Raw genomic sequence first — 144,179 nt, 5'->3', positions numbered from 1 at the left:
CTTGTGTGAACAGTAGAGTATTTTATACTATATGTCGTGTGTTAGGCTGCAGTACCGAGTTCGGATTAGTAGGCCTGAATAGACAGTACCCAGAGCATCGTAAAGTAGTTGTTGCGATATACTCACGACCCATTAGAAAGACTGTTAATGAAAAGAAAATATTTTTACTGATTCACAAAAAGAATAATAATTATGATTTTGGTAGCTCAGATTTTTTTGTCGCTATGCTAGTGGCTTTTTCACTACAAATCTTTTTTCACAATACATTCGAGTCGTCAAGACCTAACGCTCGATTTATTCTGTACGTGCTTGAAAAGGACGGTACGTATGTGTAGTTCGTGTCGTTTCACGCAGTCAATAGTTTAAGTATCCTGTAAGAAATTTTTGTGGCGAGAGAGAGATAGAGATTGAAACGAAAAGGGAAAGCTAGGGAGGTTAGCCAAGGGCGTGCCCGGTTGGCGACCCTACATTTGAGGAGGGAGACAGGGCAACGATAGATAAGGCGAGAAAAGAAAAATAATAGTTAGTAATTCACAGTCAGTCGCACAGGAATCTCAACCGCCACAAGCGTTCATACAATCCAGTATCTTTCGCGAAGGGTAGAAGGGCTTTTGTGGCCTTTTGCATGCAAGAATGCATCCGCCACGGTCGAAGGATCTTTTTTTCCGAGAGCGCTCTATTATCTGCGAGGAAGAGTACGTCGTTGAGTGTTAAAGGGTGGGCAGTGACACAGAAAGTGCTCCAGAGTCTCATCGCATCCGCACAAGTTGCGCGCCGCACGGTTGGCCATCCCTATTAGGAATGAATAGCCATTGGTAAACGCACCACCCAACCCCATGCGGTACAGGGAAATTGCTTTGAGACGAGAGAGTCCAGGTGGTAGGCGAAGTCGCATGTAAGGGCCGAGAAAGCACAAGCGCGAGTTGGTGAAATCTGGTGAATTCCATCGTAGAAGTGTGGCAAAATTTGTGAAAAAGCAATCTTCTGGACCTTACCACCATCGTCACCTAGTGGACATCATCGCGTTCCCTCTTTGCATCTCCACAGGTGGAAAAAGACCGTAATCATCACATTACCATTCTCAAAAGTGAGCCAATATTAATGTATGCCTACGCACTTCCTAAACCTCAGCACTAGACGCAGTCCTCTACAGTCCTCAGCTCAGTGTCCCTTCCCGTGCCCAGCCTGTCTCGCGTGACTTTCGACATCTTCGGGACACACAAAGCGATTTCGTATTACAAAGCACGGCGTCTAATGCGCCCGAAATTTCCCCATCGACCGCTGAAGGAGGATGCATTCGAGCTTCGCGGACGGCGCATCCTGAATGGTATCGCTTCAACGAATATATACAGGCATTTGATTTTTTTTAATGCTCTCGCGATAATCTACTTTCTCTCTGTGACTAAATTTCGCGATCGTCCTTGAAGCGAGTCCACGCAAAAGGGGCCGTGCGTTTCCCGCGAACAATGCTTGATGTTCCATTTATAGCAGACGTCACACGACGGGCGTGGAAACTAAATACACATCTTCCTGGTGGCGTCAGGCTCGCAGCTTCGAATGGCATTGATTGATATCGACTACTCGCGCCCACTGCGCCTCTTCCCGTCGATGCGAATAATTACCCGTCGTTCTCGAGCGAAAGCCCCAATGCGCCTTTAGCTACTCAGGGAGCGATAAGGCGCGAATAATCAATGAACACATGCATGGTGATGCGCCGGATATCACGCCTTAAGGCACACGCCGGTCTGGGTTGGAGAACAATCCTTAACGGTTGCGCGTCTTTCTCTATGCCAAGCTTTAGAAGCCGCCTTCTGGGGAAATTGGTTAACCTGTCGAGTTGTTAGAAGTGCCCAAATCAGGAACGTAATGAATACACGCTCTTCAGAAAGCCCCGATATTCAACGGAAACGATGTGGCCTTACGCGACTCCAATGACGAAGCGTGATGTGGTGTCAGGTGGTGCAAGCTGATGAGCAATCTGCCTCCGTTGACTTCAAGCTAGTGCAAGTGATAACGGGTTGCGAGTAGTGATGGCTTATTCTTGGGCATCACCAAGCAGTGGATAACTCGGTGATTTTTTTTTCCGACACGGCTAACGAGCGAACAAAATTTCCGGCACCCCTGAAATTAGCCACACAGAAAAAGACACTCTGACAAGAGTTGTTTATGAGCTGCAATGATATTAACGCATATTGCTCAAAGAACAATAACGCCTTAAATAGCTCAGGTAGACATCCGAACAGCGGCCACTTACAGGGAGCAACTTGCCACTGGGAAAACAACACAGTAAATAATGACAGAGATTACTGAAACAAAATGAAATATGCAAATTAGTAAATCATTTATATTTTCATCGTTGTTGTTACTTCAGTATTGCGTTTTCAACTTCTCAATTCTGGGCTGCATAAAAGGAAACGATACATTTATCAACGACACTTTCCTCCATGCGCAACAGCACCCTTCTTGGTTGTCTACATTTCTATTCTTATTGTGCCCAAGATTAAGAAGGACAAAATGACCGCAAATCTTGCCAGCAAACACTTGTTATGCCACGCTATAGTTGCAGTACGAAGCAATGTATGGCCACAAGTAGAGCCTAATTCGTATGTCTCCCAGACAATGTATACCTCAAATTTTGAGTGGCGCATTTTTGCGAATTCCCAAAAAAAAAACTACCGCTTGTTCGTCGGTGAGCATTTTCTGAAACCGTCTGAACAAACAGATGCAATTATCAGGTTTTAATGCAGAACGATGCTTATAGATTCTGCAGAAGCGGTGGCGATCCAAATATTTCTGTCCCGTTCGATCAACAGTCCTTGAGGAAATTTTCCACAGGCAAAAAAATAAAGCTAAGGAGCCTTTCCGAGGTATCATTATACCAACTCGAAAATAACTTTCGGCATGCTTTAAGCTGTCGCGCGAAAGAACTAATATTTTGCAGGTCTCTTTAGTCTGTACAATATCTGTCTCAAATGGTGAATAATTTCAGAAAGTTTCGTGTGATTCAATTGGACAAGCAAGCCGGAAGTAGCTCTTGTTGGATACAGAACATTGGTATTTATCTTCGAGTAAATGATTCCACGTAGAGACACTGCTAGCTCTCGTTTAAAACAGACAGCTCTATACAGCTTCCTTTACCATCTACAAGAACGTCAGGTACAACTGAAGCTGACTTCATATTGCAATATTCCTCCTGTTTGTGCTCTTTGTTTCAACTATTACTACTTCTCTGCTGCTACAGCCATATGGCGGCAGTGACCTATTTAGCAGGTTTAGTGCTGAATTTCCCTCGTAACCATGACACTGATGTTCTATCGAAATAAAGAAACAATCCATCGACTTCACCCAGGAGAGCAGAAGCTAGTTATTTTTTCTGGTCGATTTTGGCAACGAGTTTGATGGTATAACTGCCAAAGGTTGATAAAAAAAACAGAAGTTTATGAAGAAACAAGCATAGTTGAAATACTGCGCTTTGCAACTCCACTGAGAAGCATGGCAGTTAGCATACCGTTTGCAATGAAGGAGGCGACTGCGTCGCAAATATCCGTACGTAGCCCCTTAAAATTGTAGCAACGTTCATGACGCTGCAGATAGGTGACGCTAATATCTCATTCCCCCGAATACCGAGTGTAGATGCAGGGATGATTTTGTATGCCACCAGCTCGTCCTGATTAAAAAAAAAAAAACAAATTATTCGAGACCGACAAACTAAATGAGACACGTAGTCCAAATTGATCCCTCTCAGAGCCAGAGACTGACGTCGCGACTTTGCCGCGCATAACGTATTGGCACTTCCCGTTCCAATTCATCTGCACCAGTTTCGGGTCCCGCTCCCCTACTTTCTGTCCCTCCCAAGACGGCGCAAACTTGTGGTGGCTGCCTCCCTGCATAATTTTATACGCGAAAACCCACTTCGGCCCTGCCGGCGTTGGTGCGTGGAACGCAATTGCCAAGCACACCGAGCCGTCAGAGGAAGTGACGTGCTGGCACGAATTAAGCCGTCCCTGCTGTCAAGGAACGGCCCTACTGGGAAAACAGGCGCGAAATAAATGAGCACTAGCCACTGCCGCAGGTTATTCTTTCCCTTAAAAGAACTGCATTCGTTCGCAGCGCATACTCGTCTTGACGAGGTATCTTTTTCTCGTTACCTTTGTATTGGTATATAAGGGTATGTGGGAGGGGGGGGGGGAGAGAGGGAGGGTTGTTTTTCTGAACAAGAGTTTATCGTAATAAAGACACTGCGGCGAACATCTCAATTCAACTACATGCGCAAAAACTCAGGGTCCCTTTAGAAGAACTATCGGAACAGTGTAATAGTCGGCCATCGTTTTAGAAAGTACAGAAATCACCCATAAACGCCGTAACCATCAACGACAGCCAGAACTACTCTCGTTACCTACATTAATTTTTGAAAGCTTACAAGGTAATTGAAGGCTGTTATGCTGTAAAGCGCTATCTTTAATTCAGCATGATAACTATGGCAGGAGAGCTGCTTTTGAAAAAAAACGTACAGTGTTCTAGCGAACCTACTCGCCTAACTACGACAGGAGATTCCCGGAGCACAGCTACTGATGACAGCATATAGAAGCCTAAAACTTAAGCTCGACTGGGCAAATTGACGAGGTGCACGATGGATTGAGCAAGTGTCAACTTTTGCTTCATCGCACAATTGTGTCGAGGTAGCTGCAGCAGCCTCCGTTCCCGCATCCACGTTCGGCGTCTGCACCTGTCAAATTACTTCAAAGCCTCACCGCTGTTATCAGTTAAAGAAATATGCGACTTCAACTTCACTGACTATGCGCACAGTACGCGATAGTCGTCATTGGGTACTGAAGTAGTCGGCACTTCTCACAACTCTGTTGTTTATTCTTGCTTTATTTTTCTCTGCAGGTGTACCCTATTATTCTGCGCCCAATGTTTATGCATCTCATTCACTTTTCGTACTCAAGTGTTTTTATTGGCAGCTCATGGGTAACTGAGTTGCACTACGCGTTTGCAATATGCTTGGGCTTTGTAACTTAATCTAGTCTTTGCCCACCTATCATGTAAGATCCACATATGGAGCATTTGACGTACTGTGAATAAACAAAATGTCTACTGGCAGATGATCTACATTTTGTTCTGGAGAGAAAAAATGGACTAACAGAAAAATCTCTGCATATAACGATATTTAAGACGGACCACTTATTACAACTGTGAGACTGGAATGTTTTTTTTTTCTTCTTTTTTTTTTCGGGTAGAGTTCCGCTGCTTGTCCACACGAGACACCCATACATTGATGCTTGTTGTGTAACGCCCGAAGAAAGGATCGGACACCTTCCGCCTCTTGGGAAAGTGCACAGCACTGACACCTCAAAAAATTAACATTGGAAACAGTCGTCCTGAAGGCCAAGGCCCCATGAAATTCCCGCAATAAACGAGACCAAGTGGAGTGCTCAAGTACACAAAGAAAATCCAGCACGACGGCTGCACCTTGGAGGACTTTCAAAAGTTGACTGCCTCTTTCTTGTCAAATTGCAGGTCACGAAATATATCCGCCCCTCTTTTTCCTTTTCCAGACGTCGACCACAAGTAAGCGTACCCACACAGAGTTTCTCGCGATTGCCCGAGGGAGTAGCATTGTGCTTATCGACAAGGTCCCGGTGGTGAAGATCAGAGGTTCTGGACAAGCGATAGAGCTGACCTCGGTTTGATTCACCATAGCGAGCCCGTCTTCAGAATTACTTTATTTTGTCGCAGTTGTGAAAAATTAAGGTGATATGCGATAATAAAGGTGAGTGGTGTTCGCTATTAAACGCCCCTGCTTAAGCAATAGGAACCGCAGGCCAAATTTCCAGTGTAGTTAATTTCCTACATCTGGTTTCTTTCTTTCTTTTTCTTTGTCTGGTCCGGAGACATTTCGCACTGCACGGAATACAACGCTGCAGAATAGATGCCGCGCCTCATCGTGGGTCTTGAAGAGCGCAATGCCAATGCAGGTTGCATCAGCGAGCACCCAACACCAAATTTTAGCTTATGATGAGCAAGCCGATGTCGTAGTCACTCCAAGTACGCGCTGACTTCTGTTTCTTTAAGAAGAGCCGAGCATCTAGTGTTGAAGCACAAGATTTTAAGGATTTGGATGAAGTTTCTCTGCGTAAGTTTTAACTGAGCGCATAATGGAATGTACAGTATATCAGTACATGTGGTGTCCTAGGCAATAAATTGTCCACAAGCATTAAGCTGCAGTATTTCGTATACCTCTCTTAATCCCTATTCATCAACTCTGATTTTGGCCATCGCTCCTGCTTTTTTGAGCTCCCTAGTACATTTATCCTGACTTTATATTTCGGCAACATACTTGTGTATTCTCCATAAAGTCAGTGAAAGAGTACACGTGAACTCCTGCAACTTGGGATGAGGATAGCTATAATAGCTTGTTGGTGCGGCATATCTTATTTTGTTGTAGCGCAAGCTGAACGACAAGGACAACAGAAAAGTCCATGTTTGCCGAGCTTTTACGCGTGGCGTTTGACGTTTGGAGCGTATCTACAGCGACGAGAACTGAACATTTTTTTTCGCTGGGTTTTAGAAACAACTTATGTCGTAATATTTTTGGAGATTTAAAGTAATTTACCCGTGGGCCGTAGCGAGGTGCTTACATAAGTAAAGATCACCCAGGACAGGCTGTCATCACTGTTTGCGACACCCGGAATATACCCTAGACAACGTCATAAAATGTGTTCTCCGTATACCTTGCGCAAGCCCAGGGACCTCCCCCCGCGAGAATAGTTGACTGTATGCCCGAGTGATTCGTAGAATTCGGTGTGGTTTCCCTTGCAATATCCGCAGCGCATACACACAAAGAACACTCGCTTTTTCCTTCTTACGCTAATATGTTATTTTGCCTGAAATCAGGAAAGCTTTAATTGGATGACGTGCGGTTGCACGTGTCTGCCTACACGTCTGTGTAGCAAAATGAACTAGATAAAATCGCTGCTCTTCGAATTTGACTCAGTGTTAAGACGTAAGTCCCACGCCTGTAAGGTCGTATCTAAGTTTTGGGTATGCAGTGTAGATAGCGTATACCGGGTGATCATTTTCAAGCTTTATAGATTAAAAAAAATCACCTGTGCCAGATAATGTAAATCTAGTCCTTGAGCTGGAACGTTCAAAGATACGGACGTTAAATCCACATGAAATTGAAATCCCTATTCAACTAATCAACAAAAATTCAATCATTCCCTTTTTAAAGCTTACTTTACGGCATATATCAACGTTTACAAATTATAGCCAAGGAGTTTGCAAGGCGTATTCATTTGAAATTAAGCTTTCGGGTGGCACAAGTTTGGATATATTTTTTTTGCGAGAGAAAGAGAGAGAAAGGCAAAGGAAAGACAGGGAGGTTAACCAGAGATTATCTCCGATTGGCTACTCTGTACTGGGGGAGGGGCAAGGGGATGCGATAGGCGAGAGAGAGAAAGATTAAAAGAAAAGAAAAAAAAACTACACACACACACACACACACGTACACACAAACTCTTTCTGTGGGCACTGTCACCGAGCTCGCAAAGGCGTTCCTAGTGTTATGCAGTGTCACCGTACAATCCTGCGTCACACAGTGAAGTCACAATCTGTCAGAAAGTGTGCGATCAATATATGGGCGTTCCAGTTACTTTTGTGCTTCAATGTGTAAAACAGAGATTGGCACAAAAATTCGCGCAACAAAATGTATCTTTACCGGTAGTGGGATGGAGCGCATTGATATAAGTGAATATGCCTTTGGAAACTCACCGGCTGCTGCTTGCAAATTTCAGTATGTGCCATAAGATATTACATTAGGAATGTACTTAGTGACCTTGTTTCAGGTGCTTCATTATGTGGTTTGATTTCTGGTGCAAGTAATGTCCGCCTCCACGAGTAATACAGCTCAAGAACTATACAAGTAAGATATGGACAATTTTTAGTTTCAGTAAAACTTAAGTATAGTGACTGCGTATATTTGACACAGTATGCGTGCCACAGTATATGTCCCACAGAGCATTCTTCGAACTAAGCCAACGCCATTTTGTCTTTTCGAACCGCACAGGTGCTGTGGCCTGGAAAAATTGGCTGTGGGTATATTTACCAGGTAGATAAACCAAACTCAATTAAATCGTCGCACTGCTCATATTCCCAATGGCAATGTGCGTCGGTCTATTCTGACATGGTTTTAATTCTCCGTATACTTTTTATGCGCGAAATTTTTTCGTTAGAAACTTTTCTGAGATAACCATTAATTTTGCAAACGGAACGGTCGGTGAGAACCTAAGAAAGGAGCTGCACCTACAAAAACGTGGTGAACCGGCGCTTCACCTCTGAAATTAAGCTAAACCCGCTGGAATTTGGTCTCGTGTTAATGGCCGGTTAAAGTCAATGCTAGACTAACTAGAAAAAAAAGCTTGTGGTTTCAAGCTAAAATATTACCTCTGACTGAACCATAAGGGTAGGGTGCCCAATAGAATGGGTCTAGACGTTCTGGTTTCGCACTGTAACCAGTAACACAAATACTGATGTGTACAGAGCAACGAGTTGTTTCAAACTCACAAAATCGCTTGAGGTCAGGTAACTAAACGAATCTAATTGGCTGGCATAAAAACATTACGAGGAGGCGTTGAACAGATCAAACATATGCAAATACTAGGCATCAAATTGTGTACAAGTGGTGCTTTACCTCACACGCGGGAGACGTTGTTAGCTCCATTAGAGAACAGTCGGGAGCACTGACCGTGTCCCCACTACCGCTAGCAGAAAGGGCTTTTTTCATTCAGAATGTATTGTGCAGCAAACTGTGGTTTGCTGCAAGGGTGGCTCTCCCGCCATTACTATCAGTAGGCATAGTAAACGCACTTATCCTCTCATGGTTCTTGCTAAACAAGTCGCAGTGCGTATCTTAGCAAATTTTGCGTCTGCGGAAAGGTAGCGGAGGATGTAGCTTGCCGTGCGTATTCGCCTTTCCTAGGACCTCTGTGCACCACGAGTACGCGTGACCTACATGATGATGGTGAGTACCAAGGTAGGCCACAGCTGCTTTATTGGCTATGCCATTATCTGGCTGAGCCCAAGCAAGCTGCCAGGGCGTGAAGCCGAGGTAACTTGTTTCCTACAGCGGTAACGCCAGCACCGCAGTATAGGGCAGCAGCACGCTCACAAAGCCAGCTTGAAGAACTAACAAATACGTAGCGAAGTGCCACACCAGTTTCAAGACTTTGTGAAACGTTGCGTAAGACAGCTATGCCTACAGGCACAGCTACTACGCAAACATGGACATACGCGCTTTTCGCCTGATTTGCCCTCTCAAGTGAAGGATTTTCATTGGAAATATCAGTGGGGCATTTTACCTACAAGAGACAGGCTTGAGGGCTGGGTTACGGTACCTAAGGACAAATGCATATATCGCGCACAAACAGAGGCAAACACGCACGTAGTAAGGGAGGGCGTTGTAGCACGAACCTTCTGGAAGCTGCCTGCAAGAACGTTTGGAACATCCATTTTGCGGTCACCATGGTGGCAAAATCGGTTTCCAAGTCTCGTCTACGAGCAAAGTACCCCAGGGTGCATGAACTACGGGTAGTAGCACGGGAACATCTAGAACACCTGTTCCGACGCGGTAAAGCCGACTTTTTTCGCCGCTGGTCTACGTGGTACCTAACCATATCTCTAAGCATAGTTTTCATACAGCCAAAATGATGTCCAAATTCTGTTTGCCTTAGTATAGACTCTGTACTTGTCTTGTCCCCTCGTAGCCATTCATAAATTTGAGGCCGACAATAATGTGTTTGCGTGTAAAATGTAATAAAGTTTTTAAAGTAGAAGTTGGAAAGCCGTTGTCAAGCAGACACCATTTAATATTTTGTTTGCTCATCTGTATTGCTTATATTAAATGTGATGTACAGCAGGCGCGATACGTTATGTTGTACTTTATGGTTCTACTACAATTGTACGCATGCCTGCGGGTGAATAAATTTTCATGTCATCCATTTGAATTTTGTTTTGTTGGACAGCGTACGTATAGTCTTGTAATCCTTAGGTGGTCACCAACTATATAGTCGGTGACAACCTAAGAATTACAAGGCTATAAATATGTGCGCTGTCCAACTTGAAAACCATTTGCATAGATTCGCCAACCAAAGAGGTTCACTTATTTGCCGGACGTCAATCGTTTTCGCCGGTTTAAAGCAACCGTTCTCTCCGTACGGTCTCAATATCCCTTATTTCAGGATCAAACCTGAACGTCTAGGGCAAACCTTACGGGTGATCTTGACATCACTGCTTAGCCATGGCTAACATTTTCGCTCGAAACAACCAAATTTTATTTTCTGATTACCCTAGCTTTTACATTAGCAGAGAAAAGTCACTAACCTGTGATCGGATTCCAGCAGGTTCGGCTCTCTTTAACAGCTGAAAGGCAGGGGCCGGCTTTTTTGTGGGAGAAGCTTGCTTGTAATTCTCAGGTTGCACACGACTGTTGAGAACAGCCTAATAAAATAGTTTGCGAAACTTCAAAAACCAATTATAGCTTACTATACAAGCACGGCTACAGAATAATGCACACCATCGCAGAGCAAGGAAATGTGTCATGGGGGCGGTGGGAAGAGAGAAACTGCATCGCTTCAGTGAAAAACAGCCCATAACTTTGATGAAATACGTCTCGCAAATACCTCTTACTCAGAGCCGAGAACTGAAATGCTTGTTGCGTTGCAACGCCGCCCAAGGGCCGAAGCAGCTGGCAAACATTATTCTTTGGGCAGCTATTGAAAAAGAGGAGCTGTCATAACGAAGCCTCAACGACAACAGAAAAGTACAGAAGGGAATCGAATTTGGACTTTGAAGTTCCCACATATTAGGAAAGCCGCAACGTGTACCTGCTTTCTGGGTGTACTAGAATGGGCAGCTTGGCGCCGTCACGAGTCCACATAGCCAGTGGTTCTGCACGAAGCTAATGCAGACATATTATGCATGCAGAGGCCGTTTGCAGTCGGGCTTCACCGAGGGTGCGGATCTAAAGCAGGAACGGAGCAATAAAAGACTGTGCTTGCCTGTGCGAACAATTTGTTCAGGAAACTAGCTGAGTTTTGTTAACTTTGCTACATCATTGTAAAACACACCGCATAATCATCATTTATATTGGAGGAAACGGAAATAGGACCCCCTCGGAGTTTCTGCGAGTAGGGTGAATAAAGAAAGAGCAAGTCTCCCAGTCTATGTTTCTCAGCGATGTAACATATATACCAGATATTTTGAGAGTACCTAGAATTCTTTAATATTGCCCAGGACACCTCAATTCTGTTTCGTAAACTGGATTGCGCAAGGAGGCGGTAATTAGTTTCACAAGGAACCAAAATGAACAATATTTTAAGACAATTTTAAATATGGAAATTTCTAGTCAAATACCTTAGAGTGAATGTTGCAATTTGCGCACACTAGCCAGATGAGTTTGCAAGGCATGTCCAGAGATAGGCCCTATCAAACTTCTGGCAATAAAAAAAATGCAGTGCATAGTGTCGTGTACTTTTGTTGCGATAGGAACAATGCCGACCGTCAAGGTACATTTTCGTCTTTGCTGTCACCGCGCTCGTCCCGAATAAAGTTCCAAGTGTCGGCTGTCAGTGCTGAGGCGAGCCGAGGAGTATGTTGGCTCGAGGCGCTCCGTCTTACCGCGCGACCCAACATTGAAGGTCACGTGATCCCGCCAGCGCTGCCCCAATGCAGGGATGCACTCCGTTTCATGCACGGCCGGCAGTGCTGTCAAGGCTAGAAGGATTTTATCGGGCAGCTCGCGTTCGTGACCAAAGGAGTATGCGTCACACATCAACGAAAGATATATGTCGCGTCATGTAATTCCATGTAAAATTAGGTATCCTGCTGTTTTCACCACGAAATATGATGCATGTATTACATGCAGTCGAGGATGTGAAACCATTTACCACGATAACAGGCGGAGTGACACTTACTGGGACCAGTAGCCACAGCGCCGCAAACACCGCCTAGTACGTCGCATACTGGAAGCACGAAAATGCACATTTATATTATTATTTGGCGCAGGCTTGCGTCCTCAAGTAAAGGTTACAATATATAAAGCGGATCTCCCGCTTAAGCACATCGCAAAAAATTGTGGCAGAACTGGCTTCACGATCCCTGCCGACGGTAATGCGAATAGGAATCGAGCGATCGGGCTACAGACCATATTCCTGAAGTCGCCTTGTGATTTAGCACGCGTGTTTGTAATTGCGGGACTTTCGCTCTGTGTACTATATGCCAAATGCTCCACTATCATGCCACTTTGCTGTGGCACTCGCTTGCCAAGGTCGCCAAGGAGCATCGAAGCATGACGACGAGTGTATGACGCCGACGTAGGGAACATGTTATGACGAGGAAGGAATGATATCGCTCGAATGACAGAGATGCATAACGGTGACGGCGTGACAACAATGAAATGTCGATTCTTAAATTATTGACATGGTATAACGACGGCACTGTGACAAGATGACGACTTTTATATGATGTCGCTGACACGACGACGATGGTCTGACGACAACCGCTGAACAAGCGGTATTGACGACGATGGCAAGGCTAAGACGGCATGGCGATGACGGTATGACAGTGGATGCACAATAGCGTGTGTGGGAGGACGACGCTATGAGGACAGTGGCATCACAACGGTAGCATAATCACGGCTGAATGACGAGAACATGATCACGGTAAAAGACGACCAAGAATTGACGTTGAGGATCGACGAAGTGCTGGGACGACGATGGCATGACATCAACTGGATGACGATACTGAAATGATGACGATGGTCAAACGACAGTGCGACGGCGATGGCATGACGATTATGGTATGATGACGCCGGCGTGATCATCGTTACATATCGAAGTTACAGTGATGACATTCAAATGACCGCGATGGCATCCCGACGATGGTATGACAACGAATGGATGATGACGACCGTATAACGATAATGGCATGAAAAAGGCAAGAGGATAATGAAATGGCTACGAGTGTGCGATTACAATGGCGTGAGCATGACTGTACCACGAGGCCTTTATGACGATAATGGGGTGACGAGGGCGGCATGACGAAACTGGATTGAAGATGATAGAACAACCACGACGTGATTACGGCAATGGTCTGAGAATGAAGGCATAATAGCGACAGCCTGACGTTGACGGCATGAAAAGGTCGCTAGAATCACGATGGAATGACGACGATAGGATTACAATGAAGAAAAGAAGATTGAACTCTGAAGGCGTATCGTCACAATCGGTTTTTTTTTCGGGTATATTTTGCCTTCAAAAAAGAATTACGCTATAAATGTATGGTCATTCGTTCTTGTCTAACGGATTTAAATATGGATTTAAATAAGCGGTCGCTCCCATTTATTGCCGAGGTGTAATTACGAAAATGCTCACGCGCACACCGACATACATACACACACAAACACAAACGCACACACACCTCCACAAATTACGCGTGCACTGATACGTACGCACAAAGACATGTTCATACATGTTCACACGCATGCATGCTCAAACACGAACACACACGTTCGCGCACATACACGTTCACATGCGGCCACACACACAGCTCGCTCACGCAGTAACGCATAGGCTAACACGCACGTACACACGCAGTGGTACGCGCACGTGCAAACACAAGCATGCACACGCAAATGCAAGCACCCGGTTACACGCACACGCACACAAGCACGCCCAAGACACGCACACGCGCAGTCGCTTTTTCTCTCCCTCCCTTTTGCCTTTCTGGAACCTGTGCGTGCAAACAGACTGTGTGACGCTCGCTTTGTCATTACTATTTCTAATGTCTGCTGTAATAAATCGCTTTACGGTTTAACTTTGGCACCTCTTCTTCAAGTTCATATGCCCTGTGCCGGGAGGGTGGAAAACGATTTGCTCTGGTCATTTGACTTCACAGCTCATCCCTGACCACCACGTTGCGTTAACGCCGCACGAATGTTATGGCACTAAGTGCCCTAAGTGTGGTAGAAAGAACCAAACTACTGGGCGCTGTTCGTTTGAACATGCTGAGACGTGTGGAAACTTGTTGAAGCTCCGCCAATAATTTGAAATGCCATTTTCAAATACTGGGCCCATTCAGTTAAGAAGGTGTGTTGCAGTGGAGTTCTACGAAATTCCGAAAGGGGTTATGTCCAAAATTTCTGGACATGGGTATTTTTATAACAGTATATGAACGGAATCATGTGACTGAAGCCTCACATGCCTTTAAAGATCTGTAAAACAAAGCTTGAAAGTCGTCGTAATCATTCATTCATATTTAGCTTTATCTTGAATAAACCCCGAAGTGTGTCCCGTACACTGCGATGAAAAGTGAACGTTCGGCTTCACCTTTGATGGGATCAAGTTGCCTTATCCGATTGGTCCGTAAAAAAGATGCCCCTCATGTATATTTAGCTCTCGGCAGTTGTTACGAAAAGTACCAAAGAAAGAATGTACAATAGTTCAACTCCAGAAAAAGCCAGCGCGATCGGTCACTCCATCAGAAATGCCTGCTAAACCGTTAGAAAGAGCAAGGCACGCCATGGCGCTGATAAATTAGAAAAAAGAATGATACGGTTTACCATGGCCTCTGTAAAAGTGCACGACGCCGATTTCATTTGTCGTGATTATCTTATCACTCATTGCACTTCAGAACAATTGAGGGTAAATCTCAGCAGCTGGGACAGTCTACCCCATTGCTCCGCCAAACAAGGTAATAATGACAGAAAATTGAAGAAAGACACAGTGCGTAAAATAATGCTTTCAATCGTCCGCACCATAATAAACGCCTTTTCACGCACTCTTAATTTACTGACGTTACTACATTCATTTGCACTATTCGATGGCTTTAGGAAGCTTGGAAGGGTGCAATAAATCACTCTCGTGGGTAAATTGTATAAGCGGCAAACTTCACATAAGGAGAACATACGTTCTCGGTGCCTTCATGTGGGCCTTCAAGAGGAAACTCCTGCTTGCGTTATTCAAGAGAACTATTGCCGTGCTACTGCAAGTAATCAGCGCTAAACCTAAAGGAAAAAAAAAGACAAGAACGTTGTAATAAAACCACTACGTACAAGGACACTCACTTATGAAAAACGTAAAATATGATGTATTGCACCTATCCGTAAGAGGTGTTCTACCTTGTTACTTTTACCGCTTCATTCTCAGCTCCCTTGGTGCCTAGGGGGGGGGGGGGCGAAGTATTAACGTTGATAACAATCACGAGGCTTTACGTGTTCCTGATGAAAGATGCGCACAGTAATGTGTGTACGTGTCCAGTTCCCTTCACTAACCAGTTAAAAACAAACAATTTCAGCAGAGTGTATATAAGCACCTTGATGACCAATCACAAGCAACAGATTAGGAGCGTTCAGGATAGAGAAAAATAATTAAACCCTACGAGTGGACCACGTGAATTTTGTGTCCATGCTAGAGCCGCCTTTTTCGCTCGAAACATGGAAGCTTTAACATGGAGCACAAAAAGTCAAATGACACTTCCACTATAGCGATGACAACAACCGCACATTCCTACACGCTCTTTGTTTTCTTTCTAGGGAGCGTCTCAACACAGGAGCCACGTTATTGAAGATTACAGAGGCAATGTATACTTCACTTCAGCTCCAGCGTTAACGGGGAAGGTAAAGTAGCGTAAACTTATCGTGGCAGTTACCTATACTGTTTTAAAGATTGTTTGAACAGGCGTTAGCGTTAGACTCCACAAAAAACAAATTCAAAGCAGTGAATCTGGGGTGCTTCAGATTATTATTTCAGGTAAAGAAAGTGCGTTACGCCTACAATGTGAAAATACGCACCTTTCTCATTCATACGTTGTTTACAGTGCATGTGAGCAAGTCCTGTAGTTAAGATATGGCAAATCAAACCAGGCCGCTTAGGAATATTGTTTCAGGTAAAGAGAACCGGTGACGTTTACCATGTAAGAATATGCGCTCTTGTAGAAGTTTCGGTATTTGCAGTACTTATGCGTGTTTCTTCTAGATGAGGTATATGCGCCAGTGCTGCCTTTAGAAAAACACGGTCGCGAAATGGCAGGAAATAACCTTTCCCGGTGTGTTTGCGAACAGCAATAACGAGGGGCATGTTTACACCGAGTATATTGAAAAGCAAAGCAGAAATGCATAAATCGCGAGAGATACTAAAATGAGAAAAAAAATGATATTGAAAGGGCGTAACAATGAAACAGGCCCCACCATTCACCGCGTGCAACCTGAATCGCTGAAGCTTGGATTTGAGAGAAGCATCCTCAAAGCGGTGTCTCTCCGCTCTTTGTCTGAATATCGCTTGAATTGGTTTGAATACAGAGTAATAAGAGGAGTGTGCTCCCAGATTGTGCGAGCCGAAATTGCAGGCAGTTGCCGTTCCAAAAACAAGCGAGCTTTCCGGGCTCACCGAAATTGCCTCCTTTTGTGTTCCGATAACAATCACCTTGCCAAGTCGGGCTTTACCACGCAGCAACGTGCCCCTTAGGAGCATGCAACAGCGCACGCAGTTTCCTCTTTTATTTTGCATTTTTTTAGAGCGAAGTTTTTGTATAAGACTGCCGGCGCTAGAACCGTTTGTTCTCGTTGCGGAAGGTTGTCGGCGTTACAAACATCGCACGTGGGTTTTGTTTGGCATTTTTATTTAAGCTACGTCGATTTACGTTCTACGTGGCTGCTACCTATTCCCGTGTGCTTATCGTGATTTGCAGCAGAAAGAATGTGCGAGAAAGTTTCACTTCCTTCTGTTGTCAGTCATTACTGCAGATTTTGCTCATTGAAGCGTCGCGACCCTGTAAATGCCGTGGTTCAGGCCAATTTATGTTTCGGAGCGAAAGAAACAAAGCAATTTTTCATAAAACATTATTTATCAGTTTATTTGATCATTTAGTTATATTAATTAATTTATTTATTTGTAGCAATCTTAGGGAAAAATACACTACAGAGTGTAGGAGTATACGTAGCCATACAGAAGAGAAACAGCGCAATGCGGAAATGGCTGCCGATTTAAAGTAAAGCGAACACACAAGGAATAACCATTCATAAGCTTCTTTCCGCACCCGGCTTGACAGAGCATATATAAAAGAGTGTGAATGAGGTATGTCGCAAGTGAATCTGGTCTGTTACGGTTCTGGAAACAGACGATTGTTAGCCAGCAGGGAAGAAGTGAACGAAGCTTTAATTTTGATGTGGAAACGCTGGCAGTTGCCTCAATAAGTTCTAGATTTTGGTAATACGTAACCTACGCCAGGAGCGTAGCGTGTTCATCTCGAAACCAGGAAACTGTCTGTTCGCAATCCAATAACCTGTTTTACGGTAATATTATGATCATTTGTGCAACTGACTGTTCTGAAATTATATAGGACATGCTATCGCGTTTTAGACTTGGAACGTTACATATTTTACGGAGCAGCCGGAACTACCATAATGGAAAGTGTTTATAACTACATGAAACTATTCATGCCACAGTTGCAGGAAGTACTTTTCTGTGGAACTCCTCCGCTGTTGAGTGGACGTCGGTAAGAGCACGTGTGCAGCAAAGAAATAGCAATAACGAATACAAGAGCAATCGCGCTAATGATGATGCGTTAACATTCTGGAATTTATTGCTTAGTCCACAGACGGCTCAATTTCGCCAATCCTCGTCCTTTCGCAAGCACTCGTTTCTTGGGCTTGCGTACCCAGAATAGGCAACATGCCAATGTTTGCTTATTGATTTTCATTTACCGCCAGATCTCGGAGATCCGCATTAACTGTACTCGGAATCTTTTTTTTTCTGTTTCCAAGAATGATAAGAATCCGCGATGCCATCATACCTTGCCCCTGCTGACATTCCACGTATGCCCCCATGGGCAAAGTCGAAAATACGTGTACGTGTGAGTGTTTCCGTAATGTCTAAAAAATCGCGAATACCTTCCATGGGCCTCTGACATCTAACAGTTCAATATATGTCAAAGGAAAGTGGCTCATTGGCGAACGTATATACAGACGGATTTTGTATCGTCGTGTGCGTCGGGTGCGGCTTTTGTCGTCCCTGCGCATCACGTGATTCGACGGTATTGCCTGCGTAATAAAGCAACACCAACGTCCGCGCAACTAGTGCCAATCAGAGAGGCAGTTCATTATATTTCGCGACAGCCTCCTCGAGTGTAGACAGTCTTCAGTAACGCGAAATTGGCCCTGCAGCTACGTGGAGTTGTAATGAAAGAAAGCTCTTTCGGAGTGTTGGCTCTACCGAGCTATACTCCGAACTACCGAGCTATACGCTCTAGCGGAAGAGAACGGCCACCACTTTATATTTAGGTGGATTTTCCGTCATTGTGCTGTACTCGGCAATGAACTGGCCGATGGCAAAGCGAGGAAGGCACTCGAGGAACCAGGGTCACTGCTTGCAATTACTTTTTCCAAAGCGGACACCAACTGCCTTCCTTCAAGTGTCACATTAAAAGCGACACCAAAGCACTGCGACCGTTCAAAGAATCGCCATAGACGACTCTAAAGATTGGATCCTACTCGGACTGTCGAGGCCTTACGGGCCTCGACAGTCCGCCGCTCTCGAAGGACGTTATTCTAGCCCCCTGGTCAAACATTAAATCGAGTTTTAAGGCCATCAAGGCCTTACTTGACTTTTAGAAAAGCACGGGCCTGGGCTTTGATTAGGCCAAACTGCTTGCAATATGTTTTACATCCTCCTTCACTCGTCATTGTCAACCATCATGAGCCAAGTCCTTCCTTATTTTTTTCTTTTTCTCTTTCCTTTCCTCCAGCGCAGAGTAGATGGCTGGAGCAATGTCGACCTCTCTTTGAGGCAGGGCCTTGACGTCCCCCCGTGGGAGACCTGAGCTCGGGTCGCGTTAAAGCTTGCCGGACGTACAAGAAATTTGTATCCATCCATCCATCTGCATTTCGTATTATTAAATTATTCTCTGTGTCTTTTTGCTGTGACTTGCAGCACTTTCATTGCGCAGCATCCTTTGCTCTTTTAACAAAACTAAAAGGCGGAAGGAAGCTTTGTCACAATATTACCGACATCTATTTTGCAGGTATCTACGAGAAAAAAGAAGAATAAATATCACTAGACCAATGCAACACTACAGGTGCTACATGCAAAGTAAATATAGCACTAACGGAGCATTATTTACACTCCTTGCCGCTAATTTCTTGGCTGTCGAAAAGCAAGCACAGCCAACATTTATTGTAATAGCAATTATATCGACACTCCAGGCGCATTTCTGCCGTCATCAGCGTGATGTAACGTATCAAGTGCAAGGGTGGTAAAGCAGTCACAGCATGATGTATGCTGTATGTGAGAGTGAAAGCGTGGGAGGGTGAGCCGACGATCTTACCTCCCGATGCGTGCAAGCAAGGAAAGCAGGGAGAAAGCGCGCCGTCTTTCATCATGCGCAAGGAAAGGGGGGAGGGGAGGTAAGGTAGGGGTGGCGTTGTACTTCCGCCGCAACGGTTGGCCTTCTCATGAAAGCGATCCGCTTTGGGGCCCGAGTCTAGGTGAGCCGACAGCCTGTAGGTTTGCTTGTGCTGTCTTCTCGCCACTCAGTTTGCGTTGGAGGGATAGACAGCGCGAAGCTCACTCCGTTCGCTGCTGCTGCCGCACTTCCTCACTCCAGCGTTTTGATAGCGAGTGACCGCGGTTATCGAGCATGATGTGCGCATGTTCGCCTGTGCAGTGTCAAGCATTGTGTCAGGACACCATGCTTCTTCATTGAGCTAGTAATTTGGTAGTTGAGTTACAAGGTAATGCGGCCAATAAAACTACTATCCTTACTTCGTATGGTTGCCTACTAATTTGCAATCGCAATTGATGATTTGCCTTTTGAGCGAAACTGCGACTGCTTTAAATCATCTTTCCTCCTACCTTCAGCATAATGTCAGAACGAAAGCTGTAATGTTCTTTCCGGACATGAACGGTTGGAGAAGTCATGCCCTCTGACGTTTGAGGCATTCTTCTGTTAACAAACGCGTTTGAGGTTTAATTCCCAATGGCGCAGCTCATAATTCAGGTGCAAATATAATCGATAGTGCATATTCCTCATCAAACCTACTAAGACTGGGAATGTTATCCGGAAGTGCTCCAATAGCGGGACGTCAAATTGTTTACTATTCAGTTGGTCATCTTTTGAAGCAAAGCATCATGGGATGTTTATTTCTAATACATATCCGGTGAACGGAAGGTAAGGAATAATTTGATATACACACCTGCAAAATATTCGCTAGGTAGAAGCTGCAGACACGTCATACTATAGATTCTGCCCCGCCGTCACGAGCTTATTTATGCCTCTCCCGGCGATCTGCGTTTCTCCCTTGTGAAAGCTGCCTCCTGCTCGTGCCTGGAGATTTTTCAATCTCCAACCCTCCACCTCATTCTCTACCGCCATCGAGAGCTGTTCTCCTGCCTCAGCGCTCAGCTTGCTAGTCTGAAAAAAGCAGCTGTTATCTGCTGTACGCGTTGTAGGAGCTGTAAAGCGCAGATCTCCCGCCAGCCTGCGCTTACGATATCAACCTTTAACTCTGCTGCGTGCAACCAGTGCACTCGTTGTGCTGATGCAATATTCAAATTGATCTGGTCGAAAGTTTGCACCCCGAGGCAGAGCGTAGGGAGGCTGCAGCTGTTGCGGTAATGCGAAGCGAAACTTGCAATTGTTTGGTGAAGAATTATTGCTCAAAATGAAATATTATATAAAATCTCTCTCCTTTCTTTTCTTGGCATCCGTAGTACTCTTTCCTCCACACCACCGCCGTATCTACTCGTCCCACTAAAGAAGTTTGCACTGAATCAAAGCAAGCTTGCAGGCAACCGGGGTGCACGTTAGCTTTGATCATGCTGTTTCATGATGTATCGCTGGCGCTAGCTACCAGGTGTTGCAGATGTGAACAACACGAAGCAACGCTGGGCCACTGAAGCACGAAGAAAAAGAAAGCAGTGAACACTCTCTCTCTATTTTTTCGTAATCATCATTGTTCGTTTAACAACACATCGCTTTTTGTTCATCGAAGATTTGGCGGAGTTATCTGAGGACTGATTCCGGAGAAGCGCTACGCTTTCACGCATGCCGCTTCGGGCTAGTGGCGCCACTTTCAATCCTCGTGACTTCGGAGCTCTGTGTGGTAATGCTTCGGCAAGACTAATCAATGAGAACTTGCTCGTCGATATCATCAGTGCCGTTCCTTCTTCCTGTTCAATCGTTAACCTTATTTTCGTTTTAGTTCCCCGCACACTTATGGGCGAGGAACAGCACACAGCAGGGAAGCAATCTGGCATGCAGTCTTTGCTATTCCCGCATTAATAGAAGTCAGGGCACAGCAAATGCCGAGCAAAGAAATAACTTGGGGGAAAAGGAGGCATCGGAAGAACACGACAGAAGGGGCATCGATCGTGTTCTGCAGGGTGCCCTGTGCGAAACCTGTTTCGAGAGGACAAGCACAGCTTTCTCGAAGCATCTTCGGTGTTTCGCTGTGTTTACCTTAGGGACCGGGTTAGCTTACTTGTGATCAGGGTTGTGTTCTGTTTGGTACGCTTTGTCTTGAACACTCAACTTTATGCTTTGCTTGAGCCTATAAATGAAGATATTTCTTCCCTGCAAGCTAATGTATCACCAGAGGCATCATGCTTCGTTGTGCAAAGGGAATTTAAAATTATGCAGTGTAGCGATAGAGGCGATGCACATATACAGGGTGATAATGTTGAAGTTTTACGGAATTTTTATATATAGCCTGTTGCAGATAACGTTATAGTCCAGTCCTTGAGCTGGATTATTCAAAGAGGCGGATGTTACTTCCACGAGAACTCGAAACACCTATTCTACCAATCACCAAAAATAGACTAATTATCAACTGTGTTATATACATTACGGCCCGTCTTGCAATTTATTAATTTTAGCCGGTCAGTTTGCAAAGCGTATCCACTGGGAATGAATGTCCAGAACGATGTCACTCTGGAGATATACGCCCTCAAACTCGCCGCAAGAATGAACTGTTGTTCCACTTACTTTTCAAAGAACGGTCTTTTACGCATTGGAAGCACAAAAATAACTTGAACGCCCATGTATTTCGTCCCACGATTTGGAAAATAATATCTCTAAACTGGTGCCTTCCTGGAAATTCATTTTTTGTGGATACGTCCTGCATGCTCAATTCCTACAATTAGTAAATTGCAATGTGTACCATAAAGTAAATAATCAAGCGAATAATTAGTAAGCTTTTGTTTATTAGTTGAATACGTATAGATTTCTTGCGCTAGCTATCTCTGCCTCTTCCAATATTACACCTCAGGGACAAGTATTGCGCTATCTGCCACGGGCGATCTTTAAAAATTCCATAATGCTTAAAACAAATGATCGCTCCGCATATTATAGCGCACGGCGGCAGAGCAGAGATGCAGAGTGAACCTTTCCTTTAGCTCGTGCAGGTTATCGGCGCACTCGTGCTGATACCAGCAGCACGGAACGGTGTCTCCACATCGAACAACTACATCGCCCATCTGCCCAACTATGCAATCTGCCACCGCCCCCATCTGCGCTGCCGATCTTCGCGGAAGGCGAGTGGCGCCCTCGACTGCGCTGCTTCAAGGGCTCTGAGCACCAACGCCGCGTTTGACGGCACAACGGTGGCGATGCCGGCGCCTTGGAGTGCACTACAATGCTTGGAAACCAGCCTGGGCCCGTCATAGGGAACGGTGGCACGGCAGCACGAGCACAGTAAACCTCTGCTTTACCTCGTGCTGGTGAGCAACCGTTTCGGTAAATGCTCCTGCTCGAACGATCTCTGATCGTGCTGCCGTGACCTAGGCTGCGCAGCCCGGCTCTATGTGACCTGTCACAGCACATAAAGCAAATAGAACTTTTGGCTGGGGATGTCGAGATGAACCCTGGTCCTGTTTCTGCGCAGCTAACTAAGCAATTAGAACAAGTTGCTCAAGACCGAGAAGATTTTTAAAGAAAACCGATGAAATTCTATCGATGACAAACTTGGAAAAAAAACTAACGTCTCTTGAAAGCAACATTTTGTACTACGTCGACCCGGTGGCACACCTAAAGCATGTAGCAGGTTCATTAGAAGTCAAGATAGACGACCTGGAAAACAGAGCAAGACAATCAAACCTAGTTATTTGCGGCGTCTCCGAGGAAGGTAGTGTCAACGAGCCCTCACTTGAAGCAATTATTGGTGACAGAATCGTCGAGAGGACTCTAGAACTTCAGCCAATAACCATAGAGCGAATCTACAGACTTCGAAAGCCAGTAGCTTGGAAAACTAGGCCCATTAGAATGAAATTACGAGACTTCCGTGCTAAAGGAAAGATCTTTAAAAAACCGATATAAACGAAACGGAACGATCTTCTCAATTGGAGGAGATTTTTCAGTCCCTGTGCACGACATCAGAAGAAAAAAAACACTGGCACTTCTCAAAAACAAAGAAAAACTGGGGAGCTAAAGTCTCTCTTGCGTGCGATAAACGTCGCATGAACCTTACTGATGGTACGCTCAAAGAAACAAGGCAATACCCATCTGACGTGGCCAGTTCTAAAAGAAAACGTAGAAATAGACAGAGGTGCATTATGGCCCCACCGCCAACAACGGACCGAGAAATGAGCTTTAATAACTTAAGTGCACGCAGCATACTTCCGAAATTAAGTTCGCTTGAATTACTGCTGCTCAGCGTCGAACCTAACTTCGTAGTAGTCACGGAAACGTGGCTGATAAATGATATTAGATTTTTAGATAACGCCACCAAATTTTGCGATCATAGGTAAAAAAGAATGTCTTGTGGCGGCGGGGTAACGATTCTCATAAACAAGAACATTCCCTTTAATGTTCTGCAGTACATAGAATGCATGGAAGCCGTTTTCTGCAGACTACTTTTCAGCCCTCACCCAATTGTTGTCGGCTGCGTCTATCGAAGCCCTCCTTTCCGAAATGGAGGTCATGCAGTCATTATGTCCATACATGCTCATACACGCTTTTGGAGCAAGGCTAAGCTTAGTTGGCGACTTCAACCTAACCAACATAATCTGGCGTGCTTTGGAAAGCAGAGGCGCATGTTCCGGTATGCTTATACACCTAATACCCGTATTTAACCTGTTTCAAATTGTGAACGAACCTACACGTGTCCAAAGAAGCATTTCTAACATCCTTGAACTGATATTTCTGAGTGACCACTCTTCAGTAGATAAAGCTAAGGTAGCACTAATCGATGGCATGTCTGGCCATAAATTAAGCCTATACTCTCTCCGTATTGAATACACTAATTTACCACAAAAACTAATCACTGCTTTACTAGATTTCAACATAGCTGACGACAACACCATATTAAACTATCGCTTTCATGAACTAAGTGTTTTCGTACAACTAGCCAGCGTTCCCAATAGTAACATACAAATACTGTGGTAAAGGTTTAAATGTATTATCTTCTACTGTATTCACAGGTACGTGGCCACACTAACAAAGAAAAGAAACAAAAGCAATCCTTGGATAACACGTGACGTCTTGAACACGAAACGGGGGGTCAAAAGGCTGACAATCACTTTGAAAAAGAATGCTCAGGCAAACTTTAAACAAAAGCTCATTCTAGTCAAACACTAAAGCTAAAGTAAAATCAGCTGAAGACAATTACTTTCAAAACAATCTCGGTAAATTTTTGAGCTCCTATCCTCATAAATACTGGAACGAGCTTTTGCCAAAATCTAACCCGTGTACAGCGATTACGCGGGAAGAAAATGAAGCCAGAGCTAACAACCCAAATAAATAGTTTCAATCTATTTTTACAGTAGACGATGAAAATGTCGCACACTTAATCTTCCTCTAACATATTTCTGGGACCTTTATACGTAACACGGTCAGGTACGTGCGCTAAACCTATTACTGAATGCAGGTAATAAGAACAGCCCAGCACCCAGACAAAATTCCATATGTTTTGCTTAAAAGGTAGGCTGAGATAATATCTCACTGTCAAACTTTAACTTATGACAAATCCTTATCTACATGTACTTTATCAAACGACTGGAAGACCGTTCAGATTACTCCAGTACACAAGTCCGGAAATAAAAATGAGCCCTCTAATTTTCGACCAATCTCTCACAAGCACCGTCTGTAAACTACTTGAGCAGATCATTCTTAAACACTTAAACACTTACCACGAACAAAACCTCATTTTATCTCCGATTTAACATGGTTTCGTCAAGGTTCATCAAGAGTCACTCAACTACTCGAATTAGTACATGATATCTCCAGTGACATAGAAAGCCAAAACCAAACAGATCGTATGTTTCTCGATTTTTCAAAAGCATTCGTTCGCGTTTCACATTAGAAACTAATGTTAATATTTGAGTACACTATCGGGAAGGGGCCCATTAGCGAATAGCTAAAGGAGCACCTAACTAACTGAACACAGTTTGTGCAGATCAACCATTCGAATTCAAAACTAACTAAGGCTACCTCTGGTGTGCCTCAAGGCAGCGTTCTAGCCCCTGCGCTATGCACTATATTTAGTTTGCATTAGCAACTTTGCCATTGACATTCACGTGAACATAAGACTCTTCGCTGACGATCGCACACTGCATGAAGAAATTACTTCGCCAGAAGACCGGGTGCTTCTAAACAATGCGCTGAAACGAGCATCTGCGTGGCGTACGAAGTGGCAAATGACTCTCAATGTTAAAAAATATGTTCTTTTGAGAATAACAAGCGAACACCATGTACAGGAGTTCCCTTATGCCATAAACGATGACCCCATAAAAGCAATCACAGAACACAAGTATCTCGGTCTAACGCTAACGTCTGACCTTAGATTGGACTCCCATGCTAATCATATTATTTCAACGGCCCTAATTTAACTTTTCTTTCTTAATTGGCGCCTACGCCAAGCATCACGCGAAAAAAAATTACGAGCTTATAACGCACTCTTGAGACCAACTCTAGAATACGCAATCTCAGCATGGTTTCCGCCGACTAACGAATTAACATGCTGGAGGGAGTGCAAAGAAAAGCAATCAGATTCCTCTTCAACAAATATCGACTTACAAATTCTACAATTGTTCAAATAAAAAAATTACCGACGATTACGTTACTTCCTAATGCGAAATTTGAGCGCAGCAAATAAGCTGTTTCACCTTTTCGATAGATTGAGGCAAAGAAATCGAGCAACACATGTATGCGCTATCACAGAATTTTTTTTTATATTTCCCGTACTCCTGGATCATCTCGACGGCGGCGACGGTAAGCTTCTGCTTCGGCGGCACGCACCTCTGGATCCTGACGGCGACGGCGCTGGGCCTCTGCTCTGGCAGCTCGTTTAGCAGCAGCAGCAGCAGCAGCAGACGGAGGACTTCCATCGGTCGTCTCGCTCATGGCTCAGAAAGAACTGGCAGATAATTTCGCAGTGGCGAACGGCAGCGGCAATTTCGGCTCGGGCGGTGCACATATACAGATCCGCCGCCACCGATCTGGCTCTCTGATTGCCACCGCACAGGGCGAACGGCAGCGGCAATTTCGCTCGGGCGGTGCACATATACAGATCCGCCGCCACCGATCTGGCTCTCTGATTGCCACCGCACAGGGGTTGCATTGGAGGAGGAGCGAAGAAAGGAATTAAGTTCGAGCCGGCGCTTTGACAACCGGAGACTCGCAGGAAGAGGGGGGAGGGGGGCGGCGTGTACACCCAGCGGCAAACGATGGGGGCAGAAGCGCGCGCAGCAAGCGGACAACACGATAAAGGGAGGAGGGAAGAGATAGCAGCGACTGACTGATGCCGCTGACGCCGATAGTGAGTCAACCCCAGCTGCGGAGTTGGTTTCAGGGACAACGCCGCCGATGCCGACACAAACAATATGATACCCTCGCTTCCGCAGCGCTAAGAACCAGGTCTGGCCGTGGGAAGGTGGTCACGTATTCGTCGACGTGCCGGGGCCTACGTGAAATAACCGGCGCGTCGGCAACTGAAGAGCACCCTATCCGCCACACAAGAACAGGGGGGGGGGACCCTTTCCTCCTCTTTCTGCATGGCGGCGACGGTGTTCTATTGCAGTCACGTTATCTTGACTCTCTAGCGGCGTCAGCGGCATCCAGCGGTATCAGTCGGTCACTGCTAGCGCTGGGGGGATGAAAGGGGGGCGGAGCTGGTTACGAGGCCGACGACAACGCCGACGACGACGCGAAACCCAGGAACGGACGCCAAAGAGCTGCGCTCTAAAACTGCCGGAATGCTCAAAATCCAAAACCAAGCCATACTCGCACTGTTGAAGTTGCGGCACCAGTCAATTCCTAACAAGTTCAATGTTAATAGTTCCAAGTACATACAATCGCGGACACCAGCATAACACGACTTAAGCATTCGTACAGCCAGCAGGAATTTTGTTTTTCAATGTGGCTGTTTTAAAGGTCCCTCTTTTTTCCGCTAGCCATAAGGTAGTGGATTGGTTCAACTGCCACTATCAGTAATGGAATGGCTTGTAGCTTACAAATAATTTGTCACTTCTTCAAGGCTACTTACTGTCAATAATGAAATTTAGCTGTTAAGCGCATTATTGACTTGATCAATTGCTAACCTTCTTTGCAACGTTTTTGTAAATGCTGCTAGAAGGCAGAGATGTACATGCTTAACCCTTCTTAAGATTTCGCACTTCTTCGATGTTGCTACTTAGTGTGTTTGCTATTCGGATGATGTATTTGCATCTCGATATTTTCACACTTTCACTACGATCTTATCATGTTTATTGGTTTGCCTTGTGCCTTTCCTGCAATAATCCCTTAGGGGATTTTCAGTATGTTCTAAATAAATAAATAAAAATAAACGGCTCGAACACAGTGCTGCCCAACACAAAATAGCTCTTAGAGTTTTTTTTTCTTTTTCAGCTGCTTGGTTTCAATTTAGACACGCATATATGATTGGCAAAATTATATCTTACTCTCAGATTCTAACTACAGTCAAATTGAGTTATTTGTCCCAAGAGTGCTATTACTTAGGCTAATTTATTGTGGTGCTCCAATATAGAGATAGACTAGAAAGGCATTGATATTTGAGGCACACTGCGTTATGGAAATTACCTCGGGAAATGTAAACACTAAATGTAATGCAGCGTATGCTAGCATTAACTGCACTAGATGTAATGCAGCGACAGAGCGACTCGTTGAATTGAGATTGTCCCAATTTAGAACCACCAATTAATGACTGCCGCGACACTGAGCAAGGGGGCCCAACCGCTCTTCTTTTTGTTCCTCTCACTCAGCTCCTCACACTTTGAGACCATATACGCAGATAATATCACCATGTGGGTGTCCAAAGGAACCCCGGGCATGGTGCAGGACATCTTGCAAGAAGCAGTGAACGCCACAGAACAATTTCTAATTCGCACAGGACTCAGATGCTCGCCTTCCAAGTCGGGGCTGCTCGTACACAGACCCACGCAGAAGGACCGCAGGCCATACTCGTCAGACTTCGATTATAATCAGGAAATTACCGTACGAACCACTTCGGGACACCCCATACCGTGCGTCGACAAAATCAGAGTCCTGGGTATGATCGTAGAGACTAAAGACGTCAATGCCTCTACGGTTCAGAAGCTCATCACCAAAACCAACAACGCTATTGGGCTCATCAGAAGAATTGCCAATAGACACAGGGGCCTCAAGGAACATAATCTCATCAAACTCATACACGCGTTCGTCACCTGTCACTTCGCATACCTGGCCGCAGTGCTCAATTGCACACGATCCGAAAGAGACAGACTTAATGCCCAAATCAGAAAGGTCATCAAACAAGCCCTCGACATTCCAACCAACACCAGCAACGAGAAGCTGGGGCACCTGGGCATGCACAACACCCTGGAAGAAATTGCCGAAGTCGAGCAGCGTGCCCAGCTTGCTAGGCTTTCGACGACGCCTCTGGGGCGCACGATCCTAGAGAAGCTAGGCTTTGCTCAAGGAGACATAGAAAAAGACTTTGCGGACCTCCCACGGGATATCCGCGCCAAGATAAAGCTTTCGGAATAAAGCTTTCGGAAAGCTTTATTCGCCAAATAAAGCTTTCGCAGTGGCGGTTGTGGACGACCGCGGATCCACAAGATGTGCAGCCACGGTAATTGCAAGGAAGCCTGAACTGGCCGAACGGGTCGCGATCGCTGTTACGCTCACCGACGACAATCTTTCCCATATCTACAGCGACTCCATAGCCGCTATCAGAGCTTTCCAAAAGGGCATGGTCTGCGCACAGGCTCGCAGAATTGTTTCAAAGAAAGAGATTAAGAACCACGTCATATACTGGTACCCGGCACACTTAGAACCAAAGATCGGCGACGTCCCCAACCTTAACGAGGCGGCACACGAGGCTGCGCGAGCGCTTACACACCGCGCGGCTTAACCCGACCACTCGAAGAATAAGGACGCCCCCACTACATACAATGAAATCACTAAATACTACCTACAACGTAGACAGTATATCACGCCACACCACACACTCACTCGAGCTCAAGCGGTGACACTGCAAACAGACACATACCCCACGCAAAACAGATTACACCATTACATGCGTGAGCTCTACGACAAGTCTTATTGCACCAATTGCAATACATCCCTTAACGTATATCATTTACTCTGGCCGTGCTCTCAAGCTCACATAAACTCCGAACAGGACAAGCGCAAGTTTGAAAAAGCAATCCGGAGCGAAGAACTCGCTCCCCAACTCTGGGCCGTCCAGCAGGACCACGACGCCGCCAGGAAACTCAACCCCCCGGTTCCGTCGTGGGAGACGCCCACTCCATGAGAGCCCAAAGCTCTCGTGGTCTGCAGGACCTGAATAAATTTGATTTCCTTCCTTCCTTCTTATTCCATCTCTACCTGACTCTACCCTTTCACCTCAAGACGACAATGCATGCCGGAGCAGGCCCTTTCCCCAGCACTTGTATCGTTCTCTTCATTCTCTCAAGACGCGCGAATGGCGTAGCCCTTACGTGGCAAGTGCTTCACATAGTCAAGTACAAGTGCACTCGCATCCTTGGGAGGAAATGGTGCTACGTTAAGAGACGAGGGGTGTCAGCAGTGGTGAGTCGAGGGTTGCTAAGATTAGCGGCCTGTTTTCCGAGGAGCACTGCATACTCCTGCGAGCCGTCCCGGCCGACGGTGGCGTCGCATGTGGATGAGAGAAAGGCTAGAGTGGAAGGAACGCGATTATGACGACTTAGGGGAGGGCAACAGGGATCAACCGCAGACCTTCCTCTCTGGAAGTCCGCAAGAGGAAACGCTCTCGTTGCCGGGGGCCCCGCCGCTAATGGCTTCGTAACGACCTAATGACACGCCGGCGCGTTTACGGTCGCCCATTTCGTCGCGCTTCCCATGTTAAGAAGCTCCTCGTATTCTCGTCCGTGGTTCGGGGTGCTCGTAGCCGGAGTAGCTGCGAAGTGCCTCGTTGCGAGAGGCGCCTGCCCGTGCCCCGGCTACCGAACCCTGGAGTACGTGTCGCGCACTGCGAGGAAGATGGCGGCTGCTGTTAATTTTTTGCCGCAGTTCTTGCGCGAATCGCCGGATGCGCAGTTGCAGATTCTGCGCGAAATCTTCACTTGTAAGCGGGAACGCTTAGTTCGTATTCGCCTCACACACTTTCGCTAAGCAAGGCATATAGCCAACAAATACAAAAGAAAGAAAATGAACATTAGGGCACAGTTACAAGAACCGCGTTTGTTCACACAGTCTAAGGCAAATGAAAGGAAAGAGATGTGGCCATTGTCAAAAAAAAGAAAAGAAGGAACAAGCTTCAGAAGGGTGAAATTATTATTTTTAAAGGCACATGAAAAGAATTATGCGGTCTCCACGCACTGTCGTAATCGATGTAAGTGCAACATTCTGTGCTGTTTGCTTTGATTGCGTATAATTAGCGGTGATGTTGGCGGTGAATGTTTAATTTCTTCAAAGTTTAGCTTAGTACGAAAGTGGCGAGTCGTTAAACGTTGCCTTGTGTACACCACTACTGCTTATGTTCGTAGTATACAAAGCATACAGGGAGACGTGTTTGCTTGAGCCGCTGTTGTGCGCCATTCTTCATACCCTCTAAGAGGGTTGAGCATTGTCATCACATTACATATGGCACATCGCATCGTGGTAGAAGCGTTAAATTTATCCTATTATGAGACTTTACGTGCCAAAATCAGAATCAGATGATGCGACACGGCATAGTGAAGGAGGGATCTCCGGATTTTTGCTGCAGCATACACAGGCCTCAACTTGTCGCAAATATTTGCACCGGTAGGTTTTCATCATTAGGTAACTAGCTCAAGCCTAAAATAGCAAAGCATTTCCCTTACTGTTGTACAGATTTTCCCTTCTAATTTCTTTCTTGTAATTCTTGAAAATCTCCTAAGTATTTTTTGTTTCCATGCTTTGCATCCAATTCAGTCTCATTTTCTCTTACTTTCTTTTTGCTACTCCGGGTTACCTATTTGCACTTTCAGTTACCCTGTACTTGGCTGTCAACTTTATTAACCTCTGCCTCAATTCTGTGTCCACGCCTTTCAGTTGCAAAGCCAGAGGGCCTACAGATATTTCGTCCACTTAGATGCCTGACAAGATAACCAATTTTAAGCACACATTGCAATTTGCGAAGGTTCGCGTTAGGACCGTCATTTCATGTTTCATTGTGGTTGCATTCCACTTCCCCTTTATTTTCAGGTTGTCCTAGTGGGTGCTTGTGTAAGTTTTTCCTGCGTTTATGCATGCGTGCAACCACTCAGAATCGTTTCGCTTCCACCGGGGAACGAAGTGGCAGGAAATGGTACCGCGCGCGCTGCGCCGGCTTCGTTTCCGTTCATTTCAGTCTCGGAGAACGAATGGGATGGTCACCCGTTGTGCGTTCCTCTGAGGAACAGGCAGCCTTCGACGAGCCGCGGCGAGAACTCACCCATGAAAGGGCTCGCCCTCGGCGTACCGATCCAGCGGTTAGAACCACCCGAGCACAGGCAATCGAGCAGCAACGAGAACAAGATCCCGAGCTGAAGGAGCGGGAAGCCAACGCAATCCGGCACTGTTATTTGTGGGTAGCTCATCCGTGACGGAGGTCAGGTGCATGCAAGACAAGCTTCGCTTATCTTTATTTTCCGGTAGGCGAAGGGTTGATCCTGTTCACATTGATTGACTGTAGGTGTGACTTGGGGTTGAATTGACACAACGTAATTATTCGTTTGTTTATTAAATATCATAATTCCAAATTTCCTTGTGCTAAACATGTAAGGCGTGGATTTGTCGTTGCGCTACCACACATTCCCAAGCGACTGTAAATATATTGCGTTGTTCGCCTATAATACTATGTCTTCCGCATACATCACTCCGGGGAGCTTCTGTTGCGCCATTTGTCCATTCCACATATATGATAACTCAAACACTAATTAATTGCTTTCCATTGTTCTGTGTTCTTAACATAAAGCGTTAATAACAATGGAGACGGAGGACAGCATTGCTTCATTCCTTGATGAATTTCCACAAATTCATTACATTTATGGCCTTCCCTAACTATTTGTACTCAATTGTATATATATATATATATATATATATATATATATATATATATATATATATATATATATATTATTAGCAGCTCCATGGAATAGTCATATATACTTTCGTGCTTGAGAATATCTCATAGCAATTCCCTGTCTACGATGTCGTACACTCCCTTAATATCTAGGAATGCTAACCATGAAGGTCTATTCTGAGCTACTGAAATCTCTATTCACTCAGTTAGTACAAACATAGTATCCCAGCAATACCTACTCGCTGTGAGCTCATTCTATTGCCCCCCACCCCCCGTGGATCATTTTTCTCCACCCATCTCGACAGTTCTAATTTTACGGCTTGCATTGCCATTCTATATATCACCGACGTTACTACAACTGGCCTGCATGAGCTCGTCCTATGCTAATCACCTTTGACTTTGTAGATGAGGTTCACCTTGGATTCTATCCATCCAACCAGAATTTTGTTCGTTTTAATAACTTGCTCAGCAGCATTAGCCAGAGTGCCTTGCTCTTTAGACCGAGCTTTTCGATTACCTGCATTGGAATTTCATCTGATCCAGTGTCAGTGGTTAGCGATCTTTCTTTCTGCATTTTACAATGATATTTTCCACTCGAAATTTCCACCTGAGGCTTCTTTGGCGTTGCTGGATCCGTTTGTCACTATACGTTCGCTCGCCTCCGCGGATGCGCCCAGGCAAGCGCCATCTAGTGGTGGTGCAAGCAACCGAGCGGCGATGTCGCGCGCGTCCTCCACTGTCATTGGTTGGTCTATTCGGCTAGAGAACAGGCACGCAGCCCCCGCGGTCACGAAAACCCTGCGAAGTTAGCGAAGAATTGCTTCGCCTTGAAATGCCTCTAGATCTAGCGACATATTGCCACAATGGCCACGCTCATTACAGACGGACAAATTGAAAACACAAAACTAATTTTGTGTTTTCAAAGACGGTTAGGTGAGATGGTGTCAAAAAAGATGGGATGATGCAATCGTTCGCAGGCGAAACTTGTGTTTCGACTGCCCGTGGACAGCCTACTCTGCGATGCAGGCCTGCAAAGGGCTTCACGGAGGTGGCTGGCCCCGCGAAGCACTGTACCCAACGCGGCCAGCCGAGCCACGTCTTCTACGGCAAGTTGCGGTGAGGCCAGATCATGCTTATGTGGGCGCTACTCTGTCAGAAAATAACTGAGTACTGGTAAGTGCAATTCCAAGACGCGACAGAAGCACAGGGCAAGCGCTAACTCGCAACGAAATTTTATTCTGAAGACTTTGCTTACTTAAGCACACAGCGGACCAGGATCGCGCAAGCGCACTGCCTATCAAGCCAACCATTGAATCATATCAAAAAGCGTATAAAAGCAGCATCATTTCTAAAAACTGTTTTTCTTTGCTAAGCAATACAACCGATGTATCGCTAATACAGGCACTTCTTTTCTTCCTGATACGATATGCCTTCGTGATTTCTCTTCCCAAGGCATTGGCACTCCTGCCTAGAATTCGAAGTCCGGAAAGAATTGGTTCGCAGAAACCGGACCTAGAGTGCATAGGCAAATGAAAAGAAGCTTTGTTAGCCACAGAGAGCTCAAGTTTCCGCGCCCGATTGTTGGCGTATCGGCCGGTTTGTCCGATATATATCTTTCCGCACTTAGGTGAGATCTCGTGGAAAACGCCAACGGCGCATGTGCCGTATGGCTTGGTATGTTTTTTTTTTTCCAGGCAGCTTTTCTCGGGTCCCGAAATGGATGAACAAAGCCCAACAAGTTTTCGTGGCGCAGAAAGCATATTAGGCACGTCGTACCTGTTTGCCACATTCTTCAGGTTGTGCGCAACCTGTGAACCTAGGGCACCGTTTCTGCCCAGCTTTCCTGTTCGCATAATCTGCGGAGGAATTTTTCAACCATTCAGTTTTGAAGGAGGGTCTTGGACACAGCTGTCAAATTCGAAGGGGGGAAGACAGCCTCAACCTTGCACTTGAACCTATCCCAAGCAAAGTGAGCACAAGACTTCGCCAGCACCGACTCAAGACATTTTGTTGCGATCACTAGTTGCGATCACCTTACTATGTGCTGAATCAAACGGCAATAGTTCTTTATGAGCTCGCGGAGATTACTTCCAGCAGATGTGCAGCCCACTAAAGATTATGATAATACCTAAACACTGCAAGGTCTCATTGTCAGGAAGTTCATGAGTAAAGACTAAGCCTTTTCTATGCAGTCTAAATAGGTTTAAATTTCATCGACGACATCGTCAGAAAACTTGGCAGTAGCTGTTCCTTTGCAGGATTTGTCAGTGTGCAGCAAATATTGCCCGATTCCGAAAGCGGGAGCGGGGAAGCAAATGGCCTACTTTGTCAACTCAACCCCCGCCCTTGTCCTCCGCTCGTTAGATACGCCTATGCTAGCAACACGGATTTATGAATTTCTAAGATTCCGAAAAATCCCAATGCTCCCAACGCGATTTATTTCCGTCGAGATAATGTCAGTTAAGAGCATCCTTCAGGCCTGAGTTCACTGTTGTCCTTAACCTCCTCAGTACCTGCGAGCCCAAATGGGCTCATTGGTTTAAGCGTGTTTAGTTGTTTAAAGGACAATTTTTTTTTAAATTTGAGCTAACCGCATTTTATTGTTCTACTTTGTGTAGCTCTGCATGAGTTAGCGCTATTTGTTCAGGCAACACGACACCAGCTGCATTCAAAGATGGCCTCACTCAGCCAACGCACGTGCTTCAACCTCGCGTTGAGTGATTCATTCTGTCTTAAGAGCCTGCCTTTTTATGTACCGAAAGCCTTTTTTAACAGTTGAAAGATCAGACATGTATAAATTATATGTAGAAGCTAGTCTGTATTTAGCAGCTCAACAGACTTTAACATTCATGTCCAGGATTGGGGCCTGTCGGACTTAATTACTACACTTTGGCTTACAGCGAAACACAATGCCGAAGGGTGTGATGATACAGAGATTGAGAACGAAGACGATGGTGACGGGGTGGAAGTCGACATAATAATTTTTTCACCCACAAATCGCACTTTTTTCTTCTTATAAAAGCACGAATCTGCTGTTAGATAAAATGCTAATCCAACGTATACTATAGTATGTCTCTGTTGATTGATGCCCTTTCCACCGTTGTGAGGGTAGAAAAATTAAATCCATGCAGAAAGAAGTGGGTGCTTTAAACGCTACAGATGCGACCAACACGTCACACCCTCTGCTACTCTTCCTTTCTTTAACTTGACACTTGATTGATTCGGCGACCCGCCATGTGAACTCCCTAAAAATGTTGTATAACATCGTTAATTCCTCTTCCAGTCTATATTAACTTTGCGCACTGAACACTCCTTATGAACACTTCTACGGGATGTTACAACGAACTTTATCTGCAACTTTTCTTTCCACGCAAGAATACACTTAATTACAGCTTTTACCTCAGAACAAGTGATCTTTACAATTGGTCACCTAGTAATGTGCGTTCCCTTCACCTTATCGATTTTATTTCTTCAAATAGTTCTTCTGTGGCATGTTCTGTAACCTAGTGCTTTTTAACAATCGCGTTCATGTTCGATCTTTGTGAATCCTTTATTGCACTCCTGTTGTAACCCTTGTAGGGCTGCAGTATGTAAAATAAATAACTAGATAAGTTTGGTTGGGTTAGCTTGGTTTTCGGTCCCAGCATTAGTGGGAATAATGCCTGAAGCAGCAGCAATATTCTCGCTAATATACTTTTATCCGCAGGCACCGGTATCAGGAAAGAGAAGTAGCACGGAAGGTCTGAAGTTGGTTATGACACATGCTATACCGCGAGGCGACATACGGTTTTGATAGCATGCTTTAGATCAGCGGTATAAGCAGAAGATGCTGGTTTCTCATCAGCGCAGTGAGTCGTCAGTTTGTTTGTTTGCCACAAATTGAGAAGCAACTGCAAACTTCGCTCTTTACAAATTTGCAGCATTCGACCCATGGCCACAGCTCCTCTAGGTTGCTTTTCGCCTCTGTGTCCAATGCTAAATTCCATTACAACTTATTGGATTCGTCTAAACTTGATGAATGCTGCCGCCGATAGCAACCACGGGGCAGAAGACGGTATCGGGGACTATTTCTCTCTCTCTCTCTCTCTCTCTCTCTCTCTATATATATATATATATATATATATATATATACATATATATATATATATATATATATATGTGTGTGTGTGTGTGTGTGTGTGTGTGTGTGTGTGTGTGTGTGTGTGTGTGTGTGTGTGTGTGTGTGTGTGTGTGTGTGTGTGTGTGTGTGTGTGTGTGTGTGTGTGTGTGTGTGTGTGTGTTTATCAATCGATCATGCAATATTCGGACGAAACGTCACTAATAAAATGTTAGATCCACGCTGGTCAAATTCACGTAGTTCCATACACCCGAACTAAACTCTTCCTTGTCATAGGCGGGCAGGCATTCATAGTGTTAGTCACATGCGGGCATTGCTTTAGAGTATGTGGTTTAATTACGGACAACTGCAGCGTCTGTTGCAAGTTCTTGGAAGAAATTCAAGGAGGTCCCACGCACTGTGCAAATCGATTTCGTGCATTGCGTTTTCCTGGTAACTCGCAACCCAGAATCATGTTCGGTTGCGCAAAACGCTACCGAGGGGAACACCTTGTCTGTGCAAGTCGAGAATTTGTGTGTCTGACGCGAGCATGTGGGACCTAAGCAGCAAGACGACTGTGACGGCGATCGTGAGTTCTACTGCCTGCCGTTCGACGCGAGCTTGCGGCGTGCCGATGTCGGCTTCTACATAGCTACCGGACGAAGGCACAAGCGTCAGAAACACGTTTATGGCGTCATCGGCGACAGCCCGTTGTACAATCGTACGTAAATATGGTTATTTCATGCGGTGTATGTTAAAAGGACGATAGAATTTTCACTCCATCGATGAAATGTTCAAAACTGGTTCGATCCAGGCTCAGCTTTAGAATTACGTAGAATTAGTTGCTACGAGGAGAGCACTGCGGAATATGGACCAATCCTGGAGACTGTGCAGTCGATCACAACGTCTCTAACCCCGAGCCATCAAGAAGAAAGAACCAGATAAACTGACATGCGCCACATACGACAACGTCTCAAAGGGCGAGCGCTGACACGAGAATAGTACGCCTGCGATCGTGGCCTATTTGTTAGACTATTGGGCTGTGGTGCTCGAAGGGTCAGGTTTGATTCCATTGTCAGAGGTGCATTCACCTTTATTAAAGACGTCCGAAGTGTGGCAAGACAGGCAATGCCTATCTACCGAAGTACCGCAATGTCCCTGGAATGAGACAACGAATGCTTCGTATAAACAGTTGCGCTGGAACTTGCATTGCAATTTTACGACGACGCAAGAGTCTTTTGTGCTAACACGCAGTAATGAGCTACAGGATGGGACGCGCATGAAGAAGTTCACGTTCCATGTCATATTTCCTTAGTATTGAACTAGAGCATTGTAGCTTATGGTAATTTCTATTAAGAAATTATGATAGAAGGTATCTGTGAAAGAGGAAATGCTACTGCATTTTCTGAGCATCCTTCCCTTTGGAATTTTCTTACAGACTTTAGTTCCCAAAAGCGAATGTGCAAGCTTGAGCAGCATTGATGGTTTCACATGATAGGAGGTAAAGGCGGAAGGTAGAAGCTTTTGCGAACGCTTTACCATTCTAGTTTATCTTTCGTCTTTGTAACTCTCTGTACGTTTTGAGACATTATATCGAGTATAGCCAAACAGAACTTGTTGCACCCAATTGTTGCACTTTCTCTTTCATTCGAAAACAGTTGCACTCGAAAATAAATCAAGAGCTCTAGTGTATATAGAGTTAATGATAATGTCACTCCGCCTATTGAATTACTTGGATGAGTTCGTCAGGTATATGCCCTCTTCTGGTGTTGCAGAAATTATCAGCATTAATGTACGGGGGGTCATAGAGTGATACGTCAAAATACAATAAAAATTGCAGCGTATGCAGATGACATTTTAGTTTTTGTCGGAGATAAAATTAGTTAACACGCTTTCCTGCAAATATTTAGCAAATACTCTTCGTAGAGGAAGGCTGAAATATATAGCGGAAACCTATAGCTATTCCTCCCGGAACATTCAGAGGTGAACTCCTAAAGTAACACAATTCCTTGCTGTGGAAAGAGTCCTGGGAATAGCGCATGAAGCTAGCGATGTTTCTGCGAAATCGGTATTGGTATTTATTGTTACGGGCATTTATTTTCACCCAAAGATGTGCAGAGATTGTACAAATTCTGACGAGGAATGCTGGAATGAAGCTGTGTCAACAGCAGCTTGACTGGCCCCACCTCTTCACCCAGCTGCAAGAGGAGGGTTTGGTACGAAATTTGGTAAAACAGCCAGGCTAGCAGAGAAAGAAAAATCGCACTTAGGGACTAGATACAACGCAGTAAGTCATGATCGCTATGAAAAAATGGAAAATAAGTAAATAGAAGTAAGTTAAACGCATGAATGAGTACCTAAAGTGTGTAGCTTCGCTTTAGGAAGGAGGGGTAAGTAGTCCTCAATAAGTGGGTATTTAGTAAGTGCGTGGAGTAGAGAGTCAGCCAGTTTTCAGAAACCATGCCTTGTGCGTACACTTAGCATATGGCAATATTCGCTATGTCTTGTTTTGCCAATGTATGTATTTTCCCTGATATTAGCACTGTCCTGCAGGTTGTTACGCCGTTTATGAAGTTATACTTTAAAAAAGGAATAGAACATTTTAGAGAGCATTTCATCATCACAGAGAACATTTATTTTTCTTACCTTGTATGTTTAAGAGATGGTGTAGTATGATTGCAGTACCACAAGTTACCAACTGCTCGCAAAGCATGTTCCTGCATAGTATTAAGTTCTCTTAGCATTTTTCGTGTACAGTTGCCACAAATTAAATGACAATATTGCAGGTGAGGCAAAAATTGAGTTGTAAATAAACGTGTTTTGTTTTACTCGAAGGAGCTGCTGACATCTTCTAAGAACGTGTAAGGTTCCACAGAGTTCCGCAGCTGATTCTTGGGTGTCGTAGTCTCAAAAAATCTGCTCATGAAAAATTATACTATATTATGTTACGATAGGGTAAATTTAATGCGGCTGTCGCAAACCTATAATTGCTTAGTAGTGATTTCATGCAGGTGACTTTGTGCGAAATACAACTGCTTTGAGCTAAATACAACTCATTCAGGGATGAAAGAATCACAAAAGCAACTAACGTACTCTATGAAGCCGAATATTTTAGCCCTTTCGTATAGGCAAAACACAGTTGTAATATGCACATACCCAACAACTAAATAAAAGAAGGCAAAAAAACCTAAGATTATCATACAATATAACATGTTATTCATTTAAGAGACAAGCGTGCATTAAAGATAACTGTGAGCCGGCATTATATGTCAAAGTTTTCTATCGGGCTATTTTTTTTACTGGGTCGAAGAGATGTGTATTTACGTGCACTGTCTTGTGGATTAGCGTTCAGGGCTTATGAAGGCCATTTCCTGGTACTTGCATTCCGCGCGCATATTACCTTCGCATTAATACATCCGCCGTGATACTGCCCGATTCACCAGGAGCCAACAGCTGCAGGTTTGCGTTGGGCACACCTAGGGCTTGATACAGATTGTGTCGCATGGGCACATTGACTCTTGGTGACTGGCCAAGGATGGGCGCACATACTGATTGGCACTTACCTAGTTGCACATGCCCATTCTCGAAGTTGTGTGTTCAGGCACAAATCTAGTGGTACATACACAGCGGCACACGTTGTTTACTAGGTGACACAGCAGCATGGAACATATTGTCTGTTCACGCACATACCTGAGTGGCTTTGGTTGTCTACTCGCAAAGACACACACATACAGAGAGAGAGAGAGAGAGAGACGAAAAGGGAATGGTAGGGAGGTTAACCAATGACGTGTCCGGTTGGATACATTACACTGGGTAAGGCAGAAAGGTGGAATAGAAAAGGAGAAGAGACAGCAAAGACACAGGGTCTACAGTTGATAATATTTATCCACAAATATCTGCGGCATGGAACCGATGACGAACAACGAACCCCGAGGTAGAGGAAATAAAAAAAAAGTGAGGTAGCAACGCACTCATCAAAAGAGAGCTATATTTCGATTTTCTGGTGCAGATACGGTGCCCACACAATGTTTCTCGCTTTGTGCCCCTTTTGTAGTTGAGCTCAAACGCGAGTCGGTCAAACGCGATGTGAAAGACAAGGATTACGGATTATCCACTTATCTAATCCGCATGATGACGCTATTGCCTAATGCAGGGACATATACGCAAGGTACTAACGAAGTAAATAACGAAGTAAAAACTCACCTAAGCGATCGAAAACATGATTCCACAACAGGCAGAGAGTAAAGCGAGCTAGATCAGGGAACAAATATATGGCAGGAGGTACATTTCTAGACATCGTCATGTTCCGCCATAATGTCATATTCTGTAAAGGCGGTGTTTCGCCAATACTGCGGGTGCAGTCGGTGTGCGCCACCGCCCGGATGATGGTGATGAATATAATGATGGTGATTTATTGGCATCCTCATTAAAACGGTATGCGGAAGAATCGTCCCCTGGCCTGCTTGAGTTACTCAGGTACGCTATCAGTGCTTTTCCTTCTAGCATTATTGTGTACACCTCTTTAATCTTCTCTACCTACCTTGTACCGGCGCCTATGCTTCTTATGCATTCGATCATGTCAGTCTCTTCCCTATTTTCTTTCCCGCCGTGACTCAAACAACTCTTGCTTATCTCGACTGCTGATTGGTTGATACTTTCGTCTTGCTCAAATCCAAGCGCTTCTGGAAGTTGTACGTTAGGTACTGGTCTCGATGGGTGGAATTCCTTCGCATTCCATTAGGAGTGTACCAAGTGGTCTTCGGATTCTCGCTGTAGCACACACACAGCTCATGTAATTGCGAATATTTGCTCCGGTATGTTTTTTTGTCCTTAGGCAACCAGCTTGAGCCTCAACTAGCAAGGCAACTGCTGTTCTTGTAGGGAATCGCGACCGAGAACTTTACTTTCTCATTGGTGGAAACGCACTCCGGCATCGCGTTAGTTTCCACCATTCAACGTACGCCTAAGCAGCACCTTCCCCAGCGCGTCCAAGCGCTGCTGTGCGAACGCACCCAGCGCCAACGACAGGAATTTACGCAAAAAGCTGAGCAAGAACGAGAGCAGAGCAAGCAGTTGAGCAAGAGATAAGAACACCAAATATTTTCAATGATTCCCTCCACTCTGACAGTGACATATCCAGTTGGCCTGCAGGAGTAAAACTAGGAACGATCCAAGAACAACCATGGGTAGCGCTTATGGCTGTGAACCTTTGTTTGCGATGCTTGCTGAATAGAAAGCTTAGTGCGTGAGTGTTGCGGCATCAGTGCATTTCGTATCTCGTTAAGTCGTAAATTGCATTGATAAATGGCGTTCTTAATGCGTAGCATTGCTTGGCTAGGTGCCGGGCAACGTTTTTTCTGCTCCGTTCCATTTGTCCTTCCATTTGCCACCCCCTCCACCGGAAAAAAAATAAAGCTGGTAGCGCAATCTAGCATTCCATATGTGGAATTTCTGTGAATACGCAAACTTTTGTGCGCTTATCGTCCCCTACTTGCAGGCGCACAAACCTTGGACGCGAGGTTTTGTCGCAAAGCCACCAGGTGCCGACACACAACCGGCCAAAGCCTGCATCGCATCGCAGGCCTGAAAATAACAATTTGTGTTCAGTTCGTAGCGTCTCTTGCTTTAAATGTGACAATTCTCTGACTATGCCGCATCCTAAAAGCTACTCAGTGACGAGGGATATAAACGTCAGAATGTGGCGAGCAAACGTATAAAAATCACAGCCCTCTTACGGAGGCGCAGTTGGAACGCAAGCGAGAGCTTGCACCGGACAAGGTACGCGCGGAAATGCGAGCAGCGAGTTTACAACAACAGTTAGAAGCTTTTGAAGCTTCTGTGTTTATTTTTGCATTCTAGACTCCTCTTTCATTAGGGTGTCTCTTGTAGTAGTGTTTTTCTTTGTTTTTTTCATTTTCCAGCCATAGTTTGCCCGCCAACGAGCTATCCAGCGGGCAAATTATGCAAGAAAAAATAAAGACTACAAAAAAGGCACCCCTTCCGAAGTAGGAGTTTAGAATGCAAAAAGAAAAGTTGGGGCAGGAGCTCCCCACTGGGGAAGTATCATGTAGTGTGCTTCATTCTACGGAAACCTTACTTATCATAACTCAAAAGTTGGTCATTTCGACAGATCATTACAGGTCTTGCCAAATCATCAAGGCAGTGTTTTTATTTTACCAAACAAAACATCGGCCATAAAAATGAGTTTACTGGCGAGATTGTTACAGTGCGAGCAGTGTTCGTTGCAGTTGTTATCGTTTACAATTTTAAATTAACGATCACAAAGAACAAGGCTACGCACTATGTGACAATTCCCCAGTGGGGAGTTTCAGCCCCAATGTTTTTTCTTTTTTTCTGTGGCGTTGCGTAGAAGAAAATTAACGTCATCACTCTAATCAATTGCGAAATTCATTGACGTGCTAATAGAAAAGTGGTTCATCACGCACTGCCACGTAGGTATGGTGCAATGCAACTGGCGAGAACGACCGACGTCCTTCCCTGTACGTAGTTGAGCCGACACCGACAACACTGTCACGCACCCGCTGTAGCTGTGAGCACGCGTTCGACGCGGTGCTGCTGGCAGGCGTGCCGTCGCCGTAGCCATAGTGCGAGTGTTTGAGATGCTAAAGTGGCGCGGAGCGAAACGCCACGCGAGTCCTAGTCGTAATTTTGTGGAAGCTGTTGCCGCATTTGGCCACGTGATGTCACGCCTGCGATGGTTGCGTGTGCAGTGTATTTTGTTCTTTCGTATAGACGCGTACAAAGTGTACACTCTGGCACTAACCATCAATTCGGAACAAACCCGCGACTAGTGATCTTGCCAGTTTCAGCGAGTCTCGTGAAAATTAGAGGGCGGCAACGCGCATTTCGTCGAGCGTGACGAGAAAGCCGGTCTGGATGCGCCCATTTTATCGCCGACAATCGCGCTCCTCCTCGCGCGATGGAAACCTTTTCGGCGTTAACTTGCCATTTGGGTGAAACTGCCAAGCGTTTCATAATTAGGCGTTGTCCCGGCCCAAAAAGACGCAATGAGTACAACTAGTGCATCGAAAAATATATATATATGTGCTCAAAGCAGTGTTTATTTACAGTACTGCGGAAGTGCAGAGCTTGCCGCAAGGTAGGCGTCAACAGTATGGGTCCGGCGCTTTGCGGTCAAACTTGACATATCTCGTGCGCTGGCACTCAACACGTGACGCCTTGGTACCTAAAAGGATGGTTCAACACTGAGGTAAAAAATGTTCTGATAGATAAAAATTGCTATTCCTATAGATTTAATGTGTACAACAACCAGCATAATTTTTTTTCATTTTTCTGTTGTTACTTATCAAGGAATTGCCGAAGAGCATTACATTGCAATTCAGAATGAAAATATAGCTAAGTGTGTATCATACCAACGTGCTCGCCTCGCCCTATTGTTTTTCAATTATTATATTTATTGATTATTTTGTTTACCAATACTGCCTATCTAACACGAGATCACAGTAGAAAGGGCGCGTACAACAGTACCGCGAAGATGGAGTTAGAGCGAATATTGTAAACTACAATTCAACACAGTGTTACAGTAGTTATACATCGTCAACTTGCACATCATGCCAAACATAATGACATGAGATACAGTGTGAAAGTTGAGCGAACCAAACGTTTGTTTCCGGTTAGTATGAGAAAAACGCGACTGAACGAGACTTAAGTTTCTTAAACCACCAGGTTGATTTCATTCGCAAATGGAGTTCGACTCTGAAGTTGGTTGCACATGTCCGGAATTACTGGGCACTACTCCAGAACACACGGATAACAATGTAAACATAAAAGCCGCTTGTTACTAGTTATTCTATGTAATCTTATTCAGTGTATTTTAAGAATACAAAATGCGGACATAAAAAAACACGAAAAGTGGGCGCAGTGTTAACTGTGTCCACACACTGCGTCAAATAAAGTGTGTCATAATACGTGTCGTCTCATGGGCAACCGCAATGTTATTCAGTGCGCCGTAAACTCCACACATCTTCAGCGGCATATTTCGCAGGGGCACACACACATCTCAGCGACATATTTCGTTATATTGTTCATTCAGCAACGTTATTTTCCCTAGCCAAATGTTACTTCTAAATTCTCGTTGCCATGGCCATAAATATGTGCTCAACAGTTACAAGATCTCTCATTCTGAGTGAGCACGATCAATACAGGCCTGCAGGCTTTTACTTTATATGAAGCATTGCATTATGAAAAGCCATTCACCATTATACACCTACCTTTCAATAAATAACAACCGGCCTCAGCAAGTCTTGACGCGATTATCGGTCTCTGTAATCAAAGATCACCATTCTTAGTGCAAGGGAATACGGTTGGCGGAACGATATTTAACAATTTTCTAAATTCGCCGTCAAATTTCTATGCCACGAAAGACATCGAGCAGGTGCATGAAAAAGCTCTGTGCGTCAAGTGTAATTACTTGTGTTGCGATAAGAAAAATACGGCAAGCATGGATAAAAACACGCCGCTGACTACAAGAATAATCACCCACGAGCACACTATTGGCTGCATCTTTTCTTTTTTTTTTCTCTCACTAAGTAGAAGCTGTTAAAGCAATAGCCACTCAATACACTACAAACTTAACAAGCCTTCTCTTGTAAACATATCCGGAAAGAGGCAACAAACCCACAAAAAGAAAAGAAAGAGAGAGAGAGAGAGAGAAGTCAAACATGGTCGATGTTAAAAAAGCCAAAGTCGAAGTACTGTCGCACTGAATCTCAGCTTTGGCCATAACTGGCCCTTGCGCCATTAAAGATTACATATCATCATGAATATCAGCTTCAACACGCGAGATGTGGCTGAGGTAACGCTCTAGATAAAAAAAGTGGAGACGGCGTCGCCATTTGGAGCAATGAACATCCCCCCTGCTTTCCGCCGTCTGCTTTCTTCGCGAAGCGATACTAGACTTGCCCACAGAGTAGATATCGTTCGAAAGCGGATAAAATAAAAATGCAGCAGCTCCAACGTGCACTGTTGGAGTCCCTATTCGGAGAAGCTTAACCTAAATTGGTAGGGAGTGTTGAATCACGTGTTTGTGTTTATTCAATGTGAGTGCGTGGCGAAACCGAATGCTTTATTGAGGAATTCTGTACAGGAAATGCAATGTCTTGTAAACGCAACACGCTTGCGTAATTTAACGGTTAATCACATCTGTTCGTTGTGGTCACCTTGGTCTTTTGGCACAACACGGCAATTATGTAATGTCGCATAACTGCGGTGATACATTTGTGTTATTGTCTTCGTTCCATTGTCAGACGTTATACAGTGTTTCTCGGGCCCTTTATATCTTGTACTCATGTGAAGTTTTTTTTTCATTATCTGTTCTTTTTGGCGTACATGTATGTCAAAATTCTCGTCTTTCGCGTCACCTTTGGATGACGCGCCTGTCTTTTTTACTTTGTTTTCTCTTTTGCAAAAAGGCCGATCCAGGCGGCTGTGCAGTCTACGAAGCAATGCGGTTAACTTTCGACTGCATTGGCAGTAATTACACTCGTACCGTCAACCTTACCTACTTCGCGAGTAATTCCCGTTTGCTTTGATTTTTGTTTGTTTTCAGTAATTCTCATTTCGTTCGTACCTACATATGGATGCCGTTTGCGCCTCATTACGACATTTCAAAGTAACAAAATTGTTCCCTCGGTTAAAAGGCTACATACAAAGGTAGCTAGATGCCACAAACACGAAACCCGCGTGAAGTCTGCAAAGAACTACTTGTCTTCAGAAAAAAGAGGGGGGGGGGAAGGAAGTTGAAGCGGTGGCTGCCATGTCCTTAACATAAATATATGGTCGCGCCCTTATATTACGAACCGTTGGCCCACTATTTCAGTTTGCTGCCGCTTGCTGTTAATTTTCGTTTGCCTAGCAAATGCCCCAGTCTAGTTTCCATCCCAAGCACGACACATCCGACTCCTCCATCTGTTGATTCGTTCGGTGCCTCTGCCTCTGTAACGGCAGAGGCGCCCAACCGCCTTGCAGTAATGCCTCTGCAACCTGTCCTAGCTGGTGTTTCTAATCACTCTCTTGATCTGCTCGTCTCCTCTAATCCGTGGGCCTGTGTCGCCTGCGCTCTCTAAACTGATTGTTTATCGCAATCCGTTTCGCTATAAAAAAAGATTCACTCTCCGACCTGGCCCCGCGAAAGTGGACGCCCAGCGGAGCTGTTGAAAACCACCACTACAGCTACTGAAGGGGCCATGCAATGTTTAGGACCATGGCGCTCGCGCTGAGCCTCTTGGGAACGCAGTTCGTCAGTTTTGATAGCACGCCGCTGCTGGTCATATTGCCGCTTCTTTTCCCCTCGCCGCTCCTCGTATTCACGCTGCCCCTCTAGAGTCCTAACCATGCGTTCCTTACCCATAGCGGTGCTGCAACAACAATGAAATGAATTGCTAAGCTGGTTCTTTACACGCGCACGCACACGCACACACACGCACACGTCTAGTGACGTCACTCCCACGTCACAAGCTTCCCACGTCGCGCGCTTGTGCACCACTAATGTTTACCAGGGAACGTATGAGCGGCGCGCTATCTGCGCTTTTCATTGTTAGCAGGAGTTCCTTATCATCAAGATTGTCGTTTGGATGCTTGTTTTGGGCTGGCTTGTTCTTTATTGAAACGAATGCGGCGCACTTAATTGCATGCGTGATACCAAAGAACGTATGCACGTTTTTGCTTCAATTGCCGATTTTTTTTTTCTTTTCGCGAGGTTGATGCCGTGAAAAATGCCGACCAACTAGAGGCTAACAGCTTCGCTGTAATATGCGCGCCATTATGAGACGAATTAGGAAAAAAAATATGGCCAGGCGATTACGGAACCATAGGAATGTTAGTCGTGGCTTGCTTCGATAGTTTTCAGAGCACAATCAGATTTGACGAATTAAGCGAGTCACCGAGCGCAAAGGAGGATGACGGATCACTGACTTGGACCTGAAAAGTCACATTTCAATGAGCTGCAAATCAGCACTCTCTCACTTTTTGCCTGTCTCCTCCTTTTTTTGGTCTGTGCCACCTATATAGACCGTCGAGAGAGGGCCAAGGTGAATGAGAAAAAAAAACGTATGAGGGGCTCGCTACATGCGCTTCGCATTGTTAGCAGGACTGCTAACATTGCGAACCCCTCCGACCATGTTAACATCGCGAAACGCGGCAGCCTTCGCTTGAGAAGCGTGTTGTAGAAGTATGTCTTCCGCTTGTTGGGCGCAGCTCGAAGAGGTGCTAGAAGGGCTCTAATCCTGCTGCAAAGCTAGCCATATTGTAGACGTTGAGAGAGGGCACTGAAAGCAAGCTGCGCGGCAATTGCTACCTAGTGCGAAATTGCGGCGCTTTCTAAGCGTTGTTTCATGAAACTATCAAGCTCCATGAACTATCAAGATTGTCAGCCTTCTTAGCCCCTCCGTGGTACCAGCGCCGAGTCCGAACATAAACTTTTTCGTCAGCTAAAGGTATTCTTGAAATACCGAGTACTTTCTTTTTTGCTTCTTGGAAGCTACCATTTTAAGGCAGGCGACATTCACCCCCAGTGAACCCTTCACTACATCACATTTTTTCACCTTTGCTGAGGAGCGGCATTGGAATTGGCAAGAACAACTTACCAAAGAATTGCCGGACAGCAACAGCGCCCACTATTATGGCCACGCTCAGAGCGAAAGTGGAAACCGCCGAGAATGGCCCAAGGAAGGCAGCTGCATCACGGGACACGCACACAAAAATACAGCTTGTCTTGCACTTTTCGCGCGAAATGTTCTAACCAGCGGAAGAGCACGAACCACACAAACTACGCACGCTACATTATTATCCATGCGGTGTTCTTGGCTGAACCTAAGACAGATCCACAGGATGTTCTCCTTACCAATTTTACCAAAAATGAACATTCTCGCAACTGGCAGACTGCCATTATTTAAATGAAGTTGCGCAAATGTTACTTGCTCCGAAGTAAAAACTGGATATTTGAAATGTAGAAAACACCTCCCGTTAAGAGTAGCCTTGTCAGATTTACATTGCGCAGATGGCGTGCCGCCAATGTCACACTATGAGTAGTACCATTTGTTCTAGCTGTACGCATATTGCTGTTTGGTCAGTACGCGCTTCCGATGATGAAGCTTGATGTCGTGAGAGTGACGAAACAAATGTCCACTTCTAATTGTCCTTAGTTGCTTCTTTATTTGATGTAATATACTGTACGCTTAAGCTTACGTTACCCCTTTTAATGAGCTTTATTTATTTCTTATATCGGGTCGTTTATGTTAGGCTTTGATGAACGGGCAGCCTATCACAGAGCAGTGTATATTCTAAAAAAAGAATAAATTTGGTTACTGCGCAGTAGAACCCATTCGTCTCCAAATTCAGCTTTCTTCAAGTTCACTTTATTCTGCACTGGATTCATTGAATCTCCAATTTATTTCCATGAAAGCGCAGATTGGCTGCCAAATACAAACAAATCTCATATAACTGGTGCGATTATGGTCTCAAGCAGGATCAAGGAGGCGCGCGTGATGATGGAAATGCTAACGTGTATTCCACCCTTGCGTTGATTTCTTCAAGGAATGTAATGTAAGCTAAGCAAGTATCACATAAGAAAAAGTCACCGTTTTACCCGAGAGGCGACGCATCGATTGGGACAGCAAATTAGTAGACAACTTACGGAGTGCAATAGTTTTATTCACCGCATAAACATGTAAACAGTCCCTCACTAACTGAATTAACAAACATGATGTCACGCGCGCACAAGCAAACATGCACACATCTCACTCGATGGCCGTGGAAACTCGCTGTCAAAACACTGGAGTGCGGAATCGCGGCAGCAGCAGCGAGCGAGATTACCTTCGTGCTGACTCTCGCTTTAACGCGAACTAACCGGCGAAAACACAGCGCGCACCAACCTATCGTTCCCTGCCGCACTCTGCGCGCCATACGCAGAAGCCGCCGGGTTAGAACTCCCCCCCCCTTCCCTCCCCTGCGCGGCGAGATTGAACTACCATCGTCGGCTCACTCTTGCACGCTTTCACTAGCACATACAGCACATGGCACGCAACGACGATGTTATCGCCTTCGGACTTTATGCGAAACATCACGGCCACAGCAGAAATGCGCTTGGAGTGTCCATGTAATTGCTACTCCAATAAAAAATTCTCAGGGTCTTCTATCTTAAGACGACTTGAAGGCGGAAGCCCAAGTGCCGATTCATTAAAGAGGGACACATGACGCACACATCCCCCTTAATTCGCTTAGTCTACTTCATTTAGTCATCCTTCTTAATATGCTTAGTCATCCGCCTTGTATGGCGAGACTGAACCACCATCATAGGCTCACTCTTGCATGCTTTCACTCGCACATACAGCACATGGCACGCAACGACGATGTTATCGCCTTCGGACTTTATGCAAAACATCACGGCCACAGCAGAAGTGCGCTTGGAGTGTCCATGTAATCGCTACTCCAATAAAAATTTTCAGAATCTTCTATGTTAAGACGACTTGAAGGCGGAAGCCCAAGTGCCGATGCATTAAAGAGGGACACATGACGCACACATGCCCCTTAATTCGCTTAGTCTACATCACTTAGTTATCCTTCTTAATATGCTTAGTCATCCGCCTTGTATCACTTCGTGTACTTATCTTAATCAATCCCCTTAACTGCAAAGGTCGTAGGTTCGACTCTCACCTAAGCGTCTTAACTAACTCTGTCTTAATTAAGTGTCTTAATTAACTACGCCTTCATTGACACTAAATGTGGTGAGTTCGACTCCGACCAAGGGTCGTGGTTTCTACTACCAACTAAGGCCGTGAGATCGAGTGCGTTTTCTTAATTAACAGTGCCTGAATTACCGCACCTTCACTAACACGAAAAATCGCGAGTTTGACTCCCACCGCAATTGTTTGTCTGATTATCTTAAATAGCTCTATTTTAATTAACTTCGCCTTCAATTACACCAAAGGTTATGGATTTGACTCCAACAAATGGTCGCGGCTCTACTCCCACCAAAGGTCGAGGGTTCGTAGCCTTAACTAACACCAGAGGTCGTAAGTTCGACTCGCACCAAAGGTCGAGGTTTCGTAGCCTTTTCGTATGTTTAGTGCCATCGATGCGCGTTCGCCTAAGGTCAATTGACCAATGAAACGTATGAGGTTTTCGCCTTAAAAAGTGGTCAGCCCCACTTGGCTTAGTAATGTGGAAAGTTGGGCGCGTTGGTGACTAATTGTGATACCGTGTAGGTGAAGCAGCGCACAGTTACCAGGAGAAAGCGGAGAGACACAATGCACGCGTCGAGTATTCTTGCGCCTCTCCGCTTTGTCCTGGTCACTGTACGCTTCTTCAACCACATGATATCATGATTACCCACTTGGCTGTAGGATTTCAGCCCCAGAAGAAGACCACAGCTATTGCCGAGATCTCACCGTCCGCCCTAAGCCGGGTGGCGAAGCAACGAGAAGAGGCCAACAGCCTTTAAATAGGGAGATAACATGCACCCGCAGCAGGCCCGTACAAATTCATAAACTACTTGTACAGTCAACCGCACACTTGTCCAGAGCCCGTCCAACGATAACGCCTGGTTCGATATAGCTAGCATATGAGCATACGGAGCCACCGTGCTGGCACTGCATTAATCTTTTTACGGCGAAGCTCTTCACCTCACGGATGTGTATGAATGAGCCGTATGCGTGGTCTCGTAGGGGGGGCTGGCTAACGTCTGTAAAGTGAGCAAAAAAGATAACGAACGATAGTAGGGCGCAGAAGAAGGAAAGGACAAGGGATTGCCCCGCGCGCCGCGCCTGCGCAATGGGGGAGTGCAGCCGCGCTGACCGCCCATATGCTGCCGGCTACGTCTGCCGTGGTCTACCTCCAACGGAACGGCGCGGCAGTTGGGGCGGGAAAGCGCGGGTATGTGCGCAGGGCTAGCCGTCGCGTTGTGCAAGCACCGGATTGTGTATTGCAGAGGTAGACCATTACAACAGTTGCGACTCCAACAAGAACGGGAAGACCGTGCATTGTGCGCCCGTCCGGGAAACGAGCCAAGTACCAAGAGAGGCGTAAACAGCAGAGACGCGACTATAACCAACGACAACGTGCCCGTGCGAAAGCGGAGAATGTGGCCAGTGACTTTGCCTCCGAAGAACGTCAGTGAGAGTCTAATCGTCGGCCTCGAGCGCAAGCTACCGACAAAGATCGCGCACTGGAGGCCGCTCGTAAGCGTGAAGCTTGGTCGTTCGAGTCTGCATGCAAGCGGCCGAAGAGTGAGTGGCCACCTCCTTCGAGTTTCACCGGGGCGAATACCAAATTCAAGAGAATGTTTGCGGAAGTACCTTTTAGCAATAGTTGTTTGGAACGGCTTCGCTGGCTAATCCGCCACTATGGTTCGGCCCGAAATTTTAGTTTTGCCGGTTACCGAGGCTTCAACAGGTGCAGTCACCGGCGATCGCCGCTCGAGGTGCCACACGGCCGCTGAGCAAAATCGAAGTTAACATGCCGCCAAGCATTCAGGGGGCTACGCTCCAAGATCCGTTACCTTTGCTCAGCGGCCCTTCGGCGCCTCCGCCGGCAAATGCCGGCGATTGCAGGCGGTCGCAGCTGCTGAAGCCTCGCGGTAAATGGCAAGACGAAACACATTCGAGAAGTTTTATCAGTGAGTGAGGTGGCGCATGCTCACATGCAAGCTACATAGCTCCGACCGCTATTGGTAGAGAGCGTTGGCGCAGCCCAAAGCGCCGCGATCGAGCGCTACGGTCAGTCAAGTGTGCTGACGACTGTACGTGCTGAGAGTTGACACAAGTCATAAGCCCTTCAAACCCTTCTTCAGCACAAGCTCTGCCGACGACATTGCGTCAGACCATACATGCGCGCCTGAATAAGTTTTGCTGCGAAATCGTCTGGCTTCTCGCGATAAACTTAACCGTTGACTACGTCACCAGCAGACGACGAACCGTTAGCGGATCTGGTAATACCTGCGTTATCCGAAGATGGGGTGTGCTGTGGGGGTGGCACGGCAGCAGTGGGATCGTGCAGGGGCAGCTGCTCGGCCACCGTCTGCTTGATGGCGACGTCCGCGTAGCTCTCCCTGGCGTCGCTGCAGTACACCGAGAACCACTTGAACTCGTTCCAGTGGTGACCACCGGGCAGCTTCACCGTCACGTCTTTCTTGTCGTAGCGCTGCAGCTTGGCATCCCTGTGCACGCGGAGGGGCAGGCGTATAAAATCGGCTGCTTTCGCTACACGTGACCAATCGCACCAAATATTGCTGCAAAGATATCCGTGCAAGGCGTTGGTAAGCGCGTTACGAAATCTATGCCGGATAAACTCCCTATAACGTTCAACTGCCGAGCGCTGAGTCACGATATCCATATCAGGCATGAATTTATTGCGTGGATGACACTCATTTTTCTTTCACGAATCTTTCACTACGGCGTCTACGACCACCGCTCGCGGAGGTCGAACCTCACCAATCAATCGATTTATGAAGCAGTCTTTACCTAGATACTCTACTGAGGGGCGACAAGGTTATTCGCTTCCCATCTTTAAAGACAAGAGCTGGGTTCACTAATTTCAAAATTTTCGTCGACGATTCCACGACATCAACTCTCAGTTTTTCACTACTCCACCCACGCTGTTATAGCATATAAAACAATTTTTTTTCTCGTACCTCAAGAGTGCCGCAAATGTGGAAACACCGAACTGCACTATACAGCACTCAAAAAATGTTGTTTATGTGTGATAGACCCCCAGAAGAGCACTATTTTAAGCAATGTGCATTGTTCTATTACTTGCTTAGGTTTTTCAGAAGCTGCGCGTCCTCAAGTCAAACCGGTCTTGTGTTCCATTAGACGATGGGTAAACTAAACAAGTTGCTGTGTGTTCATGTTTAAATTTCAAGCGCGTAGAACGGACAACAGGACAAGAGCGTCGTGTCAGCGCTGGTGCCAGTCTTTCGGTCCCCGTTAACTTGTCGCTCTTGAATTTTCCAATCCACTGCATTGCGTCAGGGAATACCCATTGAAACGCTGTAGGGTTTGTGCTTGCATGAGATAGTTATTTGCAGAATAAGTTTGAGGTAACATCGCTTTTAATGAAGAATACAGAAATATTAAGAAGCCATGTACATGGATGAAAATGATGACGTTTTTCCTTGTTTTCATGCATTCACAAAGCGATGACCGGTATTTGTTGTCGAAGTAGCGGTGACAACATCTTTTTCTGCCTGAACCCGAACTCTTGGGTTAAGCCCGAATTCTTAGGTTAAGTAGGAGTGTGGACCGGTAATACAAATAATGCTGAAGATCATCGATGAATTGCTAGAAACGACCAAGATTCATCGTCGGGTCAACCAACACATTTATACAATTAGGAACGACTAACAATGAAAGTGTGTAACAAATATTCTGAGCTACCTCTGACATGCATGTGAATCGCGTAGTGTTATTTTGCCGACATGAAGTTAGGCTAGAGTTTAGTTATCGGTGCCGTACACCACCATGACGGTGCATACGACGAACTAGATGCGGGACGGGAATCTTGTTCTTGCCAAAAATATCTACAATGATGTCACGTACGATTATCAAATGACGTCGTTTCAGCTCATACACGATCGGTTGCCACATATCAGATACACATGACTCGGCCTTGCCGAATCAATACATAACTTATAGAACTATATACGTTGTGCTTTGCCAAGCAACTTCTGCCGGCCGTGAGCGAAAGAAAATGGCAGTAAGATGAAAAATTGCACATTTTTCATAGTGAAACTTTTTGACGAGCATCACATAGCACCAACCACGAACGATCACGAGGCTGAGTTCCGCGCGGAAAACTTACGTCAGTGAAAGCAAGCGACGTATTCCTCGCCATCAGACAAATCGTCTTGTATCGTCTTAACCACGGTAATTCGTCCATTTCTTTGTTTCTTTATTTGGGCAAAACAAATACAAGGTTTGCCCGCAAAGTAAGGTAAAAGGAGGACGTAAACCTCCTGAATAAGCTCTTTACCTCGCCGGAGCAGCAGAAGTAGCAGTTTACAAGTATCAATACTAATAAAACCAAATACCACAACTAGTAAAACAGAAAACATAAAAAATATTTACAGCACAATTTTTAAACAGAGTGCAATGTATCAATTGCTTGCAAAATAGCAAGTAACTAAATTTATACAGCCCTGCAACAAAAAGAAAAAGCACATTCTGTTACAAGCATAAGTTATACATTACTAATGTAACATTTGTAATATTACTATTAACATTAAACAGTTTAAAACCCCATTAACATTCATTAAACATGTCTGATCAGAAAATAGCACGTTTAGTATTGCATACTTCAATTTGTGAATTGTTCTACAATTTGTAGCTTCCTCAACGCTGTTACCGTACGCATTGCATAAACGCATGGTTTCATATTCGATACTTTGCGCACCATATTTTGTCCTTCGTTTCTTTATGACTATTGAACGCCATCGGGGCAACGCCCGTCGTTAACTCCGCCGAGGCAAAACACGTAGACTGCAACGGCGGCAGATGTCAAGCTTATTGAGCCTTCCTTAAAAAGCATTTCTCAAGATCTGAATGACGGTTCTCTGACTGCATTGGAACCGTGGCGCCATCTGTCACTGCTTTGTTCGAACACCTCTTTTACAGCAGCGGTGTCAGATGGCGCCACAGTTGCGTTGCACCAAAATTAACTGTTTTTTTAGTGGCGTCGCCGCAGACAACCCCCACTTGAACATATATTAAAGTAATGAATAAAGGGAAAATCAGACATCCACGCGTTCGTAGCAATTGCTACAAAGGAAACCCATACGGGTTCCTCGAAGGAAAAGCCTCATTGTTGAAGAAAAATTCGTCCTGGTGCGGGACTCGAACCCGGGACCACCGCCTTTCCGGGGCACCCGCTCTACCATCTGAGCTAATCAGGCGGCTAGCAGATGGCAGGGCGAAGTCGAATTTGTCGACAACATGAAGCAAAGGCAAGTGTTTGACGTAGTAGTTCTGCGGAAACCCGCAAGGTAGTAGGTAAATTTCTCGAAGGAAAAGCCCCATTGTTGAAGAAAAATTCGTCCTGGTCCGGGACTCGAACCCGGGACCACCGCCTTTCCGGGGCAGCCGCTCTACCATCTGAGCTAACCAAGCGGCTAGCAGATGGCAGGGCGAAGTCGAATTTGTCGACAACACGAAGCAAAGGCAAGAGTTTGACGTAGTAGTTCTGCGGAAACCCGCAAGAAAGTAGGTAAATAATACCTGTAAACTTAGGTTAAAAGTAAGCGCATTCAAGTTTACTACCTCCGTGCCAAATTTGAGCGAAAATCAGGCTATGGTCCAGCTGAAAGATTCCCGGATACCAGCCACTCCAATTTAATGGGCCCGTTGGGCTGGTCATTTCAAAGGTACTAAAAGTCGTAACTAAGCTTCGTCATAGAAATGAGCCCGCTACTATAGTGTGAACAAACTCGGAATAATGCTACTGAAGTCATTTGTCTACGCAATGAAACTTCGTTGTAGACGAGTCGAATGTGCTAGAAGCAAAATATCAGGACGTTCGTCGTTTTATGTGTTTGTCAATACAGAATGCAAAGCGAAACATAATTGACACCTACTGTCCGTTGTCGTGGAGGAGATGAGTAAGTTGCTCTGGCTTGGGGTCGACACTGGGCCCTGCCACGAAGAACGCAGCTGCAAGTAATTGATATAGCGCTTTGAATTGATGTTTAGGTTAAAATTTCGGCATACTAAAGCCACTACAAGACAAAACAGAAACCATGCAGAAACGCGTATATTCAGCAAGAGTGATTGAGTGGGCTAAGTAGCTGACGTGGCCTTGAGTGGAAACTCGTCAATGACTGTGCTAAGTAGCTACAAGCAATTACTTGTTCTACTTCACAGAGTGTGCTACTACGGCTCTCTGTCTCTCCTTGCCGGTAGGCGTTGCCACTGATACCGGCCACTAAACTTGACGAAAAAATGTGGTAGATTCAGGTAGTTGGTGATCCATTCTTGCTGAACCGATGCAGAGGGCGAATCAGACAACAGGTCGACAATGAGAATGACGACCGCTAAATTCAACTATATTTATGGTTTTCTACTGGCCACTCTTAGGGGAGTTTAGAATATTGCGCACAGAAATCCGTTTCTGCCATCTGCGTAGGTTTATATATAGCAAATTCGTTAACAGGCTCTTTCTTCACAGACGCTTCTCGAAAGCTTTAGAAAATTCTGGCCACTATGCCATGGTTCAGTATCTTCGATGAAAAAACAGCTTGCCCTAAGCGACGGAATGCCAGCATTCACTTCTTGTCTCACTTGCTGAACCAATCGGCCGGAAAAGGGAAATGATGAAGACAGTGCAGCAGGCGGTGCTGCGTAAAACAACACGGATTAGGGACACGAGGTCGCCTGTGTTCCTTTCAAGCATGATTTGTTAAAACAGCTCTAATATCGAAACCTTGAGCTGAAGCTTTCCGGATTTTGCAGCGGCGCAAGAATACACAGCCTCAGGAGTCGTAGAAACAAAATGGGTGAGGAGGCAACAAACGATCGCCGTGGCATTTTCGATGACATATGCAGGAGTCTTGCTCGACTCCTGCATATAGTTCGAGGTGGAGTGCCATAATATCATATTCCACATGCTGTGCGCATGACTTTATATGTGTGCGGTAGATATCAGAAGCGCAAACATTCGGGAACGTGAGCGTGGAAACACGGCTTGTCGTCGTTTGCGATCGGTTATCATTTTTCGTTTCTCTTCGCTAGCGAACGGTGTTGGCGACACTAATAAAACCGAAAATTTTACCGGAGCAAGGTGCCAATGCTGAGCTGCTCGCAAAAGTCATGTTGTTCTTTCAGCCCAGCACAATCTATCCGTACTTTCAAAGAGAGACAGTCTTGTCGGGACATGGAAAAACCGTATCCAAAGTTAAAGGGACGCTAAAGCGAAACAATAAATCAGTTTTGATTATTACACCATTGTTTTAGAACGGTGCAGGTGGTAATTTCAAAATAATAGATTGATTAATAGATGAGAAAGTGAAGGTCGAAGTATCAGTATTTGATTGTCGCGCCGAAAGCCCGAGGCCGGTACGTAAGTGTGACGTCAGGGATTCCAAAGAATGTTTTTGGATTTGGGCCGCGTTGGCTGAGTAAAGGTCCCCGGAACTTGCTATGTTTAATATTTGGTTCCTTTACACCACAATGTAGTCAACCTGTACAGCTGTATAAGTGGGTCCTAGAAGACGCCATCAAAATCCATGACGTCACAACGAGCAGGTACGGGAACTTCAATGAGGCGTCGCCACCCGTCTTTCTTTATTGAGCTTTCTCTGGCTTTCGAAGCGTCTTATTGTGGTAAGAGCGGTGTTTTCACTGTCGTAGAAAGGTAATTTAGTGACGCAGAAGAAATCATTTTTCTCCTTAGTGTCCCTTAAGCAGTGGAACCGCTGCGTTGGTTGACAGCGCTCGGTGGATTGGGAGCGCTCGTTGCAAGCATGGTGCTTACTACGTTTGCGAGATAAGCAGTTACCTTAAAGACAATATTCTTTTTCACGCTCTAATCGTGTTTGTAAGAAAAGGATGTTTTTCCGCCCATCATAGCCCTATGTGCGGCTCTGCACGTTAATTCGAGCGCACAGGTGTGGCGTTCAATTGCAAGGACCATAACACTCACATCATTGTACGTAGGCAGAATAGATGATGAGATGAGGCTGTTAGCGTGAACCAAGCCATCTTTGTCTCTAGCAGCCAAAGAACTGTAACAACCTCGATGGTATTGTGGTTTACTGTGCTTGTATGTGTATATATATATATATATATATATATATATATATATATATATATATACAAGCACAGTAAACCACAATACCATCGAGGTTGTTACAGTTCTTTGGCTGCTAGAGACAAAGATGGCTTGGTATATATATATATATATATATATATATATATATATCCATCCCCTGTGCAAGTACGCTCAAAGCACCTGCGCTAGAAGTAAAGAATTGGGCTGACAGAAGAGTAGCACAATGTGGTACTCCATCTCGATAGGTCCTCCTATCACAATGTCTGCGAGCGTTTTTGATTTATACCCTTTATACCACACAGAGCTAGAAGTAGGTGTTCGTCCTTCTTTCCTTATCATACTTTTTCTACTTTGCGCTATACACTCCCGCAGATGTTTCACGGCCTCATGTGTCTTCGTCTCCGTCAAGTTCATCATGCCGCTCAGAGTAAGCATATCCTTACACTAGGATACATTAGTGCTGTGCTGTACACCCAATATATCGCCTTCAAACCCGCCGCGGTTGCTCAGTGGCTATGGTGCTGGGCTGCTGAGCACGAGGTCGCGGGATCGAATCCCGGCCACGGCGGCCGCATTTCGATGGGGGCGAAATGCGAAAACACCCATGTGCTTAGATTTAGGTGCACGTTAAAGAACTCCAGGCGGTCGAAATTTCCGCACTCCTCAACTACAGCGTGCCCCACAATCACAAAGTTGTTTTGGCGCGTAATACCCCATAATTTAATATCGCCTACAACACCTCTGACTCACTTCACATGTGCGCCTTAGCTCCACGTGCTCTTGACACCTGCTGCGTAACACGTGGTCTCTTGCGCCGCCCTGCTGGCTCTGCCTTCACACGCCTGTACTTCTGCGCAGTGCCGTTTCTTCGCCATACAATACACGCGTGTCGTCTGCTATCCTTCCTTAAACATTGCTTCCCAATGCAATTAGACACCTAGGGGCAGTTGCTATAGTAAATGCACACCGCTGTTGCTCCCTCATGAGAGGTTACTGGAGATTACTGGTACCAAGACAATGCGATGCCCATAGCGGCCCAAAACGACGGCAATATGTCAGCACATGGCAACGACAATAAATAAAAAAATAATGTGATAACTGGCGCGCAATTGCAACGATGGTGCATACATGTGGAAACAGCGATTTCCGTTGCCTAAACCTCAACTAACATTGTTGTCTTTGCCCAGATAAATGCCAATTGGCGCTCTTTTTGTCGCGACCATTGCAATGATGATACGAGTAGACATGCATTTCGTCTCCGCGCAGTGCTTTTACGAAAATATACAGTGCGCCCATTCACTTCAACTACGGCATTCGCGTAAGGCAAACGCTAATGCGTCTGACGTCAGCTGAGTTGAGGTTTGTAGCAGATAACCGGTTAGCTCACAACAACCCTCACACCATCCAACGCTCGCCCTAAAGGAGTGGCCTCTCGAGTAGCTTGAGACGACTGTAGGACGTCTGTGTGACAACTACCAGCCTGTCTCGGTGTCGCTGAAACCCAGATATATAAACTGCATCATTCACACTGGTACTTCAGAGCCTCGCGTAGAAATGCGCCCGGCTACGCTGAAACTACTCAAGCATATTTTTTTGCTGGAAGATAACGTAAGCGACCTATAGCTTAGGTATAGTAGAATATCGTTAAAAAAACAGATGCTTTCAACAGAAACGCCCGGAGGAAACTTGCTCTGCCTTCAAGAGATAAGACGAGAACTGAAGAGGCTTTCAAATATTTTTTGGAACGAGGTTTAAAATTTTGCATGCGTTTTTCTAGTAGCCCTAGCGTAAAAACAACATTTAAATAAGTATTTTTATCGCTAGAACCAACGCGCCTCTACAAGTAGCTTGTGAACTTATGAAGAATGTCATTTACTTCTGTATAGTAAGCAAGCGTAATAAAATACATGGTGTACATTGACCTTCTAAATGTGATCTGATTGATGCTGAGACCAGGTCGAACTATTTGATTCATGGAACTTGTGGAGACAGTACATGTAGAATGCTAGTTCCGTTTCCGTAAAGACTTTCTTAAATGGACCCCTAAGGAAACACACTAAATAAGTTTAAACAGAAACAGTATTCTTTAAAATTGTATGGTCGTTTCTCGCGACAATGGCTTGATTATTAGAAGCAAGAAATGTTAGTGCAAATTTCCCTTTTGTTTTCTGATTTCGAAACGAAATCTCACGCCTATCCGTCGTCTTGACGTTGCGGATTTCAAAGTATTCTTTTTGTATTAGTGCCGCGATGGCTCCCAAAAGATGTCATAATCAGTGTTTGGCTCCTTTTTAATACAACGTTGTCAAGGTTTACTGGTAAATAATTAACTTGGAACTAGCAGGGGCTGCCGAAATCCATGAAATCACACTGAGGTGCTGAGGAAACTTCACTACGAGCGTTGCCACGACCTGTCTTTCGTTCTTGCATTTTTGCTGGCTTACCGAGCGTGTAGTAGCGGTAAGAGCGTTGTTTTTGCATTCTAACCCCCGTATTCATAAATGCATCTTAACCTTAAGCCTTAAGCCCACGCTTGACTTCATTTCAATGACGCCTGTCGGGAACGCACCAAAGGAGACGCAATGAGTGTCTTGGGCGTGTTCGCACCAGGCGTCATTTATATCAAGTCAAGCATGGGCTTCAAGATGCATTTCTGAATACGGGGGCTAGTGTAGAAGAATGGTTTGTCTATACGGTGTCCCTATAAGTGTGGTACATAAACCAGCGTAACTTACATCCAGGGCAGCTGGCACCGTACTCAAACCCCCTGAGCAGCATTGTGGCACTGTCAGTGAGGATAACCTCGGTGGCCATGGTATTGTGCCGCTTGGCGGTGAGCATACCCAGGCTTTGCTCCTTGGGCAGCTCGAAGTTGGACGGCACCTTAACGTGGCCGAAGTCGGCCTGCACGAATAGACCGCGAGGAAAATACAAATTGCGCAGCTGGACCATGTTGCCACATCGCTTGTAAGAGTTTATTTTAAGGTGCTAATTACAGCAGGCACTAAAAAAGCCACGTGCACAACTAATGTCAACTATCAATTCACTGCCAGTCGAGTGTGATAGTGTCCAACAGCGCTCGGGACGCGAATTTGAACCGTGAAAATAAATAAATTAGCAAACGCAACTGTGAATCCTTTTTTTTTTCGTTGTTCATGCTTGATAAGGGGCTAATTAGAAATCACAGAGGAGTGTGCTGTTTTTAACCAGCTGTTTACTGTGTTTCCCTTGTACTAACGTGAAAAAGAAAAATCCGGGGGGTTCGCGAGAAACCACGTCGATAACTATAATATGCAGTGCCAAGTGACGATGCATCTTATTGGTTTTTGTAGGGTGGTGACCATAATGGTCGATGGCCAGTGCTACTTTTGCGTTTCTCCAGGCGCACTTACGCGCGAGTTTAGGTCTGAATTTCACAGCTAAACATGCGCGAAAGCACACCTGCGGAAAATTTCAGTCTGAAACGTGATTGAAAATTTACTTAACGAGCTTGCGTCTGCCCTGTTACCAGGCGGCTGCTTTTCTAAGGCGATTATTCCAAGGTCGGTGGAGGGATCATAAATTTGCTGAAGACGAATAAGTGTACAGAGACAACTTTGGTAAATTTGAGTAGTTACAAATCAAAGGCATTGGACAGCGCGGTTCTGCAACGGCTACAGCGATTGCAAAGACACGATCACAAGGAGCACGAGGTGATACTTTATATATGCATTTCTCACCGTGTCCTTCCGTGGATCGAAGGAACGTAGACGGAATGACGGCGAACATTATTGCTCGATAGTGACCGGACGATACAATCCAATGCAACGACGATGCACAACGGTGGATGGCTCTAACCAGTGGCGTGGGTCCGGGAAACGCGAGGGCAAAAAAGGTGGCAAGTTGTTTTTTTTTTTCGTTGCGGCAAGCTCAATGCTACGGAGTACCCATGGGGCCTCTAACCCCTGTTCACCGTTCAGTGTCATTTCTGAATAAATGCTAGCAATACACGCGCCATGGTCCGCATCGCTTGCCTTGCGACGCTGAATTTTCTTGGGTATTCATATGTTCTTACGTTTACTTGCAGCTATTTAATGCGGCAGTGAGATAGCTGGGCAAATCACGCAATACGGAAAACATATAACCGAGTCGTCTATTATGACTATATATGATGAGCGCCAAATCGATTAGGATACTTGTAAGCATAGGAAGGGCGTAAGCAGACACAAGAGAGCGGCGACTGGAGATGTACCCACTGCTATAAGCCTTCGTCCGGCAGCGGGCACAGAAAGACAATCCACTCCGTGCTGGTGATGTTACTGCAGAATAATTTGGTGACGGCATTTCCATTTATGTAGCCGGTGCACCGCACCACAAGACTGTGCTTGTAATTTATTTATTGAAGCTTGTTCAATCTACTCATGTTGTTTCTTGTAACGCCCGCGTTCCGAAAAAAAATATTGTTTTTGCCACCACTGCTTTGCCACCGCACCGGTAGAAATTAATAAACGAAGATATGTAAATTCGCGCCCTTAACGAAGCGCCTACATGCGCAACTTAACAAACGAGAAATTACTCGTGGAACATTTCATCGGAGTTTAACTTACGTAAGCGATTTTGCAGTACATGCCGATAGCCTTGTATTCGGTGATCTTCCTGGGCAACTTGAGGTACACTATGGCATTCTTGTAAGCCTTGACGGGCTGGGTGCTGCAAACCAGTGTCGTATGTAACAAGGTGAGATTTATATTGGGGGCAAACACAATAAATAGTGCCATGAACTAACCGTAATGGACACTGTATGTTCAAAAAGGTCAGCCTGCGCCAGCATCAGCATCCCAAAAGTGAAGCACTTCGTCCAACAGCCCAGTGAGCACTGATTTTTGCTGCTCTACTAGAAGTAGTTTCTTTCTCTGTGGGCAGCCGCAAGTGTTAGTATGCGCGTGCCTTCTGCTTGCCTCCAGGAAAACTCATTCGTCTGGCAAGGTTATTGAATATTTCAGATACGCTCTCTTAATGCCGCGACGCACTGCGCTCCGGTGAAACGAAGCAATGATGTAAACCGACAGACGTCTTTAAGTGGAGCGCAAAATTCTACGTGATCTTAGCAAACGTATCACGGATGGAAAATTGTCCACCCTTGCGTTAATGCCCTTGTGCTTAGAGCTGTCGGCTGTCACTTATTTCATGAGTTATTACGGTATCACGGCGACGAGAGGGCGCTACGGCATGAACGGCAGCAGTACCTCGCCGTCGCACGCCTGGTATTGTAGAGATACCTAGCTATTTGTGCGTCAGAGACACCTAGCAGATACATGGGCCTCAAAGATCTCCATGGGGCCTAAGTACCCCACTACGCAGACTTTCAGGAACAAATCGCTAGTCGGTGAAACGAAGCCTTTCAAATCGTTGTTTCAGTTTTCCGAGCTTCGGGGCAAGCGTTCGTTAAAGCTGCTCCAGCATACCATCAAGTGAGCGACGTGACCATTCTTCGGTGCTACGAGCACTGTTGTTCAGAATGAATGCCTCACAATGTGAATTTAATAAAATACCTGGCAGATATACATTAAGGAGCATTACAGGGACGCTATAGGGACAAGCAAGCATAAAGTAGTGCTCGAGATAATAGATCAGTTGTCAGAGTAAAAAAAAAAAAATACGCGCAGAATTTCCTGTGGGAGTTATCTAAAGTATAGGTAAGCATTTTCTGCTAATCACCTGCTATGTTGTCGTCGTATGCTACTGTGTTTGATAGTTTTGGCAGAAACACAGCGCAAGAATCATGAAACGAAGATTCGCGGTTTCAACACCGACATGTTAACTGAGACCAGCATAAGACGGCGAAGAGGCGAGTAGTAGCGATGTTCACTCATCTTATAGATAACTCCCACAGGATGTGCACGTGGAATGAAATAACCAAGTAGAATTTCTAAATGAAGCAAATATATCCTACATTTATTGTGTACACAGTCTCTTGTTTGGCTCTTCTTCTTACGCTTCTTTATCTTCAAATTGGCGGATAGTGCGTTTCGGTGATACCGCTGCTTCGTGGAAAATGAGCACTGGGCGATGCGTGATGTAGTACGTGACGTAATTGAATAGTTTCACATTTCGTTGACCTCGTATGCGGACGTGTCAATGACGTTGCCTCCGGTCGATGCAAACCATGATCAACTCTACTGCGCGGGCGCCTCCGTATGGCGCGGCCGCGTGGGCCTTATGTTGAAAGTGATCTGCGATGGGCACAGATTGTACGGAGCGCTGATAGCTTCGTGTGCGCTGTGTCCTTGCCTCTTAGTTCGCGTTGAAGCGAGATGCAGCACGAAGGTCTATTCGATCGCTGGTGCAGGCCCCATCTTGAAAGCGATCGTCGTACGTCACGGACGGACGGACGGCCGGCCGGCCGAACGGTTTTTCTAGTTGTGCACACAAAGAAATGTTACGTACTTAAAACAGGCGCTACCAATTCGTGTCTCAGTAGCTGAGTGGCTAGGAAGCACAGGTTGGCACAATAAGTGGATACGTCCCAGTATTTATGTAGGCTGTGTGTTCACTCCTACCTACGTGCACTCCCACTTTTTCCCTACATATCCCTCGTCGAGCTCACCAACAATCACCCGCGTTCATAGTCACTTCCATTCACATTTTCTGGCACCCACTCACGCTTATACTTGCACCAACACTTACTGACTGCCATTCACTCAAGTGCACATCGACGTCACACTGTTCAATCCGGATCGCGATCAGGCTGCTACTACATGGCCACTTTCTATCCCAATCTTGCTTGATCCGGATCAAGGCAACCGTGATCCGCGCGTCGCGATAGAGCGTCTTGATCCGTTCGTAAGCTGACGACCATGTAGATCTGAGACTTGCCCACGATCAGCAGGCAGCGATCCCATTAACCGCAATGCCAAACAAAACAACATTTTTTTTGCGAAACAAGTTACATTACAATATCATGCCATCTAAAGGATGTTGTTAACCCACTTACAACATGTGGTGTGCTTGAGCTCGCCCAAACGCAATCCTGATCGTCAGAACGTGTAGCAGTGATGATTTTCTGTCGCGACCAAGTAACTCGAACCGGACAGGACTTCATCGCGATCGAAAGCGGCCGTGTGACAGTGGTATTACACTAACGTCCACTCGCCTTCACCTGCAGTGCATCAAGTTCATAACCACGTCCACTGTAGAGCACTGCGCGGCGCGGCCCGGGCTCGCTTTGTGAAGCCCGATCCCAGCCCGGGCGTTTATTGCTAAGTTTAGCCGTGGCCCGCGTGTGAATGCACAGGCCCGGCGTGTAGGTGAAAAAGTATTTTTTTTTTCACTTACAAATTTTACTTTATGTGTCAGCCTTACGTTCTCCGTGTCTAATCGGTTGCAGTGTATAAACAATACAAGACTGACATACTTTTCTACCATGAAAACATCGGTGGTCTGGCCCACTGCCGTTGCTGTTAGTTTTCCCCTGGTGCCCATGCATTTACCTTGATCTGACGATTTGGTCCTAAGATGTCATTTAGCGTGCGAATATATATATTTATATAGTGCAATTCACAAGCAATCAGCATAAAATAAACGCACAAGTAGAGGGACATGCCTTGCGTTAGTGTGAAAATAGTTTACTTGCATCGACATTTGAATAGGCCAATCGCAAAAGACGGCAATGGGTTAGAGCGGTTTTTTTGTGTAATTGATTTTTTCTTACGCTGAAACAATGCTCGTTTTTTTTTTCTTTGTGCAAAAGTACAAAATTTGAACTTCAACTGTTTTTCCATGTTCTTTGCTGAGATACACTAAAAGCCAGCTTGGCGCAGAATGCCTTGGGTCATGCCATGCATAATGTTCGCGTGTGCTCGAAGGTACGACTCAGGCCCCCTAATGAGCGGGGCCGAGTCCATCTATCTATCTATCTATCTATCTATCTATCTATCTATCTATCTATCTATCTATCTATCTATCTATCTATCTATCTATCTATCTATCTATCTATCTATCTATCTATCTGTGTATGTAAGTATGCCTGCATGTATGTATGTATGTATGTATGTATGTATGTATGTATGTATGTATGTATGTGTGTATGTGTATGTATGTATGTGTGTGTTTGTGTGTGTGTGTGTGTGTGTGTGTGTGTGTGTGTGTGTGTGTATGTATGTATGTATGTATGTATGTATGTATGTATGTATGTATGTATGTATGTATGTATGTATGTATGTATGTATGTATGTATGTATGTATGTATGTATGTATGTATGTATGTATGTATGTATGTATGTATGTATGTATGTATGTATGTATGTCCGCATATGTATGAGTTCGAGAATCTGCGTTGGATCCGGGCCGTGACGGCAACAATTCGGTGGGGCGAGACGGAAAAAAGCCCGTGTGCTTAGATTTAGGTGCCCATTAAAGACTCTTCGTCGGTCAAAATTAATCCAAGGCCCTGCATGACGGCCTGCCTTATCATCATATCATGGTTTCGGCATGCAGAAACCCTGATTTTCGAGTGGCACTAAACGATAATATTAGGTCGATCTCGATGGATAAAGTATTCGTTTGAATGTCTATCATCATTCTGTGTGCCAATATGTTACTTTTTTCTAGAAAACTACGCCCTACTAAAACGAACGAGTTCACCTAATCTCCACGTGACTACCATATGTGCCGCTGTTTTAGTCTTTTGGTAGTCTGCTTGCGTTAGTCGCTGAAGCTATCACCGCTTCGGGGCTCTGCTTTGGTTCCGGTTACCGGAGACGCTCACTCTTCTCGGACGCCAGTGGCCAGAGCGGGCAAGGTGGAAGAAAGCGATGCAGCTCACAGTGGCGGGAAATAGCAGCCACTCTCTAAGAATCGAACATGCGGACATCCCGTTTCAGCTGTACTGTAGTCCACAAGACATCGCGCCACTCTTAACTGCTAATTTTGTCATTTTCTTGAAGAAATACAACTTGGTTTTCATTTCGATGAGGAATTCGTTAATACAGGAGCCTGGTCTTGCACTCTAGCTCAGCTTCATAATTTTCTTTCGTGTCCTTTTATTTCTTTTCTAGATTATAGTATGTGTGTATGGGCGTGTAAGTATGTGTGTTTGCATATGTACAGGCGCCGACAAGAGTGGTGTACTCCACGCAGTCCACGCAGCGGGAACCGGAGCAACGGCACACTGCATCGCGACGCCATCTACAGGCGGCATCTGGGATCGAGACAGCCAATGGGTGCCCTTTATTATCGGCAAACATGATCCCAGATGCTGCCTGTAGATGGATTTGCGATGCCGTTTGCCTTTGCTCCGGCTCCCGCTGCGTGGGCTGCGTGGAGTACACCACTTTTGTCGGCGCCTGTACGTCCTTTAAATGCTTGGTATTATATTCATCCCCGGCTGCGCTAAGGACGCGTGCGGCGTGCGTTGGGCACCAGGCATGCATGAATTACTGTACACACCTTCCTCCTTCGTCCGGCAGCTGGTCACCGTCTTCTTTAAGCTCGGCTGCTGAGGTTGACGCCCAGAAGAACGCCGCTGTGAAAACAAAGTGATCGTTCATTCTTGGCATGCTCAGTAATACCCAACACAAAGCTCTCTCTTGAATCTCCAAAGAAACGAAACAATGAAGTTTCTACTGATAAACTCATATTTCTGAGATCGCTGTGGACAATTTCGTGGTACGAGGTCGATAACTACTATGTCAAATGAAGATCACAGTCAGTTTTTTTTTATGTAGCGTGGGAATGACGGAGTTAATAGATAGGCATGACATCATGTATAACGAGCAATTTTAACTATTGTGGCCTCTGTGGCATAGTAACGTTTTCGAAAAGAATTTCTTTCTATGATTTTTTGCATACTTCAGTGTAGTCCACATTTAGCAAAAGAAGGCAATGACGACAGCATGAGGACAGTTTCACTCCATTTACTATTACTACTATTGATATCATTACTCTATGACTGGTGTCCTCTCGCTCCAATAAGCGAATTGTTACTATTCGACGTGACCCAGATGAAGGGTATGTTTTTCAATGACGCATACGATTCGTTCCTGGCCGCCTTGCACGTGGACACGTACTCTCTCTCTCTCGCTCTCTCGCTCTCTCCACTCTCTCTCTCTGTCTCTCTCTCTCTTTTTTACCTGTATGGCCAAAAATAAGCGCCTGCGAAATATAGTGCTCGTGCTCTCCCCGTTCGACCGCTGACCAAACCACTATAGTTACGTTTGTTTCATCGCTCAAAATGTACCTATATATGACTAAACTGTTGCTGCCGATCATTTGAGGTGGTGGTCGTAAGCTGCAACTGAAATTGGCGTACTCGGGCTCTCTGCTACCACTTTCGGCTATGCATTCGAGTTCCAAAAAGATACTGCCTCAGCCCCGGCAGTTGCGTGCTCTCGCACGTCAAAGCAGCGTGGCCCGTTTTGTATTCAGTGAGACGAAACACCACGATGTTTTCACTGTGTTGCTAGGTAACGTGATACTAGCGTGATAATGATCTCAAAGCGATAGTACGCCTCGGAGTGAAAGCAGTACGTATCCAATTGAAGACTAATGCGCAGGCCAACGCATGTTTATACTGGGCTACCCTCTTATTGATCCGACCATGGGACACCTAATTTGTTTATTGAAGACACCCGAAACAAGGCAGGAAGTTACCTACATCAAAGTGCATGATATGAGTCAAAGAATGGTTCACCATATTTAAAGCTGTACTATGTCCGAGACGTACCGGGACCTCGGCCGTCGTACTTCAGGTTTGTGATGACGATGCTTCTATCGCCGGCGGCGTACATGGTGCCGCTGAAATCGTGCTCATATGTCTTGATCTGGCCGATCAGCTTGCCATAGTATGCGCCAAAGGCACCTGCGAGAACATGAGTCTGCGCTCAGCAAAAGTCGTGTTTAATCACACTATGCGTTCCAGGCACAGTGGATCTCTTGCTACAACATTCTTGTATCGAGCAGGAAGTGGCGGATTCGCTTGATATGTGCAACGAGGGAACTGGCTAGCTGTGGGAATGTGAGAACTTGCTATACCGCACTGGTTGCAAGAGAACCGGCTAGAAATTGTCAGAGTTACTCGGCATTTTTCTCCTACAGTTCCTTCTATAACGAAATTGTCGATTTCAACATATCGCTATTTAATTTCATTTGCGTAGTTTGCCTGACAAGAAGGGAAAAATATTAATTAGAAACGCCTGAGGGTCCGTTATGTGGCTACAACGTCTCCTTCTCATAATTATGTGGGCTTGTACTCCTTCACACTGAAGCGCGATCTGCAGGCCTTCCATTTGTACTAAATGAGGTGTCACGCATTGTCAAACAGTAAACAGGGTCAAGTCAGGAACGTTCAGTTGGTACTCCGGATGTATTAACGAAATTGGGGGCGGTTTGTGAAAATCCCAGGTGATTGATGACTTTCTCCTTTATGCCCGTAGTGGAAAGGGCCGCTGGGCACAGTGCTAATACTGCTGCAAAACGTTTTCCTTTTTGATGTTTCGACAAAATGTTCATGAGCCGCTCAAAGCATGAACAATGTTGGCTGCAGACGGGCTGGTGTTAACTAATTCTGTAGAATGTAGCTTTTGGCTAGCGATAATGGTGAGTAATGATGAACACGATACGACGATGTTGAGAGCTGTCTCACCCGCGACCATTTATGTCAGTAAACTCCGAGGAGCTTTACTGAAGAGTTTGATTGGTGAATCGGAATGAGGAATAAGCCTTGCGCAAGTCCTGGCGAAGACATTGTACAATAAAGGCCTCGGCTCGGAAGCGATTTTGGTCACATGCTCAATCAACGGAGAGCATATGAGCGTTTCTGAATCGAGCGCCTTTTATAACGCTCACTTAGAGTTTGGGATCCCAATTATCTACTTCGTGCTCAGCCTGAAAACGCTAGATTTACTCGATAATTTTTTTTTGCTTTTGAGCTCAGGCTTTCAAAGGATTTGCACATGATAAAATTGACTTATTTGGTGTTGCAAGGCGTGGCGCTCTTCCAAATCAAATCAAAACTTTTGATTTCCCGCAAAGAACAGCTTGCTTGGAGAAGTTCATGAGCTAACCGTTATGGACAACTTGATTGGGTCTAATGACGTTTAAGTAGACAGCATTCAAGAGCGTGAGAGCACAAGGTGTTATTCTGATTAGTATGAATTACAAGGATGGAAGAGGAAGTGATTTCCTATTGTATGAGCATGACCGTATACGTGCTAGTCGCATCAGCAAGAGATAGCGTGAGACTGGCAATAAGGAAAGAAAGATACCTTTTGGAGCGATTATTGTCAGGATAACAGCAATGGTTGGACGGAGAGCCATGTTTAGATGCACACTCGTTGGACGCAGCGAGAGGGATCTGCAAAGAGCTACAGCAAGTTGGATGCACCAGCAGGAAACGGCTTCTGAAACGCTTCGTCGTTTTCTTCTCTGCGTCTGGTTTGCTTGAGTTTTAGGAATGCAAGAAGGAAAAGGAAGTTTTCTTTTTTCATGTTGGATAACAGATTTATTGTTCAGTGATTCCGCCTTCTCTGTCCACTAGCTTTCAGTACATGTATGTTTGTCTTGCTCGTTCCGTTTGCTTTACATTGTTTCTCTTAATATCGAGGAACGTGTTGGTTGGTAAGAAATTTATTGAATTGTCCTGCAGGTTTTTGGTTACGTGGAGCGTGCTATTTTTTCGTTGTTGTTGATTAGCAAACTACAGACCGCCAACGATGAGGTCGACCTGTCTGTATTTTGTTTCTACATATACTATATTAGGCATGTGCCAGTGCTGCCGGAATGGTCATCACCATCATCAAGCTCAGCGGCCTTGAGAACCAGCGCTGAAAGCAATGATGATAAATCTGTGTTTATTTAAAAAAAGAACACAATTGAGCAGATGAAAGCTGTCATGGTTAGCGTCATGTATAAGTGATAAAAATGCTAAATACTGCAGCGCTCGAAGTCCGCGGATATTTGAGGAAGGAATGAAGTGACGACCTTTACAAAACAAATCCATTCGTTCCTCTGGTGTTCCTTTAGCCATATTGGTTCGTGAGTGTTAATGCGATAAGTATTTTTAGGGTACTTCACGCACCATCCATCCATCCATCCATCCATGCATCAACCGTCCGCCCGTCAGTCCATCCATCCATCCATCCATCCATCCATCCATCCATCCATCCATCCATCCATCCATCCATCCATCCATCCATCCATCCATCCATCCATCCATCCATCCATCCATCCATCCATCCATTTTGCTTTCTTTCCGAGGATGATCTATCTATATATTTAGGCATTCATCCGTTGTTCCTTTCTTTCTGGGGATGATCTATCTATATATTTCTCTATTCATCCATTCATTGTTCCTTTCTTTCCCGGGATGATCTATCTATATATTTCTCTAACCATCCATCCATTGTTTCATTCTTTCCGGGGATGCTCTATCTATGTATTTATCTATCAATCCATCCATCCATCCATCCATCCATCCATCCATCCATTGTTCCTTTTTTTCCAGGGTTGACCTATCTATATATTTCTCTATCCATCAAAACATTTTCCCATAATTTGGGTCCCTCGCAGTGGCCATTCAGTGGTATAATGGCTGGCGCATCTGGGTGCTGTGCTAATGGAACAGGGCTTCTGACCAACTGTCGGAACAAGTTTGGCCACAAGATACATGCCACTGTTCAATGGATCTCATTAACCCTAACTTGGGTCAGTGCGTAGGTGCATTGGACACGTGCCGTTCTTGAATAAACATCTTTGACACTAACTTTAGTAAATATGTGTCACTTAGCATGTGGCGCTTTTCTGCGGCAAAAAAACGTTTGCAAATAATTCGGTGCTGCGCGGAATCGAACCCGCATCATATATAGTCACACAAGTTTCTCTGGCTGTAAATTCACACAAGTGTCACGTGCGGACTTCACAACGGCGCCACTAAATTACGCAGCGCGTCCAAAGAGAAACCCAAGAAAGGAGCCCGGATGCATACACGCGTCATGCAGGACTCGTCTTTGCGGTGGAATGACAGTGTATCTATGTATTGCTTCTTTGCTATTCGCATCATCGTCAACATTGATCGTGAGATGGGTTCTGCCCGAATTTTTCGTTTCTATCTCGTAGGAAAGGCTCGCAGACCTAAGGAAAGGGAAATGGTGAACGTTACTTCGGGCTTGTTTGTATATCGTTTAGGCCTTTTCAGCTGCCAAAAACCCCCATAGACATCCTGTTTACGTCACTTGCACAGTGTCTGTGTATTCTTTGTGAGCTGGAATGCGAAAGCAGAAACAGAAAGGTATGATGGCGACATGTACGAAGATCAGGAACTTTCTCTGAGAGTGGCACTTCGTATACACGCAAAGATGTCGCTTCAGCCGATAAGAACAACCAATCTCACCCCACCAGAGCGGGAAGTGTCGCCAGGCTCGACTCCGGACCATGCAGCACAGCAGCTTGTCGTTTGTACGGAACGTGTCAAATATCCGTGTCAGCCTTAGCCATATCTTCAGGCTTTCACCCGTATGGCTGTAGAAATGAGCGCGCGCCGTCTGCTGCAGCATGGATAATTTCAATGAGCATTGAACTTGGCGAATATATTATTATAATTAACGAATGCGAATGAAATATTCTGCTTCCTTGAGAGTCGTATCGCCCGTCTACAAAGATTTCATAATGTAATATAAAAACTCCAGAATTACTGAAATGGTATTGCACGATTCTATGAAACGTGCCTCAAAGTCAGATAACATTCTTTCCCCCGCGAATAAAAGCTTCACGCATTATGTGACATAAGCAGTGGTATGCGCCGAAGGCCAATGTTGTGGTTTGCTCGTTACGTACATTTGTTTGGCTCATTTTCAGCACCGCAGTGGCGTGCGCATTTGATGCTGCTGATGATGATCATGATGACCTCAATGTGTTTGGCTCATACCCAATCAAGGGGTCGGCCAAGAATCGGGGAGACTTTACCTCTGTGTTCAGGTAATAAATTTATAAATCTGTAATTTTGGTGCATTAATTGAAGCGACGAAAGTTCAAAACGTTTCAGTTCGCAGTCACTCAATGAAGAAGTATATATAATATAAATGAAGCAATAAATGAGGACTGAAATGAATAATACGCTCAACACTGAGATAGGTTTGATTCAATAATGAATTTTTTTAAGGCGATGCATACATTCCTGTGTTCATTTTTCGCGGGCATTTGCATTTTTCGTTCAATTTGCTCCAACTCACAGCTAAAGACAGCTTGGCAGCGCGAACAAAGCAGCCGTTTAGGACTGCCTAATATAAAACAAAAAAAGCCAGAACACGATAGTGATCTTCATTCAAAAGTAGCGAACTTACCCAGGCTTGCAAGCATAATTAGCGCCAGCAAACAAGGACAGAAGAGAGATAACACCACAATGCCCTTTTGTCCTTGTTCGCTGGCGCTAGATCTTCTTTCAGTGTCAGTTTACCAACACGCCAAACAAATGGCAATGCTGAAATTTATATCCAGGCTGTACACGCAGGATGCAGCATATATACACAACAAAACTTGCCTGTACAACTCCTCAGCGAGCGTATTTCTTATTGCATAATATGCCTTCTATTTTCATGATATTGTGAAAGGCAGGCTTCCATGTCCCGTGCAAACCGACATGCTTCAGGACTAATCCTTAAGTGACTACAGAAACGCGCCGTTCATAAGCATCGGTATGTGTTTAAATGTTTTAGCACAAGGGGTAGGGGGAGGGTAGCGGGGGGGATTAGTAAAGTTGCTATGAACTGCTCTGATCTTGCACATCGCCTTCGAAGTTAAACTATGGATAATCTTAACCGGAATTTTATGTTAGCTGCGCAAATGCTATTGGCATAGCGTTTTCTTGCGCCTCGGTGGTCTGGCAGTTAGAGATTAACTAGCAGCGGAATATTAGTAATAGTTTGATACGAATATCGTAATATCGTAATATACGTAATAGTTTTATACGAAAAAAAAGCACTGCGAGAAGGTTAAAAGCTTGAGCACGCTCGAGAAAAACCCTGCTAATAAACCAATGTGGTCCCACACCCATTTGGTAATGTTGCTAATTTAGTAAACAGTCAACATTACGCAAACGTAATCACATCGGAGACAAATCAACACGATTTATTTAAGATTGCTCTACAAACGGTGCGTTGACATTGTGGGCTTAAAGTTAGCAATTGAACGGTTTGGTAAATTTTGAGTATTATTACTCTCTATCATTATGGGCACGAAAAGACTGCCGGCTTTCCCGGAACGTGCTAACAACGTACACTTTGTGTCACCTGCCCGCAACGTTACGTGTTCTCAAAGGCATGTACTGTTGTTAGCAGGAACAATGCAGTAAGTTGCGTTAATTCTGAGCCCCTATTTGGCGCAGTTTTGTTTGTAATTAGCTTTGGGTTACGATCTATTAAAGCGCTGGCTGCAGATCGTGCACAGCACAAGCGAAGATATTTGACAGAAGATAGTTTTTTATTTTGTAGCAACAGATCATTGTATACTTTGCGCTGTGTACGCCACACATATGGCGCCGAAAAGACAGGTCCAGCACTTGGCTGCCGAACATGAAGAACTGCGGGCACGGGACACACGGCGGAAAGCCTGCGAAGCTGCAGGAAAGAAACACGAATGTTATGTACCTAGATCGGGAATAAGAGCTGGCATACAGGAATACTATCTTCGTTATTTGAGTGCGTGTACCACAGCGAATACAACCGCCTCCTCCTTTCTCCTTGCTCTTTCATTAGGTAATGATAATGTCATGCGGGGCATTACACTGTTAATAAATGTCCGGCGACATTCCTTTCCAACTACTCCAAATACATAAACCAATCATTGCGTGTAAGAAAAAGGCTGTAACTGTCCCATAATTTAGGTTGCGCTTCATCACTTGGGCACGGAAATGGTACAACTTGCACCGAACTGTGCACATTCGTATCGCCACGTTTAATTTTTTACGATTTCAAATAAAGGCTTGGCGTCACCTTGCGTTGTATTTAAACAGCACTGTACAATACTTGTCACCATTTGGGATTAACTGGCTCATTTGCGACTTTTGTTTGGTACCCTTAAGATGCAATAGCCAAGTGCTACAACAGAATGCAGACTGTGGAGTTTTCATCTAACTATACTTCCGCACAAAGGCAAAATGCTAAAATTTCAGGCTTTCAGAAACAATTAAGATGCCGATCGGCACACAGATACGCGGGTAACGTGCCTCGGCTTCCTGTTTCCCTTCAATATGGCGCAATCGTATCTCATTAATCGAAATTTGAGATGATGGATACTGCTAACAGGTTTGCTTTGTCTAAATCCTCGAAATTCGTATCGGTTTTGAATTGTGCAACATTAAGCGCGTTGGTGATACGCAAACTCATACATGATTTCTTCGTGTCTTACAATGCTACGTAGGAAGGCTTCTTTTACAACACGCTTTACCCACCTTCAAAGTAGGAAGCAGCCGGTTTCAGCATGTCTTGATGCGATTATCGCTTTCTGGAAAAAAAAAAACACAGCGTTGTAAGAGGATAGCAGCTGCACTGACTTCATGACTGTATTTGTCTGCAATTAAGTTAGCGATAATCTCCTATATACATAGGCCAGTATTTACTTTTTTTCAAATTTACTTGCTAACAAACTCCTGCCTTCTCTACGGTAGTCCTTGATCCATGGATCTAACTTACAGGCCGCCTATGAAACCAGCTTATATTCCTCGTTAACATCAATATCTGTTAAGCGAGAATCTTTGTTCCTGCGCTGGCCAGTTCAGAATTTTGACTTGCATTGTCTTTAGTTTCGGTCAGTAGCGGGTATACCTTGCTCTAACGCATGTAAACACGCAAACTTTAACTTGTAAAACATTTTACACTAATATTGCTTACATCTTTGACAAATCACTTTGGCGGATGTCTGCAAAGCGAAGGAAAGCTTGAGAAAGAAGAAATTTAACATCTAACCATTTTGTAGCACGAAGCTAGGTACGGGTTTCTATTGAAGTTGAAGAAAGATATATCCTTATTCGGGACTGGAACAAGGGACCAATAACATTTGCGAGACGGTTGGTTCACAATCTGAGGCAACCAGGAGGCTAGCAGTTTTCAGAGTGATCTGCTAGCCACCTGGTTTGCATCTTTGTAACCGTACTACCCAGACGCATGAGTTTGATACCGTTTCATAGAGAAACGAAACCATCCCTCGATGACGCACGTATCGCGTGCAGTGATGTCGCCGTTATTGCGTCACACATGCCGAAATTGGAACTATATGGAGCCTCGCTCGCGGCTTTCACAGAGGCTTAGCTCCGCAGTACATTTGTCGATCCGAGACGGAGTGGTCGGAGTTCAGAGGGCTGATGCTGCCACAGTAGGTTTAATAAATCGTGGCGCTGATCAGGAGTTGTCAAGCCTGCAATTGCGTCATGTGTTTCAGAAATTTGCCGGTTCCCTGGGGGCTTTGACGGCTGATAGAGCGCCCCCACGTTCCACACATCGCGTCTAGAAATTTCATGAAGGAGAGTCGCACAGGGAAGGCGTATCTCCGCCCACCCCTCTCTGACCATAGCGCAGCGTCTTCCTTCTGTCCGTAAGAACCGCGAGCGCAGGCAGCCCAACCATATGCGAGTGCGGCAGACACGAGAGGCGCAGCCCAGTTTCGAGCGTCACCAATGCGGCAGTTGCGACAGCCATAGAGTTAGGCAGTAAGGCCGACCTATCAGTGTACACAAGGAAAATGCAGCGTACACACCCAGTGCGGAACCAGAGCCAGAGGAGACTACGTGTGCGCCCAAATAACACGGGCGCTTGGAAGTGGATGTGGGGCCGTTAAAATCCATTTTCATTAACAATGATCTTTGTATTGATGGCTGATTTGCCTATCGCTTTTTTTAGTGTTTACAGATATTCTCCGTTGTGTAAAAATGTTTAGCTATAACTGAAAGGTACGCGGCTGCCAAAGGAGGGAAATTTTTTTAAATACTTGCTACATACGTTGAACGGTTGTGTCCTGTTTTATTACTCTTTGCGCTACTCTATGTAATTCGGACAATGTACACATGCTTGCGCAAGAATTATGTCGGATTGTAATGTATTAGCCAACATATGAGCTTAGTTGTGCGATGGGCTCAGGCCATTTCAAACTAAAGGTTCGTTTCGCCTTTCTTCTTAGCCCCCTCCATCTGCTATGCAAACGAAAATAAGATCCTTCCTATTGGTTGCGTCATTTTTGTCTCGAAGTATCCATTACACTCTCAGCAGCACGCTCAAGGCGTGTACCCGATTTCGGCTGCGTTTCCGTTAGAACCTGCCCAATTTTTTTTTCTGCCAGCATGGTACATTTTGGTATGAAGCAACTTTCCATCTTTTAGAGGAAATTCACTTCTACAAGCGCATTCTTCGCACTAATTCAGCCAAGAAAAAAAAAAGAAAACAAGGGAACTCACCAAGGCATCGCCGAATGGCGAATGCTGCCGCCAATGTGACCGAAATCAGAGTAAACACCCACAGTGCTGAGAATGGAGCGAAGGACGCACCTGCACCAGTGAATACATTCAAAGATTTTGTCTGTCTTTCAATGCAAATACACAAGCATTCTGTCACATGGACGCACGTAGAAAGAAAAGAGACAGGCTACGGCCTTTGGTTGTGATAATGAGTACAAGGGCGAGCAGCAAACAGCATGGTTTTTATTTCAGTGCATTTTTTGCGAGGCAATAATGGTGTACCACTCGCATTATGTTTCTTCTTATACCGGTGTCATACGAACCTCTCAAAGACGGTCAAATGAATAGTCTTTCGAATAAACAGCAAATAAACTATTGTTACACGAGGAGCTTCGGCGGTCTTACCCCCGTATTCTCCAACGTGCGATCCTCTTCCACAAGTTAAGTTGAGTAGAGCATCGCAAGGCGACAAAAGAAAAAAAACCGCTATGCTTCTGAAGACTTGCCTATAAGCGCATGTGAGAAGTCATGACCACTTGAGTCGATGGGTGTGGCTGCCATCCACTTCCTCAAGTAGAGGTTGAGGGTGGAAAAGAGAAGTTTTCCTGAATATGAGGGCTTGAGTCAGTAGTGTGTCCAGTGGAAAGGTTCGTATATCTTGGAACCGACACATTTGTACGTACGCGCAACAAAGCGGAGAAGTAACTAGTTAATCTATTTTCTTGCAACACCAGAAAAGCACCTCGTAGAAAAAAGACACAGCATTTAGAACTTCGACCATGCCAGATCGCCCAAGAATATCCCACAGAAATCCGCACAAATTGAGGGCACGCGACAACAGCTGAAGGATAGTACAATATTTTAGCATAACATTTAGAAGCCTACATGCAGCAACAGAAATGCGCTTTGGATATATTTACCTCAATTTTCTGGGCTAGTATATTTCGGCGATGCAGAGTTATTGCTAGTGATGGTTTTGCTGCAGGCGCAATGAGTCTCTTTGTCGTAGAGCGGGACGCCAAAGTGCGAGACGTGTGCGAAGAGATGGCGGGCAAACCATTCATCCCGCAGCATCGCACCTGCTGCGAAATCTTTATCCGGGTAGGTGAATTCATTGCCAGAAGTTTCCTGTCAGTGGTACGTCGAGAAGCTGTCCCCGTCTGCCGTACCCTGATCGTATCGTTATAGACGCCTGGAAAAACGATCCGACGTGCTTTCCGAACGTGCAATTCGGCAAAATATAGGTTTACCTCGTAACAGACGAGCAATGACATCTTGCAGCTCGCTTAAGGGTTACGGCCGTGTCATGGAGGAACGCGTGCGGACTTTTCGTTGACCTCACTGCACATTGATGGCGCATGCTATCCACATTTTCGATCGCGATCAAGAAGCTGTCCAACATTTGATTGGATTAGGATCGAGCGAAATCGCGATCGGAAGTGCCGCTGCAGCAGCATTTTATCCAGATCTTGTTCGTTCGCGGTCGAAAGTGCCAGTGTGGCATCAGTCAATGTAGCGGGAGATTTGAATGCTTGTTCGGTACAGTAGCAAAGGAGTGCTGGAGCATTTCACATTAAATCAACGTAGCATACGAAGCAGAGAGCTGCCTACATGTCATGTGCTGTTTTCAGCACGTAAACGCGAACAAGATCAAATCTGCCCCGGCAGCTGCATCCTTTGTTCTTAGTCATCATCATCCAGCATGAAAGAAGCAGGACACTGACAAGGCAGCAGCCGCTTTGTTCGAGCTTCTTTTTTATTTTTTTTAGAAAGCGCAAGCGACTTCAGGCGCTTCTATTGGCGTCGGACAGGTGATATTTGTCGCTGCGAATTGCCCGCAGCTGCATTTATAGCCACGTCGCGGCGCTTAGGAAATGAGGAAAACCGATCCGAATGCCCTTGCTTCTGCGATTTATGGATATAACCACGCGCAAAAAGATCACCGCTCCTTCCAATGCCGTGAAGATGGTCGAACAGCGAAGATGTGTTCTTCATTCCGACGCCGCCGATGTGTTTCGGTGTCTCGGGCACACGCTTCTTGATCGGCCTCCCGGCGCTGTCATTTACCCCGTATTCAGAAATGCATCTTAATTTGAAGCCCACGCTTGGCTTGATTTAAACGACGCCTGTCATCAACGCACCTCAAGAAACACAATGAGCGCGTTCGGCGCGTTTGAACCAGGCGTCATTTATGTCAAATCGAGCATGAGCTTCAAGTTAAGTTGCATTTCTGATTACGGAGGTTAAACTCGACGTCTCTGGCGCACATCCCGGGGCCAGTCCTACGACGACGAGCCTGTTCACGAGCCAACTCTCGCTGACGCTCGCGGTAGGCTGCTTCTTCCTCAGGAGTGCGCACTACTCGTGGCGTTCTCATAGTTGTAGCTGGGATTGAATGTGCGCAGCCACTAATCCAAAGCTCCGTATATTGAGTGCAAATCCCACCACTGCAGATGCGGGCGCTGCAATCGTTTTGACGATTCGTCGGATTGGTTTGATGATTGACGTGGCTCCGGCACTTCTTGCTCGCACAAGTAGTGCCGGCAGCCACGTGCTCCTAGGATCGCGTTTCAATTGCTCGGCACTTTTCCTTGGCCGTAGACTGCCAGCATACGTGTTTCTTTGGAGGCAGGGTGGAAACAGTTGTCGATAAATTCTATGCCGAACTGTCTCGACCGCCGAAAAATGCACCGCGTGACAACCGTAAACATTTGCGTATAAGATAGCATTCTCACACGGGGGAAAGGGGTGTCAAACTATAAACGTTTGAGGCCAGTTTAAACCTTTTGAAAACAACTACAAATGTATTATTTACCAGCACGTTGACACTCACTTGATTTCGTTCACGTAATTGATTTCCTTACAGTGCGTATGAACAAACTTTTATTTATATAGATTGGACTCGCTTTGCATATTCTCTTGTATTTCATGCTTCTTTGATTTGCACTCGACATCTGAAAGCTTTTATGTATTAGCGCTCCTGTCAGATACTGTTTATTTTCCTTGAAGTAGAATTACTTATGATTGCAGTAACTTTTCATGATTTTAATTTTTTATATTTGAAATTTATCTTTGTTCGGGAAAACTTGCTGCAAACTTATCGCTGTATCCGAAGCGTTATGGTTTTTGTATAACAGATTATACATCTGCCAGCTATTGCCATACGTTGAAGTCCCGTACCTTTCTTGGTGTATTTCAAGCACACTCAAGCCTTGTTACAACTAAACAGGATATTATAAAACGACAGGCATAAAAGAAGTTAGTGAAATTCCCTTTGAAATCCCCGTAGAGATTCTCAGCAGAGTACAGGCAATAACTTATATAACGAAGTAATGAATATAAGGAAGTAGGTGTGACTCCCCCTTGGACTTTGTTATAATGAGTTTGTTACCTGCGTTGTCCGTCGACTCCATCGAAGGCATGGGTACAACAGTGTTGGGATCGTGCAGTGGCAGCTTCTCAGCCACCGCCTGGTTGATAGCGATTTCAGCGTAGCTCTGCTTGGCGTCGAGGCAGTACACCGAAACCCACTTGAACTCGTTCCAGTGCCGACCAAGGGGCAGTCTGGCTGTTACGTCCTTCTTGTCGTACCTTCCCAGCTTACTCGTCCTGAAAATGCACAGTGCCCGTGGGTGAACGGCGTTGCGCATTGCGCGCGAACCTTTGCTCCGGTTATTGGTAAGTTTTTCGGGGATTGCGAAGCGCCTCTTACGTGCCACCAAAATGTGCTCATAAATCAGAGACCAAGTGATATGCGCCACGGCTACAATGTGATTCCTTGCAGTTTCACATAGAATGCCGCAGATTTTTCTTTTATTGTGCCAAAGACACCAAGGCATAATTCTGCATGAAGGTCGCGCGTGAGTGAACAGTAGTCGCATGTCGCATATTGAGGCGTTCTTCGATGTTGGGCTTGATTTATAGGGGAACAAAACGACGCTGGCAGCAACGTTGTTCCAGTTTTGGGCATAACGTAAGAAAAATGATTTGTGGTATGTCGCAGTGTTGGCTCACAGTGATAAACGACGTTCCAATGACTGATGTGTGTTATGCGACGTGAAGGTCCAATGAAAGTGTTTTTACGTGCAAAGAACAAAAGAACATGTAAAAAAAAGACGTGTCGCCTAAAAGTGACGCGAAAGAAGACAAATTTGATGTAAATGGTCTCTCTATATAGATGTCCTGGAATTCGGGCATTGAGGATGATGCAATGTTGCATAATTTCATGATATTTTCTGCAATATTTGCATTATTTTGCTTCCTTCATTGTCAGATCTTACATTTTTTTTCGGATCTTCTATTTCAATTATTCATGTAGAGTTTTTTTCATTCCCTTTTTTTCGCTCACATACGCCAGCGTTGTTTTCTTTCGCGTCAACTTTGGTTGGAATGCTTGCTTTCTTCACCGAGGCAATTTGACCAATACTTCTTTTTGGTGGTGAATATTTTATTACACTGGCGCTAATTGCGCAAGTACCGCTCATGTTAACGTTCTCTGTGACTAATCCAAGCTCGTAATTCTCTTTGTGATACTTTTTGCAACCCGCTGTTGCACTGTGGAGGGGTCAAATGGCCATTTTCTGACCATGAGGCCAAATAGACACCCAGAACTCACGTACGGCACACCCGTCTGAAGTCGCTAAAAAAAGATCTTGCCTTCAAAAGGCTGAGTTGGACTGATGTGGGACCTAAGGCGACTGTGAGAATGTGAACCCGTAATTGGAGTATGCTATAACCGATGTGCTCAGAATAGTTTATATCTTTGGACATATTGAAAGATTGTTAGCAAGAAAGTTATATAAAGCACTGTTAAACACTGAAAAAGATAAGTCGTTAAAAAATGTCAACTTTAAAGCCGCAGAGTTGTTTTGCAATTTGCGAAGGACGGCTTTAAAAACACGGCAACAAATATTTGCAGGGTAATATACCTTTACTTAAAGCATGCGCCTTCGCATACTCTGCATGATATTTCTAGTTCAGCTCAGTCGTAACAAGAACCAAACATTTACATTGAGCTGCGGGGCAACTACATTCTCTGCTTTCAGGACTTGGCTCCATTTTACTATGCACTCGATAACTTTACTTTCAACGTTTCATGGTATGTTAGACTTGGAACGTTCTCTCTCCTGTGGTAAAGGAACCGCATTTTCTTTCTTGTAATGGCCGCAGCTGGTACTCGTTCCTGTGCTTTGAGTCTATGATTCAATTCGTTTGATGAAAAAGGCGCAACGACTGCATAAAAAAGCCTCATTTAGTAGCTTTTCAATTTTCATCAATCTAGACAAGATTGACAGAGAATCATACTGCAACGTTGACATTCAGGCAATAGAAAGTGCAGCACCTTGGAAATAAATTATGTCACTCTAACGCGAAAGTCCAACAAAATTTGTGACTAAATGAGAGATGGTATAGTGCTTCTATATGCCTATGCTGCTTTTCAAATGGCCCAAATATTAGCACGACCTATTCTGCAGTACTTTATGTAAACCTCTTTAGCCCATTCCGCAGAGCAAGAAGTATTGCAGAGGCGAAACAGCGCTCGCTCGGCCGTTTCAATAAAGTCACACCGTCGGGCACGGCGCCGACGCGCCCTCTGTCGTGAGTTGGCTCGCCGAGAAGGCAGAACCTGCGCGGCGCGCTCTCTGAAGAGGCAGTATCTGAGACGATATCGCGATTTTCGGTGCGTCACGTGCATTGAAGCGCAGTTTTTTTTTCACAAAAAAAAATAGATTGTGGGGTTTAACGTGCCAAAACCACTTTCTGATTATGAGGCACGCCGTAATGGAGGACCCCGGAAATTTACACAACACCGGCGCTTTTCGCATTTCCTCCCCAACGAAATGCGGCCGCCGAGGCCGGGATTCGATCCCGCGACCTCGTGCTCAGTAGCCTAACACAAGCTCAGTTTTCCCCCAGCACGACAGATGACGTAATGGGCGCGTTTCGGTCATTTCCTCCTCGCGCGACCGTGACTTTATCGGGCCGCCCGCGTGCGTTCTGGCGGCCTAGCAGATTCATCTCCTCAAATACTTCTTCGTCCGTGGGCTGCCCTATCTCTTGGCCTTGAAGGGTGCGTGAGAGGAGCAGCTCGGATTTTCGTTCAAGATGTCACGTAACTGTGGAGTTCCAGCGCATTACGCCATATAAGGTGCAGGTGTTCATAGTCGGCGTTCGTGTTGTCCACTTCTCTACTCTTGTGTCCTGTCTGCACGCCTCACCTCTTCTTTTGGTGGATATCTAGCAGGACAGCTTTTCGCGTGCTTTCGTTTTTTTTTTGCTAGTGCTGTCATGGATTTGTTATTATTTACGGCTGCATGATGTTGCAGTGCGTTGGGGGAAATCACGAAAAAGATTATAAACAAACTACTTTCCCGTATGCCCAATCATCTGAATATGCACAAACTGACCATGTGAAATCTTGATCTAACACTCATACGACGTACGGAAAGAAAAGGCAGTACCACGTCATTCAAGTGTCGCTTGTCGAACAAATGATTGGCGATTACATGCGGACGAATATATTTAAGATGTAAATTGAACATCTACTTACTTTCCATTGTCGTTGATTAGGTAAGTGAGTTGATCTGGTTGGGTGTTCGCAGTAAGGCCCGCCACGAAAAAGGCAGCTGCAGGCAATTACAATAACAATTTGGCTTTGTCGTTTTATTCAATGTTCCGCGGACTGGAACGCCTACTTATAGGAACAGGTGCTGCACTGCAATGGAATAAAAACTCTTCAAAGCATAAAATGTGCATAGAGTAACGTTTCAAAACGGCGGTCAGACACGGGGTATAAGTGTCATGAGAATGCGTAAACAGCTGCGGGAATATGCAAGAGCATTGGCTCTGCCGCATTCCAGAGCGAATATATTGCTCATAAGTATACACGCTTCTTAAGTGTATCTAGGAAGAAATAGTTTTCTCACGCCTTCTATAAGTCAATGGGAGAGAACTCAGAAATGATTGTCTACAGAAATACAGCGAATTTGTTATGACTAGAGCTCAGTCTCTCACTTTATTCACTTACTATATTGGCCACTGTCACAACAGTGAACTGTTGTCTCGTTCCAACCAGCCTATTGTGCTGACTAGTCGCCTTTCACTACTCACTAAGATCAATCATGCAAGTCCGTAATGATTTCAACGGTCTGATAGCGTGGTGCCTTGCTAAATTATATTGCTGATTGCTTCAAGACAAGAAATAAACATCAAAAAAATTTACCATAGGCTTACAAAAACAGCATGCATACTGTTCGGTAATATTCAATGTGATAAAACGATTCGCTTGGTGTCAGAAAATTAAGTAAAACGGCGATAAGGACTTCAAACCGCTAACACGATATTTGCGACGGACCATTTGCCGAGTCAAACTACATGCCTACTGATATCAGCACTCAACTACCAACTTGTTAACTTAAGCACCACGGCCAAGCTAACCTGTTCAGAACGAGCACATCTGCTGAAGTTAATTCTTTGCATCACAATTTCTCCATTGAACCTCATAACGCCCTGGGCAGCGAAGTTGCAACATGCGATATGTTCATATCTAAAACAGCTCAAAAAACACGGACAAGAGAGGACACAGGACGAGCGCTGCATCCTGTGTCCTCCCTTGTCCGTGTTTGTTGCGCTGTTTTAAATATGAATGATCCGTACCAACTAGCTCGCACCCAAACCCTTCTGAGTCATGCGATATGTATACGCGCGATAATTCCGGGGTCGTTTAGGTCTCTGCTCTTATCGTTTTCTCGATAAGAGCTATTGCGTATTAACGTATGGAAGCACCACTTAGTGACAATAAACTCAACGAGAAACTAGAGCGCATCGAGGCAACTTGCCTGATATCAGCTACATGCAAGGTCACAACGTTCCGTTTTTATGGACCTTTATCTAACGTGATAATGGCTGTAAAAAATATTTTTTTCTCCGGTACTTCGAGATTATCGGTTCAATAAATATATAGTATACCTGAATGCTAATATAGCAGCGGAATGCCTTGATTTCTGCGTTCGTTGTCGCGAATTAGTGACAACAGGCACTTGCGCTTCCTGTGTTCAGCGCGAGGAGTAAGGCAATACAGTCTAAACACAATTTGGCATCGCTGTTAAAATAACGTGAGCAGCCAGGCCATGAAAATGTTTTCTGCACACGATAGTGATGAATTCAGCCCTGAATTGGGAGGCTTTTTTTTTGCTACTTGAACGCATGACTGAGCACATTGCTACATAAAATTAGGAACGGTCATATGCTTGTATTACTTTGGACCATATACGCATGCTCCGGAGAAGGATTCGCACTAACTGCGTGGCCCGGTATTCATGTCATGCCCCTTCCAGTGCCCCTTCATTTTATAGATCAAGTCGGCTGAGAACCATGCCTTTTGGTATAATACAAAAACGGTGATAGGAGTCTAAGGAAGAATGATGGAGAGGAGGAGGCGCGCAAAATTTGAGGCCTCAAATTTCCACTAATGCGGACAAGCAACAAGGAATAGAAATAAGAAAATTGCGGCCGCTTCTAACGTGAATATAAGCAGCAATAGAAGACACAGCACGAAGTAGACGGAGTCGTCCGGAACTGAGAATGTAATACGCGGTAATAACACGGATCCATACCTGAGAGTAAGAGCACGAGATTATCATTGATTGTCGCAGATATATTTGTGTTGATGTAGTAGCACACCGAAGAAAGCAAAGGTCACTGTTCAAGTGGAGCTGGTGGGAAGTCACTGCTTATGGATAACATCCTAGTTCTAAATAATAGAAGAGACCCGTGGGGCCGTGCCCAACTACGAGCCTGAGGAATGGCAGCATGAGGCACTTCCAACTTGAAAAACCTAAGTTCCAAAGGTGAAAACTGCCTTTGTGTAAATGATATACCCTTGTGATGTACCTCTAGCTGAACTTGCCCTTCTTCAGAAAACACAACTACTACCATCTCAGCTAGCAATAGTCACAGGAAGACCGAATTCAGGCTTTTTTTTATACTGTAAAGATACACCCCCAGAAGATAGGCATTCTTTATTTGCGAATTGAGGCTACATGAATTGGCCGCGTTGTAGGATGAAGTACAATATGCCGATTACCGCAAATTCGGGACCTACATATTTTGAAAAATTTTCGCAGCTGCAAAGTAACTTAGGAGTTCACAGCTTACCGTTTGTAGAAACTAAGCAACTGACTCATGTTATTTCTCATGACATTACGCTGCATATCTATCATTTCAAGACCATAACCTTCTCAAAGTTGATTTCATGCGAAAACTTGCTAATTAAAATGGTACACTTTTTTCTCCACACAATCTTTTTTACTTTTCGAGGTCCGTACCATTTAAGTGTCAAATAGCTGGTTTTATTCTAATTAAATTCTGGAATCTCTTGCCTTATATAAATATGCTTTTTATGTGCCGTGTTATAAACGCCAGCTTTATGATTTTATTTGTACGTAACCAATAGCAAGATTCACGCATATGTTCATTTGTGAGATAAACTGCAGTTTTTATGTTTTGTGTTTCTGAATTATTTCGCGCGTTTGGTATTATCTTACCCTAATTTCTGTAATGCGTCAACTGCTGGCATTTTTACTCGAATATTGTTCTTACCATATTTTATTTACCGTTTAGCAGTTTTGGTATTCTTTGTAACATAAATGATAAAAATCCCACTGAAGTGTTTTCTGTGGGACTTCTTTCTTAAATATAATTATGTCCCCTTATGCATATGCGCAAAAATTAAATATTCAACCTAATTGCCAACTTCAAAATATTCGCCAACGTTCTTGTTTCAACTTCTTATTCAGAACGAAAGAATGAACCGCCAAATCAATAAATAATCATGTTGGGACTGAGGAGATAATCGACTGATCACGTATGGTGCTCAGAACCAGCACAGCGCTACGAGACCAACCGCAGTGGTCTGCCATTAATTAATGTTAGCTCCCACGTTAAAAAAAAACGAGCCCAGCTCTAGAAAGAATTTCGTTTTAGTATGTACAGCGTTGAGCATTTCTGACAATGTATTCTATAAATTTCATTGATGATTACGCATTTCTGGCTGGCTTTCGTTAGCGTAATTTTGCCCAGCGTAAAACACCCGCTCTTGCTCGGCTATGCAGCTTAAGCTGCGAAGTATCTTTATTTCACACAAGAATTGCTCAAGTGGGTGATAATGAAGTTAAGCGAAGTCCAAGGAATTACACATCGTGCGAGAGATTAAAGCAGCACTGCCGACGGCATCTCCGACGTGATAACAGCTATTGGTCAAGAGAAAAAAAATAAACGAATGATTTACTACTATTGTGTAGTCTCGCTTTGCAAGGAATGCGGGAAAAATATTTTAGCTCTCCGCTTTTGCATTTCTATTGCCAAAAAGTATGCACAATAGTGTAGGCCAGCTTACATCCTGGACAGGCGGCGCTGTACTCAAATCCCTTGAGAATAATTGTGGCGCTATCCTTCAGGATGACTTCCGCAGCCATTGTGTTGTGCTGTTTGGCCGTCAGCCTGCCGAGGCTCTGCTCCTTGGGCAGCTCGTAGTCGGTCGGGATCTGGACGTTGCCGAAGTCAGCCTTCGATGCAAGTTTGACACGTTGGTCATTAAAACAAATGAACAAAAAATCTAATATTGTATGCTTGAGAACAATTCGTAAACCAAATATAAATCGCAGTGAACACTAGCGTGGCAATAGAAATTCACCGAGCGACGCCTCTCAAATGATCATTCACATTCACCTACCAATCTCCACCGGTAGCATTCGATGGTCACTGATAAGCGACTGCGCTGCCTGATTGAAAAAAAATGATGAAAGACAGATGATTCCTAACTTATCTTATGGTATTGTATTGTGTGCAAGATTGCGCGCTTATAGCGAGGTGAAAAAGTCGCACTTTCATCCTAAAAGCGAAGCATCGATTGCGATAGCAAATTCTTAAACAGTTACACAAAGTAAGAATAGCAGTTTTATTGGCCGTATGAACTTGTAAACGTTGGCTTACCAACTAAATTAACAAGCATGATGTCACGCGCAAACAAGCACACATGAACGCATCTTACTCGATGACCGCGGACCCTCACTGTCAAACTGCTGGGGCGACGAAGCACGACAGCAGCAGCGAGCGAATTGTCCTTCGTGCTGCCTCTCCCCTCAACGCATACTGAGCGGCGAGAACACAGCGCACCGGAAGCTATCAGCACTCGGCGCACTCTGTCCCCATCGCAGATCGCTTTCAATATAGGGCCCGCACGGCCGCGCTCGGTCGCTCTATATGCAGCCGCCACCGGAATAGTACCCCTCCCCCCTTCCCGATGCCTTGCGCCCGATGGAAGACGATGCGCTTTGTCCCCGCCTTCCTCCTCTGCGCGCGCCAGATTGAACCACCATCGTCGACTCACCCTCGCGCGACGCTTTCATTCGCACCTAAAGCATACGGCGCGCGGTCGTGATGTTATCGCACTTGGACTTTATGTGGAACATCACGGCAACGCCGAGGTGGACGGCTTAAATGCGCCTGGAGTGTACATATTAATTTGGAACAACTGAGCAGGTGACGCCGTTAACTATATAATGAATGCTACCGTCTACGGGTCAATTTCACAAAATGTTTCAACCGCCACTAGAATAGGTGATTTTTGGCGTGATAAGTCAGCATTGGTCTGTTTAAATACAGTTGGCGCATAATCTTCTACGAAAGATCAAGAAGATAGGGCTTTACTGTCGTCGCGCAAAACGTTTTCTGTGGTTAATATTTGATAGCCGCTGGTGGTGATAATCACTCTTTTAATAAAAGGGTTAAAGGTGGCCTCAAGAGAGCCAAGTGTCCTGTCGAAGCTGTAATAATGCAATTGTGGCAGAACGTTCACTGAGCTATCAGCGGTGATTTCAAAAGCTCTGATGGATTATTTACCTAGCATAACCACTGAAAAAATACCGAGAAGCACCACATACCCCGAACAGTTCGCAGTAGATGCCCAAAGACTTGTATTCAGTGATCTTCCTGGGCAACCTCAGGAAAACCGTGGCATTCTTGTAGGGCTTCAATACCTTGGTGCTACGAAATGAGCAAATACAATAGCTTGCGTTGTCGCGTTGCACACCGATATTGCACGCAGAGATTCTCGAGCGTAATCCGAAGCCAAGAGGTATAACGTTCCCAGTATTTTTGTCAGCAGCCATTCACAGATAAAAACTGCATGTACCTGCCACGCCTTCGGGGGTGATCGTTATTGCACGTTTCAACCCTAGGAGAACGCATACTTTGTGCGCATCTTTGGCTCGAGGCTAAATACATGTAATTTTGTAAAAAGATTTACGCTCGCTATAGTCTTTCAGATTTTATCGATTTCAAAAGATTACGGGCTTCAGGTAATCAAACTAAAGTAATTAGCCAAAGTGAACAAAAGATTGAAACATATACAGAAAGCCATCGTGTATTAGCAGCGCGCAGGCTATTGAACTTGCGATAATAAAACAAAGATATAAAATAAACGGCGCCGACAATAAGGTGCTTTAGCTGCAGAAATTAAAAGAGCGCATCGAAGCGTCTCTCTCTTTCCTAATGAACTAGTACACTGGCTGATACCAAAAGCTCACTCTCCAGCAAATAGTTTCTTAATAACAATATTAAATGGAAACGTGCTGACATGGCGTACGCATGCTGAGAGTATGGCAACACGGCAGCATGCATTTGCACATGGATTTGGCAAAGCTTTGTTGTCGCTTCGAGTGGCGCAGATAATTGTTCGCTTTCTTGAAGATCGTTCTTAATTTCAAATGATGGGTTTGTTAAAATATAGTATTATTTTTCTCGAACTTCTGCCATTTATTTACTTCGGGGACATTGAAACATAAAAGTTCAGAATATCAAAAATATTATGATGTTTACTTATATCATCACTTGATTTTGAGCTCCGAACGTCACGTAAAGTCCGTCTTGTATACACGGAAGAGTCGTTATTTAATTAGCGCCAAGGCTTATATGTTAATATACTAGAAACTTATAACTCCGAAAAATATTTTTGTGGCTAGACTGGAACAAATGATGCCAAATAAAAAGAGCTATGATGTGCTTGGTTCACGCATTCAGGAGTGCTGTTAGGAAAAAGATGTTACACATTTGCAAATTCGCATAACACCGCGCTGGTGTCAATCACACGGCGTGTCAGCGGTCTTGTAGCTGTGAAGGCCGGTGGAATCGGTGACAGTATGCAGCAGCGTGAAAGGCAATTTCCAATGTGGATTGTATCTGCTGCTCTCTTCCCTTCAGAAGTGCCCCTCACCACTACAAGACCACGGACAAGCCATGCGGTCCAAACTCGGGCGATATCACTAGAAAATTGCAAGCACGTACTACCAGTGGTTTAACTTGTTCTTGGGCGAGTTGGTATTTACTTAACATGCTGCTTTTTAGCGCGAAAGAAATCTAAAAGGAAAGAAGACAGCGAGAGGCGAAAGGGAAGGAAAGACGAGCAACGTATTAAGTACGAGTGGTTTCCATTGGGGCTTTGCTATTGTGGCCCAAATGCCCGTACGCGGCGCTTATTAAGAGACTCAGTGTACGGCAGAAACCTCTTAAAACGGCGTTTGTAAGTGCGCAGTGAAGGAAACTACGCGTAGTTTGTCGCACAAGTATGAGCTCTCTTGCTGCTTTAGGCACACCTGTTTGTTTTACTTCTCTTTGTATTTGCTAGACGTTCCTAGCTCCGGGAAAGTTCATTGTGGTGAGTTAAGGGTGCAAACTGTCCATATTTTGTAAGCATAGCCCACTTTTGGAGACAGTGTAGACACCTTGCAAAGTGATGGGGGGCTGCAGACAGCTAAATAAATATTAGGCACAGAGCCGATACACGCACGAGTGTTGACGTGGCCAGCGGCACCTTCACACAACCACGCTTGCCCTCTCTGTCTTTCTCGATAACTATTCATTTCTGTCCAGGAAGCATAGGCGATAAAGATGTCGAATCTTGACAGCACATTGTCATTTCCTACTGTCGTTATTTCTCTCGTCACTTGTGACTCTTTGTTGGTGTCTAGATACACCAGGTACACACTGTACGCACCTCATTTCTTCGTCAAGCAGCTGGTCGCCATGATTGTCCAATCCAACGTTGGAACCAGCCCAAAAATGGGCAGCTGCAAGCGTGTAAGTAAAGTGGACGTGTTCAAGCCATTTAGAATTTCGACTGGTTTTAATCCTCACGGACCGTTACAAGCTAGGTAGAAGGCATACGCTTCAGCAGCAGTGCAGCAGATTTCTCCTGGTTCCCCCCAGAAAATAGTGATAGTTCTAATTTCCCACTAAAGCCAAGATTGTTACGTTGCCAAGCCACCGACCCGGAAGCATAGACAAGTGTGTTCAGGTGGGATTATAAAAAATACTAAGAACTGTAGAAGATTGTATGCCCCGCCAGGCTACACTTGGGTATCGCAAGCTGCCAAAGAAAATAATAAAGTCAAACCAGTGTAGTGCACTAGAACTTAGTCAAATAAACAGATTAAATCATTAGGAGGCAGTTATTGCACTGCCTTCAAACGCATCTTTGGCCGATGGACGCAAGCACTAAAACTCCAGTTTCAAATACTGCGGGCAGAATATCAGCCGAAGATTCAACACATTCATTTGAGAAATACACTGCTGAATATTTTCGCCTTCCCGGCTAACTTATTCCACCAAGCGCAAAGAAGGCTTTAATGAAAATACTTGAACACCAGTGAACATTGCAAACAATTTTATGCGGGTTTTAATAAAATTGAGTTAATATCTGGTTATACTCATGCATGCTACTACCACTTACCAGTTTCAATGCCTCAAAAGCAGCATATGCTAAACAGCAATACCTACAACTTAATCTACGAAGATTTGTAAATCGTAACGTCTTACAGGGCGACTTATCTTACAGATATTGTGCCGCCTTTAAAATTATTATAGCTCTGATGACGTCATCGTACTAACTGCCACTGGTAATTTTAGATATCCTGCCGAACATAAAAATATTTGTGGCTAGTAAAGTAAACTGAGAACAATGTGCCGATGTCTCGATGCAAAAGCATCAACGCAATGAAGTAGACCTACCGGGACCCCCTCCATCGTAGTTGAGGTCCGTAATGACGATGCTCTTAGCAGTAGCGGCATACACAGTACCCCTGAAATTGTGATAGTAGGTGGTGATCGAGCCGATAAGCTTCCCGTGGTACACAGCTACGGTACCTGCGAGAAAAAGGCAGTGCAACCGCGTATTATGAACGAATGTGTCAATGAAGCATAGTTGTTTGTCGGTTGTGTATGTATCAACCGAATGCTGTAGTAGTATGGTGACCGCGAATTCGCAACTCGTGTTGCTTATAAGCCTCATATCGAATTCGCTACAACCATGCACATCGGTCGTTTTCGGTGCAAGCGCTGTAGCTTGGTTATATGGTGTTCAAGGATTGCTCCATCTCCAGGCACGTAATAGTAGCCACCTTCCTCGTTCACCTATGCCAAAAAGTTTCAGTGCTACAAGCGTCTAAATATCGGACGTGTGAAAGTCTTTGCGTACAAACAATGGTGCCTGCGGCTCTCTAAGGAGTGCCGAATGTTACAAGGGCCGCGCAACCATATTCAGGTACGTTACCTGCCATTGTTCTGATGACACCAATTCGCTCTTCGCTTTCTTCCTTTGAGCGCGCCAAATTGAGCAAGGACCATGGTCTTTCACGCGACGGGAGGCGGCGCGTTTGCTCTCCGCTTTCTTCCTTAGCGCCCGTCAAATTGAGCAAGGACCATGGTCTTTCACGCGACGGGAGGCGGCGCGTTTGCTCTCCGCTTTCTTCCTTAGCGCCCGTCAAATTGAGCAAGGACCATGGTCTTTCACGCGACGGGAGGCGGCGCGTTTGCTCTCCGCTTTCTTCCTTAGCGCCCGTCAAATTGAGCAAGGACCATGGTCTTTCACGCGACGGGAGGCGGCGGGTTTGCTCTCCGCTTTCTTCCTTAGCGCCCGTCAAATTGAGCAAGGACCATGGCCTTTCACGCGACAGGAGGCGGCGCGTTTGCTCTCCGCTTTCTTCCTTAGCGCCCGTCAAATTGAGCAAGGACCATGGTCTTTCACGCGACGGGAGGCGGCGCGTTTGCTCTCCGCTTTCTTCCTTAGCGCCCGTCAAATTGAGCAAGGACCATGGTCTTTCACGCGACGGGAGGCGGCGCGTTTGCTCTCCGCTTTCTTCCTTAGCGCCCGTCAAATTGAGCAAGGACCATGGTCTTTCACGCGACGGGAGGCGGCGCGTTTGCTCTCCGCTTTCTTCCTTAGCACCCGTCAAATTGAGCAAGGACCATGGTCTTTCGCGCGACGGGAGGCGGCGCGTTCTCTCTTCATTTTCTTCCTTTGCGCGCGCCAAATTTAGCAAGGACCATGGTCTGTCGCGCGACGGGAGGCGGCGCGTTTGCTCTCCGCTTTCTTCCTTTGCGCGTGCCAAATTTAGCAAGGACCATGGTCTGTCGCGCGACGGGAGGCGGCGCGTTTGCTCTCCGCTTTCTTCCTTTGCGCGTGCCAGATTGAGCCGCGATCGTCGGCTTCCCTCGCGTGATTTCACTCACACACACAGCATACGACGCACGGCGACGTTCTTATCGCCCTTGGTCTTAACACGGAGCGTCAATGTGACGGCGACGGAAAAATGCGCCTGGAGTGTTCATATAATGGATATCGGAATGAAGCATTCTTTGAAGACCGCGCTCAAATAAATGAAAAATGTTTCAAAAGCGTAGCAGGTGGACTAAGCCTTTCAGTATGTCGCTACGAGCGCAAATTCTACCGTCCACTGGCTCCTCTAACCAGGCGTTCCGTAAAAGCTATGAGGCTTACGGACAGTCTTAAAACTTTCAAATGTCTCAGCGAATATTGAGGATCCTTTGCGTATTTCTTCGTTTAACGCATGAGTTTGCCTTAACTCATTGGTACTGCAGCAAAACTGACAACACCATCGGAAGAACCACCCGGCCTCACCCACCATTTTTATTGCAATTTTACTGACAACTCAGGCGCGCTCCTGCAGTCAACGCCGCCGTCGAGCTGTGTACGGTATCGACGACGCATGCACGGTGCGTGCATGGTGGATCAGAAGGCTTATAGTGACGCCAGAGGCATAATGCACTTGGCTCGAAAAGCGGCGAGGCCCAGTGGACGCAGTTTCACGTTACGCTCAGTCGGCTCGCCAAATGAGTTAGTATACAGGATTGTGCCTTCCGCTTCTGGCATGAGTGTTCTCGTCATAAACGCTAGCGCATGCTTCACGGCGGCGAAGCCGGAACGCTAGTGATCGCATTCGACAGTGGCCTTGCCCCCCCATCCCCCTGGCGTTATTCACGCAGTCGTCTGAGTACAAGAGGCGGTAAACATCAAGCTGCAAACACCGTCCTTGGCCAGCGCTCGCACAAAGGAAACACCAGAAAGTAGGATAAACGCTAGTCTAACAACTGAAAGTTTTTGTTTGACAAATATTATGTAAGCAGTAATTATGAAAGTAATGTGGAGAACATATAAATAGTTATCGTACACTCACGATCGCAAAACGTGACTTCTTTTGCCCGGAAAACTGACGTCTTATACAAATGTTCTTGTTCTTGATGATCTCGTATGATTCGACAATCTCACGTGTGCGCTGACCGTGCTGTTTCGTAATGATCGAGTAATAACGAATAAAGAATATGGGTAACTGAATAAAAATGTGTAATTGAATAATGATGGTGGCGCAGCCGCAATCACGGCAATGGATAGCGAGATGCGACGACACCACTCCCTTTAAGGAATTTGCATGTTCACGTAGCCTCATATTCACACACCGGCCAGTCGGTCCCACCTAGACCTTGCCACACGTGCAAGGTATCTTGTGCAGTACTACTGCATCGAATACAGCCGGGTCTGCCTGTCTACATAGGGCAGATGGGCCGGTGTGTAAATATCCGGCTGTGTAAACATGCCAATTCTTTACAGGGACTGGTGTCGTGATATCTTGCCTGCCATTGTCGGGATTGCGGCGTGGTGCATTCCTTTGAGTATACCTCGATCATTATGAAACATCACGACCAGCGCACATGTGAGATTGCTGAGGCATACAACATAGTTGAGAACAATAACACTTGTACAAGTCAGCCTTCAGTTCCCTGGCAAACGAAGGGATCTCGCTTATTGATTGTTCGTGAGTGTACAATGACTTTTTGTAAGCAATCCACGTGGCTTTCCTGGCTACTGGCTACATAAATTTTTTTCTTGAAATAAATACTTTCATTTGTTAGACCAGTGCTTTTCCTGTCCACTTCTCGTGTTTCGTTTGTGTGTGCGGAGCCCAAGAATTGATAGGTTCCAACAAGCCCGCTTTAAATGCTTCTACAAACTCCGACGTTTTTCGTTCGGTCTCATCTCGTACACCACAGATGGGCGGCGTCTCGGTGACGACTGTGGCGGTTCCCAAGTGGTCTGTGTGCTGAGACGTGTATTAGCTGTCAGGACGCTGTTCCCAGTGCGCAGGTCCCATTCCCTCGCACACTGAGTCGCACAAATGTGTCGCCCCAACGTATCGTTAAAACACAATCCTAAGAGGTTGAAAGCGACGGTAAACCTTGCTATCGCTTTGGGTGCTTTGCCTTTGCCTTCTCACTTCAGGATTTTGACAGCGACTGCTTGTTCATCGAGTGAGATGTGTTCAGGTTTGCTTGTGCGCGCATGACACCATGATTGTTAACTTAGTTAGTAAAGGAATGCTTAAGAGCTTATACGGCAGATAAAGCTATTATGTTTACTTTGTATAGCTGTCTACTATTTTACTGTCGCATTGGATGCTTCTCCCATCCCGCGGAAATAACATTTTGTTAGAACAGGATGTGAGGTGCCCGAGCCCAATGCAAAAATTTGCTATCGGTTTGAGTGATTCAATTTTGGGTTGAAGTGGCAATATTTATTTTTAAATAAGTTTTGCTACCACACAGAAGAGTTTGCACAGTACGCGCCCACGAAATCCAAGGAAGGGCCCAAAGGTACAGAGCACCACATGCAGTTAGGTATCATAAAAAATTTGGCGAAGCAGCGGAACAGCAGGGCCTGTATTAACAATAAAGCCTCGCGAAAAGAATTCGTCGTGAGAGGAAGTTACCGCCAATTCTGATGCTTAACATATTATTGACGAAGATGCTATGCCAACAGTTATATGTGCGTAAGATAAAAAAAGCTTTGTGATTTGAACCATTGATGTGGAATTGGACGTAGTTCCGAAAGTGACGACGCAAAAAAAAAAAAGGAAGAGTCAAACAAATCTCGATGCTAGCGAATAGGAGGTCGACGTACATGGTGGTTCAAATGATTGAATAAAGAAATTGTGATTATATATCCTTGTTTAGCCTCTTTATCGCTTTTATTATGTTGTTTACTTACTCATTTCGTATTTTATTCGTATCGTATTTCACACGCATTTGTGTCGATTCTGTTCCTTTTAACGTCGACACGTGGTTGACTCGTTTTTCTAGAAGTGGCCGGAAGATAGCAAGATTAAGGATACGCCAAATCCGTGAGAAGGGTGCCAAGTACACCATGTGTTTCAATGTACGCAAAGGCTACGACGCGACGAGAGCGTGGGCATCCGCGAAAACATTCCGGATACCGTGTGAACACGTGCAAGGTAGCGCATACACGGCAAATGGCACTAGTAGTAAATATCGCGCATAGGTAGACATACGCCGCATTAAATTATGCAAAAATATGTAAATTATGTGAACTTACATAAAATTAAATTATGTGGTTTTACGCGCCAAAACCACGATCTGATTATGAGGCACGCCGTAGTGAGGGAAGGCGGAATAATTTCCACCACTTGGAGTTCTTTAACGCGCACCTAAAAAGTACAGAGGTGTTTCCGCATATGGCCCCATTGAAATGCGGCCGCCGTGGCGGGGATTTGATCCCATGACCTTTTCCTGAGCAGCCCAAAGCCGTCGCCACTAAGCAACCATGGCGGGTGCAGTAGAAGGTATATGAACTTCTGAACAAGAGATAAAAATATTAACTAAGTATATACAATAATACCAGAAATAAAATTATGTACGTATAGCATACCCGATTACCTTATGCCGGCTAGGTGACGATTTGTCACCGCCCAGTTTAAGTTGGGTGCCACTAATAATAATAATAATAATAATAATAATAATAATAATAATAATAATAATAATAATAATAATATGGTCACGATCATCGAAACTTTAATGCTCATTTTCATCCATTTTGTTTATATTCTCAGCTGCTGACTATAGCTACGTGTTCACGGCATGGAGGGGCATCACTTATACCATTTTCAACTTAACACCACATCTACATGATACCTAACCGACAGTTTTTTTTCTTTTATCGGGAAGTGGTTACAACATAGCGAGACCCCAGAGACCCCAAACCAGTGGGAAGTCATCAAAAGAGAACATGTCCTCAAAAGACAAGCTGAATGAATGTCAGATACCAAAAGTGGTACGCCGTAATTAAGTACGTTCCTAATCTCTTTACGACTATTTGCCACAAATAATTCATCAGTCGATCTGTTCATAACCATCGGTAGGTAACCGCATCTGACTGGTTTCGCTTATGTTAAATGTGAGCCAGCTTACCAGATGACGGTGAACAAAAACCGCACTTTGTGCACCAGTTAAACCCAGGGAAGCGGAAAGGATGGGCGATGGCCACAATGTCTACAGTGGCCGGTCGCGTGCGTAAGAACGGGAACAGGAAGTAAAACGTACCTTTCGGTATAATGCACATCACAAGGAATGCGTGGGCCAGTCGCAGAGCCAGCGTTGAATGCACGCTCATCGTTTGAGCTGGACGAATCGCGAAACGACAACAACTCGGAGGACTCTCAGCGCAGGGCAGAGAGTTGTCGGTAGTTGTTGTTTTACTTGCCCCGACCGAACGATTCGTCCTTGTCCTCATCTTCTTCTCTGGGCATGGCGATCGAGCGCAGTGCAGTTGTGCCTGAATGATTACTAGCGCCCTGTTATGTCTATCGCGATAGAGGCTCGACAGAGGCCGTCATTGCTGCTGTACTGTCGCGGTACTTAATGATGGCGCAGTCGCGACCGGCGCGGTAAAATTTAGATAACCTACAAAGAAACTAGCGACGTGAAATGCGGTACGCTAAAAGACCACCTAGCCAAGAGAACGCAAGAACGTGATTTAGGGACAACTAATTTAATGTTTTGTGGCGCATGTCTGTGATTGCCACCTTAACGAGCCTAAACTTTTACTAACAGATCATGTGATATTAAAAATACATACACTAGCACAGACCATTAGACACAGTGCCGGCTATATAGTTATATGACTGTGTTACTTGGACAGGTTTGTTTCGGGTTTGGTAAGAAAATACCAGGAGATTACTTCTTCAGAAAAAAAACATTTTTTTTGCACTGAAGCAGCTTATAACCAGCGGTCACGACATTTTAGTATGTTAGTGAATTTCTCCTGTGACATGTACAATCGGGTGTTTTATGTATTGTGCGATAAACGACAATATTATCGGTGAACATTCCGATGTTAAAGGATACAAGCAGAAATGAGTCAACAATGTGCGTGACAAATATATGCGGCTATGAAGCGATCCTTGAGGGTCGCCTTAATTTACTGGCAGACGATTTGACAGGTGAATATTTGAAAGGACGGACTGAAAGGTGGTTACTAAAAATGTATAGACCATTTCAGTCCATCTGTCTGCAGATTAGTTCTTCTGTGCTTTAATATTGGACATTTGGGAGCAATATTGCCCTTTGTGCTTCAAATTTATTGTCTGGTAGGACACAGCGATCAAGATTAAAAAAAGATCGTGCAGATGCCACGACTGTGGGAATTGATGTAAGCGAAGCTTTCTGTTCTTTTGCGTTCGTTGACGATACTTCGCTTGGATATTGACGACCAACGACATTCACGATGTCATGTTAAATGTTACCCTGCGTGCGCAATATTCGTTTGTCTACGCAGTGCGCAGAAGACACAGCGAAACCTGTTTGCTCAAAGTATTGTGCGCCATTGTTCCTAGCCTGCGAGAATGTACTGCCATTCCCTCACACGCGCTCATCGGATCGTGACTGAAGAACTGATCTCCTGAACTGCCACTCGCGCGGTAGCGTGTTGTCGGCTTGATGCTGCTGTGCTTTGCGTCTGCGAGCCCTGCGTCAATAGTTCGCATGTACAAACTTGCACGGTGTTTCTCTTCCCAAATATGAGAAACGTGCCAAATCGCAAATTGAATTAGGGGTTTCTTTACATTTAGTCCGCAAGTGTTGCCAGGTCTAGTAGTGGCGTTTCTTTTATTCAAGAGACCTCCAAAGGAAACGTGGATTCGGACGGTGCCTTTCTATTACTCCGCGATCCTTCCATGTATAAAAGCCACCACGAGAGAAGAGTGGCTATTATTCACTCATAGCATGACGGCGTTGGCTTTACTTATTCACTGCATCCTCTTTCTATCATAATTTATCCCCTCGTTGCCCGTGTGTACAAAAGCACTCTGTCGGTCCGTGTTTATCAATGTGATATTCCTCGAAATAAACTTCATTTCTGAGTCAGCGCCAGTGTCGAGATCTTCCTTGCCTAAGTCCTTGTCCGTTGTGCTGTTACTCTTCAAAACATGAATTACCACCAACTAGCCTTCCCTTCTAGTCGTATATTTAGGCGCCAGCTGTCAGAGATCAGCAGTGCAGGACGTGGGTATGCCGGATGTTGTTCTCTCTGAGCAGGGCCTGGACGGTCGTCTCTAGGACCTATGACAGTGCGAAATCTGTTTGCGTGATAAAGCTTTGTGCGGACAAGATTACTCCTGTGTGCAAGGTGTGTAAAGCACGCATTTGCGTATTGGACAACTGTATATGGTAGTTTATTTTGCAATATCATAATCACCTGCCTCTTACGTTTTCCCTGTATCTCCCACTTCCCCTTACCTAGTGAGGAGTAACAGGTTAGACACCCTCTGCAGGCGAACCTCTTCTCTTTTCTCTTTATTAAAATCTACACCTCCAGCTCCTCTCTAAGCAGGCAATATTTTTTTTTGCCATTGAGATGAACATAACTGCTTACCCAGATTTTATTTCCAATGCATTTTTATTGTGCTGTGCAGAATGGGTCGCAAAGTACTTATTGGTACCTTTAATACATTACTTCAGCAACAGATATTACCACACCACTACCGAAATGCTTACTTAGTAAAGGTTTCTAAATCTGGAAATAAATACAAAATTCAAAACTACGGATCAATTTCCATTACATGTACTTGTAAGATGTCTACGCATATAATGTACAAAAGCTTATTTCATTAACCTGAAGATTCGTATTCTTTTTCCCAAACAGCACGGCTAGAGACGGAAGCTGTAAACGGTTACTCAGCTCCCTAAGATAGTCCACGACTTTGCAAAATCCCTTAACGAAACAGAAGAGCTCGACTCAATTTGCCTTGTCATGTCTAAGACATTTCATCGTGTTCCTCGTGAAGGGCTGATCGTAAAGCTTTTAGATCGAGGAATTAACCTCGAAATTGTGGGATAGATAAAAATGTACCTAACGGAACACAATTCGTCCAAGTAAACAATGCAAAATCAACCATTTTGGTGGTGACTTCGGCGTCCCTCAGGGGTCCGTACTGGATCCAGGTCTGTTCTTGTGCTGCATAAATGATGTTGCAGACACCATTCCTTCAAATATTACCCTACGTTTTTTGCGGGTGATTGTTAATTTTACTCAGGTGGAGCAGTTACTAGATCCAAATCGTATTAAATTCTGCGATGCAGGTCATCGTGGCCTGGTGCGCGAATAAAATGAAAAGTGATTTTAGCGTGACATCAGACATACTGCTTAGAAAAAGAACTTCGAACATGCTAGCATTTGACTATCATATTGACGGACACCATCTTACACAAGTGAACGCTTTTTAAATACCTTGGCGCAACAATATCTTCAGATCTAAACTCCGAAGCTGACAATTATGACGTTTGCGCAAAAGCTGAGAGGAGGTTGTAGCATCTCTGAAGGAATTTAAAGCTTGCTACTCTGAAGCAAAGTAAACCGCGTATGCAACCTTTGTGCATCCCTCGTTGAGTATGTGAGCGTTAGTTGTATGTGATCCGAACCAAAAATGTCGTATAGACATGATCGAAAATATCAATAGAAGACAGGCTCCATTCATATTGTCGACACACATAGGATAGGATAGGAATAATCTTATTAAAATGCTGGCAACAGACGGTTTAACGCGTTGTCACGTCGGCCAGGCGTCGACCCAGGGTTATGCCCTACTCTGCACTACCCCAGTTCGGCCTGTTTGTGGTGGGTCATGAGGCTTGTGCTTTTCGAGCGCACCCCGGGCCTGCTGGACGACCCATAGTTGAGTGTCCTTGTCTGTAGACTGCACTGCACTTTCAACTTCGAGCGGGTATGTCCAGGATGTAGCTTCGGTCGGGAACCTGGCACAGTCCGACATGATGTGTCATTGGTCCGCCGGACCCACAGCACGAACACCGCACGCACCACTCGAATAGAGTTCTGAATGAAGCAAGTTGTAGCACTGCCGGGGTGAGGGGTGACCCGGTCTGTATCTGCCTTAGGAGACAGATTGTGTCATTAATACGTTAGATGTTCTTCAATTTCCTCAGCTTCCTGAATGTAGAAAAATCGCGAGATTACAACTCTTGTATATGTTAGACGGTAATTCTTTTAATTCGAATACCGACCTTTACTTAAAACAACTTTCCTCTAGCGCCGAAAGAGACTCCCACAAAGAACAATTTGAGCCAAGGATAGGGCGAAAAAAATTGATTTCGAAAATATTTCCTAAAACAATAGGAAAATGGCATTCCGTTCCCCCTACGGTTATTTAATCAGTCTCATTAACCCTTTGAAGGTCAATGACGTAAATATACGGCGCCGCGAACGAGTCCAAGAATGGTCGATGCCGCATATTTACGGCGCCGTCTCATCGTTTAAAAAACGGGCAAATTTCCTAACTATTACTTTTCTGTCATGTGCTGCCACTATGTGGGGAATACAGGGAATTTTTCCGTGCGCCTCCCTCTCTCCGTTCTAGTTGCATGGCTCGTTTTAGAGCTAGTGTGCTCCGGCGCGTCTATGTACTACCGCTCGTGCATTGGCGCGCCCGTGGGCGGGCGGCTGTTTGGGTTTTGTTCCGCGGGTGGTTTCGGCTTCTTAGGAAGACAGCATTCTTTAGGCGGACACACGCAAAAAAAAAGAGCACGTCGCTTTCGCTCAACCATTTTTCTAACGTGCCCTGGGATTGTACGATGTAACTGCACAGTAGAAGAGTTGACTGTTGGGCTAGTTGGTCGTCCATATTTGAAGTAGTAGCTTAGTGCGAATAAAACCACGGACACAAGGAAGACAGACAAGGACAAGCACTTGTCCTTGTCTGTCTTCCTTGTGTCCGTGTTTTTATTCCCGCTAAGCTACTACTTCAAATAACTGCACAGGGACAAGTGATTCTCTTTAAAGAATGGTATTTTTTTCATAAAGTGCAACAGGTGCCGGCTGGCATATTCTGATATTAGAACTCATGTATTTTTTCTCGTACATTGCGTATAAACTCACGGCAAAGACGTTTTCCTTGCGTCAGGAGGTAAACGAAAAAAGAGATATGCACACCAATGCTCCTCTCGTACGGCGATGATGTCCACACAGAAACCTTTTCTCCTTGCTTTCCGAGTCCCCGAAGTTACATTGACCTACTTGTAGCGCTTGTATTATCAAGCTACTTTTCTTAGTGCAGAAGTTAAGATATTCGAGCTGGACATTATACAGTGCCCAGCGATTGAAACGCGATACTCCGACCGTATTGTCGCCGGCGCATTTTGCGCCAACGGTCACGGCTGCTTGATCACTACGGAAGCAAAATGCAGTCCAGATGTGTCGCAGTGGCTGCGGCTTTCAAGTGGTTAAAAAAATACATCACCTCGGTGTCAGCAGTGGCCACCGGCGGCGCAAAGGAATGTGCCGCTGCCATGAGCTCCTAGGTAAAACAGCTTTTGAATCGATCAGCACTGCCCAAAAACAAAAAAAAAGAAAATTCATTTTCATGTTTTTTGAGAAAGAACCATATTTTTGAACACATGAACAATTCAGTATTGTTCATCGACGACACAAACGGCAGCGAGGCTGCTATTGTAAGCAGTGTCCTACCTCCACTGCGCAATACCTCACACAAGTATTGTCGCTAAAAAGCCTAACACTTCAGCGATGTAGGTTTCTGCGCACACGTACGGTACATCGAATACACGTCGTCAAAGCATACCGCGTAATACCGCGTAACAAACCTGCCAGCAATGGTAAGCATAACTTATATTTGATTTAGTCCCTAAAGAAAAAGTAATCTGATAAGTGCGCATCCGTGTGTTATACTCAGAGCGAACATAAATTTTTTGGTCATTTTGTTTGCAGATGTCTGTAGGGTTTCTTTTGGTTGTAGCCTTAGTGTCTCGTGTCATGGATAATTCGACAGACATTTCTTTCTCCTCCGATTTCACTTACACATGTTCCGTGGTTTTCCTGTTTTCGAGGAGGATGCTTCAGTTAGGGACAAACTCCGAATCTTTTTTATTCGAATGCAACCAATACCGCGAACGGCTATCGTTAGTAACGAAGATTGGGCTACTCTCCGCGGTTATCTCATTACACAACTGCTCAACTGAGTCATAGCTGTGACATGTTTCGATCACCTCTTGAAGTGCCACAAAATGTAGACGTCCTCACGCCGCAGGCTCCTTAAACGTCAGCTCTCTAACGGAACATTCACCGGATTTCTCGGGTGGGTCGTCTGGCCTCGGAGCAGCGCACTTTGTTCAAGGGTGGCATCAGTATTGACGCCACCCTTGCGAAGCTGCTCAGTGATGCCGACGCGAAGGAAATGAAGGAACCTGAGAAATTGCGCGATATTGCTGTCGGAACCTTTCCGATGATTTATGTATTTCATTTCAGAACTTGTAAACAAACGAGGGTCTCGCGTCGCCACTTATAATCATTAGTGTACCCCTAAACAGCAAGACTAAATTTGGAAGTCACACGGGTGGGAGCTGGGTCTGTGCCTTGAATGAAAAAAAAAAATGAAATTTAGGAAGCCATAGGAGATTTACGATAAAATAAATTAATATTGCTTATAGGGCAAACTGCGTTGTGGGCGAATTACAAAGTATGCCTCGTATAGAACAGAATGGTATCAAAACTTTTCGTACGCTTTTATTTGTTGTACTTCATCGCCCAGACGCTCGGGAACAATTAGGTGGGCCAGGATTCATTTAGTAAAATTATGCATTTTCTACGCACTGTTGAATTCAATGCCATGCGAAAATTGCAGTTACCTTATTAACAAGCAACGTTTCGGTTTCTCTAAGTCACTGCAAGATGGTTTGAGTTATTCCCATGAGGCAAGCAATAGTGCGTGCGTGCGAGTGTGTGCGTGTGCGTGTGTGATCTAGTGGCACAATGTCCCGCCCACAAACGAGAGGTACAGCGTTCAAATATTCATGCTCCGGGTACTGCCGCTAGTCTTCCTAGTGTGTAGTGCGGTCTCTCGGCATTGTGCTCGGCTGTTGTTCTGGTTCAGATGTCGATGGGGGGGGGGGACTATAGCGATTTCTAGGTGCGATGTTCTGTGGAGCATCCTTAGACGCTCTCGTCGAGGATCTGTCGCGGCGCTGGGAGGTGGACTAGGGATGCCAGTGAGTGCCCACCGTAAAAGCAATCTCGCACAGCATCCGCTTAGTGCGACGTACGATGAGGGAAACACTGGGCAGTGTGGGCCGATCACGAAGGTGGTGCATTCTGAGACAGCACATTTAAGGCTTAGCTCGCCATGGCGAGAGCATGCAAGAAAGTGCCCTGCCGTTGCTTCTACAAGCAATCTGTTATCAGGCAGGGTGACGCACGCAAGAGGCAATGATAAGGCTGCCTATTATCTTAACGTTTTGTTGGAGCTGCTGCTCTCCCTGGAGCTGTAAGCTACGTGACACATGAGCAACTCATGCCAAATTGTCATTTGGCGTTGGCAAGTTAGATTTTTGCGTGCCAATGTGGCCAAATGCAGTAAGAAATGTGTCTGTGGCCTAATGATTAGAGCTCCGGTCTGTTGTGCTGGGATGTCGTAGTTCAGTCGCAGTTCAGTCGCAGAGTTGGGCAAATGTGCTTTAAAAATTATTATTGAAGATGCGCCTAACAATGCGAGGCAGAAAGTCGCCTATCTACCGCAATGTACGTGGAATGAGGCGAAAAATGCCTTGCAATATAGTCTTTATTTAAAAACAGTGATTCCTGTTGTAATGTCAATGTACTCAAGGAAAGCGCTCATGCATGTAGGAAGAAACACATCTAGTACACCTATAGTACGCGCACGAAAGAATCAGAAATCTTAAAATCCCCTCTATTCACAGCTCGTCGCCTACTGCTTCTTGTTATCGGTTGATTTCAGTCATGTGGCAGTACGTCTTTCTCTTTGTAGCTCGTTCTGCAGCTTCAGTACCGTGACGGCAGGCATTTGCTTTGGCCTACCGTGGTGGCGTAGTGGCTTTGGAGTATCACTGCTCAGTCCGAAGTCGCGGAATCGAATCGCGGCCACTGTGGTCGCGTTCAGATGTGGACGAAATGAAAAAACGCCAATCTAACTTGCATTGAGCACACGTTAAAGAACGCCAAATAGTAAAATTTATTCTGGAGTTTCCCACTAGGCCATGCTTCAATATTATATCTGTGGTTTCGGCTCGTAAAACCTCGTAATTCAAAAAAGACATCCGTATTGAGCGGCTGGATATCGCTTAGAGAAGTTTGGTTGTTTTAAGATCAGGTTCTATGTTATCTTTGTCTAGCCTATTAGTACGCCTGTCATGCCTTTGCGCAGATGACACAGAGCGTCTTGCAGAAGAAACTTGAAAGTCAGAAGGCTTACACGTAGGTGTCTGATTTCTCTGTGCCTAATTGTATGATTGAAGAACTCAGTCAGGGCAAGACAACGTTTGACACAATGACGAGATCAATTATTGTATACTTGCAAAGCAGAGCTTCTTTTTAGAACACTGCTACTACCGTTCACAGTGCCAACTCTGTATGCACTTCTTCAAGGACTTCCGTCGCTGGGTCCGTCGCGTACTGTGGCATTTGTGTAAGGATTCCAGACAAGCTTTTGTTTCCTTCTCCTTTGCACTTGGCACTTGCTGCAGCTACTAGTTTAAATGGGAAAGCTACAGTGCATATACACAACTGGGAAAGCAAACGAGTGTTCCTTCAGCGAGGAAATGTGTGTGTTGTTCAAACAGATTTTGCATGAAGAGCGTCAAAATTATGAGAGTTTGCATACAATGCGACTTAAATCGTTTTTTTTCTGCTTTACACTTGATAATAACCTTAAATAAGAATACGCTGGGTTATTCGGGCGCCTTTGGCTTGGACATCAAACTGGTATTTTCAAATTTGGTTTCACAAGGACCGGTTGGGATTACGGCTATCGCGGCACCTTTTTTTTCACATGAAAATCGCGGGATTATATTCTTTGCTTTATCTACGATGAATCAGGCATCAAAATGAGCAAGAAATAAAGAAAATGGCTTTTAATAAGTTCAGTTTGGAACTTTGCCTCATGCCTTATTGTCCCTAAGCTGCACAGCGTAATCTGAGGCGCCGCGACGTTTCAGGCAGAGTGCGGAGTCTTCAAGGTGTACTGCCCTTGTAAATTTTTTAGGCTTTACCAGTTAATTGCTGTTTCCTGCTTAGTTGCGATGGAGGCGGAGTCTCACGCGCGTCCGCCGGACGCGGCAGTCGCCACGGTTGCTACTTCCAGGAAGCGCAACGGCAGCAAGAGTGACTCTGACAGCGACGACACCATGCACAACTACGTGAGGAGTGAAGAATCTTGTGACGACACCTACGAGGTGTTGCGGAGGCTTAAAGCAAAGAGCACGTTTCTCAGCACATCATCGAATTCTAGTGCGTCCACCGTGAGATCTCCGCGGAAGACCGACTTACTCACCATCGCTTTCGCGCCATTTCTCGCCACTGACAAACTGAGACGCCTCAATGGGCAAGCCGTGTCTTCACATCTAGAGGCGCTGATTTCGAATGAATCAAAGAAATCAGAGTGAACGTTCGTAGGCATGTCCTAGCAATTGACGTTAAACACGCGGCTGCGTTGGATACCTTGCGCAAAGTCGTGCAACTTGACGGCATGAAAGTCCGCCCTTATATTCCGCTGGTCAAAGAAGTCAGTACAGGCGTATTTACGATGTTGACAAGTACTTTGCCGACTCCGATCTGTCGACCTTGATCAAGGTAGCAACAGGAAACACCGTAATAAAAAAACGTGTTTCGTCTCAGCACGTCACGGTGCTTAAAGATCATATTTAAGGACGAATCCTTCCCATCACACGTAAAGGTGCGCCACTTCCGACACGCACTTCGCCATTTTATGCCAGAACCGCTGCAGTGCTGGAAGAGCACGAAGTTAGGTTGCGTGAGTAGTGTGTGCAAAAACAATACCGTGTTTTCTCGATGTACTGGGACCCATACCACCTATACGAGTGAGGCCAGTGTGCTGAAGTGCACAAACTGCAGCGGCCCTCACGATGCATCCTCAAAGAAGTGCCCTTTCACTCGATATGCAATGGGAATATTGAAGAAAATGTTTAGAGATCACTCGTCTCACCCTGAAGCAGCCACATCTATTAAGCGATGACGGTCACGTCGCCGATGCCGATCAAGAACCTCCAAAGCCTCTGTACAACGCGAGCCACGTACATCGCTAGCTCCTCTCTCGCCAAGGCAAAATACCGTCAGTTTTAAGGACAAAGGAGCATCGGACAGCACGGCAGCTGACGCTTGGCCTGAATTCCCGGAGCTACATGCACCTACTGAGCCAGATCAGACTTCTACGGACCCGCCGTGGTTGCTCAGTCGCTATGGTGTTAGGCGGCTGAGCACGAGGTCGCGGGATCGAATCCCGGTCACGACGGCCGCATTTAGATGGGTGCGAAATGCGAAAACACACGTGTACTTAGATTTAGTTGCACATTAAAGAACCCCAGCTGGTCGAAATTTGCGGAGTCCCCTACTTGGGCGTGCCTCATAATCAGAAAGTGGTTTTGGCACGTAAAACCCCATAATTTAATATAGACTTCTACGGCTAGGGACACTTCGTCTGCTCCTGGTAAAGTGACGGACCAAGATCACCAAATTGTTGTGATGATCAGCTCTCTTGTGAGTTTTATTTGTGTTCTTCTCGACAAGATACAGACGCCAACAGTCGAAGCGCATTGCAAGTGCTGCATGCCATGAAACCGGTTCTCGCAAGCCTTCAGAAGTGCAGTGCTTGAGAACATCTACAGCAGAACGATGACTCATTGACAACCAACCTCCATATTCCAATTGAATGCTAGAGACCTGAGGGCATGTCTTTTGGATTTGCGGCAGTTCGTGTTTGAAAACCACGTTGCTATACTGGTCATCTGTGAACCGAACTTATCAGCCACGATAACACTATCGGGATATGAACGGTTCATTTTAGCTACGCGTCCTGAGAGTTGTAAGGTTCTCGTTTACATTTGCAAGTAGCTCACGTATTTTACCGAACTCGAACCGCCGCATGACGGGCACCAATACGTTTGTATTAACAAGAACAAAAAACGAGGTTGTGTTTTACACTCTTAGCGTCTACCTTTCCCCCACAAGTCAGTTTCATTGCAAAAGGCTAAAATATATTATGGCTGCGACTACCGGTCCTTGGATAATAACAGGAAACTTCAACGTGCACCACCAGATATGGGGAAGCTCAAGCATAAATTTAAGGGGCAGGTCACTCATATCCTTTGCATGTGGCCACAGCCTATGTCTTCTAAATGACAGAAGCCTGAGATTTCTGCGAAGAACAACGTGCAGCAGCTGTCTTCACTTTACACTGGTGTTACGGTACCAGAATTCGAGCGTGTAGTGGTTCACTGATATTGAAACGCGTGGAAATGATCACATTTTGACGTATGTGAGAATCGATGGACCACAAGCCTCATTATCTGTTGTATCTTTCCAAATCAAGTGGTCAGTCTTTGAAGATCTTGTAAAAGACACATGCAAGAAAAATACCGCACTCAGGTTAGACGCCATAATTGCAGACACAATGGAAGATTGTACGCGTTGTTTCACACGAAGTCAATTCTTTATCTCGGAGTAGCTCGACGCATGAAAAAGAAGATACAGTGCCAAATGGATAAGCTAGCGGGTCAAAGCTCGAAATGCTTTTGCAAGTAACTGGACCCCCGCAAGCTTCTGTGTAGTACTACTGTACGGGGCCTTTGCTCATGTCTCGAGAAACGACAAAGGTTTAACGCCCTTCCTTTCTATGAAGACCGCCGTGAGATAGTTGTTGCAGAGTAATTTTGTACGAAAGTAGCCGGAGGAACAGTTTTGGTCCGTGACGTGGTTTTAGGCATCATTCCCGGTCCCGGAGATACAAGTATAGACGCTCAATTCTTTATCGAAGAGTTAGAAGCTGCTATGGCACTCTGTAGGTGTTCATCTTCACCAGGACCCGATTGAATAACATGTAGAGCTTTGTGTCGCCTGGGTCGAGAAGCACGACAACTTCTCAATTGTTTTAATAGTTCACGGCAAGATGGCGTTGTCGTACAGGATTGGAAACACAGCCAATTGATACCGCTGCTAACAGCAAGAAATTCACCACTGGAACTGGCATCATATCGGCCTATAGCGCTCGCCAGATGCGTCAGGAAGCTCATGGAACATATGATCCTCCTGAGTCTCGAATGGTACCTTGAACACAACAAAACTTGCCCTGACTCTACAGAGGGATTTTGACAAGGCCGTTCATCGATTGACAGTGTCATCGATATAGTGTCACCTGTAGAGCAGCGATATATTGGATGTAATTATCAGTAACACTCTTTCTTGACATGAAAGGCGCGTACGACGTTTCCCATCAAGTCATCCTAGACGCACTTTTGACTACTGAACCAGGAAGGCGAGAATTTTGATGGATTATAAACTACTTCAAACAAAAGTACTAGTTTGGTCTGGTACTAGTTTGGTACTAGTTTGGTTTTAATTTGTAAGAGCATTGCACGCGTAATGAGAAGACGCGGTATCATTCCCCACCTGCGGCAAGTTGTTTTTCACCTGCTTTCATCACCAATTATTTATCGTTTATCAATTCAATTAGTAGGTATAATTAATTTCTCCTATGTTGTCCTTTGTGTCTTGGTTGGCTTCTTATTATATTGTTATTAGAAATCGGGCAGCTTGGTTAACGGTCTTTCTTCTCATTCATTACATAACGAGGTCCTCGAAGCAACATTGATGCTTTCAGGTAGCACGTGGGGGCTCACTGACCAGTTGCCTTCACCGAAAAGATCACGTACTCGTGACGCCTGCGGCAGAAAGGATGTTCCACACCCGCCGCCGAGGTTTGTGAGTGGGGACGCTGGCTAACACTTCCAAGGTTAGTTCTAGCACAAAGCATAAATACCCAAAAGAGTTGATGGCAAAACGGCGCCGTGGTAGCTCAGTTGGTTAGAGCACCACGCTTGTAATGCGAATACGGGGGATCGTTCTCCACCTGCGGCAAGTTGTTTCTTCATTTACTTTCGTTGCCATTAATATATCATATCTTTTATTCATTTAGTAAGTACAAGTAATTTACCCCATGTTGTCCTTGGTGTGTTTGTTTGTTGGCTTCTTAGGATATGAATAATAAAAAAGTTGCACTACGGTTAACCCTCTTTCTTCTAGTTAGTTACATAACGAGGGTCTCGAATCCGGCAACATTCATGCCTTCAGGTAGCACGTGTGGGTTTATTCACCAGTTGACTTCCCCCAAAAACGTCACGTACTCGTGACGCCAGCGGCAGAAAGGATGTTCCACATCCGCTGCCAAGGTTTGTGAGTGGCGGCGCTGGCTAAAACTTCCTAGTTCTAGTAGTAAAACATAAATACTCAAGAAACATGATAGGAAAACGGCCCTACGCTAGCTCAATTCGTTAGAACATCGCACTTGTAATGCGAAGACATGTGATCGTTCACCACCTGTGACAAGTGGTTTCTTCATCCACTTTCATTGACATTAAATTGTAATTTCTTTAATTCAATTAGTAAGTACAAGTAATTTCCTCTATGTTGTCCTTGGGGTCTATTCGCCTCTCATGATGTGATTATTAAAGATAGGGCATCTTCTTTAAATTACCTTTCTTCTCATTCGTCCACTTTCTTGGGTATTCGTGGAATTGTAGCAGGTGACCTAGTCTCTGTTACGGGCCTGCAATAAACCTAGCCACGCAAAGCAATGGTTGCGAACGTGGAACGCTATTTCAGCCGCATGTTTCTGCGCTTGCAAAGCCTCAGCCTTCTACTCAGTGCCCGGATCGGCTGCGAGAGCTCGCTGGTTCAGTAATCAGTGTCATGAGCCAGTCTCTAAAGCTGCGTACAAGCATCTGGAGCCCCACAAATGGCATTCTTCATGGGTAAACAGTGAAGCGAAGGGGCGCGAATAGTGCAAATGCCGATGAAGCAGTTTTTGTGCCACAGCGATGTCGGCTGTTTTCCGTGTGCTGCAGCTAAGTGCCTATAACTGCACATGATCGCAGTTTCGGGCGATACAGCTTTTTATCAAGCGTGCAGCTATCGCACCAGCTGAGCACCTCGTTGGTAGTGCACATGTATGTATTTAGTCTGTAGGGTCTCAGTGCAGCCTCGATCCGACAAAAACAGCGGATGTTCTAAGGCAATTTTTGTGTTTTGGAGCCACGAAAGCGTTGTTGCATTACTTCAAGTCGAGACATATTGGCGATGGTGCGTAGACTCGTGCGAACCTTCAAATGTGCGGGAAACTGTGCTCTATCTATATGCAATCTCTCTCTTTATCCCTATAACCCTTCCCCCATTACAGGGTTGTAAACTAGGCAGGCGTCTGGTTAAGCTCCCTGCATCTTATCTCTTATACTTCTCTCACCCTCTCTTGTCTGTGTTTTGTAAATCGTAGCCCAAAGTCTACACCGAGAAGTCTTACCTCGTCAGGTGTATTCTTTAGCAAGGAGACAGTGTACATGTTCTTCCGCTTGTTCATTTCCAACACAATTATTTCCTTGCCCCACGTGTAGGGCGGAATACCGGACGCTCGCCTGGTCGATCTGCCCACCTTTATTTTATTATGAATAGCATTCTTAGCTTAATTCAGTCTCGTTAGGCTTATCTAACCTCTCTGTGCCGTTCTTTAACGAAAATGAAATTCTTTAAACTTTTTGCAGTGCTGGGCAGAATTGAAACCGTGCTATACGGGTTCTTCCATCACACCGGCGCAATGCTTTAACGCTGGGCCGTGAATACCTGCGGGCAGGTAGCAATTATTTCACAACGTTAGCGCGCACCGGCGCGTCACGCTTCTCGGAGGCCACATCAAAGCTGGGTGACTTCCTGCCGACTTCGAGCCAATTTCGCCCATGCGCCGCTAAATAGCACAGCGTGTAAGAGGAAATAGCGGGAAGTTATGCAAATCTTGTAACAGCGCCTGCGTCACGATCCTTAAGACGAACTAGGCTGCAGTAACTACCTCACACGTGACGCGTTTTGGTAGTTCGAAAGGGGTGTGTCGCCACATTAGATGAATGCTAATTGCATTGTCGTGCTTAGACATCGTGAGGTTTCTACTGCGAGTATGTTTTCTTTCATTTTCTCGCTCTTCTTAGTTTGGTAAGGTTTTATAAGACATTATGAGAGCGTTTTAAACCTGTGATATAACCATCCTGCGCTATTTTCATTCGATAATGCCAGTGCTTTGTGCATTGCCTAGTTCCTGGTGGTCTTCTATTATAGTTCATATATGCTTAGCACTCTGTGTTACACAAAGTTCATACCACCGCTTTAATCAGGTTCGCCAACGTCAGTGAAGACGGCAGCCCGCAGCCTATTTCATCACCCGTACCCTTTCTCTTTTTCAGCCGGCTAGACGTCAAACCTACCGCATGCCTGAATTACTTCTGGTTATCACCCTGGCCAACACCGTTTTCAGCAAGTATACTTTTTCTGTGAGATGCGTAAACCGAGGTCACGAACGGAACTGTTAAAACAAAGCACAACGAATATTTAGAGAATGTAGACAAGTGCCAATATCACATTGGAGCGTTTTCTGTACTGCCGATATAAACATATCACGCAAGACATTAATTCGCATTTCGAAAGTAAGAACATACAGCGTATTCAGAGGTGAACGAGCTGTTTGTCTCGCAAAAATCCCATCAACTTTATTCGCAGTAGCCGCCGTCGATTGCAGTAGCTGGTTATAGCAGCAAATTCTAATTGTAAGCACTATATTATAGACAAGGTAAAATGCAGAGCTGAAATGAACTCGGGTTACTGACATTGCGGGCACAACCACAAATGTTATTGCCACGATAGCAGCCGTGAAAATAGAAGGAATCCATCACATCTAAAGTTACAGTGCAGTAAGGCTTAAGATGCGTTAAAACAGACGTGAAGGACGCCGTACTTGAGGCCTTCGGATAAAATTCGATGTCATGAGGAGCTTAACGTGCACCTCCAAGTAAGCAAAGAAGCGTTTATGCAGTTGGCCTCCGTCAGCACTAGTCCGCTTCATCAGGGTTTGGCGGCCATTTAGTACGTGAGGAAACACACAGGAGAACAATACGAGGTTTACCCAAAAACTCATGGCACTTCTCAAATAACGAAGAACGTATGCTATCGCACTGTGAGTATGTAGTTATCGGTACCTTAAATATCCCAATTCTTGTGCCAGTCAAGTCCACGAGTCCTTACCTTGAATGCTATTCCAGTAGAGGTTTAACCATTCGGCGTACCTAATACTTCCAGCGTTCTAATAATAGAAAATCCAATTTCTTGAGCTTCGGTCGTGACTCCTATGTTGATAAAACCTTTTCTTAAGTAAATGTGCCCCAAGTATTAGAAACATGCACATACTACTGAGTTCTTGTAAAAATGACGCATATGTATGCAAGCGCTTCTTTTTTCACCATAATCCAAAATCCAGTATATTCTTCAGAATGTTGAGCATGCGTTTTTTGCGCGAGAGAAAAAAGGAACGCTGTGCAAGGTATCGTTAGCAAGATAACGTAGCAGTAATTTTATATTTAGTACTTGTTATTATATTTGAATATGCACAATAATGCCGCACTCACAATTAGAAAATAATTAAAGCCAGTTATTGTCTCAATATTTATTTATATGCAATACTCCTGTCACATAGAATAGGAGGTCGCCGTCTTTTAATATTAGTATTTTAATAGTGGAGAACAAACAATTCTCAAATGGAAGATGCTCAAACGTGAATAAACTAACGCTTGCTGTACCCGACATGCCCAAATTCCGCGCAGTTGCTAAGGTTTGGCTTTACAATGTTAATTTCTTCATGATCGTCATAAAGTTCAGAATATAAAGAATTCCAAGGTCTCTTCACTGAACGAAAGTCACTAATTTTGGTTATCATGTCGTGTTTATTAAATTTCTGCACCATTGTGCCAGGGCTGAGCTTATTGTGAATCGTTGCGCATTTATTTCAGGGGTTTCTACGCGCACATTGGACGAAGGGAGGATTTCAGGACTTTGCACACGCTATAGCAAGTGGGAATGCAAATGGAGTAAGTTATAAATTTTAATGTGTAAGATGCTAGCCGCAATTGTCACTTCACATACAAACAAAAAGTATGAAACTTTATGCAGAGACAGCGTACCACTATTGTCTATATAAGTGCAAGCGGATCGCTTCTAGAAAGTTATTCCGTTTTATTTATTTTGTTTATTTATATTTATTTATTTACCCTCAAGCGCACAAGGCTTTACTGAGGGGAGGGGAGTACGCATAATTAAGAAATCAAAAATACAGATGACATGAAATGTATAAGCATCTGCAGGCACATTTGAGAGTGAAATTGTCAAGGCTCACAGAAGCGAAAATTCAAATATTATGTGAAGTACAGTGTACGCAAACGAGGCAAAAAGAAAATGAAGAACACTTCACGCGCCATAAATTAAATGTGCACTGATGAAAAAAGGAAGTCATGATCTCAGGTGATTTTGTGTGTGTGAAAAGTTTTATTAAAATGAGGTACAGAGGCTCGACTTTTTAAGCCAAGGCGGGCTCTTCCCTCGTTCGCACCGTCGGGCCAAGCACTTCAGCTACATGGTGGGCCCTCTCAACAGCTCTTAGTTGGCCTTGAAACAATGATCTTTGAATGTTTTTTTCCCACTGTGTCCATTCTTTAACGAGGTTGGGGATAGACGCGGGACAGCTCGCCAGCATATGTCAGATTCCGATCATGCCCTTGTCATCGTTGCAGTCCATCTTAATCTCGCTTTCTGGAAATATTTTATTGATGTAGTACGGCGTGGGAGACGTACCTGCTTGCAATAAACGCAGTGAGACTGCCTGAGCCCTTTTCAGTTTTAATGTGGCTCCAAAGGCGCTGTGTTTCCAAGAAACACATCTTAGACCGTCACCCACAACCTTTCTCTGGCAGTATGTCATTTTCCGAAAAGACCGCAACGAGGCCGTTGCCTCATCAGGCGGTGCGGCAATAATAGTAGGTAAGAAAGAGCATTGCTTGGCGGCAATGACAGCTGAAAACGCCCCTAGAGGCAGTTGCAGCACGTGCGGTGTTGCTTAAGCTGATCACAATTACCATTCTCTATATCCCCCCCCCCCCGAACTACGAACTTTCAGAACAGAATATTACACCTTTATCTATGAACTGCCCGAACCTTGAATTGTCGTTTGAGATTTTAGTGCAGGCTGTCGTTGTGACACCAGAGGACGCTTAGTCGAAAACTTCCTCTTCACTACAGATGCTTTCTTGCTAAATTGGAAAGATCCTACATTCTAGAGTGTCGCAAACAAAACGTTCTCATCTGCCGATTTAAGCATCGCATCGAGTTCACTCTTGCCGCATCTGGAGTGGAACGTGATTGAGAATCCGTACGGGAGCAACCATTATCCCATTGTTATAAAACTAGCAAAGCATGGTGAGTGTTCTTCACATGTCTCCCGGTGGAAACGCGATTGTGCCGACTGGACACGATACAGGGAGCTCATACATTTGACTTGGAACGACATCTGTAATTTTTCTATCGATGATGCGGTGGCATATTCCGTGGCGTTTATAGTTGACGTGATGTCAACATGTATCGCCATAACAAATGAATTGCCCTGTAAGCGGCGTGTTTCGTGGTGGAACGACGATTGTCAGGAAGCACGTAGAAATCGAAATGATGCTTGGCATCACCTTGGAGACTCTCCAACTACGGAGAATCTGATCATTTTCAAGAAAATAAAGTGAAAGTGCAGAAGAATGCGGCGCCGTGCCACACTTTATTGAGCTTCAGAAGTATGTCTGTGCTGAATTCTACACAGATGCCTCTAAGTCTCCTTCTGGTGTTGCTTGCGCAGCACTAGGACCAGCATTTTTAATATCTGTTACATTGAACCCACATACATGTAATTTTACAGCGGAACCATATGCAATGCTCTCTGCAGTAAAGCACATAAAGCAAATGAACCTCACTAGGGCTATTGTGTTCACAGACTCATTGAGTGTAGTCCGAGCCCTAGTAAATCTACATAAACATAAAAACACTGTCTTTAATGAACTGTATGCATTTCTATGATCAGCTTATAGTGCGAAACAAATGATCATCCTATGCTAGGTACCTGGCCACTGTGACAGAAAAGGCAATGAAGCTGCTGATGAGAAAGCTTCCCCCGTAGCTTTTAGCGACACGGACACAAACATACCAATTCCAGCCACAGATCTTAAACCATACTGGCGTCATAAGCTGAAAATACACTGGGAGAAACAATTGAATACTCACTTGTCAAAGAAACTGCACTCGATCAAACGCAGCTTAGGATCTTGCATATCGGAGAGAACATCACGATATAACGAAATGCTCCCCTGCCGATTAAGAATAGGATATACTTACGGCACTCACTCTTACCTCTTGACCGGGGTGTATCCTCCGACTTGTAGTAAGTGCGGCAAAAATCTCACAGTCCTGCACGTTCTCATTCAATGCCCTGCAATAGAAGCAAAGAGGAAAAAGTATTTCACTTCTGCATATCGCGAAAATATACCTCTTGACTCAGAATTTTTTGTTAGCAATGAAGCGCCTTTTAATCTGAAATTATTATTATTTTTTAGCTGAAACAGACACTCTGAAAATCATTTGGCCAGGAAATATTTAGCGCACGAGAAAGCCCTTGTAGTCAAGGGCTTTCTTGAAGCTATGGTGTCATTTCTATGTTTTGTTGCATCATGCGTTTAACGAAACCCCGTTGCCATAGCCCACAGCAATACTTAATCAGTGTCATTATATTAGCACCTATATATTTTACGCCATTTACAGCGACACGATTTAGGCCCTTTTACAGCCATGTCACAATCTACCATGAGGAATTCATTGTTCACGCCATTCACAATCCATCGTTAACATTATGAGTTGTAATAGGATTCTTTGACCATACGTGGCCATTGTGCCATAAAACACTACACATCATCAACACTCCCCTGCCAGGAACAGGGGTGCAAGCGAAGCTGAGGATTCGCGGCTCTTCCTTGTCGTAACGCCTCGGCTTTGCGCTCTCTCACGGCGAGGTAGGTACGTTGTAGCGAGCCCTTTCTCAAGCGAGTTCCGGGTTGCGTTGATGAAACGCCGCCTATTCCTCGACCGATGCACGATGAGTGACCCGCTTCAGCTGCCGTTCCTTAAGGCATCCTGTTCTTCGGCAGAACGAACGAAACGCGACCTCTTTATCTTACTGCCGGACCTGAACTGGCGGGGAACGGCGGGTGCGAGGCGAGCGAACACGTGATCACACCTTTCCCCCATCCGGAGGGAGGAGACACCTGTGATTTACTCACCCATTGCGTTGTGTCTACGTCTTCATGCATAAAAAGCCCGCTTTAAATGGCACGTATGATGAAAGAACCAACGACAGGGAACAAGAAGCAGCCATGTGAAACGGCTGTGTTCGAAAATGCTCTCTGCTGGAAACAGCGTATCGGCACCAGGCCTAGGATTGTCAAACCCATTTCTGAATGAAGCTGCAAGTTACTTAGTTGTCCTCCCGCGTCCACCAACCGGTAACGATGTTTTGAATTGCATTTTTCTTCATGCGGACGTGAGTTGGAGACCATACCGTGCTCCTGACTAGCGAGATGCTCTGCTTGAAGTAGTGAGTACTGAAGATATTATAGGTGTCGGAAAGTATCAAGTGGGCCATGTATAGAGGGTTACTTGCCCTAGAAGTAAGGCGAAACAGTCTCTCGTCACCTGGGGTGAGCTCCGTGTCAGACGGTTGAAGTACATGGTGATAGATCCGGAGACTAACCCCTCTATTCCGAAATGCAACTTAACTTGAAGCCTATGCTTGACTGGATATGAATGACGCCTGGTGTGAACGTGCCCAAGAAACTCGTTGCGTTTCTTTTGGTACGTTCACGATAGGCGTCATTTAAATCAAGTCAAGAATAGGCTTCAATTTACGATGCGTTTCTGAATACCGGAGTAAAAACATCAAGCTCAAGTTCCTATGGCTTCCACCTCACCTTGAACCTCTACGCGATGAAGAGGCGTTCCAGGCGTATAGTCAGGTGAAGTCTATGGAAAGAGAAGTATGGAAGTGCACTGGTATGGAACAGTGGGTGACAAAAAGCCTGGATGTTTCCTTTGTGCTCAAGGATACAGCCTCCCTAACTCAATAACTCACATTATGGCCATTTATGGACACCATTGCCTTGTACTTATCCTCGGCAGGCCTCCGCTGGGCGTTCGGTGCAAGCGCGTGGGGCACATCCGCCAACAATGCAGACAAGCTTGTAGTGTGACCGATTTGGTCACTCGGCGGACGCCTATGTATTGACCTAAGCCAATAAGCTTCGTTCTGACCAATATAGCGCAGACAAGCCACAAATTAACAATCTCATGGATTTTACAGATGTAGTAGATTCCACCGGAGAGACTACACATGCCATCAGGGACGAAGAAGTGGAGTACCCAAAGCAAATGTCGAACAGCCACAGCAGCTCAAGTAACACTAACGAACCTGAAGGCGAGGATAGCTTGGTTTGCCCACATTGCCTAACAAACCTTAAAGGAAAGCCCCCTGATGACAATGAAGAATAGGTGATGGACAGCAGTCAGGAGAAGAAACGTCCGGCTCCCTGCAATGAAGAGGCAACAGAAAGTGGAGTATAGGCGCCCGAGAAAGTTTCTTCTAATGCTCAACGAACTCCCTCTCCTGGTGATGATCTGCCGCACTGGTTTTATCAGCGCGGTGAGCAGAGTGCCACAAAGAAGTTCAAAGAGAGCAAGACCATAGATTTACCTGTGGCCAAGGGTAATGAGAAACAATAGGTTTAGGTGAGCAAAATGGCTATCGTCCTCACCCTTCCCTTATGTGTAGCGACACTCAACTTGCATGTGTGCATATATAAGGCGTCAGCAGCAGTTACTCCACGGTCTTAGGTGGCATGAAATTAATCCTTGTCCAGTGCATGCAAGAGACTAAGATTTCGTCTGTTAGTGACGCCATCCTTGCGCTGCACACTGTTGAACGAGATTACATTGTGTGTATTAGCGAAGCATGTGATGCTTCCGCTGGACGCCTTTCGTTAGCTACAAAGCAGTTAAATCACTCTTCATTGTCGCTGCGTGTTGATGGGGAAGACCGCTTTATATGCTGTGACCTCTCTTCTCGTTCCCGTAATTGGCCGTTTATTTGCGTTTATGCTCCCTCAAAAGTGAATGAAAGGAAGGCTTTCTTCCTCTCTCTTGCTGCACTCCTAGATACTGACAGAGATTTGGTAGCGATTGGAGACTGCAACTGTGTTTGTTATTCCAGAGATATCTCATACATAACGAATTCTTGTCATGCAACTGCTACTTTCCTACATCAGTTACTGCAAGATCACAATCTAGTAGTCGTGGGATCCAACATCTTGGGTGCGGTTTACGCACTTTCAAGACGTCTCTCATGCTCGACTTGATCGCGTGTACGTTTCGACGAATCTCTGCTCTCACATTTACTACTACGCCGTGAAGCCTGCATTTTTGACACACCACTCTTTAGTAGCGGTTTCTAGGGTCCCCGAAAGTTTCCCAAGTTTTCTCCAAACTGGCAACCGCGGAAACTTAATGCACAACTTTTACGAGACGAAAGTTTTGTAAACCAAGCGCAATAATTATTGTTCGACTTAACACAATTTCAAAAGCTTCCATTGTTTACTTAATGAAAAATGTTCAAAAAGAGTAAAAAATGAGGCAATGGCTATTTGATGTGAGCTGTCTCAAAGAAAAAGAAAGATGAAGAGCATCACATTCATGATCTACTTCACAAGCTGCACGCTTTCGAAAGCCAGGAGCGAGGGTTGTATAGCGATGAGATAAATACAGTTCGCACACATATACAGAAATACGAGGCGGAAGTGTAGAAAGAAGCAATGGTGCGTTCACGCCTAACTCGCTTCACGGATGGGAAGCCCACAAAAAGTGCTCTCAGTGATGAAAAGCGATACGCGCTTTCCAAGCAAATATTACAAATTGAGTATGATGATTCCATTTACAGAGAAACATCGCAAATAACCGTACTTGAAGCTCATTATAAAAGTCATTTCACTGCAGTTTGACCTCAGAATGGTTATGAAGAAAAAGCTGATCATTTTATTTTCTTTATGCCACACTTACGAAAACATGATTGATTCAGCGTTGATGGTCCAATAACTCGAGAAGAAATTAAGTTTGCCGTCGAAACTGTGCAGAGAAACAAGACGCCTGGCCCTGATGGACTTAGTGCTGAATTTTACATGAAATTTGAGGAATTCCTGTGTGCTTTTCTTTGAGCAGCTCTTCAAGGAAGCCTATAAACATGGTGAGCTTCCTCCGTCTTTCTATCAGGGCCAGACAACTTTAATACCAAAGAGCACGGATAATGAAGTAATAGAGACAGTAAACGGATATTGAGCAATATTGTTATGTAACTTCAATTACAAAATATTTGCAAAACTACTGAAGAATAACTTGCAAATAGTCACTACTAAATTAGTAGGTGACCATCAAACATGCAGAATTCGAGGGCGCTCTAAACAGCCAAATGTCCATATCCGACGTTCAGTCCTTGCCAGCATAGAGGGTAGTATGGATCAAGCAGCTCTTCTCCACATTTACCTCGCCAAAGGCTTTGATAAGGTTCAGCACGATTTTTGTTCCGACAACTGTGAAATCTTCAGTTACGGGGCGTGCTATACACTGGTATCACAATTTGTTATAAGCATTGCACTACAAAGTTAATTGTCAATCAACCGTACGCTCCCAGATAATATACAGGTACAGTCATCCGTTCGTCAGCGTTGTACACTCTCGCCTTTACTCTTCGCTATATACTTGTAACCAGTACTCACCTACGGGGCAGAAACCTGGAGGCTTACTAGAAGGGTTCTACTCAAATTGAGGACGACACAACGAGCTATGGAAAGAAGAATGATAGGTGTAACGTTAAGGGATACGAAAAGAGCAGATTGGGTGAGGGAACAAACGCGAGTTAATGACATCTTAGTTGAAATCAAGAAAAAGAAATGGGCATGGGCAGGACATGTAAGGAGGAGGGAAGATAACCGATGGTCATTAAGGGTTACGGACTGGATCCCAAGGGAAGGGAAGCGTAGCAGGGGGCGGCAGAAAGTTAGGTGGGCGGATGAGATTAAGAAGTTTGCAGTGACGGCATGGCCACAATTAGTACATAACCGGGGTTGTTGGAGAAGTATGGGAGAGGCCTTTGCCCTGCAGTGGGCGTAACCAGGCTGATGATGATGATGATGATGATGATGATGATGATGATGATGATGATGATGTACTTGTAACCTGTTTGCTTAAGCGTGCTTTGCGACTCAAGCATTTAAGGATACAGGTATGCAGATGATGAAATTAAAATGCTAGCTTATACAGATAACAGTGCCTTCTTTTGCATCGATAAACCAACCATTACCCAGGCAATAAACGCTACCTCGCATTTTTCCGAGACTGCAGGAGCTAGTGTAAACATTGATAAAAGTAGGCGCTTTCGGCGAGGCATGTGGGCGCTGACTCCCTCTGTATTCGTGACTATGCCTTCGAATCAGTCTCCGTTGCGATACCTTGGCGTGCCTCTCGATAACTTCCGTAAGAGTAGACCTGATTGCACGTCCACGATAACCACTATCCGTCGAATGGTGACAACCTGGCACTGGACGTGACCTCTCCATTTTTACGAGAGCTAAGGCATGCAATAACTTTCCTGCTTCTAAGCTTCTTTATGTTCTACAGGTCTTGCACTGCTCACGTATCCATGTCCATGCATTCCATTTAATATTTGCACGTTTTATTTGGCCTTCATCATGGGAAGACATGAAAAGGGTCAACCTTTTTCTTCCGCTTGAGAAAGGGGGCCTGAGTCTTGTGCTATTGTTTGTGCGACATTTGGGTAAGCGATTATTTTACCTTAAACACGTCCGTCGTTCATTCGTTCTCGCAGTTAATCGAACACGTCTGGGTTCCCACAAGCTTTGCTCAAGAAATGCCGGTATGGGCCTTCGTAAAGGAACTTGTCGACACTATTTCATTTTTAAAAGCAAGATTCACTCTAGAATATTTGTTTACCGTTGATCAAACGCCGCTAAATGTAGCACTTATGCATAACATTTTCCCTGAACCTATCTACCGAAAGTCGTATCTGTCTCTATTTGACCGAGATTTTCTTTGCCGTATCCGACGGCAGCGAAAACATTTTTCTTTAAGCTGCACATCTCCACCCGGCCATTTAAAACGTGACTTCAAAAAAAAAAAGGACTATATGTACCCTGGAATACAAATTGTAGACTTTACAATCAACCGAGATCGTAAAAGATTGCCTTATACTTTGTTGTAACACATTTCATTTTTGTGACACCTTGAAGAGAACTATCAAAAAAGATATGCCTCTCACATCTTGTGGTATCCGCTTCCTCCCTTTCAAAAAGACGGCTAGTAATACATCATGTGATTTGTCTATGTTATTAGGACTTATTCTCTATAGAAAAGCCGAATAATCGACAGAGATGCCGAGCCGCCTCGCCCGAAAAGGTCTATCTTTCGAGAAGTGCTGCTCAAGTGCATATTGTGGCTGCTACTTGTGATCACGCACGTGAATAGATTGCGCGTCGAAACGCTTGTTTTTGCACGGCTCAATTTTGAACTTTCATTTGACTGCGTACGTTATGTGCATTTGGTTCTCATGTATCTTCATATGTAATGCAGCAATTTGAGATTGACATTACTTATAATTCCATGCAATAAAGAAAAAAAAATGGCAGTCGTAGCATCGCTTAGCGTGGTGTTCTCGCAAACCGGAAGTCGGTGGTTTGAGTCCGCCGCTCAAGAAGAAATTTTTATTTTCACGAGACATGAGTTTTTTCTTTGTTTTTTTTTTTTGTTCCGCAACACCTACGCCGACACCAGTGAGGTTATACAAGCTTCGCCTGCATACAGTTCGTCTGGGTAGCGTGGCGTTTTCCCATTGGTCGAGAGCATGACAATGTTTCCACTGTTCTTATCGGCACAACTGCAAATACAAGCTGTAGTGTTCTACGCAGATGTGTAAGTTGGCTATATTGCAGTGCATTTTCGACGCTTATGGACACACCACTAAAACAGAAACCTTCTCCTTAAAACAAGCATGGGAATTGTATCTTCTCATTGCTTCTCTTTCAGAGGATTGATTTACAAACTTGTAAATATTCAGCCACGATGACGTAACCGGTTAGCTTCCACCAAAAAACTTCACGCTTCAGCACTTTTCCATATCGTGTTCTCCTTAGTTACGTTATCAGTGTATTTAAATCTTCTTGCCGTTCCAGCTGTTTAAACTGTACCCACATAATTTGAAGCACCCACGACTTGACTTCACGTACTTCTGATAAATAATTTCAGAGTATATGATACAGTCTTGTGCGCTAGCGTATATTGTTACTGCGCGTCGCCAGTCGACTTGCCTCGCTGACGCAGATGCCTTGGTTGGAACCAAAGCGAGTAGTTCCGGCACGCAGCAATTAATGTAGAATGTAGTTAGGGTAAATGTATAACTCAATAAGTTCTTCTATATTTACCTAGGGGTCGCGGAGGGCGTACAACTCCAGTCAAACAACAGCGGAATCAGTCCACAAGGTGGACACTTAGAGCATGCCTCCCGCCTCATCTCGCTATATATATATATATATATATATATATATATATATATATATATGTTTATATGTAATTGTTGTATCAACCCACTATACGCTCAGAAATTAGTGACTAAGGGAAAGTGCTAAAATAGAGATGAGTGGCCACTTCCACCCGCCATTTATTACGCAACATATCCTTTCTCTCCTTGTTATCCAACTTTGTACGATACCTCTGGGCTCAACGGAATGTCACGTCTGCGAAACCTCATGAAGTTACGTGTCGGCGAAAGGAGAGGCGGAAATTTGTGCCCGGAAGGCTAGGTGAAATCCAGTCCCTTTCCCCATGACCTTGCATCACCTTTTTTAGCAGCGAATAATTCGATTTCGGATAGTTATCTGGCTCAATCTGAGCATTTAGCGCCAAGTTCGTATCCCGGCTACTTTGAGCCCTCTTCAATAAATAATCTGTTGAATATAGGAAAGGTCGGCGACCAGCACAAACGCCCGATGCTCGAACCATTACATTAGGATCACACTGATGCATCTCTCGTACTAACGGCCGCTTGCTCTTTGTGACAGTAAGCACTTTGAGAGGATTGGCACTGGTGTTACGTCACATAGCATGGGCTAGAGCAAGTGCGCTTGAGAGCAGATATGGCGTTTACATTCTGTCCCTTTAAGTATACAAAGCGGATTACTGCACCCGTTCATCAGAGCCTTCAACCAACTTCCCCGGTGCTGCCGACATTGTTTCATTCCCTAGCGCTGTTCCGTTGTACTACACAGAACACAGTTTTTATATTCCACTGAAACTAGGGAGGTGTGCGCCATATTTGTTTCTTCTCATGTATGCCGGTTGTAAATTTATCATATCAAGGTTACGAACTTTGTGAATGGCGCCACATACGTTATACATGACTGCAAAAGTTCTAAGCGACGATGCAAAATTGTCTTCGTTTTATCTTCCTATAACCTACGTACAGTCCCTTACTCGGGAGAAGTAATATATGTGTTTATACTAAGTGCGGCAGTACCAAGACCATATTTTTCCCTAAGAGGTGTAGTAAGTAATATGCTCTTATATTGCTATCATGTGTAAAAACATAAGGAGCCACAAGCAGGCTGATAACCGCCCCTGTACAAAACGTATCGCCAGCTTGCTCAGATGGTGTCCGTAAATGTTTTCTAGCAGTAGTGTAGTGTTTCTCTTATGGATACTGCGGTATCCCCTACGCATATCCAGGAGTCGACCACGCGAAAACCGTGTCCGCACGTTACGGTTAGTAGAGTGATAACCACCTGAAATTTTTCACGTCTGCTCTTGCTCTTGTCTTTTAAAAAAAGTGACGAAAAATAAGTGACAACGGCCCATTTTTTGCCCTCATAAGTGAATTTCGCAGTGGCACTCTATGTTCTTCCGCTGTCGTCGGTGTGAAGCTCCTCTACTTTCGTTTTCTTTGCCAGTTGCTGAAGACTCCTGTCCACCGCACAAAGTTAACCTGAGCTCGTGTCCTTCGAATAGAATGATTGATTGCACTGAATGGATGCTCAGGTCAGGCATAAGATTCTGCAGCTGCGAATGCGGTAAGTGCGTTGCCCGCATTTTTCGCAATAAACGCTACTGGTTCATTCATGGTTTCCCAGAAAGGGTGTTCATGGACATGACATACTCACTTTAGAAACTCTAATTATATGTTACCTTGGGCTGACGCGATTTTGGTCCTTTGTTACAACAGTTGATAAGATTGCTTTAATAACCGTGCTGAAATAAAGTGAATGAGGCCTTAAAGTAGCCTGTTTCTGTACCACATGCTTGCACGCACACTCTAAGAAACTTTTACACCCTTTGGAGTGTATATTTGCCGCACAACGATAATCGTCATCTGTCTTGCCCGCATTTCCTTTCTTGAAAACGCTGCGCTCGTTCCTTTCTTGTCGGGAATGCTGTGTCATGCTGATAACGCGCATGCCGTTCGCTACTGGAAAATAGCGGGCTCGCTGCGTTATAGAAAGGAAATGCGGACAAGACAGCTGACGATTCTTGTTGTGAGCCAAATATACACCCCAAAGGGTGGCACTGTCTTTACAGTGCAGTGCACACCTCAACCGCAATACGTGCCTTGCGGTTTGGTGACTAATATTGTTACACAGCTCGCCGTTGTTACCATTGAAACTAACTGGCGCATAAGTGAGTAGCTATTGCATTGCGCTGCTGAGCTCGAGGTCGGGGGTTGGAACCCGACCCTGGCGGCTGTATCTCGATATGTGCGGATTACCAAGAGATCCGTGTACCGTGCGTTGGGCGAACGTTCAAGAACCGGAGACGGCCAAAATTACCATGAACACCCCCAGTACAGAGGGCCTCATAATCAGATTGTGGTTCTGGCCCCTAACACGCTAGTATTTGTTTTATTTAATTGATGCCGTTAAAATTGAATTGCAAATGCAGGCACGAACATCATCTGCTTCCCGTAGGTTGTACCAATCAGTGGTTGCTGGAGCGCTCAGGATAAACGCTTTTTGTACACTGAGCTAAGGGATGCATAAGGTCCGTAACAGCAACGTAGCGTACCCTACCACAAAAAGGTGTGGTCCCTTTTTAAAGCGCAGCTCTTAAGGCCGGGATACATGCAGCAAACTGTCACGGCAAGCGTCGCCTGGTAGAACTAGACGGAATGGGACGACACTGGTGGCTCGCTGGCATCGCATACATGGAGCGAGAAAGAGGCGGATGCCGCCCCGCGCTCGCCGCCTATCTGTCAGTTTTGCCAAACTGTATGAATGTGTTTTGGAAATAAAAAGTAGATCGGCGTTTTACTGCATCATTTCTTAATGGCTAACCAACTTCGAAAAACGTTTCATAGAGGCGCTTGCAAACGATTTCCGCACATTTCATCGAGCTGTAAATAGTCTAGCGGGCTGGCTTTGCGTCTTCTGGCTACGTTGAATAGTAGCACCGTGGAGCGCAGACGTTGCAGAGGGTTTTTTAGTTCTCTGAAAGTGACGTTAAGTCACGTTTTTCGCGTAAGGCCCCTTGTGGTGATTTACGTTTACTTCAATTTTAGTTCCTGTTTTAAAGCCTCCTCCATCAACAAACGTTTAATACTGTAGCAGGAAAAGACGTAATTATAGAAATTGGGAGTGAAATGGGCCTATCGCCGGCTCTCGTTCTAGGTGCCCGAGGCATTTCGTGCGCCCTATGGCTCCACATAGATGCAAACAGCCAGAAGACTAGGCTTGGTGGCCTTGTTACTATAATCTTTCGTCCCTCTTTTCTTTTACTACACTAAGCAAAAGGGATGTTTGGTTCTAGTAGAGCAGGGGTAATTTCTGACCGAAAAAACACGAAATCCAAGCCGCCAAATTTTTGTACCACCACGATGCCTGGCGTAAAACCACATGCGCCATCACCAACCTACCCCGCACTCATTTCCCTAGTTATGTGTTTGCACCCCCTCTGCAGCGAAAATTCCTCACGGCACCCTTGCCTGCAGTGGCTGCTAAGCGATCTATAATGTATTCACAGTGGTGTATTGATAATAAACTTAATATAGAGTAACACCGTCTGCTGAATAAAATCTAGACATGAGAAGTTCACCACACGCAAAAGAAAATGACAAAAGAAATGTATGTGTGTTTTATATGAAGCATGTGCGGATTGCTACAAATTTGCCTCTGTTAGCTATCCGTGATGTGTGTACATTGTACTTGTTTGCATCAACCTATCAGTGGATGTTCTACCATCAACACTAACCCGTTTTGCTTAGGCTGAATTAGTTCGCGCACAAAAGTTAGCTCGTAATAGGGAAAATTACAATATAACAATGTGGTTTCATTTCTAATCACATATTCATAACCCGTTATCGTTGTCTGATGTTTATAATAATATATTTACACATGTTCTACTTAATTAACTGAAAGCGTGTTATCTAAAGCAATGGGAGTCTTGAAGATCTTTGGCTGTCCTAAAGTATTTAGTCCCGATAAATGTTTGCCTCAAACGCTCATTAAATACCAGGGCTTAGCTATAACTGGGGTTTGTATCAGTTCATAAAATTTTTAGCCATAACCATGGCTGCAAACGTACATATACCAGGAAATGATGACCGCCACTTCATATGGTCTCTGAGTAGGCAACAAAATTACATACGATCACTAAAACAGCACCAACTGCGCCATGCTCAATGACAAATGCGAGTGACAAATTCTGCTTCGGGCCTACGCTATTTATTGGTTAGTTTTTACGTAGCTCTAACGATGAAGCTGCATTATTGTATTTCAAATTTTTTTACTGCTCAATAATTCGTTTTGCAGGAAGTACGAAAACTGGAGTACGAAAATACCACAAACGGTAAATTCAACATAATCAGCATTTGTGTTTCTATTGCTGTGATTTGTAGGAAAGTGTCAGCAATGATAAAAAAGAATTAAAGGTTTCTTCAAGCAAGACACATTATGTGGCCTCCTTAAATTCACCTCAGATATAATAGTTAGTATTTTGTTGAATATCTCACTCCACCAGTCATCTGAAGAAAATTTTCAGTCAAGAGGACAATCATATTATATGGTGGACAGTTTTGCTGTCGTGCTTATTTTCCACAGAATTAATTCACCTGGCCTCCTGCAAACTTTGACTCCTCATAAGAATGTGCACCATTTAAAAAAAATGCACCTAGGAGTGTTCTCTAAAGTCAGAGCATACAAGTCCTTAGGAACGTTACTACGACCAAGCAACCATTAACACTATGCAATTTTCTAGCAATGCTTCCTAACGGAATTGTCTGTCTTTAAGATCATATTTGTAATCATACATAAATCGCTGGCAAGAAATTCTATAAGAATACTACGGGAACAAAGACAGCCCATGAATCACGAAAATGTCTTTCCTTATACAAATGAACACGTACGTTTACTGTAAGAAACAAGGTGGCTGCCTCTTACCTGTTAATATAATGTTCTACTTTTGGCTTCACATAAGTATCGCCACCATGCGGAAGGAGTACCAATGCCATTTGAGCTTGGCATCTAACCATATTTTTCTCTTTTTTAGGCAAGACAAATAAAATTCAAATAAAGTTCAATGTCTGGGCAATGGAAAAGTGCTGCCGTCGAGATGCAGAAGTCACGGAGGCTGCGCGTAACAGTACATTTTGCCCATTAAATACTCACTGAAAGCATTACTTTGAGGCCAGAACGTACGAGCTCCTCCATTCAAAGACATGCCAGAGCTGAATTATTCAAACGCGATACTCAAAGTGCATGACTACAAGTACTTTCTGAGTTACTGATGAGTTCTGAGGACACCATGTTGTTGGATTATGAAACACAATGAAAGCGAGTAATTCTGTGGCACCTTGCGAGTGCATTCGGCACGCCAACATTTAACTAGCCCTCATCGGCTGCAGATAAAATACCGGCGGCCATGGTTGTCCGAGCATCGCGCTTGAAACGCTTACCATTATGCGTTACATGGCATGTGCAGTCTATAAGCAACTGCTCAACCACTTACGTAAACATGTGCAAATTTAAAAGGAACAATAAACTCTGCTCAATATGGACCGAGGTTTTTATCACGAGGTATGCTACAAACATTGCACCAAATCAGTACTTTCGTTTAAGGACCAATTATGTTCATTTGTAAAGGCCTGCCAGAAACAGGGAGAAAATTGAGAAACTCATTTTTTTATAGTTTCTTCACAATTCCAGTAGGAAACATGAGTGAACATATTATCTTTTTGATGGATACAACCAATGCCTAAATGACTACAAGTGAGGTCTTGCTCAGCTATTATTCACGAAAATGAAATCTACGTGTTGTCAAGGACTCATTGCACAAGGAAAACACAGAACCTATATGTTGGGCGCTCTAAATAGATCTTCAAGAAGAGAAATAGATGACCTTGTTGCCTGCTTATACCTCGTCATAGCAGCCTGTAAAAACACTAGAAGCAGCCCTGCTACAACCCTAGCACAATATACGGGCATCATGTGCATGTTTATCACGTTACCGTTCTTTTTATTTGTGCATACTGCGTAGCAGCATCCCCATTCAATGCTGAGTATCGCAAGGGGTTATCAGAAAATACATGTTTAGAAAGCATTCAAGACTTCAAATGTTCCATGTGTACGTAGTGCTGTGATGTGCAGGTGACGTTAATATCTGAATTATATGTTTACATGATTGTGGCCATGGCTAATTGAAATGTCTAACCTCACTGAAGTAATAAAACAAAAGCATTCTTGAAATTATGTTTCCAGGTACTTTTTTAAAAGAATGTGAGAGAACATTGGCTTGGGTTTTTAATTGTCTTTGTCCTAATGCAGATGAAATGTATTGGTCAAGAGAGTCTCCATTTGTCATTGTGATGGCTCGAAGAACCGTTAAATAAATAGCCAAACAAAGAGAAATATTAAGAGCATGTAAACTATCAGGAGAAATAGGGGAACGAAAAATATTTTTCAGACTTTGGGAAACAAAGCCATATAGGAAAGTTTATTTGTATTTGTTATGTTTCACGGCGGTGGAGCAGCGTAGTTTTCCTGAAATGCGGTATGATGCAGCTTGCTAGCCAACAAAGGACAAGGACGAGGGAAACAGAAGGGTTCGATTTTTTCATGCATGACCATATGAAGCTTCAAGGCGATGAATCAAAGCACTGGTGCAATGAAATGTGGCTGACATTTTACTATAGAATATATTACCGAAAAGGAAAGCTGAGAGCGCACAAAAACATTGCTCGTCGCTTGTGGGAGGGGAGACCACAACCTGCGTATTACGCATGCGCTGCACTCTCAATTGCCCTACTACTACGGCCATAAATCCATCCACTATCGTGAGTATTTATGTGTACTAGATCCAGCCATTGGAGGGTTATCGCGCGCTACTCATGACCACTTGACTTTTTTACACTTCAGGAACAAAGTGAAAGCGCACGAAAATGCATGAGGATACGCACATAAATTGAGTTTCGCAGGCTAGATGGATGCGAAACACATATCTGCTAGACAAAACATAACAACATATAAATATACCAGAGGATAGGAAAACGTGCGATAAAGAAAAAGAAATGAAATGGGATGATCAACCGCTACCGCTAAGTAAGAAGCGAATGTTTATATTTTTTCTAAGAGTATCGCAAGACCACATGTCCGCTTTTCTACAGCGCCATTGCTGTCCAAAGGCCAAGTATTCTTCCCCATTCAGAGTTTTGCTTCAGTGCTGTAGCACGTTCTCGGATGTAGACGAACACAAGCAATTACTCTGGCAGGCATAGTCATGCAAGTATTGATGGCGGACGGATTTGACCCCTCAGTTAGTTCAGATTGGAGGACACACGACTGTGTTCGCCGCTATTGTATTTTCAGCAATACTTTCAGCAATTCTAATTTTCTAATTCTAATAATTTCAGCAGTTTTCTAGACGTAGCTTTGCCCAACAAAGATTTATACCCCTAAGTGACAGCATTGGCTGTGTTTACTTAATAGGCACCGGGCGCGGGATGAGCTCGAGCTTGAGCTCGACCGTGACGCCTTCATGCGGCGGCGTCACGAATATAATGGCATATGACGGCCGGACTGGACCCCGCAGGCGCTTCCGCCAGCTACGTTCATTATTGTGTTCCGTTTTTCTTGCTTTTTTTGCATTGCCTAAGTACCACGTTAAACAAAATGTGATCAAACATGTGTTTTTCGGTGCACGAACCGCTACTGAAACATTTTGAAGCTGGTTAGGCCATTCAATTCAATCGTTTTTCGCCGCGGCCTCACCAGATGGAACGGCGGAAAGACTCGATACGCGTGATCTATTGGCAACAGTCTGCAATTAAGATGCGATACTTGAAGCGTATAGTCGCCAGTGCTTTTTGCACCGACTGTAAGCGCTGGGGACACCGAGCTGATGCATCGTGATACACACTGAAAGCGAGAACCTTTGTGACGCATTGCAACTGCATTTGGTGCCACGGCAATCACCTATAACTCACCTCCCAGAAGAAAAATACACCAGACCAGTTTGGTGTGTTCTGGTGTTTTCTAGCATAAACCCCAGCACGGTCTGGTGTTACCTGCTGTGCACGCCACAATGGCTTGTTGTGTTCTTGTTTCCGCACCAGAGTGGCTTTGTGTCTTCTGGTGTGCACATCAGAGTGACTTGGTGTGATGTAGTGTGCACACTACAATGGCTCTCTGTGTTGTGGTATGTACATCAGAGTGGTCTGATGTCATCTGGTGTGCACACTTGGGTGTTCTAGTGCTACCTCATGTGCACAGCAGGGTTGTCTGGTGTGCAGACCTCAGTATAGTCTGGTGTTACTTTGTGTGCACATTACTGTAGGGTGGTGGTGCCTGGCGTACGTGTTATGTAAACTTAGCTTTTGCACACCGGCCACGGTTTATACAGTTTTCTGGCTAGTGTATGACTAAGGTTTTCTAAATTATAACTTGGCTGCTTTCAAGTTAGCGCAGCCATCAGATCGATATTTGTTTCCGTTCATTATTTCAACACGCAGTAGCCCCGAATGGCTATTGCATTCATGGGGAGTACAATATACAAATTTAGCAAAGAATAAAAAGCGAAAACGAAAGGAAAACAAGATGCAATGGAGGATCAGCGGTTAGCATATACAAGATTGAAGAATTCAGCATGGTGACAACTAACGAACATGACCGGGTAAGGCATTCCACAATTGTATAGTATGGACAAAAGTACTATTGAAATGTTTCGGAATGGTGCTGAAAAGAAACATTCGGTCAGGATGATGTCAAGTGGATGTGTGTCCACCTGTTGCGATGGAGCTGCTAAGTAAAGGAAATTGTGGAGAGGTAATCATAGCATGTGAAAGTTTCAATGACTCAATTTGGCGTTTGTAAGACACAGTGGAAAGCCGAAGATTTCAAAGATGGGAATAGCTACAATGGCAACCATTGCATCAGAGCTGTGCCTTCAACTTATGACAGAAAACATATGCGGAATTATGGCATTATATTTATGAACACAAACGTTTCAGTGACCACGAAGTTACGCATTTGTTTGCAAAATCGCAGGATGCATGACAAAGCTGCTTTATAAAATGATGATATATTGTGTGTGTGCGTGTCTATAAGATGTATATGTATCTAGGGTGTGCCAACTTATAATTAAATTTTATTGCATAGATACCCTGCAATGCAACCTTTACGGCAAGAACGGAAACCTCTATGGTCAATGTTTTCTCTGGCACAAGCAGGGGTTCCATGGGAAAGATATGATGGCAGACAAACAGCGCTATGTATGTTATGCTTGCTTTATCCCAGTGTCTCGCTTCCACGTGGTTAGCTAACATGAAGCTTTGGAAAACAAGTAGTTTAAAGATATATTAGTGTAATGATTAATGGATGCACACCAATTGAGGTTTCTCTTTCTAGCTTTCATAAAATCACTTTCCAGGAATGTGCTGAAAGCCGGCGCTCATACCTAACATTCATGCTTCATAGTGCTTGCTTTTACTTATTTTATAGTAAACATTATGTGAAAACCACATTAGATACCTGCAAAGTTAAGGGAAGAAAGTACTCATATTTACTAAACACAAGTACCGTGCTTACAGATGGCTTGGCGAATGTGTAACTCAGAAAACCACAGATGTCCGCTCTGTGAATGTGACATTCTAGCAGTAGTGGGGCATAGGAGGGTATTCTCTAGTGAGCAGATTGGTGCTCATGCCATGTTTAGTACTTTTGGGCAGACAAATGCATTTAAACATCCCACATACAAAATAATTTATTGCCAAAACGAACTGCCAAACTGACAAGATTGTGCAGAATCATATTTTTTCATCGCAGACTTAAATTACTTTTTTTGCTTCACGACTTACAAACTACGTTCGATGGAAGAATCAGATTTCTTGTGTTCATATAGATACTCGTATGGAGCAACTATGCACGGCACAATATGTAGTACTCTTGATCTCATGTCGAAACAGTGCAACACATACTGTTCAATAGCATCTCAAAGTGTCTTTTAACTCGAAAAGCCAGCAGTGCACCCATGAAAATATTCCATTTCAAACAAATGATATGAAGAAATGGAATACACTACTTCAGATGAGTAGAATGACATTTCCTTTTAACATACTGCGAGACCCTCAGCACTGAGAACGTGCTGTGATACTGACTCATCATAGTAAAGTTCACATACTGGAACAAGTTTACATATTTTGCTTTATGGCTCGATGTGCAGAGTTGGATTGCTAAGACCTTTTATAATTGCCACTCGCTACATTTCTCAAGGAATATAGATCTTGATTAATTCAACCCCATTACAGACATTTCACTAACAAAAAAGATCATCTTTAAAAGGACGCTCATTGAAGAAGGCGAACAAGACACAGAATAGAATATACAATTTATTGATAGGAAAGACTGAGAGGTCGACGTGAGCTAGTGCGCTCTAGTCTGCTACTCTGCAAGGTGAAAAGGGACGGGGAATGAAAGTACTGGGATGAATGATGATGATGATCATGATGATGATGATAAGAGAAGTGGTGAGTGCCTATGTACATGACAAAGTTGCCTTGCTAGAGCCGCTCGTCGAGCTTGGTGTCCTGCATAAATTTCAGCAACACTTTAGTTGCACGCATTGAGTTTGCAGTGTCAGGCCATGGGCCGAGGATAGCTTCCTCCGACAGTGGTTGTCTGCCAATGCTGGCTAGGAAACTTTCTAACGTCCTTCGCTCCAGCATATATGCTGGGCAATCGTACGGTGTGTTCCAGTGTTTCAGGCATCTGGCAATCTTCGCAGTCAGGGCTGTTCGATTCGCCGATGAGGGGCACGTAATGACGGGTGAAAGCAACGCCCAGTATCCTGTGTAGCAATGAAGTTTCGCTACACATAACCTTCTGGGGCCGACAGAATTTACCGTCTGGGTCGATCATATACATGTACGCGTCTGTGAATGTTGTAATCGTGCGCTCTGTACGCCTTTGTAATGTTTTGCATGAGTGCATTGATCATGGAGTTGGTGTCAGGTCACGAGTAGGCAATCCGTACTTCATCAGAGGAAGAGAAGGCCGATCTTGCCTCACTGTCAGCGAGCTCATTGCCAATCACACCACAACGACTAGGCCCCACTGAAAAGTGATCACGTGGCCACATAACTCGGCACTGTGATGAAGTTCGGCGATTTCCAGCACGAGCAGGTAGTATGGTCTTCTCTTTAAAAAAGCCATTTAGTGCCTGTAGCGCTGATTTGGCATCGCAGGATACCATCCATTTATGAGGTGTCTGCGCTCTCATAAAACGGACAGCCTCCCGTATTCCAGCAAGTTCCGCAGCCATAGATGTTGATTTGTGGTCTAATTGAAATTGTCGCGTAATAATCATCGGGCCTTTGTGGCAGATGGCGTAACCGAACTATCGGTACATACTTGTGCAGTCCCACTTTTTAATGTAAATATATGGGACAGGGGGAGCTGTTTCAAGCCAATGGAAGAAACGTGGGATCTCTTCATAATTCCGGGTATCTGAAGCCTCACCAGTAGTCTTGGCAATTTCCATGGAGGTGTCTCGAGGACGTTGGTGGCCTGGAACCTTGCACGTATAATGCTTGCGTGACATGCAATTGCTTTAGAAAAACCACAGTCAAGGTTGGTTCTTAGAAGTGTTGGCAGAGCATGGTGTGAGTATCTGTTCAGCAGCCGAAGATAGGTTCGCACAGGTTCACAAGACCTGTAGATGTCGATTGGACAAGCCCGTGCTTCCGCTATTGTGCCCGTAGTTGACGTGCTGCGTGGCAAGCTAAGACCTATCCGCAGTGCTTGTCTCCAGGGCTCTCCAGCGTGCGTATACAAGATGATCCCATGTAAGATGACACACGCATGCTGTAGCGTATGTAGCCCACAAAAAGTGCCTGGTACACTTGGAGGAAATTTCGCTCAGAGGGGCCTTATCTCAGTCCAAATATAACACGAAGAACGTGTATGAAGGTGGTCAGTTTAGCCTTAAGCGCAGTAACATGTTTGGTTCAAGAAAGACTGCGGTCTATTATCACGCCAAGAAATATGTGGAGGGTGACTAAAGGGAGCGCCGTTCATCATCATCATCAGCCTGGTTACGCCCACTGCAGGGCTAAGGCCTCTCCCATACTTCTCGAACTACCCCGGTCATGTACTAATTGTGGCCGCTCCGTTCCGTCAACAACGATTGCGTATTGCGACATTGATTTGCGCGTGAATGCCAACAATGCACACTTAGTTGCTGAAAGTTAGAGGCCTCTACGGCGTAGGTATTTTGCCGTGATGGTAGCCGCACGTTGAAGCCTTGCACGCACTTGTGGACGTGTGACCCCACATGACCAGATACATATATCATCCGCGTACGTGCTGTTATGCGTTGTTTCAGGTAGCTCGTCTGCGAGGCCAACCAGTATGACATTGAACAATATTGGGCTAAGGACGCCATACTGTGGAACACGCCTGCGAATGTCATGTCTGTCAGTCTCGCCATCCGAAGTGGACATGAAAATGGTGCTGCCACTGAGGTAACTGTGCAGTCATGCATACATCCGGCCACCAACTCCAATAGCCTCAAGTGCCCGAAGAATCGTATGGTGGAAAACGTTGTCGTAGGCACCTTTGATATCCAGAAACATTGCACATACCAGACGACGGCGTCTCTTTTCCTGTTGAGATAAAGATGCTAGGTCGATTACACCGTCAATGGACAATCGGCCTTTTCTGAATACATTGATAAAATCAGGAAGTCCACCACTTTTCTTGAGTAGCCATTCCAGTCTGCTCATTACCATGTGCTCCATCACTTTTCCGACACATCTTGCCAAGGTTATTGGCCGATAACGTGATACATCATGTGGACGTTTCCCAGGTTTTAGCAAAGCCACAAGACGACTACACTTCTAGTGATTAGGCACAGTAGCTGTGTCCCACGTAGATTTGTAGAGCGTCAGCAAAATTTCTCGAGCTTCCACTCCAAGATGACAAATCGCGAAGTATGTAATTCCGTATGGTCCTGGACTGGATGACTGTCAGGAAGTAGATATCGCAGCGTCGACCTCGTGCATAGTAAAAGGCGCATCCATACGGTGATCACTAGTAGGTGGAAGAGTCAGTCATGATTGTGTTGGTATATCGTTAGAGGAATTCACAAGTAATTTGCAGAAGTAATGGGCGACCTAAACTTCACGCCAGCCTTGCCTTATGGCCACAGCGCTGAACGGGTGCAGCTGCTCTGGATGCGATCGAAGGCATCGCACAATTTTCCTAATTCTAGAGACATGTTTTCTCGGATCTAGATAGCCACAGATTGATCTCCAGCGTTGTTTGTCAAGCTTGTCATGGTGGCGAAGTACATGACGCTGAGCCCGGCGTGATGTAGGGACGTCTAATTGTGATTTGATGCTTCTGTATTTCCGCTCTGCTCGACGCCGTATCGCCCGGAGTCGCTCTTACTGGTCATCAATAGGTGATCTAGGTGAAAGTGCACTGAGGTGTTTGTTGGGTCGCGTATTGTTGTCGCGATGACATCTTCAATATTGGATGGTGGTTGGATGGTTTGACTGGAATGCAGTGTTCACAGATTCTCGAAATGCCGGCCAATCGATAGAACGCACAGTGTGCGGAGCTGGGGGATGTAACCATTTCAACTGAATATATGTAGGTAGATGGTCACTTCCACGGGTGCCGAGATCAGTACACCATCGTGTAGCGGACAGCAGGCTCCTTGAAACAAACGCAATGTCAAGACAACAGCTGTAGTAAGAGCCTCGAAGGTATCTTGGTGAGCCATCATTGATAACCATCAAGCCTTGACTAAGCATGAAGTCAGCCAAGTCTCTACCGCGGGCGTTCGTCGAAGAGCCCCACGTCGGACGGTGGGCATTAAAGTCGCCGATGACTATGTGGGGATCCGGGGAAGTTTGCAGTATGGACAGCAAATATGAGCAGTCTATGCTCGATGTTGAGGGTATATATCCTCCAATTACTGATAATGTGCGCCGCTTCTAGAGAGAGAGACAGAGAAGGGAAGAAGGAAAGGCAGGGAGGTTAACCTGACTGAGTCCAGTTTGCTACCCTACACGTGGGGAAGGGAATGGGGAGTGAAAGAGAGAGAGAGAACTTAGGTGTAGGATGTCTATAGTTGGGCACTCAAGTCTGTTACCTTCAGGTAATGAAAAAGCGCTCGAACTCATGGCTGCCGCGACATTATGGCATCGTTGGTAATCACCTCGCCGATGACGCTGCCCGACGTGCCCAGGCCGGCTCACCGACGCTCCTTATACCTTTATCGAGAGTCGACGCTGCAAGAGATCTTCGCAGTCTCGCTCGTACCATCACGTTAAGTTACTGGCATACACCGCAGAACTCTAAGCGTCCTTTATACAGCCTCGACCCATCACTGAAACTTAAATTACCAGCGAAACTTCCACGACGTGACGCAACACTGCTGTGTCGGCTGTGGGTAGAAGTAGCATTCACCAACTCCTACAGCTATCGTATTGGAATGGCGGATTCACGAATGTGCGCTAAGTGCAAGTGTGAAGAGACCATCAGTCACCTTCTGTGCCATTGTTCACGCTTCAATAATCAACGTGAGACTCTCCAGTGTTCCTTAAATAGACTGGATGAGAGGCCGTTTACGGAAGCAAAGATCTTGGGAGCCTGGCCTCATAGTTCATTAACCCAGAAAGCGCCGCTTGTACTTCAGCGTTATGCAAACGTACTCGTTCGAAGCATGTGCAGGAATGTTTTACGAGGGCACGTTAAATTCCGACGAACTAAAGTGAGCACCTTGCTTAAATTGTGGTCATTCCTTGACCACAGCGGCACATATTCAGATATGCGCAGTAAGGACGCCATGTTTGGTTCCCATACTACGGCCACGGGAAACTGGTATTTCAACATCCATTGCCGAAAGTCTGCGAGGCGGCCTCGTAGGCCACTGGCACTCCACTGCATTATTGCAGATCTTCGTAATTGGTTTTCAAAAGATAACGCCTTGATGCCTTATTGTAGAGCCACGAGGAGTGGTTCCAAAACATCTAAAACATGTAGCGCGGTCTTAGCAACCGGCGTCTGTAGTCCGCAGAGAAGCGAATGAATCGTAGTTATCAAGTGTTTCAGCATACTTCGTACATTTTAATTTTCTTTCTTATCATTCTCAACCACCCTTGCAGACACATCACCCGGCGCATTCAAGCCTGTTTGTTTGGATTCGGCCATTCAATGTCAGATTCGGTCGGCGGAAGCTTAGTTTTCTGCTGCCCATGTGTTTCACGTGCTGCTGCTGAAGAAGATAAATCGAGGCTGCATCTTGATCGCAGAAGCAAACTTGGCAAGCGAGGAGTTTGGCATGTGGTCAATGGTCCATCTGTTTGGGAAATACTCTTGTCTTGCTGTCTTCTGTATCGCAATCGGCGCCTGGGGTGGCGTATCGATATAGCGACCTGTCTGTGAGTGGTGTTCTCCCGCACCATGTTTCGAAGCACTGACATTTCGTACTTGATTTTCTGACAGTCTTTTGATGTCGCTTCATGTGGACCGGCGCAATTTGGACATATTAGGTCAGTAGCATCGCAGCTGTCATTTTATGGGCCCCTCCACACCGTTGGCATGTCACGCTGCAATTGCAAGCTGCACTTTCGTGTCCTATATTGAAACACTTCCGACACTGCACCAGTTTTGGCACGTAAGGCCGCACACTGTCTTACCTATCCTACTTTTACGTAGTCAGGTAATGTTTCAGGGTCGAAGACTATTTTAATACATCGGGATTCACTGAAGCGGTATATCTGCACTATTGGTGCGGTGGAATTCAAAAGCCTTTCGAGGTCAGTTTCTGTGATTTCTTTGTCCACGTCAGAGATAACGCCAGTCGAGGTTCCTTTTCCATACGCAAAAAAAGAGCGCACTGAGATGTTTTCTAGTAGTGTTGCAGCCTTTAGCGTATCCAGAATGGAGTTGTTCGCGTCAACTGAGAGGATATTCCTCCGTGCGTTAATTCGGATCTCGCTCACTTGGCCTGGAGCAATTCGCTCAAAGTCCTCCGTTAAGATCTGCCTGTTAAAGGTATTCAGATCGTCGGTAGCTGTGGTAGGCGCGTAAGCAACAGTGAATGATTGCTTACTAGTGTCCTGCTTTGGCAACGATTCACTGTCTGTTGATGTCCTCCTGAGTTTTCCCTTCAAGAGGCGGTCCGCGGCAAGTGTGAAATCCTTATCCAATTCCATTTCTTCAACTGTTGAGCTGTCAGAAGAATCAAGGGCGATAGTGGAAGGGCCATTGCGGTCCCTTGTCTTTGATGCAGCCAGTGGTGGACGACCAGGATCAAACGCTTCGTTGGGATTCCTATCGCCCCTCCTGGAGGATGACGTTGTGCCCCTGCACATCCTCTGATGTTGAAAAACGTCTGGGACACAGGAAAATGAGGAGAACACAGCTATAGGCGTTCTTCTTCCGAGGCACAAGACACAAAATTACACATTCACAATGCAACGTCATGAAAACGCGTTGTTGTTTCGATCGCAGATGCAGGTAAATCCCAAAGATAATCAAGAAACAACGAAAACTGGGTGTAACCGGCTGCGTCTACTCGCTGGAATGCGCTGCAACACTTAGCGGCAAACACATCGTACATGGCCGTACATTTGTGGTACAGAACACAGGGGAGATATGCACACTGCAGAGACGTGTTTTTTTTTATCTTCGTCGGACGCATGATAAACACACAAGTCATGGACGATAGGAGTGCTACTCGCGCACTTTTAACACACCGACACGAAAGCAACTGCGGACGACACAGGTCTAACCTATCCACACGAGCGATGAACCCTCGTAGATTTGATGCTTCCGACTGAAACAGCTAAAATGTGCCTAGGAGCATCGCACACTGCACATGTGTTTCTGTGAGACCATGCTAATAATTTCAGATGCTTATGTTGACGACAGGTGCAGCAAGTCATTTGAAACGAAGTGACGGTGCAGGTATCACTGGCAGGAGCGCAAAACGTCCCGAAGTGTCTTAAAGATAAGCGTTCCCTCTGTACCAAAGTCAAATCGTTGAAATCATGGCCCGACAACACCTCCCTAAGAATAACATGACCGGATCTCGAAGTCCATGCTTATGCTGTCTGTATTCGGCAGAAGTTATTGAAGATCAGAAATACCTCACAAAATTTCGTTCTGCTCTAAGTTGTAGAGGGATATGTTGACTGTTCGGTGGCTATTTTTGTATCGCAACAGCATACGTAGTCGTGAAAAACAGGGCAAAAAACCAGATTGTACTGGTTAATATTTCAGCATCATGGAGGCTACAACAACTGCACTCGTCTACCACCGCCCCATGCGACCTGCTGGTGGCGCAATCTAACACTCCGTTTCACAGACGCTGACAGCATTCATTCATCTATCCTGCTCTCCGTTTTAACGTTCCGGTCATGCGTGCGTTGTGCAGAGTTGTGTGAGCTGCTGCGATGTGTTTGTCTAATCGGGTTGTTTTGTGTTTGTTATAATGAAATGCGACTTAATTCGCGCGCACAGAAGTACCAGAAGATATCTTCTTTCTCACTGGAATCTCACTGTATGCGTCGCGCCAGGCGAATATCGACGAATGATTTTCACGCCGTGGACCTTCGTCTAGGGTTGTCGTGGAAACTTGGGTGCACGTCGCAAGGAAAATGGCCTTATCAGCGTGGCTCAGCCCGTCCACTGTGCAACTAAAAAATTACCAACCCTTCCCCTACCGAAAAATAGGGGTAAGCGAAGCTTGACCTGCGTGCACCTGACCGTCGTCATGGTTAAGGAACCCACAGTTAAAGGTGCCGAATTTCTTCGGCATCCCGCTCCCTCAGCTCGGTATCTTCTCGTTGCTGTCGGCATTGTCTAGGCTCAGGCGACTCTAAGCCTACGTTAACATATAGTTTGGGAGAGGCCAGAAGCGGCTAAAGGTTGACAAATATCCGCGCGCCTATGCTGCGAAACGGGCGGAAAACCAGGCGGCGAGTACCCAGGGGTGAATCTCCGGTGGAAAGGGGAACAGAAGGTAGTCAGCTTTTGGAGCAGCACATAGAGACCATTCACATAAAGGCCTATTACTCAATCAAAGACTAGGTAAAATATGCCAACCCCACTCTTCTTTTACCCGGAATGCAATGCTTAGCAGTCTTTTACCCGGAATGCAATGCTTAGCAGTAAAATGAAGTGACTTAAGGTACTAAGCCGTTACTACTGGGCACTCCTTTGTGTAATAAACAAGAACCACACAAATCTGCGTTTAGGACACTTGCAGTGCTGATGCTTTTCAGAAGAAAAAAAAGCGTATCGTGCCCACCCATAAAGTTGTTCGCGCGGCCTCCTCATCGGCGATTACTGAGACAATACACAAACACGAACAGTAATTTTTCAGCTGTCAGAACGTTTGTAAAACGTGACGCACAGAAAAAGCACTGAGGGCGGAATGGAAAGCTGGGCAAGTTACTGAAGTTGCAGAACAAGACTTGGCACAGAAAAACACCAGTCATAGACTAAGTGACAAGGAGGAGGAACATATATTTGTCAGCTTTCGCTACCGCTAAGAGGGAAGTATAGCACAATCAAGGCGCAACGATGTCGGGAGACTCATGCAGCACACACATGGACAGGGCCGTGTTCGTGTACATGCGCCTTCTGATGCCCTTGGATCGGCGCGCTCACCTGTTGTCTTTAGGCACCCGAAAGAACCTTCCAGGGCTTGCTTTTGAGCTATTCGTGCTCCGCTGCACGATGGACGAGCGGTGCTAGTCGTAAAAGGGGTGAAACATCGCGGAGCACAAGCAAACAGCTATCGGGGGCCACGAAACTGACGAAACTGCCCACGCTGGTCAACCATGGGTCAACGCACAGCAGTGCACGCTTCCAGGTAACAGCAAATACCGAAACATGAGACGTCATGCTGCGGGCTAAGCTGGTGCCTGGCCGGCGGGCGCGCGCGGAGACAGTCGCATGTGAGGCAGTTGCGAAAGAAGGGGAGAGGAGTTAAGAGGAGGGGCGAAAGTACACGGCTTCGGGGATAGGCACGCGTGGGCGGGCGCCGAACTGGGAGGTCGTACAAGAGA

The 144,179-nt window shown here is 45.0% G+C and overlaps 3 protein-coding genes across 4 annotated transcripts; 1 reads left to right on the top strand and 2 right to left on the bottom strand.

The window, feature by feature from the left end:
- Positions 1–44,908: 44,908 nt before the first annotated feature.
- LOC142588766 (uncharacterized) lies at positions 44,909–70,755 on the bottom strand. Its single transcript, XM_075700585.1, has 9 exons — positions 70,688–70,755; positions 69,148–69,282; positions 67,872–67,947; positions 63,032–63,134; positions 61,181–61,349; positions 56,254–56,329; positions 52,622–52,842; positions 48,275–48,364; positions 44,909–44,954 (listed from the first exon to the last, which is right to left on the bottom strand). The coding sequence occupies exons 1-9, from the start codon at positions 70,737–70,739 to the stop codon at positions 44,926–44,928; spliced, it is 951 nt and encodes a 316-aa protein (XP_075556700.1). The 5' UTR covers positions 70,740–70,755; the 3' UTR covers positions 44,909–44,925.
- A 4,131-nt stretch (positions 70,756–74,886) lies between these two features.
- LOC142586998 (protein Skeletor, isoforms B/C-like) lies at positions 74,887–103,869 on the bottom strand. The gene is made up of 10 exons (XM_075697866.1): positions 103,812–103,869; positions 92,926–93,060; positions 91,913–91,985; positions 89,802–89,904; positions 88,256–88,424; positions 84,410–84,485; positions 81,251–81,468; positions 77,860–77,949; positions 75,865–75,917; positions 74,887–75,031 (listed from the first exon to the last, which is right to left on the bottom strand). Exons 3-9 carry the CDS (start codon positions 91,915–91,917, stop codon positions 75,889–75,891), a joined length of 690 nt encoding a protein of 229 aa, XP_075553981.1. The 5' UTR covers positions 91,918–91,985; positions 92,926–93,060; positions 103,812–103,869; the 3' UTR covers positions 74,887–75,031; positions 75,865–75,888.
- Positions 103,870–104,019: 150 nt separating this feature from the next.
- LOC142587735 (uncharacterized) lies at positions 104,020–129,546 on the top strand. Of its 2 annotated transcripts, XM_075698940.1 has the most exons (6): positions 104,020–104,184; positions 111,213–111,344; positions 113,836–113,905; positions 115,432–115,509; positions 126,562–126,681; positions 129,412–129,546. In XM_075698940.1, the coding sequence occupies exons 3-6, from the start codon at positions 113,860–113,862 to the stop codon at positions 129,450–129,452; spliced, it is 285 nt and encodes a 94-aa protein (XP_075555055.1). In that variant the 5' UTR covers positions 104,020–104,184; positions 111,213–111,344; positions 113,836–113,859; the 3' UTR covers positions 129,453–129,546. The 2 variants fall into 2 exon arrangements, with proteins under 2 accessions (XP_075555055.1, XP_075555054.1); XM_075698939.1 differs by lacking the exon at positions 111,213–111,344 and having other exon boundaries at positions 104,022–104,184.
- The last annotated feature ends 14,633 nt before the right edge of the window (positions 129,547–144,179 follow it).

This window comes from Dermacentor variabilis, chromosome 7, assembly GCF_050947875.1.
Source record: "Dermacentor variabilis isolate Ectoservices chromosome 7, ASM5094787v1, whole genome shotgun sequence".
Lineage (NCBI taxonomy): Eukaryota > Metazoa > Arthropoda > Arachnida > Ixodida > Ixodidae > Dermacentor > Dermacentor variabilis.
Note: the sequence above shows the minus strand (reverse complement) of the source record. Positions and strands in the feature narration are given on the sequence as shown.

Bases quoted from the DNA above. Each gene is read 5' to 3' on its own strand.
- LOC142588766 (XM_075700585.1), bottom strand. From the start codon at position 70,739: ATGGCTCTCCGTCCAACCATTGCTGTTATCCTGACAATAATCGCTCCA. The intron at 61,350-63,031 runs GTAAGTTAAACT...CTATTCGTGCAG, and splicing joins TGTACTGCAAAATCGCTTAC to GCCGACTTCGGCCACGTTAA. The intron at 48,365-52,621 runs GTATTACCAGAT...CCCGTGATGCAG, and splicing joins CCCATCTTCGGATAACGCAG to CTGCCTTCCTTGGGCCATTC.
- LOC142586998 (XM_075697866.1), bottom strand. The intron at 88,425-89,801 runs GTATGTGGTGCT...CTTGCATCGAAG, and splicing joins TCTACTGCGAACTGTTCGGG to GCTGACTTCGGCAACGTCCA. The intron at 84,486-88,255 runs GTAAGCTGGCCT...AATTGCCTGCAG, and splicing joins CAGCGCCGCCTGTCCAGGAT to CTGCCTTTTTCGTGGCGGGC.
- LOC142587735 (XM_075698939.1), top strand. The intron at 113,906-115,431 runs GCAAGTATACTT...CATTTATTTCAG, and splicing joins CCTGGCCAACACCGTTTTCA to GGGTTTCTACGCGCACATTG. The intron at 126,682-129,411 runs GTAAGTGCGTTG...TTCGTTTTGCAG, and splicing joins ATTCTGCAGCTGCGAATGCG to GAAGTACGAAAACTGGAGTA.